This window comes from Oryza glaberrima, chromosome 7 (assembly GCF_000147395.1).
Source record: "Oryza glaberrima chromosome 7, OglaRS2, whole genome shotgun sequence".
In the NCBI taxonomy this organism is placed as follows: Eukaryota; Viridiplantae; Streptophyta; class Magnoliopsida; order Poales; family Poaceae; genus Oryza; species Oryza glaberrima.
Window position 1 is genome coordinate 9,613,881 of NC_068332.1, and position 144,179 is coordinate 9,758,059.

General features: G+C 41.9%; 6 protein-coding genes, 1 long non-coding RNA gene and 4 pseudogenes across 10 annotated transcripts in view; 6 read left to right on the top strand and 5 right to left on the bottom strand.

The window, feature by feature from the left end:
* Nucleotides 1–336, top strand: part of LOC127779546 (uncharacterized) — a 2,577-nt gene extending 2,241 nt beyond the window's left edge. Inside the window, exon 3 of the mRNA XM_052306352.1 lies at nucleotides 141–336. Within this exon, the coding sequence (XP_052162312.1) occupies nucleotides 141–294 (154 nt within the window). The 3' untranslated portion in view covers nucleotides 295–336. The remainder of the gene's footprint in view (nucleotides 1–140) is intronic.
* Nucleotides 337–6,340: 6,004 nt separating this feature from the next.
* On the top strand, nucleotides 6,341–7,193 carry LOC127779545 (uncharacterized). Its single transcript, XM_052306351.1, has 3 exons — nucleotides 6,341–6,501; nucleotides 6,655–6,743; nucleotides 6,870–7,193. Exons 1-3 carry the CDS (start codon nucleotides 6,448–6,450, stop codon nucleotides 7,021–7,023), a joined length of 297 nt encoding a protein of 98 aa, XP_052162311.1. The 5' UTR covers nucleotides 6,341–6,447; the 3' UTR covers nucleotides 7,024–7,193.
* A 4,279-nt stretch (nucleotides 7,194–11,472) lies between these two features.
* On the top strand, nucleotides 11,473–16,155 carry LOC127779544 (serine/threonine protein phosphatase 2A 57 kDa regulatory subunit B' theta isoform-like). Of its 4 annotated transcripts, none has more exons than XM_052306347.1 (4): nucleotides 11,473–11,771; nucleotides 12,100–13,514; nucleotides 15,350–15,723; nucleotides 15,828–16,155. In XM_052306347.1, exons 2-3 carry the CDS (start codon nucleotides 12,321–12,323, stop codon nucleotides 15,707–15,709), a joined length of 1,554 nt encoding a protein of 517 aa, XP_052162307.1. In that variant the 5' UTR covers nucleotides 11,473–11,771; nucleotides 12,100–12,320; the 3' UTR covers nucleotides 15,710–15,723; nucleotides 15,828–16,155. The 4 variants fall into 4 exon arrangements, with proteins under 4 accessions (XP_052162307.1, XP_052162308.1, XP_052162310.1 ...); XM_052306348.1 differs by having other exon boundaries at nucleotides 11,473–11,735; XM_052306350.1 differs by having other exon boundaries at nucleotides 11,473–11,635.
* An 8,629-nt stretch (nucleotides 16,156–24,784) lies between these two features.
* On the top strand, nucleotides 24,785–28,263 carry LOC127778760 (psbP domain-containing protein 1, chloroplastic-like; annotated as a pseudogene).
* Nucleotides 28,264–34,885: 6,622 nt separating this feature from the next.
* LOC127778513 (E3 ubiquitin-protein ligase AIRP2-like) lies at nucleotides 34,886–38,549 on the top strand. The gene is made up of 5 exons (XM_052305133.1): nucleotides 34,886–35,191; nucleotides 37,128–37,290; nucleotides 37,549–37,615; nucleotides 37,697–37,928; nucleotides 38,154–38,549. The coding sequence occupies exons 1-5, from the start codon at nucleotides 35,103–35,105 to the stop codon at nucleotides 38,362–38,364; spliced, it is 762 nt and encodes a 253-aa protein (XP_052161093.1). The 5' UTR covers nucleotides 34,886–35,102; the 3' UTR covers nucleotides 38,365–38,549.
* Nucleotides 38,550–44,398: 5,849 nt separating this feature from the next.
* On the bottom strand, nucleotides 44,399–63,238 carry LOC127780166 (disease resistance protein Pik-2-like; annotated as a pseudogene).
* Nucleotides 63,239–64,667: 1,429 nt separating this feature from the next.
* LOC127780450 (uncharacterized) lies at nucleotides 64,668–68,081 on the bottom strand. Its single transcript, XR_008018790.1, has 7 exons — nucleotides 67,540–68,081; nucleotides 66,780–66,888; nucleotides 66,616–66,702; nucleotides 66,440–66,512; nucleotides 66,100–66,181; nucleotides 65,957–65,993; nucleotides 64,668–65,851 (listed from the first exon to the last, which is right to left on the bottom strand). It is a non-coding gene; the product is annotated as an uncharacterized LOC127780450 (long non-coding RNA).
* Nucleotides 68,082–75,800: 7,719 nt separating this feature from the next.
* Nucleotides 75,801–77,988, bottom strand: LOC127778543 (F-box/FBD/LRR-repeat protein At3g52680-like). The gene is made up of 3 exons (XM_052305163.1): nucleotides 76,942–77,988; nucleotides 76,275–76,409; nucleotides 75,801–76,160 (listed from the first exon to the last, which is right to left on the bottom strand). Exons 1-3 carry the CDS (start codon nucleotides 77,986–77,988, stop codon nucleotides 75,801–75,803), a joined length of 1,542 nt encoding a protein of 513 aa, XP_052161123.1.
* An 18,389-nt stretch (nucleotides 77,989–96,377) lies between these two features.
* LOC127780167 (putative F-box/LRR-repeat protein At5g02700) lies at nucleotides 96,378–98,594 on the bottom strand (annotated as a pseudogene).
* An 18,048-nt stretch (nucleotides 98,595–116,642) lies between these two features.
* On the bottom strand, nucleotides 116,643–136,908 carry LOC127780168 (uncharacterized). Its single transcript, XM_052307119.1, has 4 exons — nucleotides 136,758–136,908; nucleotides 117,813–118,036; nucleotides 117,104–117,238; nucleotides 116,643–117,002 (listed from the first exon to the last, which is right to left on the bottom strand). Exons 1-4 carry the CDS (start codon nucleotides 136,906–136,908, stop codon nucleotides 116,643–116,645), a joined length of 870 nt encoding a protein of 289 aa, XP_052163079.1.
* A 1,859-nt stretch (nucleotides 136,909–138,767) lies between these two features.
* LOC127780569 (putative F-box/FBD/LRR-repeat protein At1g66290) lies at nucleotides 138,768–139,176 on the top strand (annotated as a pseudogene).
* Nucleotides 139,177–144,179: the final 5,003 nt, after the last annotated feature.

Consider the following 144,179-nt stretch of genomic DNA (forward strand, 5'->3'; position numbering starts at 1 on the left):
TGTTATTTAGTGTTCAGTGACAAACAAACTGTTGAACCGCGGTTCAACCGGCGGTTTTCCGGTCGGACCATCGGACCGGTGAACCGAGGGGTTGTCCGGATCCCTCTCCAGTCCAATTTTTTACACTATGTTTGGAACAGGGTGACGAAGGAGAACAGGGCGGCTGGCGTGCTGGAGAACTTCGACGAGGGGAAGAGGTACTCCCAGCATGGCGTGAGGAGGTTCTGGCTCTCCAAGCGCCGCGACTACATGCAGGCCCTGGACAACCCCACCAACCCCTCAACCAAAAAATAGACGCAAAAATCATACTTATTCGATGGGTATATATATATATATATATATATATATATATATATATATATATATATATATATATATATATATCGATTTGATTCTCGGCTTCAAAATGCCTATATATAAATGAATGAATCGACAATAAGTTTTCAACATGGGGAATATCATAGATATTATGATATTCCCCATGTTAGGACTTGCTACTTTACATATTTGTCCATATATCTGTCTGTTTATCTAGGAATGATCATTTCCAGTGTAATTCCTTTTATTTTCAAAAGGTAAAAAAAAAAAAGAAATACACTGCTAGCTAACTAATATTGTTCTGTTCTGCTGTAAATACACAGCTGGCCGGTTTCCTCGCTGTATTTATATGATTGTGCTATCAATATATATAATATTATATAACAAATTTATTTTACCTATGCTCATTCATGTCTCTATGTTGTCTGGAGCGGCCAAAGCATGTTTGGAGCTGGACTGGCCATGGAATGGCCACATGCAAGCACAAAAGGTCAAAAGCATTTTCCAAAAGGAAAAAAGAAAAAGGCATTTTCCTCCTCTAGAAGATATGCATGCATGAAAGCATGATGTACACATGACTTGTTCTAGAGGCCAAGTGGGCAAGTCGGTGGCTTATAAGAAAATAAAACATATTATATTGCCTTCCCCTCAGTTTTAGTCAGCGAACGAACTCCCTTCCAACCAGGCTGGACATTTGCGAGGTTGCCAAGTTTTCCTCGGCCACCACAAAATATCAATAATGTAGTAATCTTTTAATAATCTCCTTGATATATAGTAGGAAACAATAGTACCATATATAATCAAAACCTCATAGAGCCTGAACACCTACATAAAATATTAAGTATAGACTTAAAAAAATAATTAATTGTACAGATTACGACAATTTTACTAGACGAATCTTTTAAGCCTAATTGCTCCATGATTTGACAATGTGGTGCTACACTAAATATGTGCTAATAATGATGGATTAATTAGGCTTAATAAATTCGTCTCACAGTTTACTGATGAATACTATAATTAGTTTTTTTATTAGTGCACGAACACCCTATGCGACACTCTATATAATACCCAATGTGACGCGCCAAAACTTTACATCATGTATCTAAACACGCCCATAATAAACAAATTGCACATGCACGAGGCTACACAAGCTTGGAATTTGACCGGTTACCTCCTGAAAGTTGGGACTACCGGTTAGAGGTTACCAGTCAAAATGCCATGAATTCAAATTCATATATAATTTTTTTCCCACAGACAGTTGCTAGATTTCAGGAGGAGGTTATCCTAAAATGATTACTTTCCGAATCATGTTTATGTAGAGTATCACCAGCAGTATCGGAAAATGGTTCGCAATCCCAGATTTGGAGGACTTTTGTTAAAAATCGGTTCCAAGAGATTTCCTACTGGCTCTCCAGTAAGGATGTGTTTAGATCCAAAGTTTGGATCTAAACTTCAGTCCTTTTCTATCACATCAACCTGTCATACACACACAATTTTTCATTCACATCATCTTCAATTTCAACCAAAATCTAAACTTGAACTACACACAGCCTAAACTAAGTTCCCCAATCCTGATTTTTCATTCTCCACTTGTACGGAATCAGCTTCCCTCCCAATCCGTCTCAAGACAAGCGGACGAGCGTGATCACGAGCCGTGGGCAAACGTGATCTTGCAGAGGGAAAATGAAACCCACTTACTATTAGGAAATCGATTTTAACCAATCTCTTTGAAGGATAACTATTTCGACATACCAAATTCTCTTTAGGATTTTCCAAACCAAAATTTTAGGGATGAAATTCAGCGGATCTCTTAGTGATGTGTTAGATAGCCAATTGCCCTACATTCTCCCATATACAAGATGGACCCATATCTTGAACCACCTAAGGCGTGGGCTCATTTTAGTTGTGTAAACATCTACTCCCTCAGTCCAAAAAAAAAAGTCCAATTCTAAATACGAATCTGGACATGCACTATGTCTAGATTTATCCTAGGATTGGTTTTTCTTTATAGATGAAGTGTTGTGTTAGCAATCTACTACTTCGTACTTGGTGTCTAGATTCATTACAAAAGTAATCTTATTCTGAGGCCGAGGTAGTAGCACACAAGAGGCATTGGTGCAGGCACACAAAACAAGAAAGTCATTAGTTCATGATTGATTGAGTTTTAATTATTTCATACTTTAAAAGAGGATTTATCTGATATTTGAAAGCAACTTTTATATAGAAGCTTTTCACACAAAATGTACTACTTATTTAGTAGATTGAAATGTGTGCTAACGAGAAGTCTTTCCCCACGTCGCTCTCACGCGGGCGGCTCGGGGGGTGAAAACCCTAGCCACCCGCGCCACCGCAACCCCACCCCCTCCTCCTCCTCGCCGTCGCTAGAGCTCGCCGGCGGCAAGCTGGGAATGCGGCAGAGAGGCCTTTCAAGCTCGGAGGCCACCAACTCAGCGTGGGGAGGATGGGGCATAGCTGACGACGGCGACCTCAACGGCCGAAGGCGAAGACAGCGGGCCGACATGGGGAGGCAGCGGATCTGGCGCCTCTGAGGTTGGATCTGGCCGGTACGGCGGCGCGACGACGCGACGGCGAGGGCGCGGCGGCTCGGGGCCTTGTGGGCTCGGCGGCAGAGCGGCTGTGGCGGTGGTTTCACTGGCGTCGCCGCGGCAGCCGGAGGGGCGTCGGCGCTGTCGCGGCGGCCGGGACTGGGTGGCGGTGGGGGCACTGGCGTGGACGCCGCTGCAGGCGGATCTGGCCAGAGCAGCTCGCGGCCACCATGGCTGCCGGACGGTGGAGGAACGCCCCGAGGCTGCCGCAGCCGGTGGCGTCGGCGGCGCCTCACGCCTTGGCTTCCGCTGCCAGCGACGAGGAGGCGCAGTGGGCGAGTGGCTGGGACGCTTGACGGTGGTGGCGTTGGAGACCTCGAGTGGCGGCTGGATTCGGCGTTGCAGGTCCGGTGTCAGTGCTCATGGGAGAAGCGGTTGTGCAAAGAGAGCTGGCGGCGGTGCGTCTTCTTCCTCGTTGCCGGTCAGCACCCTCTCCCTTCTTGAGCTCCTCCCCTTCTTTGTGGGGAGTTTCGGTTGGGTTGAGATGGCTGCTGGTCGGCGGGAGTAGCTCAAGCGGCCGAAGCGACGTTGTCTAGTCCCGGGTTCTCCTTTGGCCGAACATGGCGAGAAGGCCGGCGGGTGGCGGGACGGAGGTGGCCTGGGCCAGCTCTCAGGGGAGGAGCGGTGGGATGCAGCGAGCTGGCAGCAGGGTTCTGCGGCAAGTTCGGAAGTCGGTCGGCGGAGGGGCGCCGGTGCGGTCTTGGTGGAAGCCACGCACTGCCAATGCTTGTGTGGTGGTTCACTGAGTTGATGTGCGACAAACTACTTGAAAGGTTGTAGGGGTTCCAAGCGAAAGCCTCGCTTGATGATCACCAGGCCGGCAGCGGCTACGCCTTCGGGTGTCGTAACCCTTTTGGGAGCGTTATCGTGGGTACCTCTCCCCCTTTCTTGGCGAGTTCTCTTTGGGTGAAAACCACATCTTTCTTAGATGGGCGATGGCGGCGTCCTTGATGTCATGACCTCTTTGGGGGCATCGTTTTTTGGAGTCTCGCCTTTGTGATGTTGTTGTAGGCCGGGCGGCGATCGGCCACGCTTAGCGGGGGTCGTTTTGGTGCTCGGTTCCATTTTTCAGTGGTTTGTGCTTGTGTGGTTAGCGTGTAGTTCTTGGAGGTGCCTCATGCACGTCCGTCCTCGACAGCTTCTATCGTGTTTTTCTTTGTAACTTTACTTCTTCTTAATATACTCGGATGGCCTCCTTCGGCCTTTCCCAGCGAAAAAAAAGTGTGCTAACGAAAACGAAGGTAAAAATCTGTAATCTTAAACGACCTTGACTCATTTCTATATCTAATATCAACTTTATTCCATTGCAGCATTTATTTTTAAGAATTTCTTTTGTCCAATTATTAGTTTTTAAATATCAAATATATAACCTAAGCCTCGAATTGCATTTGGATTTTAAATTAAATGAAAATAAAAATTATCATATTGGCAAATAGTATATGTGAAATCAAAATAATTGTTTTTAGAAAAATAAGTTTATTAAACACAAAAGACAATTTATCCAATTTTTAAAATTATTTTCTATAGGCCAAATATTATTTATTTAGATTTTACCCGATTTATCTATTTGTACGTAACTCGTAAGCTAAACATAATTTATTGAGAAAAATTTTGGAAGTTATTTACTGTTATTTTTAAAAACGAAAAAATATTTTACCTCATGCCACATGCCACTTCACCAAAACAACCCTAAAATTCAGTCCTTCGGCTGTTACACAGTTCAAACAATTTTGAGTTAAGGCAAAATTTGCTACAGCGAAAGATTGTGTCATTTGCTGTGAGACACCCAAAGATCGTGTATTTGCTCGTGGACACTGTAAAAATGTGGTAATTAGCTGCTGGACACTCCTCCCATTATTTTATTATTTTCGGTTGAAATGGAGAGAGAAAGAGTTGTGTCTGTACCAAAATACCCTTTGACACTGTTCTTCCTCTCTCTCTTCTTTTCTTTTCCCCTTCTTCCTCGCGGCGGCCTAGACGTCGCCGTCCAGCGCAGACTCCTCTGGCGAGTGCCTCACACCGCCACGGCACCGCACGAACAACATCCTGACCTTTGTCAGCCTCACCATCGCCATCGCGTCGTGCCTCGTGCCACTCATCAGCACCGGCGTCTCGCCGCCAGCGCGACGCACGCCTGGCAGCGCCGCCGCCGCCGACTACGCCGTTGCCACGTGACACCCCTGGCGGGACTTCCCCTTCGCCGGCCTCTTCTCCCTCGTCGGTGTGCTCCTTGCCCTTCTCGTTGACCTCTCCGCCTTGTCCCACCTCGAACCCATGGCCACCAGCACGCGGAGGCGCTGCCGCCCCCACCAACCCTATGTTCCAATCCCCACCACAGAAGTCCCCCGTATTCAAGCTCTCCGGCGAGATGAGCCCCAGTAAGCGCGCGCACTTGTCGACGGCTTCTTCGTCCTCGCCGAGCGGCGGCGGGGCGGCTTGGTGGACGGCTCGGCCGCGGCAGTGGCGGCAACGCATCGTGGCTCGTAACTGGGACGGCTCGGCCACGGCGGTGCGGCGGCGCAGCATTGCCGAGGTTCACCGTCGACGGCGACGACGCACGACGGCTCGGCCACGGCGGAGCTCGGTTGCGGCGCAATGAGAAAGAGAGAAGATGAAGAAGATGAACAGAGAAAGAGAGGAAGAAGATGATCACAGAAAGGGAGATTGACAAGTGGGCCCATGGGCAAACTTGTCTTTAATCAAAGTTTCTCTCTCCGTTTCTACCGGAAATAATAAAATAATACGGCCGATGTCCGCCAGCTAATTACCACATTTTTACAGTGTCCACGAGCAAATACACGATCTTTGGGTGTCTCACAGCAAATACCGCAATCTTTCGGTGTCCTTTAGCAAATTTTGCCTTGAGTTGAGTTAAACATGGATTGATTTTAAAGTTCACCTGAGTATTTATACTCTCGTAGTTTTTGAAAAAGGTAGTTGTACAGTCATAAATCGCGTTACAAAAATATATTTCATTTTAATAAAAGTAAAACTCGAGAAATAACTATTTATCCGAGATTAAAGAAAAACAGTAATGCCGTGTACGAATTTGCTACCCCATTTCACAAATCAAAAGTGCAAAGCCATCAGAAGCATCACGCCGGCATCTGCAAGAGGTGCCCGTTTGTTATTCCCCCCGCAGAAACGGGGCGCATTTATTCATCCCCACCTTTGTTCATCAGTTCCGGCACGTGAAAGAAACCCAACCCCGGATGATCGTGCCCACATGCACGCTGTTCGTTCCGCTCCGTCCGTCCACACGCGCCGTCACGCGTACGACTCCGCGACTCGTCTCGGCCCCGGGCCCACCCGAGGAACGACCACCAAACGCGAGTTCGACCTACCCCACCCCGTGGGCCCCCACCCGCGCACCGCCTATATAATCCGCCAGCGAGCAAGCCAACGCGTTTCGCCGAAAATTCGGAAGCGCCAGAGATCTCTCCTAGCCTCGCCTCGCCTTCTTGCGCCGCAAGAAGAAGAAGAAAAAGAGGAGAAGAAAAAGCAGCAGCAAAGCAAGCCAGCCATGGCCGCCGCCGCCGCGTCCTCCGCCGCCTGGAAGAGGTGGATCCGCCCCGAGGTATGTAGTACTACGCGCGGCGCGCTCCGCCCTTCCTTGTATCGATCTCCCACGAGCGCGCTCTCCCGATCTGTCTGTTCGGCTTCCGATCGAGAGTCGACGAGATCTAGATTAATTCTCACGCTCTCCGCCATGTTTGGTTGCTGTGTGTAGGTGTACCCGCTCTTCCTCGCCACCGGCGTCGCCGTCTCCATCTGCGTCGGCCAGCTCGTCCGCAACATCACCGGCAACCCCGAAGTCAGGTAAGCACCCATGCGTATGCATCTTGGAGATGACGTAATCTGTGACGGGAACCAATCGTTTGCTTCGAGATGATGTGGTGGTGATTTGGGATGGGAAAAATCTGATGGATCTGTACCGGCCTGTAGGGTGTTGAAGGAGAAGAGGGCGGCCGGTGTGCTGGAGAACTTCGACGAGGGGAAGCGCTACTCGCAGCACGGCTTCAGGAAGTTCATCGACGGGAAGCGCCCCGAGATCATGCCCGGCATCAACAGCTTCTTCTCCGACCCGCCCAAGTACTAAGACCACACGGTTGGCTGGTGGGATTGATTGCCATATGCCACCGTTTTGCCGGAATTTCAATTCATATGCATGTTTCAACATGTTCAAATATTTGATTTGAGCGTATACAAATATTGGTCTCTGATCTGAATAATATTCATCAGACAAATGCGTATGCAGTTTTGACTTTTGATTGACGGAAAATTTAATGTTGCGTTGAATTGCGGTGTACCATTTCAATCCGGGTACGTCGTCTGTGCTTGTGTATGTTCGCCTATACCCCAGTCTCAGGTATATATGGGCACTTTTCACCGATAATCCGATATGAATCTACGGCACGGCACTCGGAGCCCTTGACGCCAATTTCTCTCCACTTCTTTGATTTGCCACACTCGAAGGGGAGAATATGAGAAGTGCACTATGCACTTGCTATTCATACGACTAGCGTACGTCTCATCTCATCATACTAGACTATTCACGTTACTCAGATTACTTCTATGTGGAGCTTTACAAACCGCGATAAAAAGCTAATTAAGGCCCTGTTTGAAAGATGTTATTTTGCTTTTGCCATTCCTTTTTCTCCTAACGTGAAAAGAACAAACAATGTCATTAGCGTATAGTTGACTACTACTATGAATTTGAGAAAAAAATGTTTATTTCTTTTTTTTAAAAAAAGAAATTCTTATATAAAAAGTTTTTTAAAAAAATTGTACATTTAATCGTTAGGAATCCTTTAAACGATTCTGCAGAGTGCAGCTGGACGTTGCAACAACTCTTTCGAACAAGCCCTAAATTCAAACACAATGACTTGCTAAGCATCAGCGAACTATTTTTCATTAAAAACAAACAAAGTTTTGAGCTTTCTATCTTTTTCTCTAGCAAGCTTTGTAATTAGCTCTGATGACTGTAGCAATGAGCAGTAGCTGGTTTAGGAAAGAGGAGTGGTAGAAGACCGGTGATGGGCATAGAGCAATGTGGCAGGAAGCATGTAATGGTTAGGAGATGGCAGGGGCTAGATCTAGTGGCGCTCTTCACTGGAGACAAGGGAGGCTGAAATTGTGATGGCATGTTGCTAGAGTTGGAAGATGATGACAACTCACTTGCGCCGTGTTTAGTTCCAAAGTTTTTCTTTAAACTTCCAACTTTTCCATCACATCAAAACTTTCTTACACACACAAACTTTCAATTTTTTCGTCACATTATTCCAATTTCAATCATACTTCCAATTTTGATGTGAACTAAACACAGCCTTGGAGTAAGTAGTGAATCCACTTAGGGCCCCTTTGAATCGTAGGAATGAAAAAACAGAGGAATAGGAAAAACACAGGATTTTGACAAGAATACAATTGTGAAACAGAGGATTGCAAAACACAGGAAAAACACAGGAATTGCCGTTTGATTGGACCACAGGAAAAACACAGGAATCAGATGAGAGAGATAGACTCAAAGGAAATGTTGAGGTTAGACCTCTTGCTAACTTTCCTCCAAAATGTGCATAGGATTACCCATTCCATAGGAATTTTAAAGGATTGGATAGGATTCAATCCTTTGTTTCCAATGCCTTCATAGGATTTTTTTTTCCATAGGATTGAAATCCTCCAAAATTCCTATATTTTTCCTACAAATCAAAGGGGCCCTTAAAGAAAGGTGAGGAGTGTTAGGGATGAGGGAACAAGTCCCTAGTGGAGATGGGGGAGAAATCGGGAGGTGACATGTGTAGCGAGAGGTTGAAGGGGATAAGACTACTTCCTAACACAAATATTGATCAAATATTAATGAGATCCTGGTCATAATTCAAAAACCAATTGATTCTTCTTTTAACAACATAAGTGAGTGACATAAAGAGTCCCTTAAAAACCATGATGACCGAGCGATTATCGATGAAAGGCAGTGAAATATCACTACTTTCTAGCTCGAATCTTGATGAGATCCTGGCCATAAAAAATCGATTGGTTTTTCTTTAACAAAACAAATGAGTGACTTACAGAGTCCCTTCAAAAAATATTTATACCAAAAATTATTTTTTTGATATTTTTTTCTAATTTTCACAGTCTTTCATCAACAACTGCTCGGTTATCATGGTTTTAATTATCAACGAAATTGCAAGGGATTGGTTTTCGGTGGAAAAATGATTTTCCATCAAAAGTAGATGATTTTTAATCCTTGGATTCTACCGAGATTCTTCTATTGTTGCTCCGTGTTTGCATCCAAGTCTGTGCGCTGGTTGAATGAGTTTTTATGTTGTTCCTCTCATGAGAGTCATGACTTACATCAACTATAGGAATGATGAAAAGAGATTAGTGGTAAAATTACGGTGTAATTACAATGTTTTACAATATATATAATTTTGTATAAATTATGTTGTAATTTTGAATTTAAGTCATTCGTTATTTTTTATCTCACTAGAAAAAAAATTACCCAACGGGTGAAGATAATTTTAAATGAAAATATATATTGTGTACTATCTTGCCTGCGAATAAGAATAAGCAGTAAAATATATGACACCTTGCGGGAACATAATAGTAATCATGGTCAGTGTCATATGTATCGTCTCTCGCATCGACAATAAACATATAAATCGGAAACAAGATATGAGTCACACTCGTATAACTTAGCTACTTATTAATACAACATTAGACATATACTTCTCAATTATTTATACAGTTATGGTTGTGTGTGCAAAATGTAAATGGTAAGTAGTGAGGAGTTTGATGAGGATTGAGCAATTTCATTTTTTTTTTACCTTTTTAGAATTGAAGAATATTCGTACTTTGAATGTCAACAAAATAAAATTCTTATGATCCAATTTTGACTATTAATTTCTTTGTGATACATTTGTAAATCCTAGGAAGATTCACTATGGGCCTGTTTAGATCCATTGGTAATTTTTTTCACCTTGTCACATCAAATATTTGGACACATGTATGAAATATTAAATATAGAAAAAAAAACTTATTACACAGGTTGCGTGTAAATTATAAGACGAATCTTTTAAGCCTAATTGCTCCATGATTTGACAATGTGGTGCTACAGTAAACATTTACCAATTCTTCTCGCAGTTTACAGGCAGAATCTATAATTTATTTTGTTATTAGACTACGTTTAATACTTCAAATATGTGTCTGTATATCTGATGTGACCGGACAAACATTTTCACCCCCGAACTAAATACAGCCTGTGTCAGAACCGCTCACCTCACTCTGATGGCCCACCAGAAATAGCTATGTGGATTGCTTGTGCGACAGGTTATCTAGGCATCAGGCCCAGGCGACTGGGGACGAACGAGGAGGGCGGCACTATGCGCGAGAGATAGTGTACGTACAATCGAGTTCGTTGGAGACTCAAATGTGGCCACCTGAGGTATAAAACAATCGGATACCGTTGCGACGGACAAAAAAAAATGAGTACAAAATGATGTTAAAATCAACTCAAACCAACACAGATCACATATCAAAATCTGAACAGAAATATATTTAATTTTTATAATAGTAAAAATTAATTAGTTTTTACGTAATTGATATGTTATAATGTACAAGCCACTACTAGTTGCTAATCAAGAGGTCTAAGCGGTCTGATCCAAGTCCAACGGTTCAAAATCTGCATGATTGGGGTTCCAAATCGGTCAATGTATGAGTAGGTTATGAAAAATTTAGGGACTAGCTATCCATCATGCGCCAGATTTTTGGGTCCAAATCACACAGATTTTAGATAGTTGGATTAGGCTCATTTGATCACTAGATTAGAAGAGTCTATACATGCATCAGCATATATTAATTATATATATTGCATGTATTTTATTTTTTAGATCTTTACATTGCAAAAAAAATTATAACCAACCCATCTACTAAAAGCTACAGTGTAATTTCACTATAGTTACACTGTAACTATAGTGTAATTACGGTGTAACTATATAAGTACACTTACATGTCATATCAATAGAATTTACAAATGTAATTTTAGTTATATAGTACTGTAAGTTTAGTAATTACACATGTAAGTTTAGTATTTGCACACTATAATTACACATTGTGGGGCATTGTTGCTATTTTTTTGTTGCATTGAGCCAATAAACCTAGTGAAAAAGATACTACATCATGTCAGGCTTAGAGTAAAATAAAACTCCTACCTCAGGGGACGGGTACCGAACACCCTATCTAACCCTACATCACAGCCTTGGTACAGATCTATACGTAATCCAACGGATGAAAATCTGACAAATTTTGACCGAGAAATCTGTCGCCAGATGCGTAGCAAATTCGAAAATTTATACTAAAAAAAAGGGAAATACACAGCACCTACGGAAATAGACCGAGTCAATACGTAACGGGCCATACCGACGAACCCTTCGGGTGGATGGGCCCGATTCACCCACGGCCCACAAAGCTGGGCAACCCAGTCAACCACTCGCGTCTGCCGTCTTTGCCCAGGTAGCAGCAGTAGTAGTACTAGTCAGGTTCCAGCGAAGGAACGCCAAACCAGCGGCAGCAACCACCTTTGGTTCGTCCCCAACGCCACGCCGCCACCAACCGCGCCGCCCACCGCCCACGACCTCCACGCCGCCGCCGCCGCCTCCGCCTCCGCCTCCCCCTGCCGCCGCGCGCCGCGGGTCACCCGCTGCCGCCCCCTGACACCGGTGCGTGCCCCGTGCCCCGTCGCCCGGTCCACCCTCTCCCTGCCGCCTCTCTCGCCATCTTCCGGTGGCTCGCCGCGACCAGCCCCTGCCTTTGGCCTCGGTTGGTTTGCCCCCCTCCCCCCTCTCCGGATTCGACGTACGGTTCGATCCTCTGCATTTCCTTTCTAGTTTGGGATTCTAGCGTCGTCTTGTACTGTAGCTCCGTCGCAAAATCCGGCACCGATTCGAGCAAAAGCTGGTGGTTCTGCGGGGGCGGAAGGGAGAAGGGTTTCGAGGTAGTTTTCTCGGGCGGGATGGGATTATTGGTTGGATTGCTTGTTGATCCTTGGCGCGATTTAGCGGCGAAGATAGCAGATCAGTTTGGTTTTGGGAGATGTATCATGAATGTAGTAGCAGCTTCGTTTCTCTGCAGTGTTGGGTTGTTTGCCAACAATTTCGCTGATCCTTCCCTTTGGGTATTGCAGGTTGGAGTGGCTGATTTGGTGCGATAACATCCCCAATCTTCAGCTTTGCGGTGTGGAACGGGAGCAAGCTGCAGCGCGGGAGCGGAATTAGGGTATGATATGTGGTAGTAGCTACTTTGTGAGGAGAAAGCACAAAGGGTGGTCACTGATTCAGGGTAGGTTTTTGAGATTGTATCTGGTGGTCACTGATTCGGGTGGCGTCAGCTATATTGGGTGATATTATGATGAAGCAAATATTTGGGCGGCGGAAGAATGCCAAGTCAGCTGATAAGGATTTCTTTTCTGGGACGAGCCCTTCCGTGTTGGACCAGGTTTCAGGTCTCGGAGTTGCTGATAGGGCCACGTCTAACTTGGGTAGCCAACCGCCAATTATCTCTAGTACTGGGCTCAGCTATGGGAGTGGAAACCGTGTAGAGAATCCAAACACAAGGACAAATGGCAATTTGTATTCTTCTAGCTTTCAACCGTTGCCGAGCTTTAAAGATGTGCCAAATTCGGAGAAACAGAATCTGCTGATCAGAAAGTTAAAATTGTGCTGCATTGTGTTTGACTTTACTGATCCGACAAAGAACATACAGGAGAAGGAAATGAAAAGCCAAACTCTGTTGGAAATTGTCGATTATGTTGTGTCTGCCACTGTTAAGTTTCCTGAAATAGTTATGCTGGAAATTACAAGAATGATTTCAGCAAACTTATTCAGGACACTAATTTCTCCACCCAGAGAGAAAAAGGTGCTTCAAGCTTTTGATTTAGAAGAGGATGAAGCAGTGATGGATCCTGCATGGTCACACTTGCAGATTGTCTATGAGTTGCTATTGAAATTTATCCAATCTCCAGAAACAGATGCCAAATTAGCTAAGAGATATATCGACCATTCCTTCATTTTAAGACTACTTGACATCTTTGACTCAGAAGACCCTAGGGAGAGGGAGTACTTAAAGATGACACTTCATCGTATCTATGGAAAGTTCATGGTGTATCGGCCATTTATTAGAAAAGCTATCAATAATATATTCTACCAGTTCATCTATGAAACTGAAAAACACAATGGCATAGCTGAGCTCTTGGAAATTTTAGGAAGTATCATCAATGGATTTGCTTTACCACTCAAGGAAGAGCATAAGTTGTTCCTGGTACGGACCTTAATTCCACTTCACAAGCCAAAGTGCATCGCACTGTACCATCAACAGTTGTCTTACAGCATCACACAGTTTGTTGAAAAAGATTGCAAGCTCGCAGATACTGTTATCAGAGGCCTCATAAAATACTGGCCTATCACAAACAGCACAAAGGAGGTGATGTTTTTGGGGGAATTGGAGGAGATACTCGATGCAACCCAACCTGCAGAGTTCCAAAAATGTATGGTTCCCCTTTTCCGCCAGATTGCATGCTGCCTTAATAGTTCTCACTTTCAGGTAATTTTTCTTACCATGCACTTGATGAATGTCACCTCTGTGCAATTCTGTTGCCTACTTTGCTAAAATTTGCATCGTAGTTGAAACAAGTACATCTTTGTCTGAAATATTATTGGTCTGCTAACTGTGGTTGTATTCATTGCTTCATAACATGTTTCTTCTGTTTATCTATATTTAGCAGTATTGTAAAGGTATAGCATTTGATTGCTTACATTCTAATCGGGATGCTGATGTATTTGGTAAAACTATATTCCTACGTCTTAATGAAAACTTGCCTTTTATGTTTTCTGCTGTGCCTTCTACCTTTTTTGTTGTATCTATTTGTTTGGGAAGAGTGATTTTTTTTTTGTTTCCTGAATTCTCTCCCTCTTTGCTCTTCCTTTAATGGACAACAGTAGTTTGGTGCTAGTAATTCTATTCTGTTGTATTGAGAAGACAAGCTTAAATGGTATGATAAACCTATTTTCTACTACTAAGTAGATTTCTGACCATTTTCTTGTGCTATTATTTTTTGCATTGTTTATTCAGGTGAACAGTATATTTACTTTTGGTTCCATGCATTTATAATCAACTTGGTATTTCTCTTTTCTCGATATATCTTTCCTAGAATGTTGTCCCACATAGCTAGCTAGTTTCTGCCATTGCCTGTTTGAGGGTGTTGTCATCTAATCATCATAAGCACTTGTTTTTTTTTTGTGAATTTGATGTTGGTTAAGTTTTAAGAATAAGAAACTATAACTTATTTCTTGTTTTCTGATTTACATATTTTTGTTGTGAATTTAGCTTTGATTGGCACATCATAATTATCATTTGTGTTTCAGGTAATATAGGTCTGTTGAGTTTTCTATGTATGAATTTATTAATCATATGTTCATGGTATTTCATAGTTCGGACAGTGGATATAAGCTGTATCGCATATCTCTATATCCTTTTTGTTTGCGCAAACTAACTCATCCTAAAATGATTAATTTAGCTTTTTTGTGATATGTCATAATAACAATGCAGAATAATGTATTCATTTTGAGGATCTGGAACTCGATGTGATTTGCTGTTAGTTATATATGACCTATTTTCTTAGGGCCCATTTGGTAGAGCTCCAACTCCTAAATTTTTCTTCAGGAGTTGGGCCTGGAGTGGAGTTGTGGAGCAACTTAAACCCAGAGTCGTGCCAAACAGGCACTTAGTTGTCCATCAGCGCCTCATCGGTTATTAGTTCATAGACACACTGAAAGGGAATTTTACATGGCAAATAAAGTACTCTTGGGGGTTAGTAAATTGAACATCCATGGTTTTTCAACTGAAAACTCTTTTGCTAGGGGTGGAAGATGTGCTATGTTTTCTTTGCTGATTAGCATGCAAGCATATTAACCTTTGCCAGCATCACAAAATTAATCTGGCAATTTCCGGATCGGATGTAGGGGCAATTAATGATTTACCACTGCATTACCAGATCTTGTAGAAACAAGAAAATTGACTCTGGTGATCACAACTCATGGTGATGTTGGGTCATGTACATCCAATTAGAATTATAACTTTCTTCAGTTAGAAACTTAGAATTTGTGCACTTTTGTTAACTGTCTCCTGTTGCGGTCATTCTCACCTTGTCCAGTTTTAGTGTTCCCAATGTAGATCTTCCTGCTTTCATGGATGTGCTGTGTTTGTTGCTACCCTAGTGTTGCCTATTTGTGTTTATAATTGATCATGATGCATGATGTGTTAGTTTAATGATTATAGTCCAATATTTGTATGATCTGTATGTCATTTTCTGTTTGTTTTCTTATATCATGATAGTAGCACAAATTCACTAATAGTAAATGTGTATATTCTCCTTGTAGGTTGCCGAGAGGGCATTGTTTTTGTGGAACAACGACCACATTGAGAATTTAATTAGACAAAACAGTAAGGTGATATTGCCTATCATCTTTTCTGCACTGGAGAAAAATGTAATTGAGCACTGGAACCAGGCTGTCAAAAGTCTCTCTCTTAACGTACAAAAGTTATTCTCTGATCGTGACCCTGAACTTTACAAAGAATGTTTGAGGAAGTATGAGGAAAACAAAGCTAAAGAAAAGGAGCATAAATTGAAGCAAGAATCTGTATGGAAACGCCTAGAAGAGGTTGCATCAGCAAAAGCCACGAGTGGCGAGGCCGTCCTCATCTCTCCATCCCTTGCTCGCACATCATCACTTGTGTAGGAACTTTGTTAAAGGTAAGCATTTTTGCTATTTCTATCGTGGTCGGGTCAATCTCAGCAATTTTTATATTTCTAGCTGTTCATGCAAGTTATCATATCTTCATCCTTTTTATTGTCAGGTCTTGGAGAATCATGAGATACTGTACAGGATTGAATGTATATACAAGGTCTATGAAGGTGTGCAAATGAAGGGGGGAAAAATTCTGAGAAGGCCAGTTGGGTCAGTTAGACTAGCTTTCATTTTTGTAAATCAGATGTCTTGGGACTCCTGGCTTATTTTGTTACTTGTAGTTTGCTATGGCGAATGGTTAATCTGCCAAAAAGGGATCCTGTGTCTTTCTTTGCTTGTTTAGTTAAATATATAGGCCCTCAGGATTGTAAATGGAAGCAAATCTAGTACTCTCTGAGGGAGTGTTTGTCATAAAATGGGGGTATAGTTTATCGCTTTGTGATTATCATTCAAGTAATTTCCTCAGTCGGCACGTGAAAAACGGCGTAGGTTGTCTAACCCTAAACCCTATTTTAAATTTCAATAGGTCATGCCTGTGTCATTTGCAAAAGGTAACGGAATAGGGGTCTGGGAAGATTCAGGTCTAATGCTATTTCTGATACACTGTTTCGCAGAATAATTTGATTCATGTGAAAGGATTGATCCGGTCTTACATTGTGCTTGATCGGGTTTATAAATCGTTATGTAATTCCTCCGTTTCACAATGTAAGTCATTCTAGTATTTTCCACGTTCATATTAATGTTAATGAATTTAGATAGATATATATGTCTAGCAGTGGCGGAGTTAGGATGAAATTATAGCGGGGCTAAACCAAAATGACCAAAAGCAACTAAGAGAGATTTAGGGTTGGGTTAGGAATTTTTGGGCCTTTTTAGCCTTTTGGGTCTTCTAACAACCTTAAACAAAGTCTATATTAGCTCCTCATATATAAATATATGGATTATAATTTTAGGGGGTATTATGGGGGCTCTAATAGTCTATTAGGGGGTAGGGGTAGGAGGGACTAAAGACCGCCCCCACGTTGTCTTCGCCCCTGATGTTTAGATTTTTTTTAACATCAATATAAATATAGAAAATAATAGAATAACTTACATTGTAAAAAGGAGGAACTACCTCCGAAAATTTCATGTGAAAGGATTGTGCTATGTTATGGTTCTTCAGAGCAAGAGCTTAATTAACTAGCTAGGGTGTTACGGTTAGGGGTGGTAATTGGCCAGGGCTCACCGGCCCTTTGACAATCCAAATCAGCTCTTAAATATTTTAGCTAAAAAATTTATTGAATTTCTGCCTAACATTGTTTAACCTAACTCTTATATTTTATAGGCCAAAAGTTTAAGATCATTACTACCTCTAGGTACGGTACGGTTCAAGATATTTATTGCAAGTTTGAAAAGCTACAAGTTCGATAACAAAGTTGGTTAACTGTATCAAGACTCATATTTTATTGATATTATCTCTAGTATACTAATCCTATCACTCCATACTAATACTCCCTCCATCTATTTTTCTATATATATATATATATAGAACTACTATATGGCGCTAGAGGCGCCACGTATTAGATGGTGCCTGACACAATCAACCCCCCTGCCCTACCCCCACGCACATTCAATTTAAACAGACCACATAGTTAAATTTTAATTCAGCGACCTACCACCCCGCACCCCCACGTGAACTCGATCTGGTGCAAGCTACACAGTTAACTGTTAACTCAACCACCCACCTCCACGCGCAAGTTAAATTTTAACTCAGCGACCCACAACCCAACCCATCCCCGACATACACTCGATCTGATGCATACCACACAGTTAATTTTTAACTCGACATATTGTGTCTATCTGGTATATATATTACGGATTCCCATTGTACAAATCGTCCACCCACTCTTTCCTCTTCCTCTCCACATTTTACGGATCAGCGACGACTTGTGGTTCCTTGTGCAGAGGAGGAACGGCGACGGCGATTAGGGGATGAGGAGTGGTGGCGAGGTGGTTCCGGTGATGGCTTGGCGATGAGGAGGAGCGGTGGCAGTTCGGGGATGAGGAGGACCGGCGTCGAGGAGGAGCGGCGGTGGTGGTTCGGGGATGAGGAGGAGTGACGAGGAGGAAGGGCGGTGGATCCGGTGGCGCTGAGGTGTGTGGATGGCGCGATGGTGGCATGTGCGGCGTCGACGGGTGACTGTGGGTGGGAGGCGATGCGGCGGCGGATCAGGCTGCCGCTCTGCGCCCTATGCGCGCGGATCCGACTATGGCAGCGCGGATCCGGCACGGTTGCGGGTGGCGCGTCCGCGGATCCGGCGCCCCCTTCCTCCCGCGTGGATCCTGCACGGGTGAAGACTATGGGCAGGAGGCGAGATGGCGGCGACCTTCACGGCGGTGAGCTTGTCCTCCGGATCCATGGAGTAGTGGCGGGCATCCATGGAGACGGTGGCACCGAGCATGCCTCCCTCCGAGTTTTCCATTTTCATCTTCTTCACCGGCGGAAGGAGCGACCACCGCCCGTTGTTTCCGTTCTCAATCTGGAAACCACCGAGAGCCACCTTTTTTCCATTTGACGGATCCAGAAGGAGAAGAAAGCTGCCAGGATCAACAACACCATCAATCAATTATTTTTCCTGATTTTGGTTGGACGTTATCCTGTTATTTGATCTCACCGATATGTTATTGCATTATTTGTGTGTAATTAGTTTCTAATACATGTGATTCCTATATGATTAGATGCATCCGGACATCTTACAAAAGAATTGCAATCTACATATCAGTATATTGACAATTAAAAAATTACTATATGTAATGTTTGGAGTAAAATATTTACTATTTGTAATTTGTCAGTAAAAGTAACTAAATGATGTACGATAGTTGAATCTGACCATACCTAAAAGAAAAATCCCATTCCCTGTGGAGAGAAAACTAGATTTAGGTGTACAAGCATTATTTTCGGATCTAGGACTCTGTTCATTATCCACAACAACAGGAATCGCATGAAAAAAAAATTCCACTTATTCTGGGGCCTCCTCTAACAGCTTATTGAATTAACGCCAAATCAATGCACGCTAGGATTTCACAGTTTTTTGACCGGCGGATCCGGCGACATGGAGTTGATTTCTATCCGGTGAATTAATCATCAGTTAATTTCCATCGACGTAATTTCCGGGGAGATGTGCATCAAAACAATAAATAATAAAGTGTGAATTACATCACACATCGCCACCACCGCCTAATGTCTCAAAATTTTTCATCTACTCATACCAGTTTACGATAAGTTAAAATTTAACTCATATTCCTTGTTATCAGAAACAACACACATCCATAAAAAAAGAATCTGCAAAATAGCTGTGTTATTTTTCATCAGCGATCATCGTCTACCAGTAAATTTTTAACTACATAACCACCAACCTGTAATTTTAAGTTAATGACGGCTCATTCATACAGCCGGAATATAGGTAAAATTTTAACTCAACAACGAAATCGCCCTAGCGCATCACCCAACATAGTATTAGTTAAAATTTAACTTCACATTCGTCTTTGTTTGGTCCAGCGGGCGAGGGTTCGTTGCTTCACGTTGCGCCACATTTTCCGCAAGTTATTTTTTAACTCCATAGTCCGTTAGTTTGGTTTGGTGGGCAGTCTTTTATTTTGTGCCACAATTTCCGCCAATTAAATTTTAACTCCCCAGTACCTTGGATAGATTTGGTGGGCTGACATCTCCTCGTTGTGTGTGGCGCCATTTTGTTCCGTGCCGCTGGGTAGCGCCACTGTATATATATATATATATATATATATATATATATATATATATATATATATATATATATATATATATATATATATATATTAATCCCAATACTCTATACAATTTTATTTTATTCGTTTACTCTTAATATACTATTTGCACCCAAGTTCAAGTTGCCTCTTGTATGAGAAATAACTCATCTCTTTCCCCACTTCTCTTCATCTTATCATCCAAATTTAAGTGGCACCGTCAATCATCCGAGTCTTATCACACTTACTCTTAGGACGTGCTGGGTTGTTTGGATGCCTCATTGATGCTCATTTGCTTGTCCTAGATTTGGTTGCCCTGGTTGGGCGATACAAATGATCTTACTTGATGTACATGTTTGTTGATCAACCTGGATGACAGGGTTGGTGGGATTGTTAGATGCAGTAAATCTAGTTTGGTTAGCAAGATATACCCTAAATTTAATTACCTCTTCTTTTGCATGGGGTGGTTACCACTTTCCACACAGTTTATGGATGAAAAATTTTAAGCCCCTAGTGAATTTACCCATGAAGCTTGGAGATATTTTTTAAGTCCAATCAACTCAATTTGCCAATGAACTTGCTCATCTTTAAAAACTGTTGTAAGAGGTGCGTAGATTTTTACTATTGAACCTAGTGCAATGTATTCTAGGACTATAGTTTATAGTTATACTTCTTTCAGTGAAGATGGAGTACATTGGTAAACCTTATTGCGAGAGAGTTGGAGACAGGCATCATGAGGGAGAGGGCAAACTCTAGCTTTTTGTGTGAGGAGATAAATGAGGGTGGCAGGGAGGTTACCCTAGAGCTCGCCCTTTGAAAGCGTGCACCCCTTGGGCCTAGGTGAGTTGTGAAGTTCTAACCTTTGCTGCATTTCTGCTGGGTGTGGCTTGGCATGAAAATTTTTATTGGTTCAGGGCTGTACCTACAAATTGAAGGCCCTGGTGCTAAACCTATAATAAGGTACTTTATTTAGAAGAGGGTTATATTATTAGGATATTCTATCATTAGCTACATATCTTTATTTCTGTTATATACACAAAGAAACCTAAAAATTTTAGCCCTTAGTTCGCAATCTGATTAATTCTAGTGTTTTTGGTTAGGTTATAGTCCATTCGACTCGTGCTTAATTAGTAGTTGTTAATCTTAGTTGTTCCTTAGTGTGAACTTTGTGCCTACTTTCAACCCATGATTTATAGTGATAGGGCTTTCTGTTGAGGGTCATTTATCAATAGAGATGCTAATTAGGTTTAGCCATGTGGCTTCGCAGTGGATCCAAGGATGAGTTTGAACTAAAATCAAAACTTGAAGGACTATGATGGATAAATTGAAACGCCATGTACCAAAATTGATCCTTTTGTGAAATTTAGAGGACTGATTTGGATATTCATCCTTTTCTTGGAAGTATGTAATATATTTCTCATATAATTAAATGCCTAGTAATATTAAATGTTGGTAGGGATTTCTATGGTGGTGGGATCCATCTGTATTAATTGCAAATCCTTCAATTTCTCCCTATATAAGCAATCCATGTTCTAAATTTCTAAAATGATTTCACAATCGTAGTTTGTTCTGACAATGGACAATCCTAACCGTGGTCATGAACATGCCCATCAGCCTTCAGGCAACAAACCAATGTTTCTTCCTATACTTCCCCAACTGATCTAGTTTTAGGTAACCATGTGAATGGATCTGATTGGGTGAACTCGTCACTTTCGGTCTTTCTTGAACAACATCGTCTTCAACTTGATCGTGCTCTACAAACCCATGTAAGTTTTGTTTGTTCGCTGCTCTAGATCTAATTTTATAATGAAGTTTCCTAACTTATGTGCCTTTTTCATTTCTCGCTGAAAAAAAAGATCCAACATGAACAATTTTGATTATCTTTACATCATCAGATATCTTTGCACAATGCAACTCTATCAGCCATTGTGGACTCTATGATTACCACCGCACTAAAGGAAAAGGATGAAGAGATAGCTCGTTTACACATAATGTTGAACCAATTGCAAGAGTTGATAATAAATATAGAGTAGGTCATAGATGATTCAATTCGTTTTGCCGAGCAAAGCATTTGGATAAAATGGATGATATATGCTCAAGTGGTTCATCTAATGAAATAGAACATACAAGCCAAAAAGATAGCTGCTTTGGAGGGAGCACAGCCCATCCTGGTCTGCAAGCTCTACAATTCTCATGGTGTTTGTATGCTTATCCTACCATGTTTGCACCTTTGTGCAAGCAAGGCATGCGGAAACCATCTTTCTACATGTCCTATCTTCTTGTTCTCCAAAGGAAAACTCTATACATACGAACAATTTGTTACGAAATAGGTACGAAGAGTGACTACGAGCTGCTTCTTCAGCCTGTATGTTATAATCTTCTCATTAGTACTTAAGCCCATAACTAATAAAGGCCCATGTGCATCTACGTGGTGACGTGGTCCTGTCATTTTGTCAGCGATTCCCTTCAAAGCTAACCTCCTCCTTATCTTTTCACGATCTTTAAGTAATATGATTTGATCTCCATGGCTCAACAAAAAAAAAAAACTCAATCTCCAATAATCCCTTGATGAGCGTCCTGACCAGGTATGTCCCTGCATATGTTTTGAGTTCCATCTATATCAAATACTGTATTTCTTATGCCGTAGATCAAATATATTGCACATTCCTTGATGCTTCAACCTTCATAATTGGAAATTGCATTTTAGGACTAAAATAGCATTTTAAGAACCCTTGCATTGTCTGCTTATGAGGTAATACGGCAATTCAATTAACTTATGGTGTTGGTATCATTAATTTCATAGTAAGTCAATGCCACAATAAAAGATATTTACTGTATATGTTCTTCGTAGGGAGTCCCCAGAGAATCTTTCATGGGCTCTTAGTGTTCTGGTGTCCCCGAAGTTTATGTAGGGAGTTTTTCGTGCGCGCTTCATAATAGTTTCTTCGTGTGTATAGCAGAGTTCTTCTCCAAAAGATGGTCTTCTTGAGGTTCACTTTGGTTGAGAAGATAGCCGTAACAAAATAAACAAAACTTGTGTGAAGGGACCATATAAGAGAAGATAACCTTCCATTTTTTGCAGAAGATGATGTTACCTACATGAGCTCATTGTGCTAGCTCCTTATGGTCCTTGGAGTCTGTAGTGTTTCCTATAGATGCCATTTCATTTTGGTTTTATTTCTTACCTTAATATATTTTATTTTGTCATCAATATATTGTACCAGTATTTGTCGATACGATTAAGGCGCATGTTTCGTAGTTAATTCTGAACCGAATTTAACAATAATTCACCCTACTAACATACCAACAAATCCAAATCAATCAAGGACAAAGATACGAAACAACATTAAAAACCCACTACAATATTTCCCCAAAAATTAGACGTTGTTTCACCTGTTTATACGAAAATGTTTCAATACTTGAAAAAAAATGTCTCAGCATTTAAAACGATGAAACATAATCGAATCACACTTGAAACATTCCGCTACAACATATGAACATTGATTTTGAACCATTGAACAAACCCGTGGACATCAAAGATGAAAACATGAAACACTATCAAAATATCCATTACAACATTTTATCCAATCACAAAGAAACATCACAAATCCACTAGCTGAAACATACACACAACAACAACCTGGTTTGGACTGCATCTTCCTCCTCTCCGGCGAAAACAGGGTTGCCAAGGGCCACCGCTCGGTGCTCTCCTCCGGTCTTCGTGGGCCCGTAGCGTAGCGGGAGAAGAGGATACGACCGTCGAGGATGTCGCAGTGGTGCCAGAGATCAGGGACGATGGGAAGAAGGGGCATGTGAAGTCGACGATGTCGCGGGCGGCGACGGTAGCGTAGGGGTGGGGTGGCTCCGCGGGGACGAAGCTGCCATCAACGTCTAGGAAGCTGAGCAATGGTGGTAGGTGGTTGATGGCGCGGATCCGATGGAGGAAGGTGGGCTCGGTGTTGACACAACGGAAGCTGGCGTAGGCTGTGGCGGTGCGTGCGAGGTCGGTTGGGGAGATGAGGCGACACGGGCGAGGTCAGCGGGGGAAAGGAGGTGGCGCGGGTGAGGTCGGCGTTGGAGAGAAGGCGATGCAGAATGAGTGGCTGAGAAGGTGCTTGATATTTCATTAGGCATCGGGCGCCCGAGCCTAATCATTTTCGGATGCATTACCTTGTCCAATGGCTGGTGCAGTACATGCTAATTGTAGATTTATAGTTAGTTACACGATTCATGAATATGGATTCAGTTTTGTGAATACCAGTACGAGTTTTGACATTTTTAGTTTAGCTAAAACATTGGTGCTCAGTGGAGCATAGCTTGCTGATTGAATTTGGTCATACAGCTTTCAACTCCAATCTCTTCACGGCATGTTGCACCTTGTGTTTTATTGGGTTCTGATGACCAAAAACACTGCGTCATCCGTTTTAACATAGTTGGTATTGTTTAACGGTTTTGCTATTTCACTTGCGACATATTTTTAGGCTTCTATCTTTCACTTTTTCATTCTTAGGATTCATATTTTTAAATATCCAACTTGTAGTTTCTTAATATTCAAAGGGGGAGTAATATAAATCTGAAAAGAAGTAAGTTCTCTTTAGTCTTTCCTTTCCTCATTTACTGAGATAATTTTTATTGGTTTTAAGTCGAACATGTTGTCATCTCCAAAATGAGGCCCTAAAGCCGAAAGCCCAAGGCCCAAGGCCCAAACCACCAATGGCGGTGGTGAAGCAGTCCGACGACCCGCTGGGCGACTTCCGGCAGTTTGAGCGAGCCAGGCGCCGACGTGGTCCTACCACTCCTCGGCGGGTTCCCCTTCGTCGCCGCATCGACGCTACTACAAGATCGTGGTTGGGCCCTCGGTGACGACGGCGAAAGCTCCCCTGCTCCCACGCCGCCGTCGCCGCCGCCGCCTTGCTCCCCTGCTCCCGCATCATCGTCGCCGTCGCCGCCGCCGCCGCCGCCGCGACGTCGCCGGCCGCCGGACCTACTTTCCCGCATCGCCCCGTCGGCCGGCGGCCCGGTCTGCCCAGAGCACCAAACGATAAGAGTGAGAGAGAGAGGAGAAAGGGAGAAGAGGAGAGAGGGTGATGACGTGGCAGCTGACATGTGGGGCCTATGTGGGTCCCACGCTGACTCAGCCACCACGTTGGATAAAACCGGGTTGAAAACTACCAGGGGACCTCGGGTGACCGGTTTTGTATAGTTGAGGGATTCTATATATCTGGTTTTGTGGTTGGAGGATGTTTTTTATCTCAATGACAAGTTGAGGGACCTTCGGTGCACTTTTTCCTTCGCTAGCCACCTAGCTCACCGAACGGCCGAACCCACCAATCTCCATCGCTGCCTATCCACTCCATCCCCTCTTGCTACACTGCTCCGGCCATGGCCATCGCCGCCATCACGGGCGGAGGACGGCGCCCTCCCTGCCGCCGAGGGCCGGCCGCCGTGGCCCCACCCGCGAGGTTCTCCTGCCGCTGCGGCACCCACCCTGGTAAGAACAGCGGGGAGAGAGAGAGAGAGCGCTTCCAAGAAATGATATCTTTCCTACTCCTTCCAATGTTCTGTAGTTGTTTGTTATAGTATGTTTTGTTTATTTTTTCTCTCTTGTTTTATGTGACTGAAGTGGCACTAGCATACACATCTTGGCAAGCTTTCAGTCTGAATTTTAGTCTCCTCTTCTCTGATTCTGCGAGTGAAGTGGTGGCACAGCATAGACACATATTTGCGAGATTTGAGTCTCAGTTTAGTCCTAATTTAACCACGAGGTATAATCTTGCTTAGCTCAGTTTTCGCATAAGTGTACTAATCTTGATCTGAGTGGAAAAATTGGCAAGGAAAAAGGCACTCACAAAGTCTGAACACTAACTGTAGCTTGTAGTGGTTCTGTTCAAGTTCAAGTTCAAGTTTCATATTCATGTCAAATTTCCACCGCCAATATTGATTGATGTGATGTGATGCTTTTACATCTTTGCATCACTTCTCTAGACGCTTGACGGCTTGATCAAGTGTTCTTGGTCACAGTTTTGGCCATTCATCATTGTTTCTTGCGCGATGTGCGACCTCCCTAACTCTTTTACTAATTCCTGAAAAACACTGCCTTGTGAATTGCGTTGCTGCTTCCTTGACGTGTATTAGTCTCAATTCTGTCAATACTGAGCTTCTTTTTTCTTGTTCATTTTTGGAAGAACATCTGCGTAGTTCAGTTATGAAATAGGGACACCATTGTCAGTTTGTTGCTGCAATTCTAATTTGATGGGAAATTTTCCTCGTGGTTATGATATTCTTCTCTTCTGAATGTGTTCTCCACATGGTTATAATGTACTTCATTTCTGAATGGAATTTCCACAATGTTATTATTGACCTTTTTTTTTCAGAATAAAATTTCCACATGAATGTATAGCCCACCCTGCTTGTGATTGAAATTTGATGAAAAGACTCTTAACACGCACGCTTTAGTTCCGAATGCAAGTAACAATGACTGAGAATTACTGGAGTACCATTTTTTGTGGTTCACTGACCAGGACAATTTCAGCATTCGCAGTTAAGATGGGCTGTTACAGCTCATCAGTTGGACTAAGTAGACTGATTATCATCATCATCGGGGGATTTGCAATTATGACACTGCAAACATTAACCTTTGCTATAATGACACTGGACCCACATTTCATTGACATAGATGGACCCATTTGTCATCCACTCGGAGTGTCAAAACAGCAAAGCCCCAATGTTTACAGTCCCAATATTGCAATTTTCTTTTTGTGTTCATTAAAGGAAGAGCCTACATGTTTGAAAGTCGATGCTCAAGAGCAAGACTCCATTAACCGTATCGCGACGCCGTCTGTGTTAGGCTGTACATCCTAAGATGCAAGCTGTACTCTGACAGTTTCTGTGTTGCCCTACATCCTAGACTCCTAGTGATGAAAATCATGTATAACCTTCGCTGAAATGTTCAAACGGTCGAACCATAATAATCTTAGAGTTTCCAGCTAGCGTGGTTCTGTCGGAAACTTATTCAATTATGCATACTATTTTCTTCCATACTTCCTACAACGATTTTGCACACTGTTGTGTAGGATAGGATTGGTGGAAACAATTAACATTGGTTATCTTTAAGCAATGGTGGCAATGCTAAGATGCTTATTTTCTTTTTGGTGACTCTGTGTTGTACAGTTTTTTTTCATATTTTTTTCTTTTTCTTAATAGAATGAAGTGCAGTCCTCCTATGTTTTCGAGAAAAAGAAAATCTTCAAGCAGACACATAAGAAGATTGGTGATATGACATAAGTCACTATGCTATGCCTGTCGGAAGCAAGGTGCATTGTGAATTTTTCATACTAGCTGTAACAGCTACATGTTTTAATTACTGCATACTAAAAATGCAGAGAGTAAACAGTTGAACTGTTGTACCATGTAGTAACTTGTCTAGAACCTTGTTCTTGATGTCGTTGCTGTGTCCGAAACTTTGCTTGTGCTAGCTTGTATCTACATTTTTCTCAAATTGGCTTCAGTACAAAATGAAGCTATCCCAAAATTTTAGAATTATGAATGTGATTATCCTTGCCTTGATCACTACTACTATATGTCATCATAAAATCATTTTTTTTTCTTTTGGAAACTGCAACCAAACTAAATATTTTTGCAGTTCCCAGGAGGAATGTACTATCCACAATGCTATCCACTTCAACAGTCATCCTCTTCGGATCAAAACAAATCACACTAGCGGAGATAACCGGTGCCACATTCAGGGAGTACATGACACATTTGATGGCTACTCCTTCCTCTACCCTAAAAGCTGGATCCAGGTCCGAGGAGCCGGTGCCGACATATTCTTCAGAGACCCTTTTGTCCTTGATGAGAACATGTCAGTCGAGATATCGTCTCCTTCGTCGTCAAAGTATGTGACGGTTGAAGATCTTGGCCCCCCTGAGAAGGCTGCAGAGAGAGTGCTGCAACAGTACTTGACAGAGTTCATGTCGACCAGGCTGGGCGTTCGACGAACCTCGAACATCCTATCAGCATCATCGAAGGTTGCTGACGATGGCAAGTTCTACTATGAAGTTGAGGTGAATCAAACAGATTATACAAATTCCATTCATAATGCACAAAATCAACCTGCAAAGTTCATTTGTTTTTCCCACTTTTTGTTCAGAGGTGCTTGAAATCAACACAAAACCTGCATGAACATTCAGACAACTGTTTTTGCAGGTGAACATAAAGTCTTTTGCCAGCAACACGAGCTGGCGGTGATGCCGCAAGACAGGGTGCAGCGGCTGGAGTGGGACCGGCGCTACCTGTCGGTGCTCGGTGTCGAGAACAAGCGGCTGTACGAGCTCCGGCTGCAGTCGCCAGAGCAGGTGTTCAAGGAGGAAGAAGGTGACCTGAGGAGAGTCATGGACTCTTTCAGGGTCAACAAGACGGTATAGCAGTAAAGATGCAGATGGAGCACAGCAGGTAGTGCTTTATCTAGTTGAGAACAGAATTTTTTGTATAGCAGATTATTTATTCCCTTCATTATTGTTTCACTTTTTTTTTGTTATCTTGTATAATATTATCATATACAGTACCTTGTGTGTAAGATTTTATATAGTACCTTTGTAAGGTTCTCTGGTGAGAAGAGCAAAAAGATCCAAAACAAGCAAAATTCATGTCAAAGTCTGGCAAATAAGTAACTTGGGACTTGGGAGCTGGGCTCAAGTGAAATCTACAATATTCTTGTAAGCTTTCATACATAACAAGACACACCAAAAGGTTTGTAAGCGTACGAGCTTGTTAATTGGTTCTAATGTGCTGCCGTATCTGGTTAGATTGCATCCTGTCCTATGGCTATGAATGCCAAGGAGAAGTTTAAACTTTACAAGAACGAGAGCTAATCCTTGTGACACCTCCCTCCAAATGCGCCTGACAACATATCAAAACATTTGCATAGTATCTGCAGAGAAAAAAAAATGCTTTTCTGCACAAAACAGGGTGGTGCAAAACTTGAGAGTTTGGTCATGGTGGTTTTGAACTAGTTTTCTTTTGCAGATTTTTTCCCCCTTCTGTTTCTGCTTCTGCTTCAGTTGAGTGAGGCCAGGTGTGGTGATCTTGGCATTCCCAACAATGGCAGCCACCAATTCAGGGTCCGTGCACGCTTTCATTAGCTCCTTCTCACGGTTTGTGGCGTCAGCATTAGTGTACACAGCTGTTCTAGGGGTGTTGAATTCAAAACCTCATTACACCACATTTTTTTTTGTAAACATGATTACTAATGCAAAAATTGAGAAGTCCTTCCAGATAAGCAATTTCTTCCAGAAAATTTCACTACCGAAGGTACACATCTTCATTTGATTAATCTTGATCAAGTGTTGACTTGATTGCATAGATTTTATCAAAGTAACGATACGATACGAGGTGGGATATTAATTTGTTTTAGAGACAACAGTGTTAGAATCATAGAATACCTCTAAGAACCTGCAAACATCTTTAGCCATTTTCCACTCCTCATCTGATGGTTTATACTTGAAATTGATATCTTGCAACTTCAGCTCAATAAATATACCTTTAAATTCTGAAGCACAATCCAACATCAAGTAAATGTAATTCCATCTAGTTGTGGCCGTCTTTCACATGAAATTCTAACTTGCACAATTATGTCTTCAAAATGCTCTTTTGCTGACATGCTCTCACTTTTTCCTTTTTCTATGGGATGGACGGATGAAGAAATTGTCATGTTTTTATTTTCACACAAGTGTTGTACTTGTAAACTGGCATGCTATAATAGTACCCAATATTTAGATAGATTAAATCTACACTATAATTACAATGTAATAACTAACCGTGTAATTTGGTGTAATTTTTTAGATGTTGACTATAAATACTGAAAAATTGTTTGAAACATTTTTGTACGAATTCCATTCAGATATGTTAATATCGTTGTTGGTATTTATTATGACCACATAATATTATGTAAGCGCACAGATATTGTTGTAGTTTTCACCCAAAAGTATTCTAGGGTATCGTATCCACAAGGAACGTGTGTATAATCTAAGAACAAGATTCTTCCAAGGACAATAATTAAATGGTACCTCGAGGATATAGAGGATTCCTATGGGTTACTTATCTTAATTAAATTAAGGCAAAACTCTATCAATTGCTTCGGACACCGGCTTACCCCTGGTTTGCCAAGGAGACTCTGGCCTACAGTTCTATGGTGTATCCGAATGTGGAGGATTACAAAAGACGGACATAATTATCACCACCTGCCGCCTACCTCTAACCTAAACACCACATCTATGTTATTAATTACTATCCTAATCTTGAATCCTTATAGAAGATTAAGGTACTCTACCTAAGCAGAGCGATGAACCCGCAACAATGAGAATATATCTTATTAAAATAAGAAAAGTAAATACCAAAGGGGATCATGAATACTTATAAAATAAGCATTCGTCGAGGTACAAGATCGGAGAGAGTGTAGACATCTCTGGCACTCCTCCGAACTCCCTTGGAAGAATGCCGACATCTTCGGCACTCCTCCGAAACTCCCGGAGAAAACTCCGACATTTGGGGCACTCCTTTCAGAGCTTCCCTCACTCTTTCCTACTCTACTAGAGGAATGCCTAAATATATAAGTGAGTTGTACTCCACTTGTTGGTGCCAATTGGAAGTGAGGAGTGGAGGGGCTACTTATAGTGTGGAGATGGGTTGAGAAAGTGGAGATGCTAAGGGAATATTCTCCTCCAACTCCTCTCAAGCCTCCACATGTCCTCCAACCATCATTGGATAGAGGTTTAGTGCCTTGGGACATGTGCCACCGTCTTCAGGAGAGCGAGGAGGGACGCCACGTGGAAGCTGAGCGTGAGGGGGCCACCCCTGGTTCGTCCGAACCCTGGCTGAGTCCGTTCGCGTGGCCTTTCGTCTGGGTCACTGCCTGGTGGGTCCTCATAAGAGTGCATGGTGGTTGTCCTCAAATATGTTGATTTTACTATTATTTGTGAACCTTCCAATCTGTGTACTTGCGCCTGTTTGGCTAGAGGTATATTTCATCGCATGACGGGTGATTTTCATTCATATTTCACCTGCATACAAATATTCACCAAGACTTGTAGAAGTGGTTAGTAATAACCACTACCTTTAAGTTTGGTATTCCATTAGTTATTCTTTCGTTTGCTTTTATGCATGATTTGATGGTCGGATTCGGTACTTAAGGACCATCAATAATGGTATATGCCAGAGCTTGTTGTTTATGCAGACCCATAGTTTCTTAAAAACTATTACTCGTCACATTATTCATAGACCTACTAACAAGGGTTACATTTATTAAAGCCCAATATGCATCTACCTTGGTGAATTACTAGCCTGCCACATCTATACTATTATAAAAATTAATAATGTTTCCACTGGGTATTTTGGTACGTCACCGCCATTGTTGTATCTTATTTGATCTCTCGTTTGGTCTGTTGTGTATTGTACATCTCCGGCTCCCAGATACCATATCTTTTGTTCCCATATTATTCTTTCTTTCCAAATTCTAACTGCAGCCCAATGCCGAAGCCCATGTTTTTTTTTCTTTTAACATGTTTGTACCGCTCTAATTATTTCCTATTCAGTCCTGTTCTCATAGTCTGCTTCACACGATGGCAGGATCCCAAGCACCATACATCGTTCCCGGTCTCCGGCGCGCCAAATCTCGATACATCGTTCCCGGTCTCCGGCACGCCAAATCTCGACCTTGTCTCCTACCCGACGCTCCACCTGACTACCTCTGCCGCCAGCCTGCAGCGAGGAGAGAGCTAGAGGCAAGCCTGCTGTGATTGGATTGGTTGCTCGCTTGCTTTTTAGCCCAGGATCGATGCATATGTGTGCAGTAGGCCAGCAACATACTCTCTCTGTGCATCTCGATTCGCTGTTTGCTTTGTTTATCATTTTTCTATTTGTTGGTTTGTTCTTATTTTTTATTACCTCTCTATTTTTCATAGGAAAAAGGGGGAGATAATTTTCTTTTCCACGGGGAGAGGGTAATGAACCAGGTGGATTGGGGAATTGGGAATGTAGAACCGTGTCTCATGTGAAAAATGTTGAAATGAAAAACAAGAATGTTGAGGGTGATGAAAAACAAGAATGAAAAACGTTGAAATGATTTTAGAGCATTTCCTCTTCTTGGACACCCCCGTAAATACTTTTACTCCTACCATATACAATGAAACAGGCATTGTTTTAAGCCAGTTCATAAAAAAATAATTCCGACGAGTAGCATAAATTATGTTAATTTTACAATAATAAAATGACATATTATGTCAATATTGGGTTCTTTAAAACTGCTCAAAATTCTTAGAGAAAAAGAATACTTAATGTTGTAAGTTCTTAAAAAAAATACAATCATGCAAATGAGATAAATCCTTTATGCATCACAGTAAAACCCTCAAATGGTTGTGCCCTTTATGACTGAATCATAGATATAATAGGGCAAACAGTAAAGATAGTAGTATACATACATCACTGCTTTAATTTAATTTTAGAGCATTTCGTAATCTTCTGCAATCTTGCAACAATGTGGGGGGGGGGGGGGGGGGTTGTTGGGGATGGGTTCTAGTAGAGTAAAAATTTGTTTGAAAAAACTAGATGATGCCCCGCGCTTTGCTGCGGGATATATGATATATATTGGATAAATGATAAAATGATTTGGATTGAAATAATATGAAAATTATTTGAGAATGATGATTTAGCATGTGAATGTTTAGTTTTAGAATGAAATAAATTGTAGATATAATTACTATATGCTTGCATGTTGATGTGACATGCTTGCATGTAGGTTCTTAGGAGTGCTAATAAATACTATGCTTGCATATTGAGGTTTAGGTGTCTAGTGAGCATTAGCTTTGTAGAAAAAAAGGAAATGTTGACATGGCCTTACACTGTCCCAAAAATAATAAATATGATATGAAGAGTACATGCAGAACAAAACATAAGATAAATTAAACTTTTAAATAAAAAATAAAATAAATTCTGAAATAGTATTTCAATTCAAAATCTTTAAAAACTCAAACAAGGAATGTTGAAAGAAGAGTCCATCTAGGATACAACACGTGATTAATTGAAACTAGAAATAAAAAACAAAATGAGTTTCAAATTGGATTTTCAGTATGAAAGCCAAATAGATCATTAAAATAAGGATAAAAAATTAAATAACTAAAGATTGATATACAATTAATATATAAATATACAAAAGTCCATACCAATATATAGTTAATCTTCAAATATCCAAATGCAAGATCAATTGAAATATATGACAAAAAATAATTATGAAATTGGATTCAACACTAGTTCCATTTTTTTAAACTAAAGAAAATTCATAATTGACTAAAATTCATAAAATTATGGAATATTGAAAGAAATGACCATCTAGAACAAAACACAAGATTAACTAAAATTCAAAATAAAAAAATAAATTCATAATTGAATTTCAATATGAATTCCAAATAAACTAAAAAATCATAACAACTCGAATGAAAAACATAAAAAAAATAAATAAGTGAAGGCTGCATACCAAGAAGAATCTGTAGCAATACAATTAATCTTTAAATATCTGAAAAGTAAGATCAATCAAAATTCAGAGTAAAATAAAATTTATTCTGATAATGGATTTCAACACTAGACCAAATAAACATTAAAATGTCACTAAAAGTGAGGAAAATATAATTAATAAATGGAAATATGAAAGAAAATGGCATGTAGAACCCAACACGAGATTAATTAAAACTTGAAAAAAAAACAAATTCCAAAATTAGATTTTTGTTACGAATTCCAAAATACTTAAACAATCATAAACATTCAAAGTAAAAATATAATAAATAAATTAAAAAGGGAAGACTCCATATCAAAGAAGAATACATAGCAAAATACAATCTACAAAATTTCACCACAAGGGATGCAGTGGCGGCAACAACTGGTGGGACTTCTAGCGTAATCCCGACAATTGAAAGTTTTGGTTTTGTTAGGCACCAATAAAAATAAAGAAAATAGATGGCGTGGGTTGACGAGTGGAGAGGCGACAAAACAGAGGGTGGTGTGCTATGAGGGAGTGAGACAAAGAGCAACAAATGAGTAAAGTGGCGGGGATGGTGTCTGAGAATTATAAAAAGGAACTCCAACAATAATAAGGTACGATTTTATAATGTACCAACCATAACAAAGATGAGACGTGGCTGGGCAGGCGAACAAGGGAATGGACGACTAAGGGGTAGGGAAGATGATAGTTGCCATGGGAGAGCGAGCTGAGAGCTGGCAAATAACAATAAAGAGAGCGGACTGTAAAGGTTTAGTGTGGCAACAATTGATGGCATATCTTGAAAACTAACATAACCTCAATGACGATTAGATTAGATTTTCAAAATCCCAATGATGGTAACGAGGAGCGGCGACTGGTAGACTGTAAAGCAGTATGGTCAATCGCGGTCACGGCGGTCGACAGGACTTCTAGAAAGTAAAAAAGAAGGAATGCACACGACGATCAAATTTTCGATTTTTAAAATCCCACCAGCAAAGAGGAAGGAGGGGGTCAAGCATAAAGAAGTAGGGTAGTTGTGGTTGACGAAATTTCTAAAAGTTATGAAAATGGAACTTGACAAGACAATAAACTCTAAGACTATACGGAGGTTGAATTGAAGCCGTGGCGGTCCAAGCAAAAATAAATAGGCAAGAGCTCGTGTGACTGCTTAAGGACCATAAAATATGAAATTTGATGATAATAAGGTTTAATTTTTTAATATCAAAGGTTACAAGATAACTAATAATTTCTTTTTAAAATAATGTGTAAAAAATATATATAATTTTGTAGGGTGCTAGCGTATACTCCCTCCGTACTCGTAAAGGAAGTCGTTTAGGACAATGTTTAACTCAAACCTTGGAAATATAAATCATGAATAACTCTCAAGTTGTTGAGTTTGAAAATGTAAAAATTATATAAATAGATCTGTCTTAAAAAATACTTTCATAAAATTATACATATATCACTTTTCAATAAATATTTTTATATAAACAAAAAGTCAAAGTTGTGTTTTAGAGACCGTGTCGTTGTCCAAAACGAGTTTTCTTTACGAGTACGGAGGGAGTACCACTCTACTAGTTTAATAAAAAAAATTAAACGCCTTTTCTAGTATTTTATATTGGTTATTATTACCAAGACTAACCAAACAATTTAACGACCGTAGACCTCCCTTTTTTCCTTTATCTAGCACTGAGACTTTACAACTGAACTTCGAGAAGCGTCAAATCTTTTAATCAAAAAAAAATTCTTGGGTTCACCTCCTTTTTTTAAAAAAGGCTTTAATTTAATCGCCACGATGGACCTAGTATTCGGTTTAGCACATAATCTAGGCTTTAAAGAAAAGATTTGGTCGTGTAATCCAAAAAGGTCTCCCCCCCTACTCCATCGGCCTTTCCGTCTCCACAAGCTTCTTCCCTCCTTCCTTCGTCTTCCCCCTTCTCCACTTCCCCCATTCCATTCCATTCCTTTCCTTTCTCTCTCCTCCCCCTCGCGCCATTAAGGCTCCAGAGCTTTCTCCCTCTTCACTTGGGGGGGGACTGGAAGAAGAGGAGGAGCTCGGCTCGAGGCCCCAAGAATCGAGTTCGTCGGAGGCGGCGGATGCCGGAGAGGTCCGAGCTGGGGCGGCAGCTCCCGCTGAGAGGGCCCCTCAAGGCACTGGAGGCCGACATCCACCATGCCAACACCATGTGAGCGCTCTCTCTCCCCCGTGTGTTGTTTCCGCACGATTTCTGCTGGGTTTGGGTGGGGGATTAGGATGAGCGGGCGCTCGTGGTGAATTCGGAGGAAACGAAACTGTTGTGATGGAGAAGTCCCCCCCGATTTCGGAAACCGCAGTAATTCAAGAACGCAAGATTGGAGAGTACGGCGTTTCAGGGGGGGGGGGGGGGGGCGGTTTCGCGCGATTCCTGCGGGAATCTTCGTTGGGCGGGAGGGTAATTCGGGAAGTTCACCCAGGTAAGTCGTGGGACTGCGCCGTCCGAAATTCGTGTTGAGGGTTACTGTTGATTTTGAACTGGCCCTTGCTAGGTTCTTTGCCTCTACAAGCATATACCCTATTACCCTGTGGTTGAAGTGAGCTCTCAGTGTGGTGCTGTGTTGTGAGAGTAATGGATTAGAGCAATTGTAGTGTGTTCACGAATCAGTTTAGTTGTGAAGAACCCTATTATAGCAAATTGATTTTTTGCTTCCTGGCCAAAAAAAGTGGAAATTTCTTCTGTGTCCTAGGATGATAAGTCAACCTGGAGTCCAGAAATTACTCATCAATAACTTCAATTGTCAATCATTTACTATGATAAGGGCCGCCTCTTGCTACTGTTTAGTGGTAGTAACAAGTTTTGAGGTGGGGACTGAGTGTAATAGGTCAAAAACAAACTATACATCTACAACTTACTATCACGAATTTTTCTTTGCGAATGTGTTCATTTATCCATTTCGTGACATTTTTGTGTTGGATTAATGATAAGAGTTAATTGGATCCGTGCCATTACAAAATTGTCCATTTGAGAAAATACCACTACTATTCGTGAAACCTGCTACATGCCATTGCAATTTTCTAAAATCCGAACCATGCCATTGCCATCGGGTTTTCTATTAATATCATCTTCCATCGTGTCTACTGTCAATGTCATGCCCGTCTTCAATCTCCAGCCACCGTCGGGAGTTGATACCGGCGGGTTATCATCAGGGCGTGACAGGAACTTCCACCATCTCCTCGTTGACTTGCTCTTGCGCTCGCACACGCACACATCGCTCTTGCTCTGTTGCCTCGACTTGCGAGCGTAGAGTGCCGCCACTCGGCAGGCGCATTGTGTGGCTGGATGGATCCGGTTGGTGTGTCGATCTGCTTGTCGGGTGGATGGTTTGCCGGTTTCGATCTGATTGAGGTGCTACATGTGGATTGGATGGTCGTCGCTGCCGCTGCATTACTGCATTAGTAGTAGCGCCATGGCTCTCGCGCGCCGACACCATTGCTGCTGTTCGATTGGTGTCAGTACGGGAGGTGAGGCGGATTCCTCACTGCTCATGCTGTTCATGTGGTGATGTGCATGTGTGGTTCAATGGGTTCGGGTTGTTGGGATGAGCGAGGAGCAGGGATTGATTCATTGTGCTGCGCTGTTGCTACTGCTGCTGCTGGAACACGTTGGAGATGCAGCCGGGAGGTAGAATGGCTGGCAGGAACTCGATGTCTGGCCATGGAGATGACGAGTTAAGGCGTGATAGTTGGTGATGATTCGGGGTCCTATTGAAGGGGGATTTGTGTGGGAATGGCAGAGGAAGTGAGGGAGTAATTCCCCTCTGTCAATTCGGAACGAGAATGGCCGAGAGAGTCGAATTGGAGGAGGTGCCACACTAGGGTTTTAATGGGGAGAGAGGATGCAGTGGCTGGAGGTTGAAGAAGGGCCTGACGAGTGGACCTGACCTTGACGGTAGCGGTGATGGTAGCAGAAAACCCAGCGGCAATGACATGGTTCGAATTTTAGAAAATTGCAATGGCATGTAACAGGTTTCATGAATAGTAATGGTACTTTTCTAAATCGGTAGTTATGTAATGGCATGGATCCAATTAATCCTAATGATAATGGGTTGGTCGTTGTTGATTTACGACTTGTTTCCAAATTTCAGGGCTAATGCTATCCAGAGGAACTATGGTGGAGCATGTGTGCAGATGAGGTTGTCGTGCAGCTCACTGGCGCCATTCTTTCTTTACCTCATCCAGTGGCTGGATTGTGGCTGCTGTTATGCTCTTCCCAGTTATCTAGGCCTTTTTCACATTCTCATTTGCAAGGTACCACTGAAGTATGGATGTATGTATCTTTGTACAAGAAAGTATGGTTGCTTGCATTTATGGGCTTGTTCAGCTGTCATTTTTGTGGCTGCAGCTGTCATTAGTAGCCATGGCTGTGCGCTCAGCCACACACACTAGACACAGAGGATGCTGCAGCCATAAAAATCACAGCCAAATAGCCCCTCTATGTTTTATGACTTGCAGTTGTATAAGAGGTTTGGTTTCATATATCATATGTCTAATTGTTTGTATGTACAGGTTTATGCAGATGGAGATAGCTCAGTATCAACGTATGAAAGGCGTGCAAGCCTTAGAGAATTCTATGGTAATCTGTAACATTCATGTAATATGTAATTCGTAAAAGTCTAATTTGGAATCATAGCCTTAAACAATCTCTGCCTTCCAGCGATCATCTACCCTATCCTTCAACAGCTTGAGGGTAGTTTGATTGAGAGGGACCTGAAAGGGAAAGGGCGATGTAAAGACATAGTGAGTAGGAAGCGGCTCGAAGATTGGAGGAAGCTTTGTAACAAGGATGTGGAAAGGGAGGATGAATGTGGGATTTGCATGGAGACATGCACCAAGATGGTTCTGCCTAATTGCAGTCATGCAATGTGCATAAAATGCTACAGGGACTGGTAAATAGTATTTTCACAACTTAATTGCACTTATTGACAGTAGCAACCTGCTTGCAATTTGGTACATATTCTGAGCCTTTCTTTTCTGAACTATGCAGTCAAAGGATGTATGTATGTATGTATGTATGTATGTGTATGTATTGTATACATAGACATATCTCTGGCTTCTGTTGATATCTTTGTTGTCATACAGGTTGACTTAATTTTGGTTTGTTCTTCTTGTAGGTATAGAAGATCAGAGTCTTGCCCTTTCTGCCGAGGAAGCCTTAAACGAATTCGCTCAAGAGACCTGTGGGTGCTCACAAATTACAATGATGTGGTTGATCCTGTAACTCTAGAAAGAGAAAATGTGAGGCATTTCTACAGTTATATTGATAGTTTGCCTCTTATACTTCCAGATAATATTTTCTTCTTCTACTATGATTACCTACTCTAATCTGGAAACACCACAAGTTGTGTGTGTGAAATTATGAAAGCGGAGAAAGCCATTTGTAGATTTTTCTTTGTTAGAGCTTAGAAGGATGGTCTTTCCACCTCTGACAAAACACCTTTTACTTTAGTGTAGCTGCATAACACTTCTAAAGCAACTGTAAATAAAATCTGCAGGTGAAGTTCATTGTATTGCTCATGGTCTCTTTGTTATGATGGACACTTCGCAGTATCTGTATATACATATCAATGCATCGAGTTACTTGATAAAACCATGCTAGACTGGCCAACCTAAAGGCCTGCTTGGAACACATAATTATTCTCTCTTAACAACTACTCCATCCTAAAAGAAATCCAATCCTAACTACGATGACCCACAGTTATAAATGAAAATAACAATGCGGTGCACTGATTTGTTGAGTTGAGAAGTTCAGTTTAAGGGGGTTTTATATTTCGATAAATATCCAGTACCGAATTAGCTCCGTTTTCATATTGGATAGTATTCGATTTTGTTTTCATATCAGGTTGAAAAACTGGATAGTACTCTGTTTTGTTTCCATTCGATTCTGATTCAGAAAAAAAAAAAAGAAACGGAACTGTAGAGGTGGTTTCCGAGCCGTTTTCATACATGTTGCCAACTGCACCCAACTGCTGCTCGGACCAAAGGAATAACGAGGTCGGACCTAACTTAGTCGGCATGTACTGACCGGGGATCATTTATCTGATCAGGTTAGTTGCTCAAGATAGTTATTCGAATAGAGTTTAGGGCTACTATGATTTTGAAATTTTTACATTTTGGTCCTTTTTGAAAACTTATTTTACAAAAAGACCCCTGGAAAAACTTAAACCGGAAATGGTTCTTTTTGGCAGCCATAGTGGCTGGCGCTGTCCCCCCAACATGGCGGCGCCAGCCACAATGGCGCCGCGCCCGTGCCACCGTGGCACTATGGCTGTCGTGGCGATGCTGAATAGGCAGAAGGGGGGCGCCAGCCACCCTGGCGCTGCCCCGCATATGACGGCGCCAGCATGGCTGCCGCGCCCCTCCTCTGTGGGCCGCGACCTTAAACCCCGTGGGCCCTACCACCCTTCTCCTCCCCACTCCCATTTTCGCCCAAGTCCTAGCCCGAGCAGCGAGCTGCTGTTCTTCTCCCTCTCTCTCCTCCTCATCTCTCTACCTCAAATCCACTCGCTCGAGGCAGAAGGCCGAGGAGGGGGGGGGGGGGGGGGCGAGGGGGGCAGGGGGCGGCGCCAGCCTCTCGCCCGAGGCAGAAGGCCGAGGAGACCGGGGGAGGGCAGCACCAGCCTTCCTGGCGCCGTGCTAGGGGGCGGCGCCAGTGTGATTGGTGCCCTCTTTTGCCACGTCACCCTTACACGTCGGCCCTATTGCCACGGTGGCACGGGCACGGCGCCAGCCACTCTAGCGCCCCAAAAGGGACCATTCCTGGTTTAAGTTTTTCCAGGGGTCTATTTGTAAAATAAGTTTTCAAAAAGGACAAAAATGTAAAAGTTTCAGTACTATGATTGTAGAAAATTTGGAGGCTGCTAGGGATCGGACGTCTGATCTCGTGGAAATCATCGGACGGTGTTGCACCATGTTGTTGAGGGATGTTTCACATGTTTCATCTCCTAGTAAAAATTGTTTCAATAAAAATGTTCCAAATGTTTCACTAGCAGATAAAATTGTTTCAGTGCTTGAGCAAAATTGTTTCAACCAAATCAATAGTCAAACGTACTAATTGAAACACAAAAAATCGATGTATGTAACAATGAATCAAAAAGTTTCACTAGCAGAGAAAAAATGTTTCAGTGCTTAAGCAAAATTGTTTCAATCAAATAAATAGTCAAACATCCTGATTGCAACACCAAGAATTGATGTATGCAACAATGAATCAAAATGGAACGAAACAAATTAATAGAATAAAGTGCAACAAAATTCCGGCCAACGGAATCAAGCGACCGGCACAGGGAGACAAGCGAGGTGAGGTGATGGTGTAGATGACAACGAGGCAAGGAGCGAGACGGCGACGGACACGGCCCACGTCCCTGGCGCGACGGTGCCTGCCGTGTTGGCCATCACCGGCACGGGAGCAGGGGCAAGGCTGCCCTGCTCGACAGCCTCCTCCTCCATCACCCTCACGGCCGCCGTATGGCCACCGACGACGATGGGGAGGCCGCTGTGTGGCTTCCAGCGAGGTCCAGCGCCTCTTCCTATCCCACGTCACCCTGCCTCCCATCGCCGCTGCTGTGTGGCCGCCGACGGCGACGGGGAAGGCTGCCGACGACGATGGAGAAGGCCACCATGGTGAATGAGGAGGTAGCTAGGAGAGAGAGCTAGTATGAGAGGGTGAAGCTTTGAGGAGAGAGATGGAGTAAGATAGAAGAAAGAGATAAAGGAAGTAATGTGCGGTGGAGAAGGTTGCTGTGTGTTTGGATAAGAATGAGTGCGTCCGATATTTTGATGTCTTCGGACGTCCATCAGAAAGCATTTTCGAGAAAATATAAGTAATCCCTACACGTACACCTACCTACTGAGAATACCGCATTTGTAACCGTAAAAAAGATTAGAATGCTCTTAACACGGGACAAGAGGCCAAGCAAATAAGGATCTGGCGTATCTGAACTGGTTATGATTAAAAGATTGTTCGTTCGTTTCCTTATAGTTCTATTTTCTAAATAAGTGGGCACTCAAAGAGACACGGTGACCAGCTTTTTATGCATTGCTACCACCACACGAGAGGTTGAGCTCTGAGCTCTGCTGCCACGCGGGGACCTTGTTTGTGCCACCTTACTGTGGATATAAGAAGCGCCTGGAAGGGGACAAAGAGAGGGTTGGTGTGACGAAGTACCCCTCACATGTGGGTCCTAAATAATGTTTTAATTTTTTCTACCATCACTGAAATGTGAGGCTCACTAGCTTTTTTTCTCTAGCCTCTAGGATCATGTAAGTACCATGTAGAACGAAACCATCGTCCAAACCGCTCAGGAAGAAAAAAAATTGATTTTGATAATTTAAGAAGGCTTCATGTCTAGTTTTATTTGCACAACGAAACAATTTTTTTATTATTAATTTATTACATAGAAGACCGTTATAACTTAACCAATATAACCCAAAAAACCTATTCTTTAGATAGAATACAATGGTAACTTTAAAAACTTACTCTGTCAGAAAAAAACCAACCTATGAATGGATGAGACACTTACTAGTACAAAGAATCTAGACAATTACTAGAAAATATCACATCCGCTTCTAGATTGATTTTTTTAAGACGAGTACAACCTAACATCGCATGGATCATGTCATCCAATTGGTGAGCACACGCGAACACCATGGACAAACGCCTGAGCTCAAGATAAAAAACAGAGGTCGAAACAGAGCAAGAACAGAGGACGACAGAGGTTGTGCTGCCAAAACTGCACAACAATTTCACTATTTACGGTATCAAAACATACTCCATCACGGCCATGGAATCCAGTTCATGCCGCACAACGTGGACACGCTCCAGCGTGGACTTTGCCTCGAGCAGCCGAAACAGAATGGCAATGCGATTTTAATTGGATGGTGTCTATGGCATTAACTATATTGCCATATAGGTCTTTTAGCTTATGTAGCACTATATTAATTAAGAGAGAGAGTGAAAAGAGGAAGAAATTAGGTCTCATGCAAGACATAGCTTCAACACGAGAACCTACGCACTAGACACTATCAAGTTTTGCATTGGGAGAGAATAATATCTTTATAATAATAGATAAAGAATAAATATGATTGGTAGAGAAAAGAGATGATGTATTTATTAATGACCTATTTTAATAAACCATGGGTTGTGGAGTGTAGTTTCTATTATGATGTCTTATTGATATAACACAACAGACACTGCTACTTATAGAAACTGTCGGTTGGTACTGCCCGTAGCAGACGAAGTCATCCAATAAGCTGATATTTCGGACTCCACAAATCTAAATATGGATCAATAATTACGGTCACGCTAATAAACGCGCAACGCTTTGATTAGAAAAGCGAGCGCCTCTGAGAGCACTCAACCCCCACGTTTTCCGTTCTTTTCCACCTCATCCACGTTTTCTGTTTCCTGCCATCCCGTGTTTTCTTTTTTCTTTTTTCCATCCCGCACATTCTACCCTTCTCTGTTCCGGTCCAGTAAAAAATTTACACCACAAGTTTTGACCCACTAAAAAATTACCCCGCAACCGTTCTCTGTTCTGGCCTAGTAAAAATAGGAACAGTAAAAATATTATCCCTCAAGTCTTCTCTGTTCCAGCCTAGTAAAACAATTACCCTGCTTTTTGGCATGTACCCGTTACTCGTTCAAGCCCAGTAAGTAAATTACACTGCGATTATATCAGGTGAAAAGCACGCTTATTGTTAAGTAAAAAGTTTATTCTCCTGGTGTAAAAAAAAAGTTTATTCTCCTGATTATTATATTGTCGTTCCACATCTACTTTCGACTTGTAGTAATTCTTTTACTAAACCCATAATTACTCATGCCTCTACTTACATCTTTTTGTTAAACTGTAATTCCGACAAATGAAATGTTAGTAATTATTTTACTAACAAGTCATTTTTATATTTTAGTAATACATTTAGTTCCATTTGCCATTTTGATTTGGCTCCACAACTGACAACTTTTTACACGGAATACACAAACAGTATAAAGAAAACATTATAGACGCAACCATTCGATAGAAAAGGAAAAAAAAGAAAATTAAAACTGGCCGCTAGGTCTAGAATTCAGGCCGGACAAACACCAGTGAGATGAAACTAGAGGAAGCGTCGACGGATAAGCGGGCTGGGATGGGGGCATGGGGCACCGGCAGAGCAACAGGGGACGCGATGAACAAGGCCGCCTGGACTAGCAGCCGGGACAGCAGATCCGCAACGAGGTACTGCTGGTGGAAGAATCTGCCAAGGATGAAATGCCACTTCGCCTCTCCGAACAGCACTCATGGACTGCAACGGCCTGATAGTCGCTGGTTTCCGCTCAGAATCGCCGCGTGGTGGTTCCAAAAGCTCGCATGCCACCGCATCGGTCCATATCCGGCGACTCCTTCTGCCGGTCGCTGTTGTGATCCGCTCGATACACTCACCATAAGAACTGCACGGCAGCCGTGCGGGGATGGCGACCTCCACCGTGGGTGCACCTCCCCCGTCATCGCTAGTTCCTCACACCCACGACTGCAAGAGCAGCTCGGATCTGCCCGTTTTCGGCCGTGGTAGAGTAAGACCCGACCGCTCTGACCTCGGAAGGTGTCGGATCAGGTGGGTGGCTGCGCCGTTACCCTGAGAGAAGGCGGAGCTCCGACCATGGGGAGGAAGCAGATGTAGGCAACGGTTGCCACATGAGGGAGATGGTATCCTCACCAGTGTTGGAATGACCCTTGGTGCTGTTGCTGCTTCATCGTTGGTTTCCAGGACGGCACAGAGGAGCGGCAAGGCAGTGCATCGCCGTCCTCGAGGAGACGCCGGGGATCTTGCCTAAGGACGCTTTGCTTCTTCCAGCAAGGACACTGCCCCTCACCTCCCGTGGAATGCACCTTGCTACGCAGCATTGCCGACCGAAGCACAACACCTGAACACCACGCCGCCGACGATCGTCCTCGCCTGGTGCTGCTCCTGATCTAGAAAAACCGGGGGAGCGGAGGGGAAAGTGCTTAGCGGTTGCTTACGGCATGGTAAAAAGAAAGTATAAATAGGGGTGTGTTGGATAGTAAAAAAAATTAATGTGTCTTGGATGCGGACTAGATGAAACGCTAGGTGGCAGGATGAATTAGCAGTAAAAGAATTACGTCAGTACGATGGTGGGGGGTTCGGTAAGAGGCGCGCTACTACTTAGTTTGAGCGCTACGCTCGATATTGATAACATTTTCATAAATTATTTTTGTTTCTATTTTAGATGAAATAAAAAATTTTAAACACTAGTATAATTTAACATACAAGCTTCTAATCCAATGTGGATATGAGATCTGGAGTTATGTCAAACAGATCAGGAGTGTAAATTGGAAAATAATAAAAAGCCAAACATACATGATTACAATTTGGACATTAGATCACTGTGTGTCACTATAATTTTGAACTGATCCGACCTGTGACGACTTTTGCTCTTAGCCTTCAGCTGGTCCACTACACTATGTGGGCCATTGTAATTCTTCCAATCATGGAGCCTCACCTCCTTAAGTCTCTTCAAGTGCTCGACGCCATCAAGAATACTTTCTTTGCCATGGAAATTTATAACTAAGGTTTCGAGCTTTGGCATGGCTCCTTTCTCAAACCCGAAAACTCGTGGCATACCCTCACTAGTAATCAAGAACAACTAACTCTATCAGGACGAGGTGAGTGAGTGACTGAAGCCAGCCTGGAATTTTGTTGATAGTGCCACGGATGTAGAGTACCCGGAGAAACATTGGTGGCGAGGGGAGCTCAAGGAGAAAATTCATGTTGTTTGCCTGAAAACGCATGCCATCCATAAACAACTCGTAGAGACCTTCCTATGGATTTGGCGAGCTCGATGAGAACCTGCTCATTGGAGCAATTGGAGCAATTGATGATGACACCGAGAACTTGCAACTGTACAAGGTCACCGATCTCTCTGGCAAGTTGAACGTCGTCCTTACGGAGTTCGAAACTATATATCTGTTGTAAGACCTTCATTTTCCTAATGTGACGGGGTAGCCTCAGAAGTATTGTTGGGTCATGTCTATTTGTGAAACCCACGCGCTCAAGTTGCTCTAGATCAATCAAGGATTCCGGGACCTTGTTAAGCAATGTTTCATATAACCATAGAGTGTACAAATGATGTAGCTTGTTTATCTGGCTAGGCAATTCTGTTATATCTGTTCCATTCAAGCCTAGGAATTTGAGTAGGAATAATCGACAAACGTGCTTCATATGCTAGTTATGCAAATCCTCACAATCTTGTAGGTCGAGCACCCTCATTAGGGTGAACTCGGATAGTTTATCCAATAGCCTTTGATGACCACTGGGGCGAAAAGTGGTCAATGACCGGATGTGACTCAATTTTGTATTGTCAATGCCATACCCTTGGTCATCACTGTGGATGGACAGACGACGAACACTGCCATATGAATTAGTACCTTGGCATTGGTTTCCTACCAACCTGACAAAGTTGGATTCTAAGGCCTTCGACACAGTAATATAAAGCATCATGTCGTGTACTCGACACTTTGGCTCCTTGCCATAGGGTTCGACACGGGGTGGTTGAATCATATGCCTGCTCACCAGGTCATCAAAGTAGGCTTCTGCAACTTCGATGAGTGTCAGCCCTTGTTGCTCGGAAACTAAGCCCTCGGCAATCCATCTGTACAACAGTCTATTCTTGCCAATATCATAATCTTCAGGGAAAATGCTCAGATACATCATGCAAGCCCTAAGATGATGAGGTGGGTGGTTATAGTTGAGTGTTTTGATCTGTCTCATCCCCTCGAGGGTAGGGTTGTTCTCCATCTGAGAGCCAATTGAGTTGGAAACCCTCGTCCACATCTCTATGCCGTCCGGTGACCTGTAGCCTGCCAAAAGTCTGCCAATGCAGACAATAGCCAGCGGTAGTCCAGTGCATCTTGTTAATATCTTGTGCATTGTTTCTACCAAATGCTGTGGGCAATCTTGTTGAGGGCCAAATACTGCATTAATGAACAATTTCTTGGCATCTTCGAATTGGAGGGGCTTAATTCGATGGATGTAGTAGTCTTCCTCAAGGCTAGGTGAGCTGCACGCCCTGGCAACATGCTCTATCCTAGTGGTGACAATGATTCTGCCGCTGCACTTGTTATCCGGCAGTCTTGATAGTATAGCTTCCCAAGCTGATATGGACCATACATTATCAATCACAATAAGGTACCTGATTAAATCAGTTTTTCTATTCATCAGTCATCTTTTTTCTTATATGTCAAATCACTAACCTTTGCAAATCTAAAAAAAAAAATCCGAATTACCCTGAACTACCATCGTCAACCAAATTATCCCCATGAACTTGAATACCTCATATTCTACACCTCAACTATTCATACATGACAAATAATCCCGCTAAGCAATGTTTTTCACGGTTTTGACTCTAGCTTACTCACGTGCCGCCAATACGATAATCCAGTCAGCAAAGGAAAAAAAAATCCCTGAGCCCACTTGTCATCTGCCACCCTCAAGGCTGTCTCAGAAAGGTTGGCATTATAGATAATATGTGATATATCATGGCATGTACAATTAGCTACATAAATTACAAATATGGCTGTGGATTGTATAAGTACTAGTGATAGTTTATTTTGTTATTTGGATGATTGACAAATAATAAACTAGTTGACTAATAAATAGAAAAAGGACGCCACTACACAGCATGTGGTCTCATGATAGTCTAAACTACTGTCCCAATTATTTTCATAACTAGTACCCTATTCAACTGAGTGCGCTTTCCGAAAGTAGACATGTCTAATTAACATTCATTTTTTTCTCATGTGGGGAGTATGCAAGCATGCAACAACAAAGAAAGATAGTCCTAATAGCTAAACTTCAAATAAACTTTTCTTTCAAATTACATATCCAATCTACAGTCAGATTATACCATTGTATTCTTTGTAATTAAATCTTTATAACAAGATCTTGCATGCTTATATTTTGATGAAAAGGTATATATATGTTGTAAATTACTTTTATTATATACGTAATTTACTTTTATCATATATATAAATTACTTTTTGGACATAAAATGAACAATTTACTTTATTGGTTAGTTCTATAATATGTTGATAAAATTTAATTTCTAGATGAACTTAAGTTTTTACCCCACAATAGATTTACTTTTATTGTCGTGACAAATTACTTTGTTTTTGTAAGTTGCTTCTATAATATATGTAAATTACTTTTAGGTTTTATTGAATTTACTTTTTTACGTCTAAGAAGTAATTTAAAGAAAAATAAAAGTAATTTAGATATATTATAAAAGTAATTTGGATTTTTTTCATAAAAATATAATCATGTAAGATCTTGTTATAAAGATTAAATTGCTATAAACATAACGGTGTAATTAGATCGTAGATCGGATAACTAATTTAAGAGAAAATTTTATTTAAAATATAAGTGGTAGGAATGTATTTTCTACTTGCTTGATGGACTAATGCTATAATTAAGTAGATTCTTCCAGTCATGTGATGCCCCATCACTGGTTACGACTATAACGAGATGCTCTTGATTTAGATTTTATGGTAGAAAAGGTGGTCATTTAATTTCTGAAGTGACTACTTTTTTTAACTTATTCATTAACCACCTACTCTAAGAGATGCTACCTTTCCTAATTTTTTTGACTGTTTTTTCTCTTAAGTTTCTGATTATTTACATCCTAGTTCCATATATATACCCCCTCGCTACCAACCGATCTTCACTAGTAGTAAAAAGATTCATCCGGAGCTGCCATTTCTGATTCCCTTGTTAGGTCCATTGGGCCATCAAAAAGGAATAACATGAATGCTACAAAACAATAACACATGACCGGGTAAAGACAAGTCTGGGCCAGACTGAGTTAACAGTGAGTACTTGGCCTAGGCTGCACTAAGTGATTCCTTCTCGTTCTGTCGGAAAGAAAGGATGTCTAATCGAACATTAATCACACGGGTTAATGAAAAGAAAGTAAGGCAAAACATGCACTTAAGCTCCTTCCATTCACCGAGGAATTTCTTGACAGACAGTGTGTACCATTGCTTCGCTTCATCTCTAAGAGAAAAATAAAACAACTTCCACTTTAGAGTTTCATGTGTCATGCCTACAATGGATAGGTATGAACACACTAGCTCAAAGTCCCGAAGTTCGAGGTACAGGTTTTCACCAATACTACCAGAGAAGGTTTGCTCTCGAATCATGGCTACAAAACCAGGACCAATTTCGTAGCCATCCGAAAGGATTGGTTTTGAAGAACACGATGGCTCACAGAGATTAGCCCGAGGAGTAGAAATGTTTTGAATCGTGGGTTGTTCCATCAAGGAAAGAAATAAAAGATGAAGAAATAAAAATAAAGATACGAGGATGACCTAGACTCGGATAAATTAGCAAACGTTCCCCGGCAACGGCGCCATAAATGCTTCATGGTATTTCTTACGCCCGCAGATAAATCCGCAAGCGCATGGAATACCGCTGTAGCACTTCACCTTCGGGTGACTCCAAAAGGATATCGAACTCAGGGAACGTGTGTAATCTACCGAAGGCTAAGACGATCCAAGGACAACAACTATGGGTAGGCTAGCTAGGTTAGAGAGGAATTTCTATGTGCTTTAATTATCTAAGCTAAGTAAATGTAATTTTCTATCTGTTGCTTCGGGCACTAATCCCTGCTAGTCTGCCAGCGTGGTTCCGGCTATAGCTCTATGATGTACCCGAACATGGAGGGTTACTGGGACGGGATTCAGGGCTGTCACTACCTGCCGTCTGCCTCTAACAACTCCGTGGGATACACAACAAACAAAGGTAATCTCTTATCTAGACACAACGCCTAAGTTATTAATTACTACTCTAATACTTGCGCAGGAACTTCCTTCTTTATCCAGAGTCCTAGTATTAGAGCACTTAGTACGAATACTAAACAATGAACCTACAGGGTCGCACGCTTAATGGGCCGGAATAAGAGGATTGGATGGAGATCCAATATGAGCTTAATTCGGATAGGGATCCGAATAGGAGTCCTACGGGCCTTGGAGGCCCGAGTGATGGATCCTATATATTCGTGAGGGGTGTGACCAGCAGAGGAATTGTATCACGTGAGAAACCCTAGCTGTCACTTCCCTCCCCGAGCAAAACCCTAGCCGCGCGCGGGTGCTAGCACATCTGCACGTGGCGTTCCGTCCATGTACATGTGGATACCAGTAGAGGCGCCGCTAGTTTGCGGTGCTGATCGGCGTGGGAGTACGGCGAGGAGAACGCACGAGGAGGAGAAGGTCGAGCCGGTGCGATCGACTACTTCCTCTACATCGACGCGCGCTACTTCGTGATAGTTCCTTCGACTTCTCAGCGTCTTCTTCCGCTTCGCAGCGTGTCGAGTGGTAATGATCTACGATCTAATACTTGCATGGTTCCTGGTTTACGCGATAGAAAATTTTGATTTATGCTATCGTAGCCTACGCGTATCCCAACACTTCATAGTAGAGCTTGCCATCGTCAGCAACCTTCGACGACGCTGACAGGATATTTTTTTAAGTGGAAGCGCGGCAAGAGGCTTGCCGATTATATTAGAAGAGTTGAAAATATAGTTTTAGCTAGGGGAGCGATTACAGCAATATCTTAAGCACAAACACGAGCCGATAAGCCCGGCCCCTGCGACAACTGTGACATAGTAAATTACGGAGGTTTGAACACCAACTGTTGCTCATGAATATCGTCCAGGATGAAATTTGCTGTCATTTGCCAATTTGGCGCCAACTGTTTCTCAATTTGCCAATTTGACCGGGAAGAAGGATTTTAGGTTCGGCCGAACCCATCCACGTGTACGCTCCTGATTTCATCCCAATGATAGTTGGAGGGCATTTAGGACATTTCCCATATATGTAACCGTCATATTTGGAGCCTATAAATAGAGCTCCTCTCCCTCACTTCACTCACACACAACTTTGAGCTCGACATATTTCACTCACACACAACTTATTTCACTTCACTCACACACAACTTAGTATGCTGACAGGATGTTCGACGTTCGTCGAATGCCTAGCTTGGTTGAGGTCGACATGTGTCACGCCTAGAAATTCACTAGTAATTTCCGAACTCATTTGTGCATAAAATCCTCATCCAGGAATCAGCCGAGGTACACAAACTGACAATTTAATATACATATTTATTAATAATACGACGTTACATACTTACAAAAGAATAGAGAAAACAGCAGCGGAATTACGGTCTAGCGAAGCTCCGGCTCCACTCCCACAGGTAGCTCAACTGGGGTATAAGCCAAACGTCTTCTCCTTTGCAACTTGTCTTCAACTGAGGTTTGATGGATTATTGCAAGGTGAGTATATGACATACTCAGCAAGCCACACAGCAAATAAGCAAGTGCACAAGGATACCAAAGGGAGGCATAATATAGAGCTTATTTGCAAAAGTAGCATTTAGCAAACAGTTAAGAATTGTAAAACAGTAGAGTAATTAATCATCAATATTAATCAACGCTGAAGAGCACACCCATGCTGCACAGGCCCAACCATCCTGAACAACCATACCCGGCTGTACAGATCTATCTCCAAACCAGGAATGTACCATTCCAAACCAGGAGCTAATCAAATTATTACCAATTATAGCATCGTTTATTATGGTGAGAAGTGTGAGACTAATCACGAAAGACATTGTTAGACCCGCCCATAACCGCGGGCATGGCTATTCGAATAGTTTTACTCTAGCCAGAGGTGTACCACTGTACTCACAAGACACAGCCCCACAACATGTCACCATGGGCCTCAATACCACCACGGTACCTCGGAAAGGAGCTGTGACAGTGCCCTTCGCACAACACAATCCACCACAGCGCACCATTCTCGGATCATAATCACCCCCTTATATAACAAGGCATGGACTCCCCAGCGACCCCCGTGGGCTTATCTCCACCACTTCTCAGTCTGGTGCCCCGCAATGAACCATGCTATACAAAAGGTAAAGCCGTTGCCCATGCTGGCTTGTGGTTGGCACGGTTAATGTTTCACAACCGAAACTCGTGAACCGGTCCTTAATTGTCATGAGCACGACCATCAAAACCATGTGCTCACAACCCACCATTATCAAGTTTTAGTTGGCAATTAATTAATTAACCAATCACGATTAGCCATCGTGAGCTACCTTTACCATGTACATCATTAAGTAACAGTGAAACATTAGTTATCCCACTGCTATACTAATGTTTCTAAGCATGGCTAAGCAATTATATCTAATACATCTAGTTGAACCAATATATAAATCCAACAAGTCAAATTATAACCCAAGTTAATTAAGAAATAGGGTAATCAATGCAAATTGGCCATAACAAAGGAACAGGTTCACACTACCCGGTGACATTCGAAAATAAATGTACAGTTGAAATAAATAGATAATTTAAATATAGGATCAAGATGCTCAAACGAATAGTGTACGGGCTTCGGCTTGGCGCTGCGATGCCGACGACGGCCTCGGGGTGAACCGGCGACGACCGCAACAGCGAGGAGGCTCGGCCGGAGATCATACCGAGGCGGCAAACTCGGCCTTCACGGCGACGACGGGCTTCCCGGGGTCTTCGGCTTCGGGAAGATGGCTGTCGGGCTTCTTCTCCTTCTTGTGAATCCAACGGTGGCAGCGGCGACCAAATGCAACGATGGACGACGACGAACGGCGCGGCTGGAGCGGCGGCCGGCGCTTGCAGAGAGAAGGAGAGCGCGGGGAGAGCGATTCCGGCGACGGCGGAAGATGGGACTTGTGGGGATAGGTAGAGGATGACGAGGGGGTCCTTTATATAGCCATGGGAGCCTGGAATCGAGCCCACATCGACGGGAAAAACTCGGGAAAGTTTAGATCTTCGCCGGAAAAAGGAAAGATTGAACCGCGAAATTGGAAACGATTTCCATAGAAATATTTGGGGATTTCTTGGGGAAATTGTAGAGGAGATTAAGAGGATTCCATTCCCGCAACTACTTTGGAAAGAGGAGCAACGAGGAGGTCGGATTTTGGAGGGGATCGGCGGCAACAGGACACGGCACGGCTGGCTCGGCTCTGTCCAAAGCTGGAAGATGGACAGTGCTGCTTGGGGAGGAAAACTAGACTTTGGCTGGGATGAGAGGAAGGAAGAGAGAAGAGACTTGGGCTGACTTTCGGCCCAAATCCAAAAGAAGGATTTTAAAACATTTTCTATTTAAATTATTCATGAAATGCAATTCCATTTATTAAAAATACTTCCTTTGCTCAAATAAATTCCAAAAAAATCTAGGAACTATAGAAACAAGAGAAGTATTTAATAAAATTTTATCTAGCCCACTTTTATATTGATATTTGGAGAATTAAAATTGGATATTCTCTTTTAGACTTTTAAGACCATTTCTAATAATTCCTTTTAAACAACAATTTATAATTTAAGGATTTTTAAACAAGAAAAACGTTTAACATAACTATAATTATTAGATCATTAATTGATTAATTTAATGATTAACTAATTACTGAAATATTCTTTGTATTATTAAAATTAGGAATTGAGCTCTGAAAAATTCGAGAAAATTCCAGAGAGTATAATTAATCATGGAGAATTTACTAAAAATTAAATCCAGCCATGCTTTATATTTAGGAAATTTTATTTCTCACATTTAACTTCACTTGTAAATTAATGAACATTTAATATAAATTCTATTAATAATTTATTAAATAATTTATAAATCCTGAAACGAAAATTCAGGCTGTGACAACATGAACTCTGTCAAGTAATGTTGCAGCACTCTCTCTGCAGCCTTCTTAGGGGGGGCCTAGATCTTCAACCGTCACGTACTTCGACGATGAAGGAGACGATATCTCGACTGACATATTCTCGTTGAGGACAAAAGGGTCTCTGAAGAGGTCGGCACCGGCTCCTCGGACCTGGATCCAGCTCTTAGGTAGAGGAAGGAGTAGCCATCAAATGTGTCAATGTACTCCCTGAATGTACCACCGGTTGTCTCCGCTAGTGTGATCTGTTTTGGTCCAAAGAGGATGAATGTTGAAGTGGATAGCATTGTGGATAGTACATTCCTCCTGGGAACTGCAAAACTATTTAGTTTGGTTGCAGTTTCCAAAAGAAAAAAAATGATTTATGATGACATATAGTTGTAGTGATCAAGGCAAGGATAATCACATTCATAATTCTAAAATTTTGGGATAGCTTCATTTTGTACTGAAGCCAATTTGAAAAAAATGTAGATACAAGCAAGCACAAGCAAAGTTTCAGACACAGCAGGACCGCCGTGTGCGTTGCCCCTTAGATTTCACTTGGGGTTTTATATCTATCTTACTTTATTACTATTGTATATTTGATATGACATGGTAGGATAGATCCCCTCAGAAAAATTAAGTGTAATTTATGCTCTTCCAATAATTGCACCTATTACGGTTGTGATCATAAGTGATGGGTTTGCCATAGCAAAGTGTCACTTTTTATCATGATAAAATAGGATAGATGTCGGACATCTATATGCGGAGATTATTGGTTTACTTGACAAGGTTGTCAAAATGGTTTTGGACCTTGGGGCATAGGTTGGGTTGGACATGGAGATGTCACCCCAACAGCACAAGAGTCACATATGATGTGATTAGCAAGGTGTTGCTTACCTATTTTGATAGTTGTTTAGGTGTGATGCCAAAACTCACTAGACACTAATAAAATGAGGATCTTGACTCACTATGTTACTAGAGGGAATTTTGTTTCACAATACATAGTGGGAGTATCTTTTGTTAAATTGTTTAATGAAAGGTTAAATGTAAACATGGTGCTGATTTTGCATACATATATTTCTATTGTAGATCATGGCAGCTCCTGCACCATCCAATTTTAACTTGCGGTCTATTCTTGAGAAAGAGAAGATGACTAGAACAAACTTCATGGATTGATATCGCAACCTGAGAATTGTTCTCAGGCAAGAACACAAAGAGTTTGTGCTTACAGAGCCTTTTCCAGCTAACTTGCCCAACAATGCTCCTGCTGCTCAATGTAGGGAGTATGAAAAGCGATGCAATGATTATCTTGATATAAGTTGTCTCATGCTTGCTACTATGTCCCCTGAGCTTCAAAGACAATATGAGGCATTAGATGCTCATGCGATAATCACGGGACTACGTAACATGTTTGAGGACCAAGCAAGAGCTGAGAGGTTTAATACCTCAAAGTCCTTGTTTGCGTGCAGGCTTGTAGAAGGTAATCCAGTGAGCCCACATGTGATCAAAATGATTGGTTACACCGAGAGTCTAGATAAGCTTGGTTTTCCCCTCAGCCGAGAGTTGGCTACTGATTTGATTCTCCAGTCGCTCCCTCCTAGCTTTGAGTCGTTCATAATGAATTTTCAACATGAACAACCTGAACAGGACCTTGGCAGAATTGCATGGGATGCTAAAGACTGCCGAGGAAAGCATTAAGAAAAACTCCAACCATGTGATGGTTATGCATAAGCGCAAGCCCAACAACAAGAAGAGTGGTCAAAAGAGAAAGCTAAACTCTGATGAGATCATGAGTACTAGCAACTCTAAGACCAAGGTTCAAAAGAAAGGGCCTGCTAAGGATGCAAAGTGCTTCTTTTGCAAGGAGACAGGTCATTGAAAGAGAAACTGTAAGAAATACCTAGAGCAGCTCAAGCAGAAGCAACAGGATGGAAAGAGTTCCACCTCAGGTATTAATGTTGTAGAAATTAATCTTGCTACTTCCTCTACTAATTCTTGGGTATTTGATACCGGGTCAGTTGCTTACATATGCAAATCGTTGCAGGGGCTGAAAAGAAGTAGGAGCTTAGCAAGAGGTGAAGTGGACATTCGTGTGGGCAATGGAGCAAGAGTTGCTGCTGTTGCGGTCGGCACTATGCCATTATCTTTACCGTCATGATTAGTTTTGGAGTTAAATAATTGTTATTGCATTCCAGCTTTGTATAAGAACGTTATCTCTGCTTCTTGTTTGCAAGCAGGGGGTTATGGTTTTAGATCTGTGGACAATGGTTGTTCAGTCTATTATAATGACATTTTTCTATTTCCATGCACCCATGATGAATGGCTTATACATTGTGAATCTTGATGGATGTTCAGTCTATAACATTAATGCAAAAAGGCAACGTCCTAATGATTTGAATCACACTTTTATTTAGCATTGTCGCTTGGGTCATATAAATGAGAAACGCATGGAGAAGCTTCAAAGAGATGGACTTCTACACTCGTTTGATTTTGAATCATTTGAGACATGTGAATCTTGTTTACTTGGCAAAATGACAAAGGCACCTTTCACGGGTCAAAGTGAAAGGGCAAGTGAACAATTGGCACTAGTACATACTGATGTATGTGGACCAATGAGCTCAATTGCCAGAGGTGGTTTTGGGTACTTTATTACTTTTACCGATGACTTTAGTAGATATGGTTATGTCTACTTAATGAGACATAAGTCTGAGTCCTTTGAAAAGTTCAAGGAATTTTAGAATGAGGTACAAAATCATTTGGGCAAGACAATCAAGTATCTACGATCTGATTGTGGTGGAGAGTTCTTGAGCCTTGAATTTGGTAATCATCTAAAGGAGTGTGGAATTGTTCCACAACTCACTCCGCCAGGAACACCTCAGTGGAATGGGGTGTCTGAACGGAGGAATCGTACATTGTTGGACATGGTGCGATCAATGATGAGCCAAACTAATCTGCCGCTAAGCTTTTGGGGTTACGCTCTAAAGACAGCTGCGTTCACACTAAACAGGGTTCCATCAAAATCAGTGGATAAGACACCGTATGAGATATGGATAGGGAAGCATCCCAGTTTGTCTTTCCTAAAGATTTGGGGCTGTGAGGTCTATGTAAAACGTTTGCAATCCGACAAACTCACAACTAAATTAGATAAATGCTTCTTTGTGGGGTATCCTAAGGAAACGAAAGGATATTATTTTTATAATCAGGAAGAGGGCAAAGTGTTTGTCGCCCGACACGGTGTTTTCTTGGAAAAAGAGTTTATTTCAAGAAAGGATAATGGGAGCATGGTGCGACTTGAAGAAATTCAGGAAACACCGGAAAACGCTTCAACGTCCACACAACCACAACAAGCTGAGCAAGATGTTGTTCAACAGGTTGAACAAGTTGTTGTTGAACCAGTTGTGGAAGTACCAGCTTCACGAAGGTCCGAAAGGATACGGCGTACACCTGCGAGGTATGCGTTGTTAACTACAGGACAACGTGATATATTGTTGTTAGACAACGATGAACCTACTACCTATGAGGAAGCAATGGTGGGACCAGACTCTGAGAAATGGCTTGGAGCCATGAAATCCGAAATAGAATCCATGCATGTCAATCAAGTTTGGAACTTGGTTGATCCACCTGATGGTGTAAAAGCCATTGAGTGCAAATGGGTCTTTAAGAAAAAGACAGATGTAGATGGAAATGTTCACATCTACAAGGCATGATTGGTGGCAAAAGGTTTCAGACAAATTCAAGGTGTTGATTATGATGAAACTTTCTCGCCAGTCGCCATGCTAAAATCTATTCGGATTGTTTTAGCAATTTCTGCCTATTTCGATTATGAGATATGGAAAATGGATGTCAAAACAACTTCCCTCAATGGAAATCTCGATGAGGATGTGTACATGACACAACCCAAGGGATTCGTTGATCCACAATCAGCTAAAAAGATATAAAAATTGCAGAAATCCATTTATGGGTTGAAGCAAGCATCTCGGAGTTGGAATATTCGTTTTGACGAAGTAGTCAAGGCGTTGGGCTTTGTCAAAAATGAAGAAGAGCCTTGTGTATACAAGAAGATTAGGGGGAGCGCACTGGTGTTTCTAATCCTATATGTAGATGACATATTATTGATTGGGAATGATATTCCTATGCTTGAATCCGTTAAGACATCGTTGAAAAATAGTTTTTCAATGAAGGACTTAGGGGAAGCAGCATATATTCTGGGCATAAGGATCTATAGAGATAGATCAAAGGGGCTAATTGGATTAAGCCAGAGTACATACATTGACAAGGTGTTGAAGAGGTTCAACATGCAAGATTCTAAGAAAGGTTTCTTACCGATGTCACATGTCATTAATCTTGGCAAGAATTAGTGTCCTCAAACGACTGATGAGCGAAACAAGATGAGTGTGATTCCATATGCCTCGGCAATCGGATCCATTATATATGCTATGCTATGTACACGTCCAGATGTTTCATATGCACTTAGTGCAACAAGCCGATACCAATCAGATCCAGGTAAGAGTCACTGGAGAGCTGTAAAGAATATCCTAAAGTACTTGAGAAGAACTAAGGATATGTTCCTAGTCTATGGAGGACAGGAAGAGCTCGTTGTAAATGGTTACACTGACGCATGCTTCCAAACCGACAAAGATGATTTTATATCGCAGTCTGGATTTGTATTCTGCCTGAATGGAGGCGCTATGAGTTGGAAGAGTTCCAAGCAAGATACAGTGGCTGATTCTACAACAGAAGCCGAATACATTGCCGCTTCTGAAGCAGCAAAGGAGGCTGTTTGGATAAAGAAATTTGTTTCTCAACTAGGTGTGATGACTAGTGCTTCTAGCCCTATGGACCTCTATTGCGATAATAGTGGTGCCATTGCGCAAGCCAAGGAGCCTAGATCGCATCAAAAGTCCAAACGCATTTTACGGCGGTATCACCTCATTCGCGAGATAGTGGGTAGAGGAGATGTGAAGATATGCAAAATACATACGGATTTGAGTGTTCCAGATTCGTTGACAAAGCCACTCCCTCAGCCTAAGCATGAGGCACACACTAGGGCAATGGGTACAAGATACGTTCATGATTGACTCTAGTGCAAGTGGGAGACTATTAGTGATATGCCCTAGAGGCAATCATAGAGATGATTGTATCACACACTATGTTTACATATTTATCCGACTTTGTTCCTTGAAATGGATAAACTCATTATTGGTTAATGAATATGTGATTCTTTCATGAGACTCTTTATGTTGTGTGTTGCTATTTCTAAAGGATCCCTAATCAAATATCATATGTGGAACAAATATGTTTAGATAATCAGCACATGTATTAATTGATGATCATGTCTCATGGATCATGGTATAGAGATACCAAATTAATAATGTGGACACATGTTGGTGAACATGTTGTTGGATAGACCCAACATGAGACACTGCAAGAGCCATATGTGTTGTGTCATCACTGATCTCATTTAGTGTTGGTGTTGAATCCGTAGACCTGTGATTATAATGGTTCCCAACATGTGTAGTAGCTTACTTAGGGACTGCTAAATGCTACTCCGTAATTGGGTAGTTATAAAAGTAGTTTTCGGGTATGCTATGATACATGTAGTGAGATATGAATAATCAAAATGGGATTTGCCCCTCCTATGGAGAGATATCTCTGGGCCCCTCGATGTTGTAGATTATGGAAGTGCATGGCCATGCCAAAGGTGATTGAGGAGTCAATCACAAGTTATATAATCTATCAACAGGTTCGAGTGAATGATTGAGCTATTAGAGGATGGCACATATCTAGCCTTGAGCTTAATCGATATCGTGAGGCAAAGGGGTTCATACAAGTATACATCAGAGGTTCAGCCGATATGATCTTTATGTATGCCCGGTGGGTCAATACGTTCTGCTAGGGGCCGCTGTTGGTGCGTGGACCGAAAAGGAGTTTTCGGGTTACAGCCGAGTATATATGAACCTACAGGGTTGCACGCTTAATGGGCCGAAATAAGGGGATTGGATGGAGATCCAATATGAGCTTAATTCGGACAGGGATCCGAATAGGAGTCCTACGGGCCTTGAGGCCCGAGTAATGGATCCTATATATTCGTGAGGGGTGTGACCGGCAGAGGAACTGTATCACGTGAGAAACCCTAGCCGTCACTTCCCTCCCCGAGCAAAACCCTAGCCGCGCGCGGGTGCTAGCACATCTGCACGTGGCGTTCCGTCCCTGTACATGTGGATACCAGTAGAGGCGCTGCTAGTTTGCGGTGCTGATCGGCGTGGGAGTACGGCGAGAAGAACGCACGAGGAGGAGAAGGTCGAGCCGGTGCGATCGACTACTTCCTCTACATTGACGCAAGCTACTTCGCGAGAGTTCCTTCGACTTCTCAGCGTCTTCTTCCGCTGCGCAGCGCGTCAAGTGGTAACGATCTATGATCTAATACTTGCATGGTTCCTGGTTTACGCGATAGAAAATTTTGATTTATGCTATCGTAGCCTACGCGTATCCCAACACTTCATAGTAGAGCTTGCCATCGTCAGCAACCTTCGACGACGCTGACAGGATTTTTTTTAAGTGGAAGCGCGGCAAGAGGCTTGCCGATTATATTAGAAGAGTAGAAAATATAGTTTTAGCTAGGGGAGCGATTACAGCAGTATCTTAAGCACAAACACGAGCCGATAAGCCCGGCCCCTGTCACAACAGTGACATAGTAAATTACGGAGGTTTGAACGCCAACTATTGCTCATGAATATCATCCAGGATTAAATTTGCTGTCATTTGCCAATTTGGCGCCAACCGTTGCTCAATTTGCCAATTTGGCAGGGAGGAAGGTTTTTGGGTTAGGCCGAACCCATCTTGAGGCCGTTGATCACCATCTTCCACGTGTACGCTCCTGATTTCATCCCAATGACGGTTGGAGGGCATGTAGGACATTTCCCATATATGTAACCGTCATATTTGGAGCCTATAAATAGAGCTCCTCTCCCTCACTTCACTCACACACAACTTTGAGCTCGACATATTTCACTCACACACAACTTATTTCACTTCACTGACACACAACTTAGTATGCTGACAGGATGTTCGACGTTCGTCGAACGCCTAGCTTGGTTGAGGTCGACATGAACTCTGTCAAGTAATGTTGCAGCACTCTCTCTGCAGCCTTCTTAGGGGGGGCCTAGATCTTCAACCGTCACGTACTTCGACGATGAAGGAGACGATATCTCGACTGACATATTCTCGTTGAGGACAAAAGGGTCTCTGAAGAGGTCGGCACCGGCTCCTTGGACCTGGATCCAGCTCTTAGGTAGAGGAAGGAGTAGCCATCAAATGTGTCAATGTACTCCCTGAATGTACCACCGGTTGTCTCCGCTAGTGTGATCTGTTTTGGTCCAAAGAGGATGAATGTTGAAGTGGATAGCATTGTGGATAGTACATTCCTCCTGGGAACTGCAAAACTATTTAGTTTGGTTGCAGTTTCCAAAAGAAAAAAAATGATTTATGATGACATATAGTTGTAGTGATCAAGGCAAGGATAATCACATTCATAATTCTAAAATTTTGGGATAGCTTCATTTTGTACTGAAGCCAATTTGAAAAAAATGTAGATACAAGCAAGCACAAGCAAAGTTTCAGACACAGCACCGACAAGGTTCTAGACAAGCTACTACATGGTACGGTACAACAGTTCAACTGTTTACTCTCGGCATTTTTAATATGCAGTAATTAAAACATGTAGCTGTTGTAGCTAGTACGAAAAATTCAAAATGCACCTTGCTTCTGACAGGCATTGTATTGTGACATGTCATATCACCAATCTTCTTCTGAGTTTGCTTTCTCGTAAACACAGGAGGACTGCGCTTCATTCTATTAAGAAAAAGAAGTATGAAAAAACTGTACAACAGAGAGATCCAAAGGACCCCTCTAGAGCCACCAAAAAGAAAAAAAACATCTTAGCATTGCCACCATTGCTTAAAGATAACCAATGTTAATTGTTTCCACCAATCCTATCCTACACAACAGTGTGCAAAATCATTGGAGGAAGTATGTAAGAAAATAGTATGCATAACTGAATACTCCCTCCGTTTCTAAATATTTGACACCGGTGATTTTTTAAATATGTTTGACCGTTCGTCTTATTCAAAAAACATATTTAAAAAATATTTAAAAAATTCAACGGCGTCAAATATTTAGAAACGGAGAGAGTAAGTTTCCCACCGAACCACGCTAGATGGAAACTCTAAGATTATGGTTCAACCGTTTGAACATTTGAATAAAGGTTATACAAGATATTCAACACTAGGGTGTAGGGTAACACAGAAACTGTCACAGTACAGCGTGCATCTTCCGATGTACAGACTAACACAGAAGGCGTCGCGATACGCCTAATGGAGTCTTGCTCTTGAGCATCGGCTTTTAAACATGTAGGCTCTTCCTTTGACGAACACAAAAATATCTCGATGATAATCAGTCTACTTACATGGGCCTTATGGAAAACAAGAAACAAAGCTTGTTTTGAACATATTCTGCCTGTTGATCCTATAGAAACTGTGTATGTAGCATGTAATTGGATTGAGAACTGGGCTGTTTTGCAGAAGTTGGAAGCAAATCGAAGAAGGTTGCTGCTGGGAGCCATACTCATAAAGCAAGTGGCAAGTGAGGTCTTTAGCTCAAGACATGGATGGAGACTGTGTGCCAGACGACTGGAGATGTGAAGAGTGTGGCGCTTTTGCTATCCCTGTTTTAAGCCTGAAGATGGTGTAGCATGGCCTTTCTGTTCTTGCTGTCTTCCGATCTTTTGTTAGCAGTCTTTTGTTACTAAAAAAGTTGTCCCTGGCTCGGGGTAGATGTTTAGGCTGTTCTGAACAGTCTTAGTTCTATTTCGATCTCTCCTTTTACTGTTTTCTGCTGTAAGACTTTTGTAGAGACCTTTGTCATTTCTGTTAATGGAAATGGAGGCTTCCAGCCCTAGTTCAAAAAAAAAAAAAGTCTAACTGATGAGCTATAACAGCCAGCAATAACATGTTAATCCCAATCGAGTAGGCTATATATGTTGTTTATATCCTTTTGCATCTGCAAATTTAGAACAAGTACTATAAAGTTTCAAATTTCAGAACAAGTGGTAGTACGAATTCAGATCTCAGAGAACTCAGAACAAGTGCTAGTATTCAGATTTCAGTGCTACAGCCATTTCAGAGAAGTGAAAATATCCATTTCAGACAATTTATACTACAGCCATTGTTCTGGGAAATGTCAAAAATTGAAAACCAAATTTATACTATATTGAAAACCCAATTTCAGAACAAGCACTACTACAGTCTCATATTTCAGAACAATCTACAGCAGTTTCTGAACTTATATGCATGTGTAGGCAGTATATTAGATCATCTGTATCAGAGCATACGGTCTAAATCAAGAGTAGAGCAATTTTTTACTATGTAGGTCAGATTGTACAGCTACAGCTCTTCAAAACAACTCATGGATTAATTCAAAAATATACTAGGGCTGATTTCAGAATTTAAGTATTGTACAACCCACAATTCAGTACTGTACTTCCTATAAAAGAAGAATTTATCACAGCAATTTCAGAATCAAGACTTGACAAAATTTTAGAGAATTTATATTACAGCCAAAGTCTACAGCAAAAATGTCAGAGCATTTCAGAGAATTTATATCCAGGCATGTATCTACAAACTCAGATTTCAGAAAAAAAAATGTCAGAGGATTTATATTACTTATGGACCAACTGCACAAAGTCTACAGCAAAAATTCATTCATTATTTCATGTAGTAAATTAGAATGTGAATCCATGTCAATGTATATCAGATTTCATATACAACATATCAGATTTCAGAACAGGAGATATCTCTGTTTTGTTTTCAGCATTTTCATAAAAAAAAATCAACATGTGCAATAACAGCTAGATTGACATAAAATAAAGCAATAACAGAGTTTATGCATCACTGCATTTGCAGAATCCATTTTTCACCTCTTAAACATACAGCAAATCCATCCAGTTTGTCCAATTTCTATCACTCCCAAAACTCAATTTATATCCCCATAATCCAAGATCATCCATGCCATGAATTCATTCTGCCAAATGTCTAAAATATCCCCAAAATTCAGAGGCAACAGCATACTCATCAAGGTCCCAGGCATTTCACCAAAACAGGCTTGCATGCTCATCAAGGTCCCAGGCATTTCATCAAACATTTGGATAAGGCAGCACAAGGCATAAGGCAGCACAACTTATTATCAAATTCTGTACAAAATTTGTACTATAGTCAATTCAAATTTCAGTAACAGGAGATATCTCTGTTTGGTTTTCAGAACTGTTTTGGGTTCATCCCATTTCAATTACCCCCAGTTTGCAGCATCCAGGACAAAAGGATGTATGAGTGGCGGCGGCTTACCTGGACATGAGGAGGTCGGAGGAGGCGTGGCAGCATGCAGCCGTGGTGGAGAGGAGGTCGAGGAGGGTGGCGGACATATAAATGGCCGATATGAAAAACCTTTTTTCTAGTAGTGAAATAATGTGATAACTGTAATAATGAGCAGTGAGCCGAGCATTGAACAGCCCCGAGGGAAAAATGCAACTATTACTAGCTGCAAGTTGTTTAAAAAAAATACTAGCTGCATAGTTCCCTTTCTTTACCTTTAGGGGTTGTATTTTCTCCTACTCTATTCAATGAAAAGGCACACCTGTGCTGTTTTCCGTTCAAAAAAAAAAAAAACTAGCTGCAAGAACACATGTACATCGCTCATTCAATCAAATTCAATTTTGAGATTCTTATATATATAATAAAATACGTTACTAGTTAAAGCTTCAACAAACACATCACATATTCAGAGAAGCTGAAATTCAGAGTTCAAAATGGATGGGCATTACAGGGATGCAAAAATTCAGCAATTTCAGAAGCATCAAAGTGAAGAGAACGGGTATAGGAGCCAATAAACTGTTCTGTAGTTCACATAATGTTCACAGCAACATTTTCAGGAACATAGCAACATAGAATAATCTGGCTGCAATAATACTACCTCTTTCCCTAAATGTTTGACGCCGTTGACTTTTTAAAACATGTTTGACCGTTCGTCTTATTCAAAAACTTTTGTGAAATATGTAAAACTATATGTATACATAAAAGTATATTTAACAATAAATCAAATGATAGGAAAAGAATTAATAATTACTTAAATTTTTTGAATAAAACGAACGGTCAAACATATTTAAAAAAGTCAACGGCGTCAAATATTTTGGGATGGAGGGAGTATTTCGTTAATCTCCCACCTGCCGTAATATATGCAGCCATTCTGCAGCGGAACACATCTTTTGAAAACAAATAAATGAATGACTAATAGAAATCAAAATTTGTATGAGCATACGCTAGCTTATGTTTGCAGATATATATTACGAGGGCAAGGCTGTAGACACATATCAACAAGAGATGCATGCAAGGATACACAAGAAGTACCATATATATAAGTCCCTAAACATCCCAAGTGATGGTCATGCTGCACGAACGAAAAGAAAAAAACAAAGGCATTCCCTTGTTGTAACCAATCCTTACAGCTTACAACCAAACTAATATATGCTTGCCTCACTGCAGACAATCTCAGCATTAGAGGATGGCGTCACACCAACATACTTGCAAGTTAATTATATTTGTCACATGACAAAATTAAAGCTGCAACCACTTGTTTGTAACTTGCCCCTAGCTACGCAACAAGATGATCAGTCTGGAGGATGATCAGGGGATGGATCGCCTCAGTCTTCCAACTACCACACTACGCCAGGACAGACATTTAGTAACACCATTTTGTGTTACTAAATGCCATAATATGTGTTACAAAGTTCTATAGTAACACATTTTTAAACTGTTACAATACCCTATGTTACAATAGTACATTATACTGTAACACGTTTAAATGTTCCTATGAATAAGAAAAAGTGTTACATCTATGCTATAGTAACACATATTTATATGTTACAATAGACCCTTGTAACACTTATTTCCAACTGTAGCAACACTGTTGGTAGCATCTTTTCCATGTTCTAGCAACAAAATTGTAACACCTTTTTTTACATATTGGAACATAACTATATATGGATCTACATTGCATTTCATATTAAATTAATATATCTAGAATAATTTCACGAGGCCATAAAACATAAAAAAAAAGAAGTATAGGCACGACCATATACACACATCAGACAAATAGTCATAAGTGAAGTGAACTGATCACAATATATTCATTTCAATAAAAGAAATTGTAGAAGTATTGTTTACATCATACCATAGCATTCAGAAAAAAAAATACACTCATAGTCTTCCAAAAAGGAAAAAAAACATATTTCTACTCCTATCAAAAGGAGCTAGCAAATATATGTGAAATGTTTCTATTCCCACAAAATATCTTCATCATTTCCTTTACTTTTTGATTTGTTCTTGGACTTGAAGTGAGCATTCAAATGTGAGAATTCAAGTGTTGATTTGTTAACCTGCACAAGAATTTTATTATTAGCCTTCACAAGTGAAATTACATAAAGTATGTATGTACTTTATAGAAAGCTTCTACGAGTGTACACAAAACGAAGACCAAGCAAATTATCTTACAGTGCTTTGGCATTGCTAGCTCTCATTTTCCTTTAAAGGATGATTGATAACTACTTTGGTCATTCGGTTCATCGATTCCTCTAGCAATAAAGTGAGTGCAATGGCCACTTGAAAACAGATTAGGAGTACAAAAGTTCATCTAGGTTGGTGCTGATCCAGTGGACAAGACAATTTATTTGGTGCTTCCCATCCTAGAGATCAAGAACTATGGAATTCTAATTGGTTTTAGTCAGACCTAACAGTATAGTAATGAACTTCATGTTCTTACTCCTCTGTTCAATAAAAGGAAAAATAGAGAGCGACTGACCTTTCATACCATCACAAACCGAAAGTGTCCTACTCATCTAAAATATATATTGTTCTGAATATGATCATCATGATTCATGTTCTCAGAAAATAAGGAAGGTACATTTGACTGAGATATACAAACCAAAAATCAGTTTCATCCACCACCATATAGAAGAATAAATGCCCCTGATCCTGGCATCCTGCAATGGCAAAGATCACATTGATACCACAAAACCATAGAATGGAAAGATAATATGTTTATTAGTGCATATATGCTCGATAGAATGTATTCTCATAGTTCTTACCATTCCTGCCTGTGGCGGTACAATTTCTATCAACAATCTACAATCAGATGAAGGAAAATAAAAAAAATATCATCATTAGTTCCTTTCCTATATGTAGAACTTCTCCAATAGATTGAAATACCAATGGAATAATTATGACTAACCAGTGAAGGCAGGTTGTTTGTATTAACTTGTAGCAAGTGATGTCCTCTATGAATTCTTATCAAATGAGTCCATCTCTGCAGTCTTATAAGTAGGCGTATATTTAGTTGCTTTGCCTCATATTCTACACTTCAAGCTTCTGTTTTGGTTTCTTTTCTCAGGACTTCTTTCGATAAAAATATGGTATAATTTAGCTTAACAAAGTAATATGGTATAATTTAAACTACAGTGATGCTAAATTGAACATAAATATACACTGAATTAAAACGGAGGTGGCTAGCTGGAATGAACACTATCCACCTAGGTTCAAATCTCAACCACTAGTGTTGTTTCAATGCTTACCTATTAAAATAAGATTACTTCTGTCTTTTATATTCACCATTTAGCAGGCCAGGAACTGCATGGATGGATGAAACTGCAAAACATAATATTGTGATGAAATAATTTTTTTGGGGAAGTAATGAAATAAGTGTTTATCAAGCTGAACCATATAATTTTTGAAATAAGCATGTGCTTACACTATAGACAAAAAAAGCATGGCACATGGACAGTGTGGCTCAACTCTCATTCAACAGCATTGCAAGGCATGAACCATTACACATAACCTATCATTCAAAGAAAGGATGAATGTTTCAATTATATAATCAAAATAAAAACATGAAAAAAATTTGAATATGCTAACCTTGTTTTAAAAAGAGTAGATTATTCCATGAGGTAGCTAGGCCGAACCATGATACACCTTCAACAGTACACATTCAACCTTACAAATGCAAATGGACTGATTATAGTACCTGCAGAGATAATGCTAATTACCATTAGAAGAAAACAAAAACATTGCAATTAAGTTGACGCCTTCACTTACAATGATGGAAGCAAAACAAATTAATCACTGAAACCTCAAAAGAATCGCTTACTATTGCAGACAAAACTGAGCATTTGATATGTAATTTCTTTGATCTGTGCATGTCCAACTAGATTATCACTATTGCAGAACAAAATAAGCTGAACATCAGGTCAAAAAAAGTGAAGACATATGTCTGAACTGTATTATTAAAATTTATGTATGCCCAGTAAAGTCCTGAACAGAACCACATTTTGGCATGTAGTGCTATCTTAGTGGTTGCAGCGTACAAACTGTACGCCCATGGAGTCACAGATGATTAATCGATTATAACACCAACAAGAAGCGATAGCCCTCTACAGTAGTCACATAACATCTGGTGTATAGCAGAGAGGGAAGAAAGTAATGCAAAGTTTCATAGAAACTACTTTCATCAACCGCAGCTACAAGCTCTTCCCGCACCGGAGCAACCGTGCACCAAAAACATCTATAGCCTGATCCCTGTCATCAGTCCCCAATGCAAAATCCCCAACAAACAAATATTTTAGGCAGATGCGAGCAGCAGCACGGCAGCGCTGGCCCGGGGGAATCACTCACTCACCAGCTTGCTTAGGCAATGCCCAGCAGTTGGGGACTTGGGGGGCGCCGTGACGGCAGATGTACGCGACGAGCCGTTCGTCCTACCTCCACCGGCGCCGGGCACCCCTCCCCGTTCCAGTACTCTGCCCTGGCGATCCAAAACCACGCCGACGCCTCCCCAATAGATGCAACCAACAGCTACCGCCAGGAGCAATCCGGCCCAAATCACCCTAGGCCCTCAAAATATATATGCCGCCGCGTCCCGCGGCGGCGGCAGCAACGCCTCCCTCCTCGGCACCCGGAGGGGCGCCCACCATCTCTTTCCTCTCGCTCTCGGTGGGGGATTGTGGGTAAGAGCCATGGACTGGGCGGCTGTGTTGAGAACACAAGAGATTGAAAATTAGAGATGGGGATCAGAGCTTTGGGTGATGAGTCGTGGGGGGTAGGGACTAGGAAGTTAGGCATTGTCTACAGATATGGAGCGAGATTAGTAGATCGTTAGATGCGAAATTCTGGCGGTAACCCTTGGAGGGAAATTTTCGGCCAATTTGCCGGGAGTATTTGTTCGCAAAACGAAATGGAAAAATTTGCAGGGTGTGCTATTTTTGACAAAAGTTGGTCGATACACAATAAATTTATATTTCCATTAAAAAATAATTCACTTTTTCGCATGAAAAAATAATTCATAACTTTTACGGTACTACATAGACACGTGTCATGAGGTTAACCGCTAGATTAAAAATACTCCAGTTCGGATAAATAGTCCATGGTGATTGATTTTTTTATGGTATTGGAGGTGCAGTTTGATATGTAATTTTATATTATAATAAGTTATATGATCTTATAGATTTATTGATATTATAAGATTGTTTTCAACATAAATACACAGATATATCATAATTATAGGTTCAAACTAAGTTTATGTAGTTGATATTGTAAGCTCAACGCGACCTTTCCGGGTACATCATATATTTTTATAGGAGGGAATACTTATGGTCCATGACCATTTAGTTCATGTGTTGTTTTACTTTTCCTTTATTTTAATTTTTTTTACTTCTAAACTTCCTGCTTACTATGTTGCTATATACTCCTTCCGTCATAAAATAAATCAACTTTTGTATATAAATAATCACCTCATAAGTTAGAACAATATAAATATTGATAAAATTATACTCATCACACATTGATGTTCCCAAATCAATCGCTATCACCTCTAGAGGTTTATGTGCCATGCTAGAGCAAATTTAATAGTATAGCCAACTACTAGATCCAAATCATTTATAGTCGATTGAATAGCTAATTCATATAATAGTTATCTATAAATATATACTACACTATTAATATTTGGTCCCACCTATCATATACACATTGTGTCTTAGAGCTTGTGCTGCAGCTGGCTATAAATTTGTAGCCCGTTGCTCATCTCTCTTTCTTCTTTTATCTTTTTGATATATGTTTACAGTTGGCTTATAATCTGCTATTGTACCTGCTCTTAAAAATGAGGAAGCATCGGAGCTGCTACCATTACATCATTGCGGCTAACAATTTACTATTGTCTCTAATGTGCGGCATGATCATATCCTACCACGACCAATGAGAACGATAAGATTTTACTGTGCTTGCTACCTCTAAAATCCCACATGCTATATTGCAGTGGTCATAAAATTTTGTACACATACGCTTTATAAATAATGATGAATTAGAAAATGTGATATTTGAAAAAAAATAGAAAAATACTAATATTTAAGAGCGTTATATATTTTGTCTAATTTTACATAGATCAAACTATTTATTCACAACGTGCCTACACAATTTTTACAACCTTAGTGCATTCCACCCTGGCACCCTGCCACGCTCAATCTCATCTATTTCGTTCCTGGAGGAGAAAAGAAAACTGTTTTTTTTTTCTTTTGCCGCTAGTTCTTAAAAAAAAAAGCCTTCGCGCGTTTTCGCTCTCAATTTCCCGGGGTTTTTTTTCTCCTCTTTGTTCGCGAGCAGTTATGATCCAACAAGAATACATATAACCCGTCCCCCTTCCTCCCTTGTATGCCTCAAACCCATCTCCTCCTCTGGGTCCTGTAGGTCTCTTCCAATCTCGATCTCCCGGCCGCTTCAACGTGGATGAGAGCCGCCGCCCCCAGCACGGATCCTTGCAGGCTGCAGCCCCGGCCGCGTGTCTGTTGCGGCGGTACACGAGCTCTGTTCATGCCATGGAGCCCGGCCACGCGTTCCAGGTGCGGCAGAGTTCTGGTCGCCTCCCTTTCTCCCCCAGTACCCCCCTCAGATCCAATCCTGCCATGCGGCGTGCGCGCATCCCCGAGAGCATCTTCTATGTGCGCCGCGCAGCCTCACCCTCGCGTATTCACTTGGGGAATTTGTTCCTGGTGATCGAGCAGGTCAAGCCCTCGAGGCAATTGATCGAGTGTGGAGGACGTACGGCAGGTTAGCAAATTAGTTACCACACTAGGTGTTCGATTGCTTTTCTGTTTACACAAGCACTTAAATCTGATACTTGTCGAGGCTGTGCAAATCAAGTGTTTGATCATTTTTCTTTTACACCGATGGCATCTTATATTGTTTCAGATTCTTGGTGATCGGTATGTTGATTTTGTGGATACCGACATCTGCAGTTAGTTAATTACATGGAGGTTATTTGCATCTACCAGTGAGATGTAGAAATGACACGTTTGCAGCATATGGTGAGGAAACTGTTTAATAAGTAATTGCAGTACCGTGCTACCCTGTGCAAATGATCTATTTTTTTTTTACCCAATGTTTAGCTATCTTGTTCATACCAAGATTGTTTGGAATGTCAGGGCTATATTCTGGTGTGCATGACCACAACATTTTGGTGCCTCGAGTTCAGTCATGTATAATTGCACAATGTGGAGTCCAATCAACAGTATATTAGATTTATCAATGATTATGCTTCTACAAGGTTTAGCTATGTTGTTACTAGTGTAAGCTTATATGAGCAAATTTATTTGTGGATACTTAGTCAGAAAACCTTATTCAAACATACACATATCATTAACCCTTGTTCAGATTTATGATTTATTTTTCTCTATATCATGGGAGGAACCCATCAAAGAATTAAACAATTAACAAACATGATAATTTATACTCTTGCAATTTCAGTTTGTGGTGGAAAAGAGAACTGGATGATCAGTAATGTAGTAGTGCCTATATTGTAGGAATCCTAAAACACAAACTGTATAACCCAAAAATACTTTCTTATCAGACTTTTTTTTTGCCAAATCGTGCTTATGAGATTTGCTACTATTACATTATTATACTAATTGCTATGCTAGATGTGAAAACCAAAGGCAGAGAATGTGATCCTTATATTAAATCCAGAATGTGAGTTTCTGTTTAAAAGTTAAAATAGTTCTTCTGCAAGTGTCATATTAATTCATCTGGATTTTTTTGGTTCTCTTATGTGTTGTACTAAAGCTGGGTTATGCATGTAAAATTGTGATGTTCAACCGTCAGGTGTTACTTTCTGTTATGAAGCTGTACCTAGCATTAGTGAGACTGTTGTTCCATCCTGAACTCAGATTCAGTTGATGTTGCACCTTCATCAGATTATGAAGATGATTGATCTTGCTGTTTCTCTGATGAGGAACTGTGCTCCTGACTCAATCTATGGCGTAGCCTTTCACAAGTAAGTTTTGGTACTTGTACCACACTTTTATATAGTTCGGCAGGTTGAATCTGCATTACTAATTGCATGTGTCATAATTCTGCTATAGGGTTATCAAATGTCAATCTTAATGTGCCTACTTCTCCTGAGGTCAACTGTTTAGGTTACCTTCCTTTCAATGTACATGATGATATCGAATTTAGAAAAGTAGGTGTTTACGTTTGTTGTGAACCTGACATGATTCTATTAGCATATTAAAATTATGAAAATTTTCTCCAGTTCAGTCTACCTGCTTGCTTCTTTGAAGTTGTCACAAGAGATGAGCGAATAAAGGAAAAGCTAGTTAGTGAATTTCCTTTTTGGTTTGATTAACATCCACGACTGTCTAGTTTCATTACACGGGCTAATTTTCTATGGTTGTGCATTTACAAAACTAGCTAGAGGATGCCATAGTTCAAATAGTTTACTGACTATTCTTGAATGGAAGCTTGTTGTTGCTAATTTTGAATGTGTCCTATCACATTTGCAATTGTAAATTTATTTGCCGTGCCCTTATCACCTTACATAACTCTTTCAGTGAGAAGTACTGACACAGATGGTATTCACATATAACTACATGTCTATTATTATCTTAGGTATCCTATTTGGGAAAGCAAAAGTACCAGTATAATAGTTGGTAGTTCAGAGCACTGCCAAGTTAAAGATTTGTGATAAGTTCTCATATGCTAAATTAAGCTCAGCTTGGATATAGCACAATTAGTTCTTACAGTGAGAAGTACCGAAGCATGTGGATGGTATTCGCATATAACTGCAGGTCTATACTATTGTCTTAGGGTGCATCTTATCTAGGCAAGCAAAAGTGCCAGCATAATAGTTGATGGTACAGAGCACTGAGGTTAAAGAATTGTGGTAACTTTTCATGTGTTGAACCTCAGCTTGGTTATAACACAATTGCTTCTTTAAATTACTGTTTCAAACATTTAGGCATTCATGTCATTGATCACATAGCAAAACTATTTGTGACTATCCATTTTCCTTACATATTATCTGGTGATACTGTAAATACTAAGTATCCGTGAGACCGTGAGTCTGTATCATCCAGAATATTGTATATAATAATGCATTATTGTTGATTTTATTCATCTTGAATCTGGGATCTTTTCAATATGATGAATCAGTAATGTGTACATTGAAGGCATTTGGTCGTTTGTTTGCTGAATAGGTGAAATTCACGTGAAGCATTTGGTCCAATCTGATTATACCGGCTTATATGTATATCTCATTCTGTAATGTTTTACTGTTTCGATCTGTGGAAGAAAATAATGATCTTTGGTAGGTCCAATGTTGTGTAGCAATATTCAGACATTTCACTAGTATACATGGTGGAAGAAAAAAAAACATTTTTAAGTACATGATGCAGTAAAATGCAAATAGTAGAGCAGTTCAATGTGTAAAATACTTGTTAGCGGTATGGACATGTGACTAGTATACGTGGTGGAAGAAAAAAAAATCATTTTTAAGTACATGATCCAGCAAAATGCAAATAGTAGAGCGGTTCGATGCGTAAAATACTTCTTAGTGATTATAGAAAAGATGCTCGTGCGTCGCAATGCTCGTGCGTTGCAACGGGCGAATGTTATTTTAATCTTATTACTGTGATACGGTTTGGTTAGAGTGAAATTCATTGTGGAAATTTGCTTGGATATTTTTTTAGTGAAATTCACTGTGGAAATTCGCTTGGATATTTTTTAAAAAAAATCATGAGCTATAATTAGGAGTCTGACATTCATCTGAAGTTAGCATGCAAGTTTTTTTTAAAAAGATTTCTTATACGTCTTATTTTGTATTTCTAAAAGCAAATAAACTTAAAATCCGACTCAAACACGATTCTGTATTTCCAAAAGCGAACGAACTTAAAATTCGACTCAAACAAGGATGACGTACCAAAATATTAGCAAAAACATGTACAATTTTTATAATAGTAGAGATATATTTCATGAAATTTTGCTTTGAGGATAAGTAAAATTATTTACACATAAGGCAATCTTGTGCCGTTATCCTAGTGTGCGCGTGCACAGGGTCAGCAGAGCAATTCTCTTGCAAGTTAATTGTTTTGTTCAAACTTGGTTACTATAGGTCTAGTAACACTGGTGCATATGTTACAGTATGTAATTCTATGGTAACACAACGCATATGTGTTACAACTCTCCGAGCAACACATACTTCTATGTTGCTATAGAACGTTTTTGTAACGCATGTATATATGTGTTACAAAATTGTGTTACAGAATATGTGATCTGACTTAGTGCCAGATGAGTCGGGTTTGGACCGGGGGGATTTGTAGCTAAGGGTGCGACTGAGTTTTTGGACGCACTACAGGGAAGCCTTCGATACCTTGGTTCTCTTTGTGTGCTGGATGATGTGTGGAAGGAGACGAATGCACGTGTGTTCCACAACCGGGAGAAATCTGTTGGCTTTCTCTTTGGTGCCATCAAAGAGGAGGTCATCATCTGGAAGGAAGCTGGGGTTCTTAAGGGTTTGAGAGAGTAAAGCCAAGCCATAACTCCTTTTTTTCTTGTTTTGGGATGTTGTTTCTTTAGCAATCTCCATTTGGTTCCTGACAGCCTCTTGTTGGTTTTTGAAAACTTGTAAATTTGAACACTCCCCAATCATAATGAAATTTAGTCGGCCTTTCTTTCGGCCGACCAGGCAACTAATATATGCAGCGCCAATTAGGATATCATCCATGTGTATTACATGCTCCGTGCATGCATTTATGTGTTTGGGCACGCATGTAGTATGAAATTTTTTCGCAAGGAACAAAATATAATAAGAGGACCAAGAGCTAGTGTTTTGCAATTCTATTAGCAAAGTTCACAATTTGTTTGTTACAAACTCTTCATAGCCTCATGGGTCGCCTCCCGCGAGGCGATTCTAGAGGTCCCCCAAACCCTAGCTAATATTCAGGGCTGAGACAGCGACAGGGCTTCGTCGACTCCACCCAATAGTTTTCTCTCCATCCAGGCGTAGGACTGATGGATGCAAATCGATGTCATTTTTGCCGTCGTTCACCTTCATCGTGGTCTCGATCTCCGAGTGTGGCGGAAAGAGAATCAGATCCGGGCTTGGCTGGTCATAGCTGTCGTTGACTCTTCTCTATGGCAACAAGATGACCGAGATCGGTCGGTGACTAAGGAGCCAGGTGCACATCAACCCATCGCTATCATAGCTTCCACTAGCGGATGCACGATTTCCGACTTTACAGGATAGTGCCTCCATCCATGTGGGAAATGCCATGGATTCAGCCATCCATGGATAGCATTAATAAATGAATGATGGCATTAATAAATGAAATCTCTTATGGAAGTAGAGGCGGCAATTTCATTTATTAGTGAAATGATTCCCATTGTTGAGAAACAGTCTCTTCATAGAATGTTGCTTCACTTAAAAAAATCTATAGTCCACGATACAGTTGAAATAGAATGCTAGGTAGACAAAACATAGACAGATCATTCATCATCCTCCGTGCTACTTTTGTAGAGTTATAAAACAGAACAATAACATATTTATAACGGAATAACTAGAGCAATATTATTTCCTATTAACAGGAGTCGAAAATGCTATTTCTAGAACCATTAGCGTACTAACAGAAGAGTACTGAAACATACAACATGTTCCCCTAGCACAAAGCCACAAATTAGATCATGTCCACCCCCCCTCCCCTAGCAAAAATGATATCCTATCTGATCTATCCCGCCTACCACAAAATCCCTAATGCACAACAAGAGCACAGCCTTAAATCAGACTAGAAAAAAAATGGGATTTGATGCGGCAACCTCGCTGACTGCTGCTGGAGAAAACAAAGTGGCTTCTGCATCGACTGTTGCTAGAAAACAAGGCACCATCTCGCTCACTAACCACTGCTGGAAAATCCATGGCACCCGCCTCGTCGACAGCCGCATAATTCGTCATGGCTGCCATTTCCACCTCACCAACTGTGCCATGGAAGCCATTGCAGCCACCTCGACATTGTCACAGAAAATACCGACGAATCACAGGCACTCACTCTACATACTTCACTGCTAAAAAAATAATAATATGATATGTAACACTATCGGTTCAAGCCCTGAACCAACAAAGATATGGGTGGCCCTACTGCTGGTTTACTTGTGTTCACTGGAAAACGAAGTGAATCAGCAGTGATGAGCTTTGCTGTGGTAGTGGTTCCATATAAAAATAATAAGGATGCGTATTGTATAAAAAAAGATTGAGGACAGAACATAGAATTCAATATGCATGACAGCTAAACTGCCATTGACAACAATTTTTTTAACAAGTATTATTACAACAGAAATTGGTAAAAAAATAAAAAAAGTAGTATCTGAGCGAAACAACTGCTCAATACATCAATCTTTTTCAACAATATTCAAAGGTATCTGAATGAAACAACAGCTCAATACATCAAACCTTGTTTCAACAACATCCAAAGGTATGTACAGCAATTAAGGCAAATCTACAACATGATCAATATAGATTTTCAGCTTAGTGACAATATCCATCAGTCTTAAATTCAAAACGAGCAACTCTCCAAAGTCCTCTTTCCCAGTTGAACCATCTTACAATAATTCTACTCATCAGTCTCAACAGGTACATTCAAAAGGATCAGCAATAGACAAATCATAGACATCCTTGATATGCACCCAATCATAATAACATTTCTTGGTTGTAAAATGAAAGTGAGCAGTTTTTGAAGCCCTTTTCTCAAACTCCAGCAGCTTTTGCTGTCGTGCAATAAAATATGCGTTACCATTGCTACGACCACCTGTAAATATCATATTCTCAAGCTTAGTCGCATTCCTTATGAAGAATGTGGCAAAGTTAATTTGTGATTTCAAGCCACGATAATTATCCAGCACTAATGTCTTCAGACATATGTCAAGGCTTTTGTGTTTTCTCCAGTGTTTGCGGCGCCAGCAATTAGTTGCCCCATAATGGGATGCCTGAAAAAAGAAAAGGGAGGATAATGCAAGAACTTCAGATTAAATATCTTCTCGTTATGTAAGCTAACAAAATAAGTATAATAACACAATACATCAACAGAAAAAATATTTCACCGTGATGTACAATTTCTCCAAGCACTGAAAGCATCTCATTAACTCGATAACCCTGTCCAACCTGAGATTATCCCTGATGAGGGCTAAAATCTTGATGCTCGACACTGGTGTTGTGTAGTTAATAACCGCAAATCCCTATATTAATTATGGAACATGGCATTAGGACATTTGTAAATAATGTATATAGATTGACCATATTTTCTAGATAATGGATATTTCATGAAGTAATGAAATTATATCTGGCCTTTGCATCTAAAAAGGTTGCACACAGACCTAAAAAGAAAAAGAAAGGAACCCCAAAAAATACCATGAACATATTATTGTTATAGCTTGCTAGTGACTCGGAGACAGTATAGTTTCTATGCCATAGACTCCAGAACAGTGACTTCCGGAACGAATTAGGATATGTTCATCAATGTTATCCGAGTAAAATTAATAGCATATTTATGCAGAGAGATGTCTAGGATAATATATTTTTTTAGAGAATGGATTAAGACCTGGTCTTGAAACTTGATGTACATAGCTATGTTCTAACACAACATATAGATCAACAACATGAAGGATATATCATATATGCACATAGAAATTAATGTCCAATGCAGCTTGTAATCAATTCCTATAGATTGCTGGGAGTATGTAGGGATAAGGGGAAGCCACATCTATATACCTTAAAAACCACCTTGCCGAAATCGAGTCGGTAATAGCCGTCATCAAGGTCGTCTAGGACGCAGGCCTCCAGTTTGGGCGCCGCGATCACGGTTACATTAACGCCCAATCCCATTGCACGTTCAATATGGATCAACCTTTCAAGACATGGAGCATCCTCGATGACCACCTCTTCCAAGTGGAAACCCACCTTCCATACACAGTGATCTCCACAGCATGGGGAATGGAAGGCGACGCTTCTAATGGTAGGGGAATTGATGCGGAGGCATCGGAATCCGAAGGAACGTTTGAGCAGCAACCCCTCCAGTGCAGGGCAGCCGGCGATGATGCTATGGAGAGAATGCTCGGAGACGATGACCTCCTGGAGGGAGAGCAGCCTGAGCTGCGGGAACCGAAGCGCGAGGGTGGCTGTGCAGTCTGGGAGGCTGCATTGGCTAATGGCGGCGATACGGAGGGTGGCCGAGAAGCGGAAGGTGGACGGCGGGGGCGGGAGCAGCAAGAATGATCTCCCGTAGAAGGGGTCTTCCGGGACGGTGAACTCGAGCTCCTCCAGGTTTTTGAATCTCCGCGATCCGAGCCAGCCTTCGACCATGGCGGGGCGCTCGTGGATCTGCTGCGCGGGGATGCAGAAGCGGCGTACGGGCCCCGCGTGAACGAGGAGTATCTGGGTGACGAGGACGGCCAGCGCCGCCCCGTTGGCGTCGGGGGCGAGATCACCGGCGTCGAGGTTGAGCGGCGCGGTGCGCCAGACGGGGCGCCACCGTTTGGACAGGGCTCTGGTCTTCCCGCCGTCCTTGGTGGGAAGGCGCGAGATGATGTCGCCGAGGACGGCGTCGGGGAGGCGGCTGATGAGATCGAAGCCGACGTCCTCCTCGCCGTCTTCTCCCCGTCCGTCTCCGGCTCCAGGCGGCGGTGGAACATGGCTGCGACTGCGAGCCCTTCTCGGCTCGCGTGGTGGCGCTGCTTCCTTGCTCTTCCTCGCCTCCCTTCCCCTCTTCCTGGTGAGCGGCGGCGGCGGCGGCGGCGGCGGCGGATCGGTCGCGTCCATATCCAAGGGGAGCGCAGAGTCCGGAACACGCAGGTGAATGTGACTGTGTCGGTGGCGGCGTTGCCCTAGGTCGGCTGTCGCTAAACTCAAGTCCAACGCACAGCGGATTAATTAGCGGATCGGCCGGGCCTGCACTTGTCTGTCTGATAGCTGGGCCATGCCTGATGTTCTGGCCCATATAGCATCAATTAATTCAAATCATTAGCGACAGCCGGCAGCTTGTATTTTTTTGTCCCGAACAAATTCCTCTTGTTTAGTTGTTCAAATTAATTTTTTAGTCTCATGAGCAACTGAGCCACTCCAGCAGATTGGTAGTAACACTCACAGTGGGTTCTAAGATCAAGCATTTTTGCATATCTGCGTATGGATTTGCCTATGTATAAGGGAGGAGACTAGGGATCGGTCGTCCGATCCAATTCTGCAAAAATCGTGCGTATTTGTGCAAAATTACTTTAAACTATTTTTTCTCTTAAATTATTTATCCAAATCATGATCCGATTACACCATTAAATTCATTGCAATTAAATCTTCAAAACAAGTCCACACATGGATATATTCCAATGAAAAAAATTTTTAGCTTATTATTGAATTTTTTTAAAATGTTGCATGATGTTCCACCAAGTATATCGGAATTGTTTCACTAAGTAGATCGAAAATGTTTCAATCGTTTAAATTGGGTGTTGTTTCACCTTATATAAAAACAATGTTTCAGCAAATAGCGAAAGAATGTTTCAGTTCACTGCAGCATTAGATCTATACATAGTGAAACATTGTGAGTACACTAGGTGAAACATTTTTGGTGGAAAAAAAAATAAAACAAATTCCCTTAATAGAGGGTTTCCAAAATATGTGGGTGATTTGTTGCAAAAGAATGTTTCGTTCACTGCAACATTAGATCTATACGTAGTGAAACATTGTGAGTACACTATGTGAAACATTTTTGGTGGAAAAAAAAATAAAACGAATTTCCTTAATAGAGGGTTTTCAAAATATGTGGGTGATTTGTGGCAACGGCGTGTTCCATAATATCAAAATCCACTGCAACATTTACATAGTGAAACATCACGAGTAAACAATATGCAACATTCTAAATGACCTAATGAAACGTTAAAAAATTCAATAAAAACTCATCAGAATATAGTCGAGTAAAATCTTATTGTGAAGATTTAATTGTAACGAATACAACGGTTCGGATCTCAGATTAGATAAATAATTTATGAAAAAAAATCATTTGAAGTTGTGAAATAAAGGAGTATAAACATGTGCTAGGAGCACATGGGAGAGAATAATTAGAAAGATGAATTTGCTGGATGTACTGAGTTGAAGAGAATAAAATCATAATAAAAAAATCATTGGCAGTGAATGTTGCATGCTGTGTAGGTGGTGGGAGTGCGTCTGATTTTTACTGGTTGGATCGGGCGCCCGACCCTAATCATTTTCGATGTATAAGCTGCGTGACTGTGTATACTTGTAGTTAATTTAGTACTTCCAACTTTAAAAAAAAATGACGAGAGGGAGTGCGTAGTGTGTATTTCATGGCATGTCCGAAATGACTGGAACTAGCGAATTCACTCAACATACACTACTACATAATTCATTTTTCTGTGTGGTCAAAATCCAATTTTCCGTGCGGAGGTAGCGCCCGTTCGCGTGCGGGCAGCCCAACCACACGGGATAATCGATTATTCTTGCGGTCGTGTTAAGTCGACCCCACGGGATAATCGATTATCCCATGCCATCAAATTATACCACCCGCACGAAAAAAAACAGAAAAAAATAAAATCGACTCATGGTCGCCGTGGTCGCGCCGCCGTCGCTCGTGGTCGCCATCGTCCTTGTCGTTGCCGTCGCTGCACCACCGCTGCTCCTATCGTCGCGCCGCCTCCACTCATGGTCGCCATCGTCCTTGTCGTCGCCGTCGTCGCGCCGCCGCCACTCCTGGCCTCCGCCGCGACCGTTCGCCGTTGCCGCCGCGACACCTCTGCCAGCAGCCACCACACTGCCTCCCTTGTAGTCAGTGGTGGCGGCGACACCCCCTGTGCTCGGTAGGGAGGGGAGGAGACGAAAGAGGCAGAGAGAGAGAGAGGAGTGAGTGAGGGAGAACAAAAGGGAAAAGGAAGAGAGAGGATGTGAAAAATTTGAAGTGGGTGAGAGGGAAAAGGAAGAGAGATGATGTGAAAAATTTGAAGTGGGTGAGAGGGAAAAGACGGAGATGTATTTTTCCGTGCGGTCCACTTAAGAGGCCTGCACGTGAAAATTGATTTTCCTGTACGGTGCTTTTTAGTCGACCGTACGGGATAATAAGGATTATCCCGTGTAGTCGGATTAAGATGCTCACACGGGATAATGCATTTCCTTGTGCGGGCGACAGCCCGGCGCCAGTCGCCCGGTTTTTCTAGACGGCGCCACTTACCGGGTGGGATGGTGGTCGCCCGGTCCGTCTGGAATCTACCGGGGTCAGCGTCCAGAAAAATCATTTTTTACTAGTGATAACAGTATGTTATCAATGTGCATTAAAAAGAATAAACAACACATGTTGTGGCCAAAAACCATTTCACCATGCCAACTACATGTAAGACGTTTGTACTACCTTGCCAACCCAACCCACTAAGCTCACAGGGAGAGAACGCCATCATCCTAATCAAAGCGTGAGAGTTGAGACGCCATGAGTGCATGCTCATCACCTATTACATGAAAAATCCTCTAGTCAAGGATCCGAGATTACAGAACAGGTTCGAGCGAGAATGGGGCTGCAAAATCTCAATATAGATCAAATGGGCAAGAATCCAACTAAAAGAAAGTGTACCTATTCCAAGCAATTTTCTTTTTCTCCAAATAAAATCTATCACCATCATCTTTGCAGTAAGAGTCTTAAATTATTTTATCCGCAAAACAGAAAACAGGAGCCATTTTCATCTTATGGGAAATTGCTCATGTTGAATAGCATGTTCTAGCTGCTGGCCTCGAATGAAATCGATAATTTGATAATGACCTGTTAAGTTCTAACTGCTCCCTTAGCTAATAATAATGTATATCAACAGTCTAGCAATCCAAAATTTTCAGCTTAATGATGACATACTGCAGATCCATATAAAAATAAAAAAAACCATATATGTTGTATCAAAAAAAATTGAGAGTAAAACATAGACTTCAAAAATTAATATGGCCGGTAAAATGGGATCAACAACGATCCTGTGATCCTGTATTACAATTGATATTTTGTAGAAGACACAGGATACTGTCCCTGTCGAGGCTGTCCTCATGATCCATTTTCTTCATCTCTACTTAATTAAAAAAATCCGTAGTGGTGATGGTGAAGCTAACGTAGACACACGATCCAACGTATACCTGCGATCTATTAACCGTGGATCAGAAAATCGGACATTGTAGAAGCGATCCCATCGCGCTCCTCCTCTACACCACCATCGCGCGACTCCTCCGGGTCACGATCCGCATTCAGCTAGAAAAAAAACGGCGCCGTCTTCGTCCGCATCCAACCTCGCGCCATGCCCCATCGCCGTGCCGCACCACGCCTCCACCGCCGGCGCCCACATTGCCACCGTCTCAGCCCCGGCTCCCGGTCTCCATCGCTGCGCGCCTCACGGTCTCCATCACGCCGGCTCGCCCTTGACCGATCCCAGCCACACGAAGCCCTCCCGTCGCCGACGCCGACCTTGCCTTTCTGCTCCTCGCCGCCAATGCTGATACCCGCATCCACGCCTCCATCATCTTCTGGTTTTCTTCCCTGCCACCGCCCTGCAAGTCGCCGTCGATCCGCCGCCAGCATCCAGTCTTCGTGGCTGAGTCCCCTTCGCCGCGCACAGCCGTCGTTGGAGCGAGCACCACTGTTGCATCGGCTCTGCGTCTAGCCGCTGCCTTCACAATTAAGTCGCCGTCGATCCGCCGCCATTCAATCTTCGTCGCCGAGTCCAACACAGCGTCGCCCGCCGCCGCCGCCATCTTCACCGTCAACGACCTCTCCTCTCAGGTTTGATTGCTCGAACATGTTGATTGGATGTTGTCTGAGCTCCCAGATTCATTTCGTGTTGCAGAGAATATGATGTAAATTACCCTGTGATAGTTGACTGAGGAATTGTATTTTTTTTTCTCACTTCTTTCAATGGAATGCTTGGTTTTTGTGCAGCTGTGGTGCTGGACATGAATCTTGGTTTTTGTTTGAGGCCAACCTGTAAATGAATCTAAATAAGTAAAGGACATCTAATCAACAAAGCAATATTTTATGGTAGAAAATCACTAAAAGCAGCATGACGTAGGAGACCTGAAACCACTTTTTCCCATAGAAAAACTACCCATAATATTCTTTTAAATGAATTGTGGGAAATCGGCAAATAATACAATCAGGTAGCCACTGCTATTTTCTATTTAACACAATTTTGTGGTTATTCAAAGGCAGAATATCTGCCCATACGTCCATATATAACAGTCACTCATGCTAATTGATCAGTTAAACATAGCACCGAGGGTTAACAGATATGGAACATACGATCGTGATCAATGTTTGTAACTTTAACAAACATGTCTCCTTAAAATCATGTCATCAACGGATTTTGGTGTATCACATATATAAAATTACAGTTACTTAACATATGCTCTGACAGTTGTTTTTTTAATCTTTCTGGTGCCTTGACATTATAATACTATCAAGCATCACCAAGTACACCTTTTTTTTCTTGATCTGAAGTTTTCATACAAAAACTAAGGATTATTTACATATCAGTAGTGATAGCAGAACAGAGACCAAATCAAACCAGCGCCGGCATTTCCTTAACATTTATAGTCATTCTCATCTTGGCCTCTTAGGGTTGGTCGTTTTTTTTTTTTTTTTTTTTTTTTGCGCTGTGAAACATATGCATCCCTGCTTGATCTTTTGTATTCACATGGAAATAAGTATACCCATGTTTGAACTACTCACCGGCTAGGTTGCGGAACTCAGGTCTGATTGGTATTAATTTGTTTGATAAAAAAATAGAAATTGTCTTCATAAAAATGATGAATTGAAGTTGAATGGGATCCATGCGTCTGCTTTTCTATCTTATTTGGGTCTAACTCCAAAGTGCTGCAGTTTTAGGAGGGATGTCACCACCTTTTAGCTTTCTAAGTATTATTTCTGTTTTCGGGACTACATCTCGCATTTCAAGTTCAAGAAGTACCGTGTGCTCAATTTCTGCTTGTTCGTTCCTATGCACTCTATGGCTTTTCAAAGATATATCTCCAAACTGTATAATACATTGATGAATTACTGTTTTTGGAATGACCTTAAATGCTGTAACATACATCAATACGATAATTTTCAATCACAACAATTATTTGGGTACATGTTCATATTTCTTCTTAATTTGATGTAAGTTGCAGTTACCACCTGCCCGGTGGTACACCTCCCAAGATAGAGAGGTAGGTGCCATAGCTAGCCATCGGTAGAGTACTCCCTCATCGGAGCAGGTAACAGCGTTTCGGTGCATCCTCTGCCATCGTGGGGGTGCAGCGACATGCGAAGCTTGACGATCTCTAGCTGGAGAAGAAGGCATGCAGTTGAGGGGCCAGATGTGTTTAGTTCCTGAAAAAAGTTGGAAGTTTGAAAAAAGTTAGGAGTTTGGAAAAAAAAGTTAGAAGTTTATGTGTGTAGAAAAGTTTTTGATGTGATATGATGTGATGAAAAGTTAGGAACAGGAGAAACTAAACACGGCCTGAAATGGAGCGTAAGATGCGGTACAGCCCAAGTCCAATCAGCAGTTTGCGTTCTGCCTTTGCCATTTTAAATTGCAAATGTGGCCAAGGCGCTGAGCAGCTGGGGCAATTCAGGAAGATCTCGCACGGCTGCACAGCTGAGCAGTCTGGAGGTGGCTGGCAGTAGCTGCTGGCTCATCAGCCTAGAGCAAGGCATGGGAAGATGAAGAGACAATCCAGTCAACTCATTCGGCAAGAGCAGAGGAAAAAAAAATTGGAGGAAGAGCAGCATACAGCAGTATGCTCAGTTGCTCACAGGGTATTTCTAGAACTGCCTCGTAGAATTTCAATGCCTTTTGTGGTCAGTTGGCATTTTGCAGCACATTTTTTGAAGCACTTCTAACCATTCGAATATATTATCCTCATGTGAGCAAAATTTTCACATGCTTCCATTTGATCCCATGTGCTGCTACCAGACGATTTCAGTGGCACCACTATGTTGGGTGGTTTGATCCAAAGTGAAGAAATTATTCTTGGTGCTTGACATGATGCTTAACAATGGTGCAAAATAAAAGGATGAAAGGGTACAGTTACAATTTTTATTGGTTTATAATGATTAATGTGCTGTACTCATTTTCTCTTGTCATACAAAAAATATTGACTACTCAGCTGCTTCTTAGGCATCTGCGTTTGTAGTGTGAAAAGAAACCCAGTACTTCAGGTTCGTCGATTCATTCCCCAAATGACAATCGATGATTAGTATCTTACAACTACTGCACAAACGCACCCTTGATAACGGTTTAGTTGTTTTTCTTCTGAAGAAATAAGCTACTAATGACATTACTAGCGACATAAAAAGATCTGACTCATCAATAAAATGCTTTGCCTCCTGTCCAAATAGAGGTTAGCACTTGGATTTGCTATATTTCATAGTATTCTGTTGTGAGATCTAGCATTATTTAACTTTGATAACTAAATTGTTGGCATTTTCTTTGCAGTATTCGTCTGGAGTACTACTGTTGATGAATATTCTTCACCGAATATAGTCATATTTTGGTGCCTGTTCTTTGTTTTTGCAGAGCCTACAGTGTGGTTTTCCGCCCATTGATTTCATATCACCATTTCACCAGACCTCTGCCGAATGTCTTTAGTTCCTAAAAGAACCCAACAGTTTTGGAGATATCTATCAGATTTACACAAAATTTGGATTTTTTATGACTGGGTGCACTCCTGAAATCTGGTCTTATTGGACTATAGATCATCAATTTCATAGGATTGATAAAACATGCAAATCAAAAATTTTGGTACTATGTCAGTAAGAAAATCCAACTCATTGTGCCCAAACATGAGACTTTGGCATGATATCTCTGTGCGATTACTGCTGATTGAGCACAAACATAACCGAATTTTCTGTTCCTCCTACTTATTTCATCTTTATATATTTTTTGTTAGTACTATGGTAAGATACCATGTTGCATCTTGTAGGTACTACATTATCTCTTGCCATGTTGTGCATAATGCAAATGAAATAAATAAGGGGCAATTTCGTTCGTGCCCCTACTTTGATGTCCAATATTGATTTTGCCCATGTTTTTTAGGTTTTCGCTTTTGCCCCTGTTTTTTTGAAACGATAATAAATTTTGCCCCTATTTTGGATGGACAAATTAACGGTGTTAAATCCTTGGCGAGAAGACATTTATACCCTTACTCATGTTGCACACTTCCCCTATTTTGTTCATCGAATGAGAATTTGCCCACATTTAGCAGATGAAGCTTGCAATTTTTATAAATCTTTACAAATATCAACAAAATTTTGCTTGAAAATTTGACATCTTCAAAGAAACAAACAAACAAAAGTCATGCAAATCTCCTCCAGCTTGTCGCAAACGTTGTCTACTCATGACTGCATGGTCGGGCCACCGCCGCCGACTTGCCGTTGCCAACCCGCGCCAAGCCATCGCCATCACCTCCTCCTCTGACCGAGAGGTCGCCGCCAACTTCCACGCCGAGACGCCGTCGCCACCACCTCCTCGCGTCGAGCCATCGTCGTCGCCTCCTCCTCTCACAGAGACGCGCCGCCACCTACCTGTGCCGAGGCGCTGCCACCACCTCCTCACGACGAGACGCCGCCACCACCTCTCCGCGCTGAGCCACCACCATCACCTCTCCCCACCTAGACGCACGGTCGTCGCCGCCGCCGCCACCTCCCGCCCGCCCGGCCGAGCAGCCGGCGACATTGCCTCCTCTCCAAACCGAGCAGCCGTCGCTATCGCCTCCTTGACATGCCGAGCAGCCACGCCTCCTCCCTGCGCCAAGCCGCCACCACCACCTACCTGCGTCAAGCCACCGCCATTGTCCTCCTACCTGCCAAGGCTTCCTCGCGATGCCTAAGCCGCCGCCACCACCTACCCACAGTCATTACTGCTGCCGTTGTTTCACAATGGGGATTCGGGTTCGAGAGGGGAAGAGTCGACGCCGAGAGCCTGATCCTGGAGGTCCACAAGTAGTACATGGATATTTCCCAGGGGTAAAAGGGTCAATCAATAATTTAAAAATTTATCGTGTCCTTTTTTGTCCAATTCTTCACCGCACTAAGTCTGGTCCTACTCACTTCCGTAAAAAACGAGAACCCTAAAAGTAGGGGTAAAATCAATATTGGACATCAAAGTAGGGGTAGAAACAAAATTGTCCCAATAAATAATGATGGAATATTCGAATTGCGCTTAACAGTCCCATCTACGTAGAAGCTTGCATGAATTTTTTTTGTCTTCTTCACTTCAAAGCCAAAGGCGAAAATATCCCCTTCTTCGGGTGGTGAAACCAGGAATGCGTAGTTGATTCTTTTCCTACTGATTCTTATTGTTAAAATTGGACTCAGTTTGTATGAAAATCCAACATTTTTTTCTCTAAGTAAAGAAATGTTTTTTAAGGGCTCATATCACAAAAATTGAACTTGATTAATGGTTATTATTATTTTTTCCCATTGCAACGTGTAGGATCGAATCACAAGAACTAAGCCAACCAGAGGGGGGTGAATGGTTGGTATACCAAAAACCGAAAACTTTTAGTGGAAAAAAAAGTTACCCTCGAAATCGACGGAAGTCGGTCTGACCGAGATTAATCTACCGGTCTGACCGAGTGGATGCCGCCGGTCTGACCGACCGTATGCCGCAGGTCTGACTGCCGCGTGCCGCCGGTTTGACCGACGATAGATTGCCGGTTAGACTGCCGAAACCTGGTAAACACAAATTGAAGAACTCTTAAAGTGGATGACGACTTTATTGATTCTCTGTGTGTTTACAAAGTGCACCAACAACACTCCTTACAAAAATTTCAACTAAACTCGAAACCCTAACTCAAAACTCAACTCAATTGCTCTCCAAAGCGATACAGGGAAGCCTCACGCTCCCCCTCTATTTATACATGAGGTAGGCAGCCTAAAGCCACGAACCAAACTCATACTAGGAGTCCTAAACACCTTAGGAACCCACTAGTACAAGAAAGAAACTTTACATAACCAATCATACCAAATTTGGACTCCTTCCAAATTCGACTCCGCATCCCATATGCACACAATAGCTCCATCGTATGCCATATGGAATCTCCATCAACCACGTGCATCAACTCTAGCCTTAGTATCCCGCATGATCTCTGACCACCATGAACGTCGTCTTATCCCCAAGCCGACTCCTGGTCCATCACCGCAAATACTCTCCCGAGACATCGAGTCACCTACACATGAAATAAACAAAGAAACCATATTCCGAGACCAAGCTATCTCCAACTTGACTCATTAGTAGCAAACAACAGTATTACAAACGTATAGTATCCATTTAGAAGCCATAATCATGAAATAAACTCGGATATCCAAACAAACAACCCGAAACCGAAACTGACAGTGTGTCGGCCGGTCAGACCACGGGCTGCGCCGTTCTGACCGCGCATTACACGCCGGTCTAACCGGCTACCAGAGCCCGGTCTGACCGGTCACATGAAATAATGAATCCTGCGATCACCTTTGAATCCAATCATCTCCAAAACCACTTCGGGAATAAATTCCAAATAACAAAACCAATAATCTCCAATGCCCAATTGTTCATCACAAAATAATAATCAAAAGCACCTTTGATTTTACAATCTCCCCCTTGATGAACACATTGGCAAACCCATTAAAAATGTTTTGATGTTTGGAAAAATATAAACAAAAGTGGTAAAAAGCACACTTCGTACAAATATACACATCGTGCTCAAAAAATACAAAAGAAAACTTCTCCCCCTTTTTCAAAGAAAGAAATTCCCTCATGAACCAAAAACATGCTCTTCTCAACAACAAAATTCACCTTGCTTCTCCCAAAAATCCAAAAGTTTTCACATAACTTCTCCCCCTTTTGACAATGATTTCATCAAGCATAGGAATTATGTTCATTAATGTTCAAGAGCTTAGCATACATATAGCATATCAAGTCATGTGTTGCAATAAAAAGAAGATGAACCCATCTATAATATAACAAACATGCATTAAAGTATAACCATGAACCAAAGATTTTACAATTAAGCTTGAATCAACATCTTAACAAGCACATAGGTTAAAAAATAAACACTAAACACATATACCTATTGCATTTATCACTCTTTCTCAAATAAACTTTAGCACAAAATAACCAAGAGAATATTTTTAACTTTTTCTTTTCTTGAGCCTTTTTGCTCATATTTTTCTCTTTTATTCCAGGTACGTCCTTGTTGTCAAGACTGTTTCTAGGGATTCGACACCCATTATTTTGCTCACATCGAATACGTCCTCGTCGTCAAGACTGTTTCCAAGGATTCGGTATTCATTTTTTTCATATTTTTTATTCTCTTTTCACAATGAGCAATTAAAGCTATTTGAGGAATAACAATTCAATAAAGCATATATATATAAAGCAGTTATAAATCAAACCATATGCTAGCATCAACATTGCATATTTGCTTAATTCAAGTATAGAATTTAAGTGTCATGCATCATCTCCCTTAAAAGCAAAATCTAAACCTCATGAAAAGACTAGAATACATACAAGCTATGCTAGAGACAAATAAACCTTCAAAGTATTGCTAGCATGCACAAGAAAATACCATATGCATAAACAAAGCTCTCTTTTCTCAATTCTTTTCATTGTCATATTATTGCTTGATAAAACCATGAGGTACAAACTCCCCCTCAAATCATGCCAAAATGATGAATTATGCCCAATTCACCACGAAGAAAAGCAAAGCGATTAGAATCCAAAGGTTTAGTGAAAATATCAGCAATTTGCAACTTTGTGTCCAAAAACTGCAATTCAACATCTCCCTTCTCAACATGATCCCTCAAAAAGTGAAAACGAATATCAATGTGCTTTGTGCGTGAGTGTTGAACAGGATTCTTAGCAATGTTAATAGCACTAGTATTATCACAAAAGAGAGGTACATTCTCAAAAGTAAGACCATAATCTTTCAAAGTAGATAAAAACCAAAGAATCTGTGAACAACAACTAGCATCAGCAACATATTCAGATTTAGCAGTTGATTGAGCAACACTAGATTGTTTCCTAGAAGACCATGCAATCAATGATGTACCAAGAAAATGACATGTTCCACTAGTACTTTTCCTCTCAATTCTACAACCACCAAAATTAGCATCGGAATATCCACTTAAGCATATAGAAGATGAAGTAGAATACCAAATTCCAAATTCAAGTGTATGATTCAAATACCTCATTAGTCGCTTGACCGCTTGACGATGTGAAGCACGAGGAGAAGCTTGAAAGCGTGCGCACAAACACATAGCAAATTGTATGTCTGGCCTAGAAGCAGTTAGATACAACAAAGATCCAATCATACTTCTATATTCCTTTTGATCAACAGCTTCACCATCTTCATCAGGATCCAACACAGCTGTAGAACCAATTGGTGTTGAAATTGGCTTGCAATTCTCCATCTTAAACTATCTCAAAAGATCCTTCATATACTTCGTTTGATGCACAAAAGTACCTTGAGGAGTTTGCTTAATTTGCAATCCCAAAAAGTACGATAACTCACCCATCATGCTCATCTCAAATTCCCTGCACATAGTCTCAGCAAAATCTACAACCAAAGCGTGAGTCGAACAACCAAAGATGATATCATCCACATAAATCTGAACGAAAAGTTGATTATCACCATGCTTAAGAACAAAAAGCGTTTTGTCAACCTTTCCCATTGTAAAACCTTTTGCAAGCAAAAAGTTCTTAAGCCTATCATACCATGCCCTAGGAGCTTGTTTCAAACCATATAAAGCTTTAGACAATTTAAAAACATGGTTGGGAAAATCAGGATTTTCAAAACCTGGTGGTTGATTGACATAAACTTCCTCCTGTATAAAACCATTTAGAAAAGCACTTTTCACATCCATTAGATATAATTTAAAACCTTTTGAAGCAGCAAAAGCCAACAAAAGTCTAATTGCCTCAATTCTAGCAACAGGAGCAAAAGTTTCATCAAAATCCAAACCTTCACCTGAGTAGAACCTTGAGCAACAAGTCTAGCTTTATTTCTCACAATCAAACCATCCTCATTTTGTTTATTTTTGAAAACCCACTTGGTTCCAATAATATAATGTCCAGAAGGTGGTTCAACTAAAGTCCAAACTTTGTTTCTCTCAAAATTTTCAAGTTCTTCATGCATGGCGTTAATCCACGATTCATCAGTTAATGCATGTGACACATCTTTGGGTTCAAAAGAAGCAACAAATGCGGAATTTGCACAAACATCATGAGTCGTTACCTTAGACCTTGTAGTCCGCTCACCTTTATTACCAATAATTTGTTCCAGCAGATGTCGTCGTTGAATGTGCAAAGGAGCTGTGACTTCTGAAGTTGATCCACGTTCTGTATCATTACTGGTCGAAGTAGTAATTTTCGGAGGACCATCTCAAACAGCATCAACAGAACCCTCAGCCGACGACCCTGGCCGGTCTGACGGCACCTCCTGTGCCGGTCTGACCGGAGGTGTGCCGGCAGTCTGACCGGCCTAGCGCCTGGTCTGACCGGCCGAGCCGACCTCGTCGCCGTCGTTGTCGTCGCTCTCATCTTCGAAAATACGACCATCCTCCCCCTGAACCTGTGACAGTGTACCTGAAATATCGGGTCTAGTACATGGACTAGCCTCATCAAAAGAAACTTCGAAAGTCTCAACGATTTTGTTAGTCTCGAAAATAAGTACACGATAGCCACGAGTGTGTGCGGGGTAACCAAGAAACAATCCATCTGTAGAACGTGCCTCAAACTTATTCAAATTTCCAGATTTCAAGACAAAGCATTTGCAACAAAAAATGCGCAAATGTGATACTTTGGGTTGATGTCCAAATCGAAGTTTATAAGAAGTTTTTCCAAGTTTAGATCTCAAGAAAACTCGATTTGAAATATAACAAGCAATGTTGATAGCCTCAGCCCAAAATTTTCTTGGAGTTTTATATTCATCCAACATCGTTCTAGCCATCTCAACCAAAACACGGTTTTTCCTTTCAACAACACCGTTTTGTTGAGGAACACGAGGAGAAGAAAATTCATGTTCAAGACCTCTTTCGTTGCAAAATTGTTCAAATGAAGCATTTTTAAACTCACCACCATTATCACTTGGAATTCTTTTCAAAGAACTAGGAAATTCAAGATCCAATCGATGAAACAAACCACGAAAGTGTTGAAAAGCTTCGTCCTTAGTTGCCATAAAGAAAACCCAAGAATATCGAGAAAAATCATCAACAATAACCAACACATACCACTTTCCTCCAACAGATTACACTCTAGCTGGACTAACAGTGTCCATGTGTAATAGTTGTCCCGGTGCATCCGTCATCACAGAAATAATAGGAACATGTGAAGAAGCAACCATCTTAGCATGACGACACGGTGTACAAACCAAATGAAGACCTTTCTTAAGTTTAGGCAAACCACAAACAAGATCCAAACCACTTAATCTAGTGAGATGATCAAAACCAACATGTCCAAGTCTACGATGCCAAAACATCACATCTTTATAAAACTTAGCAACTAAACATGTTATCACAGGTGAAACATGAATTTCAAAATCAGCTTTAAACACTCTTCCATAGAAAGAAATATTCAACACAGAATCACCAAAAGAATCAAAAACTTTACTTCCAGTTTTCTTAAAGTGAACCTCAAAATTTTCATCAACAATTTGTGAAACTAAAAGCAAATTATACTTTAAGTCCTCAACCAAAGCTACATTCTTCAATTCAAAATTTTCATTTACCTTAACCAAACCTGTAGCGAGAACGGCACTTGTAGCAGCATCACCAAAGATAATCGATTCATTCTTAGATGTCTTCTTTAGGGAGGAGAACCAATTTTTATCACCGGTCATGTGTCGCGAACAACCGGAATCCATGATCCACACGTTTTCCTTCCTTGCTATCAAAGCCTACACACAAGCAGAAGTCGAAGCCTCAGTACTGGGGTTAGATGATAATAAAAATTTAGGAATCCAGTACTGAGACACACGACCAGAAGATCCAATAGGCATATATCCACGTGCAAAATCAATTTTAGAATTTTCAGAAAAATTCCTCCGAGGCCGGTCTGACCGAGGTACAGTGGCTAGTCTGTCCGCCTCTGTACCGCCGGTCTGACCGGTGCCCGGTCTGACCGACGCTCAGTAGCCGGTCTGACTAGTCATCGGTCTGACCGTGGGACCCACTGCGGTCTGACCGGTTTCCTCGAGGGAAAACCCTGACTTTTGCCACTTTGATTTTGCAAAAGCAATCTCTCTCTCCTTTTTTTGTTTATGAGCTAACCTGAAACAACAACCAACAATATGTCCATCTTTGCCATAAAAAGACCAAGTATATTTTTCACGATGATTAAACACATTGGTAGCATTAGAAGATTTAGCAACACAAGCAACAATAGGAGATTTTGCATGCACAACATTGGATTTTGAAGAAGATGAATTCAAGGTAGACATGAAACCAGCAGATTTAAACACAGTTTTGTTAGTATCAGGTTTAACCAAAATCTCACCACTTCTAGCACCAACACCTAACACAACAGGATGATGTCTAGAATTATGTGCATAAGGATTAAAACCTAAACCACGGTTATGTGTGCTAACCTGTGATTGATCCAAGATCATGTTGAGATTCTTTTTACCATCAGAAAATCTTAGCAAAGAATTTTCAAATAAGAAACCTCTTTTTCCAAATTAGCACAATTTTCACAATCTACCATGACACCTTTGCTTTTACGACATTTAGGGCAAGAAAGCACTGCATTGTTTTTCACAACATCTTCCATGAACTCAACACGACCTATAGCATCTTTCAATTTCAACTTATTCAAATTACATGTTGAGTAATCCAAAACATCATGAGGTAGTTTTAACTTTTTAGCAGAAATCATATTAAACATCAAGCTAGCATGAAAAGCAATTTGATATTTTTGCAACAACTTTTTAGTTAAAAACAACTCATCTAAAGTGCGTGTGTGCAAAGCAAAACTACAAGCAAGAGAAGATCTATTTTTCAAATCATGTGCAGCATTAACATTTTTAAATTTTGAAATCTCACTCATTAAAACCTCACAATTTGAGCAATCATCATCATTAGGAATAAGAGGTTTTAACCTATCAGATTCAGATTTAAGAGATTCAATGATAAATTCCTGTTTTCTATACATCTACTCACACTTCTTATTTTTTGCACTCAAAATATTAATAGCTTCCTCAAAAGCACTCACCTCATTATCTTCATACTCTGTGTCAGATTCACCAAGCGCCATGATCGGAGACGTTCTTTCCCTTATCATCATCTCAACTTTCACCATCTACATCACTTAGTGGCTCGAAGGCGGCGCAAACTTGTTGAAAAGCCTTCCTGAGATTGTCCAGCTTCCTCCCTTGGGATGAACCCTTCGACTTGTTGTTGTTGGGCTTGTTGTTGTTGGTCTTCTCACCATCTTTGTCTTCTCTTTTGCCTCTCCCAAGCTTAGGACAATGCGAACGAAGATGATCAATTGAACCACATTCAAAGCAACTTTTTGGACCACCTCTTTTCCTGTTCCTGGAATTATTCATAGCTCGAGCAATTCTGTTAGCAACCAAAGCCAAATCCTCCTCCTCGATCTGTTCGAGTTGATCATCGGATGTGGCATTAAAAATAGCAAGAAAAGAAGACTTAGATGAAGAAGCATCAACATGCAAAGAAGAAGAAGAAGAAACCAAAGCACTTGACTTAGAATCAACTTTACGAGAAAGAACGTTCATCTCATGCGTTTTCAATTTTGTATAAAGTGAATCCAAGGTCAAAGTAGACATGTTAACGGACTCCTGAATAAATGTAACTTTCATCTCCCAAATAGACATGTCAAGACCATTCAAAAAGTGACGAGAAATCTCAGATTGTGGATAATTAGCATCATAAGAAGAATCAACAGATCTAAGATCACTCAAAATTTTATTAAACCGAGGAAGATAGTCATCCAAAGCTTCTCCAGGTTTCATCTCAAATTTAATATACTCCTTTTTGAAAAGATCACGATGAAGTTCTTTAATATTATTTGTTCCTTGATGAAAATTACTCAAAGCAGTCCAAATCTCATGAGCAGTTTGAAGATGAGCAACACGATCATAATCCGAACGAGAAATACCACTCAAAAGAATATTGCGAGCTTTGCAATTTTGTTCAAAAGCAGTTTTTTCAGCAGCAGTATTAATAGCTTCAGGAATCACATAAGGATGAGAAACTTTTCTCCAAATATCATAATCTTCAGCCATAATATAAGATTGCATCCTACTACACCAATGAGAAAAATCCGTTCCATCGAAAACATGAGGCTTAGTTGAAAACCTAGCGGGAGTAGCCATGGCAAAAACTCTAGATCGATAAAAATCCAAACAAGAAAACAAGGCTCTGATACCACTTGTAGGATCGAATCACAACAATTAAGCCAACCAGAGGTGGGGGGTGAATGGTTGGTATACCAAAAACCGAAAACTTTTAGCGGAAATAAAAGTTACCCTCGAAATCGACGGAAGTCGGTCTGACCGAGATTAATCTACCGGTCTGACCGAGTGGATGCCGCCGGTCTAACCGATGTTGAATCTCCGGTCTGACCACCGAAGTTGCCTGCCGCGCCTGTCGCCGCCGCCGGTTTGACCGCCCGTATGCCGCCGGTCTGACCGCCGCGTGCCGCCGGTCTGACCGCCGATAGATTGCCGGTTAGACCACCAAAACCCGGTAAACACAAATCGAAGAACTCTTAAAGTGGATGACGACTTTATTGATTCTCTCTGTGTTTACAAAGTGCACCAACAGCACTTTTTACAAAAATTTCGACTAAACTCGGAACCCTAACTCAAAACTCAACTCAATTGCTCTCCAAAGCGATATAGGGAAGCCTCACGCTCCCCCTCTATTTATACATGAGGTAGGCAGCCTAAAGCCACGAACCAAACTCATACTAGGAGTCCTAAACACCTTAGGAAACCCACTAGTACAAGAAAGAAACTTTACATAACCAATCATACCAAATTTGGACTCCTTCCAAATTCGACTCCGCATCCCATATGCACACAATACCTCCATCGTATGACATATGAAATCTACATCAACCACGTGCATCAACTCTAGCCTTAGTATCCCGCATGATCTCTGACCACCATGGACGTCGTCTTATCCCCAAGCCGACTCCCGGTCCATCACTGCAAATACTCTGCCGAGACATTGAGTCACCTACACATGAAATAAACAAAGAAACCATATTCCGAGACCAAACTATCTCCAACTTGACTCATTAGTAGCAAACAACAATATTACATACGTATAGTATCCATCTAGAAGCCATAATCATGAAATAAACTCAGATATCCAAACAAATAACCCGAAACCAAAACCGACACAGTGTCGGCCGGTCAGATCGCGGGCTGCGCCGGTCTGACCGTGCATTACACGCCGGTCTAACCGGCTACCAGAGTCTGGTCTGACCGGTCACATGAAATAATGAATCCTGTGATCACCTGTGAATCCAATCATCTCCAAAACCACTTCGGGAATAAATTCCAAATAACAAAACCAATAATCTCCAATGCCCAATTATTCATCACAGAATAATAATCAAAAGCACCTTTGATTTTACACAACGCACGGGCACTGTACTAGTATGGTAATAAACCCCAAAGCACTCCACTTTTGAATGGCATTTTTTAGCTGCTCCTTGAAGAAAGTCTATTATTTGATAGTGACCTGTTTTAGCTTCTCCCTTAATTACAGCAACAATAACAACCCTAATTTCGCTAGGTTATAGTCACACTTCAGACTTCCATATAAAAAAAAGGATGCCCAATATAATGTATAAAAAAAGATTGAGGATAGAACAAAAAATAATCAAAAAATATGACAGCTAAATGGCATCAACAACAATTTTATTAACCAGTATTATTACAGCAGAAATTGGAAAAAAAAACACATACAATGGTATCTGAGAAACAACAGCCCAATACACCAGACCAATCCTTTTCTTCAACAACATCCAAAGGTACATATATTAAGATAAATCTTCAACATGATCAATATAGCTCTTCAGCTCAGTGACAACATCCATCAGTACTCTTAAATTCGAAACGAGCACCTCCACAAAGTACTCTTGCCTAGCTCGAACCTTCAAAAGGTACAATAATTCCACCCATCAGTCTCAACAGGTACATTCAAAAGGATCGGCAAGAGACAAATCATGGACATCTTGATATGCACCCAATCATTATAACATCGCTTTGGTCTAAAATGAAAGTGAGCAGTTTTTGAAGCCCTTTTCTCAAACTCTAGCAGCTTAGGCTGTTGTGCAATAAAATATGCGTTGTATTTGTTAGGTCCACCCGTAAATATCATATTCTCAAGATTTCTCGCGTTCCGTATGAAGAATGTGGCGAACTGAACTTTGCCGGTTCGTGCCACGATAATCATCCAGCACAACAGTCTTTAGAGATATGTTATGGCTTTTGATAATTTTCAGATACTTGCGGCGTCAATAATTAGTTTCCCCACACTTGAACCCCTGAAATAAGAAATGGGGAATAATTTAAGTTCTTCAAATTAAATACCTTCTAATTATTTAAACTGACAAAAGAAGTATTGTAACACAATACTTGAAAATAAAAGAATTTTTCCTTTGATGTACAATTTCTCCAAGCATGGAAAGCAAATCATTAACATGATAACCCTGTCCAAGCTGAGATTTTTCGTGACGAGAGATAAAACCTTGACACTCGACACCGGCGTTGTGAAGTTAACGACCTCGAATCCCTATATTAAGCACGGAACATAACATTAGGCCATTTGTGAATAATATATATTGGTCGACCATATTTTCTATCCCGCAGTCTAAAACTATAGGTACCTAATTCTGCGATTAGACACCACTTATACTTCAAATCTAGATAGGTTCTGTGCAGATTTATAGTACTAGGTGACGTCTACATGTATTTTAGGATGGAAGTAGTAGATAATGGATATATAATCAAGTAATGAAATTACATCTGGCTGCTACATCTACTGAGGATGCACACAACCAAACAAATCATAGTGTTGCGAGAGCTTGCTATCCAGTAACTCAGACAATAATGAAGTGTGTACGCCATAGTCTCTAGAACAGTAACTTCAAGAAAGAATGAGGATATGTTCAAATAATGTTATCTGAATCAAACTAATATCATCTAAAGAGAACTCCAGGACGACATATTTTTTTAGAGAATAGATTAAAACCCGGACTCCGAACTGGACGTACATGGGTAAACTCTTAACACCACATCTCATTAACAATATATGCACATAGAAATTAATGCAAATGCAACTTGTAATTAATCCCTATAGATTGCGAGGGGGTATAGGGATAATAGGAAGTCACATACCTTGAAAACTACCGTGCCGAAATCGAGTACGGAATAGCCGTCTTTAACATCGTCAAGGACGCCCAATGTCTCCAATTTGGGTGCCACAACCAGACTCCCAATCCCACCGATTGTTCTATATGGAGCAACTTTTCAAGACATGGAGCAAATTCGACGATAACATCTTCCAAGTGGTAACACACCTCTCCATCGCCATGACTCCAACAGTAGGGAGAATGGAAGGCGACGCTTCTAATGGTAGGGGAGTTGATCCGGAGGCATCGGAATCCGTAGCTATTTCTGAGCAGCAAACCTTCCAGGGCAGGGCAGCCGGCGATGATGCTATGGAGGGAAGTTTCGGAGATTTTCACCTGCCGTAATGAGAGCAGCTTGAGATGGGGGAACTGGAGCATCAGGTCGGTGCAATCAGGGACGCGGCATTGGCTGAAGGCAGCGACGCGGAGGGTGTTGGAGAAGCGGAAAATGGATGGCGGCAGCGGAAGGAGTTGCCTCATATAGCAGAGGTCTTCCGTGAACTCGAGCTCCTCGAGGTTGTTGAACCTTGGCGATGTCAGCCAGCCTTCGACCATGGCGGGGCGCTCGTGGATCTGCTGCGCGGGGATGCAGAAGCGGCGTACGGGCCCCGCGTGAGCGAGGAGTATCTGGGTGAGGAGGACGGCCAGCGCCGCCCCGTTGGCGCCGGGGGCGAGATCGCCAGCGTCGAGGTTGAGCGGCGTGGTGCGCCAGACAGGGCGCCACCGTTTGGAGAGGGTTCTGGTCATACCGCCGTCCTTGCTCGGGAGGAGCGAGATGATGATGCGAAGAACGGCGTCAGGGAGGTGGCTGACGAAGTCGACGCCCTCCTCGCGGCCGTCTCCACCAACTCCGAGCGATGGAGGAACATGGTTGCGAGCCCTTCTGCTCCCCGAGCCCAGAGGCGGCGACGGCTTGCGTGGAGGTGCTGCTTCATCCGGGGCCGGGTCGTCGCCCTTCGTGGGCCCCCTTCCCCTCTTCCTGGAGGGCATCGGCGGCAGCGGCCGCGGCGGCGGAATCGGCGGATCTGCGGGCTGCATCTCCTCTCCAAGGGCGGCGTCCGGAACACGCGGTGTCTGTGTCGGTGGCGGCGTTGCACGCACCCCCCGATGAGATAGATAGCTACAGGCTACAGCTAGCCGCGTAGCCCTAGGTCCTACTGGAGTCCAACACACAGCGGATCAGCTGGGCCTGCGCTTGTCTGACTGACAGCTGGGCCTGCCCCTCTCCGTCTGACTTTCTGGCCCATATATACTATTCCGAACAAGCGACGGGGGAGCGGGCGCAGGCCGGTGTGCCTGTCAACGGCGGCGAGGAAAACAGTGGAGGAAATGGCGTCATCGTTGGTTGGGCGGAGCGCCTGTACATATTCAATATTCTGAATGTATGCAACACAGCTTTTGTGATACGTATGTTTGTATGCAATATTCTGGGAGCAAACGGCAGATGCTATCGCGACGGGTTAATTTGTATGAAATTGTTGGGAGCAAACTACGGATCAATATAACAAGTTGGGTGGTGAGCTCGAGGACACAGGAGCCGACTACCTAGAGGAGCTCCTCCGGCTAGCTGTTGGATTTCTCTGTCAATTTCTCTTTCGTCTTACTGGCTTCACTGCTGATTAGAGGATTTTTGCCTCTCTCTCTCTCGCTTTTTTTAAAAAATTTGGCCTTGGTGACATATGCAGCTGATATGTTGAAGTTTGAGAATACACGTGCAGTTTTTATGCTTGATTTCTGATTTCTAATTTCTAATATCTGAAAATGGATAGATATACGAAGGCGAAGGCATTGACATTTCTCATTTGAGTTTTTTTTTGTTAGTACCTTAGTTTGTTAAGTGTGTTTACACACATAAATTTCACTTGGTGAGTCCATTTAGTGAGCAAAGGGAATACATCAGTGCACCACCCATTTTTGGGGCGAAAATTTGATGCGTTTGGCGGTGTGGGCATGGTTGTCAAACCGCCCTAGGGTATAATATGATATGTGGGATTTGTTTAGGTTGATATCATTTAAAATGATATGTTTAGGTCTTCTTAATCATTTTGATATTTTACGAATTACATAAATATATCCGACCAGATACTTTTCTTTTCAGATAAAAGTAGTTTTAGTTTTAAATAGAAGTAACTTTTAGATAAAAGTAACTTTGGTTTAGATAGATGTAACTCTATAATCACATGTGTCTATACCTAAAACCTGATACGTTTTATTTTCAAAGAAAAAGAACATTTATTTTAGATAAAAGTAACTTTGGTTTTAGATAGAAGTAACTTCAGTTCTAAATAGAAGTAATTTTGGTTTCAAAAATAGATGTAACTTTGTTTCTAAATAGAATTAACTTTGTTTTATATAAAAGTAACTTAATTTGGTTTTACATAGAAGTAACTTGAGTTTTAAATAGATGAAACTTTGTTTTAGCATAAAAGCAACTTTGGTGTTTAGATAGAAATAACTATGTTTTCAGATATAAATAATTTTGATTTTATATAGAAGTAACTTTGTTTCCAGATATAAGTAACTTCGGTACAGATAGAAGAAACTTAATTTGGTTTTAGATACAAGCAACTTTGTTTTTACATGCATGGTCTAAGATAGAAGCAACTTAGGTATGCCTAATAAAAGTAACTTCAGTACTATTTATTTTCTGATTTAACGATGTTTAAAGTTGTTTATACAAATTTTGGAACTAATTAATGGCAAGCCGGACACAAATTTTGGCAATATGATTATGGATGTAATATAGCCTATTTAGTAGTAACATATACATAATACAGATATAACTATATGTATATTGGTCCTTTCTACCATTCTCCTTTTATGTAGGATTAAAAAATAAATACATGGAAGTATCGGCGGAAGATAGATATATATATAGTTTATGAACTGAAATGATCGAAGTGTCAAGATGTTTTTCGGCTTAAAAGCATGTTTGTGTTTTTTTTACATATATTCATGTGGAAATGTGGGATGGTTACCTGCAAAGTTGCTCGATGAACCTTCAATTTTATATTACTTTTTATTGATGGTGAATGGTCACGCAAACCTCCAATATTTTCTTCTCGGTGGCCTTAATTATGTGTGTAATTGTATGGCTGCACATGGGTGGGAAGAGAAGCTAATTAAGACACTCTTCGGCTCTTGCATGGGCAGCGTGGGTTGGCCGAGCAGGAAATGGGCGCACACGAAAGTTTCGTGCGGTGCTGTTTTTGAATGGCACGTGCTGGAGAGATACGGTGTACCTTTTTGGTAGTTGTCACGGTTACGACTATAGAGCGCCCACGATATTGTAGTAGCATCCATAAACATGTCAAGTAATAGAATGTGGAACATCTTTTATACTAGATTTATTATTTGGGGCAAAGGGAGTAAATTTAAGGCAAAATTGGTTATATAGCATCGAAAGTTCACGTTTTTGGTTTTATAGCACCGAAAAATACCGGTTTACTTTAATAGCACCTAAAGTTTACCCTGTTCTCATTTTTAGCACTTCCGTCAATTTTTCCGACCGTCTTGATCGTTATTGACCCAGCTACGCACACGATATGACGTTTCTACCCCTCATTGACATGCATTCTACTTGTACTGGTGAGGGGTAGAAACGTCATATCGTGTGTGTGGCTGGAGATGGACGAAAAATGATCGAGAATTGACGGAAGTGCTAAAAATAGGAACAGAGTGAACTTTGGGTGCTATTAAAGTGAACCGGTATCTTTCGGTGCTATAAAACCAAAAACGTGAACTTTCGATACTATATAACCAATTTTTCCTAAATTTAAGTAGAGAAAGTACGTCGTAAATATTATTGCATGGTACTTTATCAGTGCGCATTAAAGACAAGAATGATGGTCTAGCCTGTTGTTATTATCTGCTTAATTATTTGATACGAACAACTCATAAGATATAGTGAACTTTCTTTAGCTATCATTAAATGGTTTGAATAATTAATAATTTGACTATCATAAGATACGCTGAGCTATACCATCAATAAGTCATGAACACCGATAATGATGATCTATCATTGCCGCTTCATGAAGGAATCATGCATGAATTCTCGGACATGAGCCGCGATATCAAGAAAGAGTCACTACTACAGAAACTCTCATAGGAACCTTATAGGTGCCAATTCACTTAAAACCAGCACCTTTGGGTTTTTTCCCACCTCCGCACGAAGAAAAAAAAATAACCCGCACCTTTAAGGTTTATAGGTGTCAGTTCATTAGAAAAAACCGGTATCAATACTATAGGTACCGGTTTTTTAAAAGAACCAACAAGTCGCCTCACTCATACTTATATGCACATCGCATCTCTCTTGCATATGCGACGTTTCCCTTCTCCTCGTGTCGTCCTCCTCCATCCTCCCCTTCTCTCTCTCTACCTCTCTCTCTCTTTCTCTCTCTCCGAGTAGCGGCGCGGAAGCTGGCCGGTGCAAAGATCCTGCGGTGGTGGACCATCTGGGCGTGGAGGCCAGGCAAGGTAGCGGCGGCGACGACGGTGGTGTGGAGGAGGCTCGTCGGCCCCCTCTCTCTCCCAGCGACCTTGGACGGCAAGGAGGAGCACGGCGCGGTGTGGCGCTGCCGTCTTCCTCACTCGCCGACCCCTTTCTTTCCTGGCCCCTCTAGATCTAGTGATGGCGGCGGCGGTAGAGAAGGCCGGTGCAAAGGTGGGTGGCTGCGGCAAAGGAGGATTCATTGTTCTATGGTGTTGTGGATTGAGATTTTGGGGCAACATGAGGTGGATGCGCTCGATGCATCAGCTCGATTCGAGCTGGTGCATCGAGAAACCGGCATCTAATACACATATAGATGCCGGTTTGGCACCTATGACATAAGTCACTACAAGAGAATTATGCTATTGCCATGAAAATATTGCAACGAACTTTTATTCGTGGCAAATGCATTATTCTATTGCCATGTCCGATCATCTCGTGGCAATTAGTAAATTATATCACAACAATTTATTATTGTTGTTATACTTTTGATTTTTGTTGCAATAAATAGTGGGCTATGGCCACACGGAAAATTACTGTAGCAATAAGGGTATTTTTTTGCAACAGTTTTTTATTCATGGCAATTAACGTATTCTCTCTAGCTACAATATATTACTGTTGCATTAATTTTGGACTTGTTGCAATATACCAGCACTATTGCCATGATTTATAGGTTAAATTGTGGCGATAGTATTTTTTAGTAAAAAAATATTATTTTTGAGTGATGAAAAATTTAGACATAACTGATGTGGTCTCAATTTTTTATCCTTTGGCGGGTCCTAATTTCTTTTTTGGCGCCTAAGTGCAGGACGGCGGGAGTTTTTTTTTTTTGGAATAATGACGGCGGGAGTTGTTACAGATAAATCAAAGATCATTAATCTAATCTAACTAGTGTACAGCCGCCATCTTCGAGGACGACGGAGGAACGTCTGGCGACTGGCGATTCCACAGGGTTAACGACGTTCCACGCGCTGTTGCCGTCGTGATTCCTGTGTATCGGGTATCATCTTCCTCCTCCTCACGTTCCCAATCTCTCATTCCCCTTCCCTTCTTTCTGTTTTCCTCCTCCTCAAGATCCCAATCTCTCATTCCCCTCTCCTTCTTCTTTCTGTTTTCCTGTTGGATGTCTTGCCTCTATTGCAGCGCTGTGGGATTAGATGCCATGATGGACTGCTGGCTCTGCTTGCCTTAGATTGCAGATAGGGGTGGGGATTGAAGTATGTGGTGCCCAGCTTTTGGCGAGCAGCGTTGTGAGAAATCCCAAACCCTCCATGCCTGCAGCCGGCGTCAATCCCCACCCCTAACTCCCCGCTCCCCGCTGAATCAACCTCCCCCTAATCATCCCTGCCTACTGCCACCAGAACCTCGCGACCCTGCCCCTCACACAGCCCCCACATCCCGCCGCTTCGTCGCACACCAAATTGCTGAGCGGATACATGGCGTAGGCGGCGCAGATCGCATGCCGATTGCTTCCGTCGCTGCTGCCTCGTGTGTCCAATCAGTTGCGCACAATCCTAATCTTAGCATGAAGGCATGATTCGGATGCTGCAGGCGGTGCCCCCCCACCCAACATCTGTCGGTGCTGGCTCTGTACTCTGTAGTTCAATGTTTTGCCGGGCTGCTCGATGGTGGTGGCTGTGTGCTGATTCGGTGGGTCACTCATGCGGAGGAGTGGGCTGGCAGTGCGCCGATTGGCCCGAACAGCGGCGTGTTCTTATGAGCAGCTCAAACCAGTTTGTCCTCTCTACTATAGTGTGCTGCTTCACTTCATTACACTGAAAATTGGCCCAAGGAAAAAATTATATTGTATAATTTTCTGACTTAGTTATGTTCATCCCATATTACTAGCAAGTATCAACTCATATGTATTTTCATTCTTCAGTTTCATATCTCTCAATTTATGATTTGATTGGTACTGATTATATTAGGAATCATGAATTAACAATTAACACAACATGAATGCCTTTTTCACTTGTCTTGTAATGCTGTCATTTCCGGAATTATAATTTTGAGTTGTTTCTACAATACAGAACTTTATCTTAATTTCTCTTTGACTTCTTCATGCTAATCCTTGTGAGCAGTGCACATAGGATGGTTAATCATGTTAGAAGGTTTTGTCTGACAATGGAGAAAGCTGACCATTGAATTGAAGGATGTAGATATAATTTGCTTTGACATGTATATTACTGTTGAAAATTTTGGAGGAGTGATCTTAGTAGGTCACTTCTATCTGTAGACCAATATATAGATTGATTTTGCAAAATCAAATGTTATGCTTTAGTCCTCATGATTTTACCATTGATTTACTTATTCATATCTTAATTTGTGTAGGAAAGCATCTGTACGTGTATGCAAGAAGCTAGTTAACACACTTCTGCTAATCAGAGAGACAAGTTCTGGCAAGGTTTGTTCATTACATGAACTCATAAACTTCTTTTTTTGGTTAAAATCCTTAACTGCCAGCCATATATCCTTTTTTAATAAGTATTTTGCTTGACTTTGTAGTGAACATTATAGTTTTTTTTTATTTTTTTAGTCTTAAGCAGGAAGCATGTCAGTAGATAGGAGTTGGATGCGCATGAATAAAACTACTGTAGAGTGGCAAAAAGGGCTTCAGGATTTTTTGAACTTTGCATTTGAAGAGGGTGATGAAGGGGGTACTGCTCCCTGCCCATGTAAAAGATGCCTTAACATGGCATACAAAACACGCTCTGAAGTGCAAAGTGACTTACTAAGGAATGGGATTGATGAAAGTTACACACGATGGGTATACCATGGTGAGGATTTAGATGACGAAGATGTCACTGAAGGAGTTGGTGCTGATGGCGTGACAAATGATGGTGTTGCAGTCCGTAATATGATATCTAGCCTTATAAGGGGCACTAACCCTAGAACTAACTTTGGTGATGCAAACAACATTGGAGAATTCAATGATGACGGGGATGCTCCTCTACATGACGCCGAAGTCGGATTGAGCGAAGAACCAAATGATTGTGCTAAGGCGTTCTTTAATTTACTAAAAGAAGCTGAGAAGGAATTGTATCCAGGGTGCAAGGAGGTCACTAAATTGTCTTTCATTGTTAGGCTTTTTCAAATTAAATGCATGTTTGGGATGAGTAATAAGGCATTGGAGGCCATTCTTCAATTGTTCTCAGTTACTCTCCCAAAAGGCCACTGCATCCCAAACACTCTAGATAAAGTGCAAAAAGTTGTTCGAGACCTTGGACTTGACTACCAAAAGATACATGCATGCTACAATGATTGTGTGTTATATCGAAAGGAATATGCAAACTTAGATCAATGTCCAATCTGCAATGAAAGTAGATGGAAAGCAGATTCTTCTACTAGCACAAATGAGGCTAGTTCGTGTGGTTCAACCAAGAAGCGGGTTCCACGAAAAATATTACGGTACTTCCCCCTTACTCCGCGACTGCAACGGTTATATATGAGAGAAACAACCTCTTTGGACATGCGATGGCATAAGGAGGGTCGTGTGAGTGATGATACAATGCGACACCCTGCAGACTCATTAGCTTGGAAACATTTTGATGATATGCGTACAGAATTCTCATCTGATGTTCGAAATGTTAGGCTTGGGCTTGCATCTGATGGGTTCAATCCATTTGGGATAATGAGTGTTTCGTACACTACATGGCCTGTCATCTTAATCCCGTACAACTTGCCGCCTTGGTTGTGTTTGAAACAACCATATTGGATTATGTCAATGCTGATACCTGGCCCTAAGTCTCCAGGAAATAACATTGATGTATATTTGCAACCTTTGGTAGATGAGCTCAGAGATCTATGGTTTGATGGTGTTTTGACATGGGATGCCGGAAAGAAGGAGAATTTTCGGTTGCATGCAGCTCTTTTGTGGACAATAAACGACTACACAGCTTATGGAATGCTATCTGGATGGAGCACAAAAGGCAAGTTAGCATGTACTTACTGTCACAAAGATACAGAGTATTTTTGGTTGAAATTTGGTTGTAAGCATTGCTACATGGGCCATCGTCGCTTTTTGCCTTTGAACCACAAGTGGCGCCGAAACAAGAAGTCATTTAATAACAAGGTTGAACATAGAATTGCACCGGAGCCACTAACAGGTGATGAAGTGTTAAGGCAATATGAAAGCTTTGATCAAGTAATATTTGGGAAACAAACAAAAAAGAGAAAGCGCGTCGAGGAAACCAGATGGCACAATTGGAGGAAAAAAAGTGTATTCTTTCAACTACCTTACTGGAAGACATTGCTAGTAAGGCATAATTTGGATGTGATGCATATTGAGAAGAATATTTGTGACAGTGTGCTAGGCACTTTGCTTGATATGGAGGGAAAATCCAAGAATAGTGTGAAGGCTCGTCTTGACATGCAATTTATGGGGATACGGGATGATCAACATCCTTCGGTGCATAAGGACAAGTACATTTTGCCCCCAGCATGTTATACATTGAGTAAGGATGAGAAGACCTATTTATGCAAATTTTTAGAAGGAGTAAAGATGCCCGATGGTTATGCCTCAAACTTTAAGAGATGTGTGGATGTTAAGGGTTGTAAGGTGACTGGACTTAAATCTCATGATTGCCATGTTATTTTCCAAAAATTTCTTCCCATAGCAATACGCAAGATATTGCCTGAAAAGGTTACAGTTCTTGATTGAACTAAGTAGATTTTTTAGTGCAATTTGTTCCAAGGAGTTAAATGCTGAAGATTTGAAGAAGTGGAGCTCTTCAATCACAGAAACTATTTGTCAGCTAGAGATGATCTTCCCTCCAGCCTTTTTTGATATCATGATGCATTTGCCTATTCATCTTGCAGAAGAAGCTAGACTTGGTGGGCCTGTCTGCTATAGATGGATGTATCCCATAGAAAGGTATTTGCGTACACTTAAAGGCTATGTGCGTAACAAAGCTCACCCTGAAGGTTCAATTGCTGAGGGATATATATCAGAGGAGTGCATGACATTCTGTTCTCGTTTTCTGGACGATATTGATACAAAACTCAACCGGCCAGAGCGCCATGAAAGTGCAACTATAAATGAACCACCATCAGGGCTAAGCATATTCGCCACGATAGACCGCTCTAAGAAGGGATTCACCTTTGAGTCACTTCCTAAGAATGAGCTGAAACAAATTAGACACTATTTGTTAACAAACTGTGAGGAAGCCACTCCATGGGTCAAGTATGATATATCCATGCTTTATTTCCTTATTGCCATTCTTTTTTTCTTGTTTACTAAAGTAGTTTATGCCTGTAGTGAACATATTGATGAACTCACACAACGAAATCCACGTAATGTCCAGCAGCGACACAGAGATGAATTTGTTGACTGGTTTGAAAGTAAAGTGAGGAACTATCTATATAATTTATTTTTTTAGTTTGCACAAAAATTTATCCTTATAACCTAAAACTAATATTATTTATGTAATTTCATCTTTTTGAGCCCAGATTTGCAAACTCCATGAAGAAGGAAAAACAAATGATCTTATGTATGCACTTTCTAGAGGGCCTGACCAGCGAGCACGTGTTTACAACCGTTGCATGGTTAATGGGTTTTTCTTTCGAACAACTCGCGTAGAAGAAAATCTCAATACCCAAAATAGCGGTGTAGTTGTGAGAGGTGATGATAGCAGTGGAAATATTGATTGGTATGGTGTGATCAGGAAAATTGTTGCTCTAGAGTTTGGAATGGATAAGGAGGTAGTTTTATTTCAGTGTGGATGGTATGATACTCCTCCTGCTAATAGAAACCAAGCCAGGGGCTTCAAAAAAGATAAGCATGGAATTATCGACATTGATACAACTCGATTTAGATACAAAGACGATCCTTACATTCTTAGCATTCAGGCTGAGCAGGTGTTTTATGTGAAAGATGTAAACAAGCCAAACTGGTCCACTTTTGTGAGAGTAAAGCCCAGAAATCTTTTTGCTATGCCTCAAGCTGAGATGGAAACTGACATTGACTCAATTAACGTGGGATTGGAAGAAATGAATATACCCCATCAAAATGAAGATATTATAGACTGGAGTAGGACTGGTGTAGAAGGTGTAAGTGGTGATGCTTCTATAATTGATGAGGCACATGCTACACAGTCCATGCATGAGCATGATGAATCAGAGGATGATTCAGAGGATGATACCTACATTGACGATGGTCATGTTGCACCTACACATTTAGTAGAACAGGAATCCGATGATGAATTCTTCGTTTAGTTTTTTTTTCTTGTTATTGGTTTGTAACTTGAGAACTTCAGTGGTACTGGTTGCTCCACCTATTCATGCTTAGCGTGTGATTTTTTTGTTCTTTGCTACCTTAGATGGAAGCTATTTATTCTTCAGTGTTATTGGTTGATCCAATTATTTTTTTTAACAGAATCATGGAAGGTTTTGATTTGCAATGTTGAAATATATATATCATAATAAGAAGAGCAACACTTACACTTTTTCTTATTTTTGTTGCAGATTCATTGCCACTGGGATTTAACCTGTATATTTTGTATTTTAGCATTTATTATGTAAATGATGACGTGATGCATATGCAAGTTGTAGTGTGTTTCAGTTTAGTGTACAATATGCACAGTATGCTTTTCACATAGGTATCTTAATTCTTTTATATTTAATATATTTTTCTATATGGTGAACAGTATGGCAGAGGACACCTGGACATTAATTCTTCAACTCGGTGGGCCAACTCCTGAACATGAATCTGTGCAAAAGGAAATGGACAAAGACTTCATATGCTTTTTCAACATAGTTAGTTTGGTTGAAAACTATGATTACTCAGCAATGGACTACATGTACTACAAGAGGAGAGAGGGCAGTGGAACAGCCACTCTAGTGGGAATAGAAAGTGATGATGATGTGAGAAGAATGCTTATAGAGCATGAGAGTGAGAACAAGGTTAGGTTGTGTGTAATGAAGGAGAAAGCATGCACGGATAATAGGGTTAGCATAACACCTGTAAAGTCCTCTGGAGAAATTACAAGATCTGAATCAACTGGACCTAAAGAAGGTAAATATTCATATAGCTCTTGATTGTAGTTGTTTTGACTATGTACTAAATTCTACAGCAATGCTGTAGAGCAACAACTTTTCCATTGAACTATTTGCTTCATTCAATCTTTAGAACTGTATTTCAGAAGTGCTGAACAAAACTTAGATATTCTATTCATGCAGCATGCCCAGTAATATTCAGACATGAGACACTCAAAGCATACAAGAATTCACAAGCTAGAGCAGAAATATTAAATTCACTCCGAAACCGTAGGGAGCAAGAGATGGGTAACCACTTGGCTGAACTGTATACACCATATATTCATGCTCTTTTACTTTAATGATACACTTGAAAAATTACATCAGTTGCAGGTCAGTGCTCATTATCCAATGTTGGTTCTGAGCAGCATAGTGATAATTCTGAAAATTTGGATACAAATAACACAAACCCACAAACGGATTGGCCAACACATGCTCGGCGCTGTCGTACACAATTAGAAGGTACAATTGCTATGATGCCAACAATTCATATATGCCTTTTATTTGTCCTACCATGTTACATATTCACATGAATTACAGATATGGACCAAGCACACAAGAAAGGACGGGGTACACTTAAAGGTTATAAAGTGGCTAAGAAGCGGTTCGATAATGCTTCTCAGAAATTGCCAATTGAGTTCTCCACAAGATTGGGAGGTCCGATAGGAATCAACTATCGCTCCTTTGTAGAAGAAGTTGTTTTGTTTATGAAAAGGAAGGCACCGATAATTGGAGTGAGAAAGTGGAAAGATATACATGATGATGTGAAAAATTCCATAGCTATAGATGTGCTGGTTAGTACTGTCATTTCAGTTGTTTCCTCAATTTCATTTCTAACTAATAAGAACTATTTTTTTTGTTTAACTCCTATATTAGGCTAAATGGGACCTTGCTGATACAAAGAGTACAAGGAAAAAGATTTGGGACATTGCGAGAGAGCGTTATAGAGGATGGCGCTCAAATTTGCATGCTACATACCATGCATATAATAGTGATGGATCGCGATTCAAGAACAAACCTGAAGATCTGGACATCTTGGAATGGGAATACCTAATACACTATTTTGGGACTGACAAAAAATTTCAGGTTCTCTGATTATATATCTTGTTTTTCAATTTTACCTTATGTTCAAGTGCTCTTAGTTTAATTTACATTACAATCATGCGTATAGGAGATCAGTCAAAAGAATTCTGAAAACCGCAAGAAGCGAAAGACTCAGCATGTCAATGGCGCCAAATCTTTTTCACAGACTAGCTATGAGAAGGTACAAATATAATTGAATGGTCTTTAGGCGTAACAATTGGTATATTATTTATCTGTTGTTTCTTTACATTTCTAGAGAGATAAGGAAACAGGGAAGGAGCCAAATATGCTTGACCTATGGAAAGCGACACATATGAAGGATGATAAATGGTCCAACACTGCAGCTAAGGATATCTATGTGAGAATTTTTTGATTGTCAAGTACTGTTGCAAATTTCAGAGTTAATGGAGTAACATGTTCATGTTTCTTGTTCCTAGGAAAATGCACACAAAAAAATTAGTGACAGAGAAGAAAAGACAGGAAATCCTGTTTCAGTTGAAGAGCAAAATAATGTTTTCCAGGAAAGCTACAGAGTATCTACAAATTGTAAAACATCACAAGCACGTGGACAAGGCTACATGGCTAAAGCCGTAACCGGTCCTGGAAGTTTGCATGCTCAAATGGATGAACAAGCTCGTGTAACAGCTGAAACTCAAAAAAAAAAAAATAATGAGCTCTCTTGTGAGGTTAATGAGCTGAAAGCAAAACTTGCAGCTCAACAGGAAGAAAGTGACAGGAAACTTGAAGCTGAGCGCAATGAAAGGCTGCGATTGGAGATTAAAATACAAGAAGAGCAGCGTAAGGAAAGACAAGTATTGAGGGAGTAAATGATTGCAATGCTTATGGGCCAAACAGCACCATCGACGGAGCAGGTAAGGGTTCAAAAAATGTGAACATTTACTTTTCCTTCCTAATTTATATGCTAACCATATTGTCTGATTCTCTTTTCTTTACTTTGTGGTGTGAAGTCTGATCCATCAGTCCAAGTTCCTAGTGAGAATGCAGAATTGCATGACAAAACAAAGAAAGCTCGAAGCATTGAAAGTGGTTCTGTTATACGTGCACTGTTCCACCAGAATACCATTAACCAAGGGACAACAAGCAACAATACTCAACGAACTATTTCCTCATATGATCTTAGAAAAGCTGCTAAAAATTATGGACGGTCCCGAATTAATCAGGTAATTGCAATACTTGTGAGAGTGTTGTATTCAGTTTATATTTGTGCTAGGTCAACTGAAAAATCTATAAAGCATAGAAAAAAAAGCAATCTCGGTTCATATTTTGTTCCTATAGTGCATATCACGCCTTACTCAAGATTATATACCATCTATGTGACTGTGATTATTTACGCCAAATATGATATGCAATGAAACATGGATATTCATTTATACAGGATGGAATTATTTGAAAGGGAGGCATGCAATATATCACTGTCAAATGGTTGGAGCGAAGAAGATATTTATCAAGTGATGTTAGTAACGGCAGTGTCAGGAACCCTTTAGTTTTAGGACTTTTACTGTTATCCCATATTTTAATTTAAAGAACTTGTTATTTTAGCATTTTGGAAGGCATATTTATATATTATGTGGATCACTGTATGGATGTTTGAAATATATTCAATCTCATGGATTGTCAAACATTTGATTTCTAGTGTGACAGAGTTGACATAATTATCGGTGCAATGACATTTTTCTGCTATAACAGATTGTTCTGGACCTGTTTGTTGCAATAGTAAATCTGTCACAAGTTTATTTTGTTGCGATAGTAGTTTTTGCCACGAAAATGTTTTATGCATATAACAAGTATTACCATGCTTTATTTTGTTGCAATAAAAAACAAATGCCACAATTAATATTGTCGTGGCAAAAAAAAAAGTATTGCCACGATTTTTCTATTGTGGCATGAAAAACTAGTGCCACACACATAGATGTGGCAATAATTATTTGTTGCCATGCTATAAATTGTTGCAATATATTCTTTTGCCACATTGCTTATGTGGCAATATATAAATTTAAAACCACAAAATAAAAATTGTGGCTATAAGCTAATACCACGGACTTTATTACCACGGCTAGCAACAATTTCAAAATTGTTGCAATATATACTTTTTGCCACGATTTTAGTAATATTGCCACGATTTTTTGCGTGGCAATAAATGATTTCCATAGTAGTGTAGTCATCTATGCTGGTTGGGAAAACTGGCATCTAAGGGGGTTTCCCAACCGGCACCAATTAGGATTTCCGTAGTAGTGCAAATGGGGTGAATTAATTGAGACTTATGTCATAACTGTAAGTTATGTATTATATTAAAAAAAGGAAAAAAAATACAAATTATCCCCCTTGAACTATTGTGGTCAATCAAATTGCCCCCTGAACCCGAAAACCAGACATCGCTCACCATAAACTTTCAATACCGGACAAATTACCCCCTTAATCTAATACAGAGCGGTTTTGTCCTACGTGGCGTACACGTGGTACTCCAGTCAAAATTTTATTTTTTTAAAAAATGGTGGGACCGACATGTCATACCCCCTCTTCCTCTCTTCCTATCTTTCACTTGACCCACATGTCATACGTGGTCAGTGGGCGGCGGCGCGCATGGCGCGGCGCGGAGATGGGCGGTGGGTAGCGGCACGTGGGGGCGGGCTGCACCCGGCAGTGTGTGGGAGGTGGAGGGGATGTGGGAGGGGGAGCGGAGGTGGATGGGGAAGAGGAGGAAATGGTGGTGGGAGGGGAATTCGATGGGTAGCGAGCCCTGTGCACGGCGCCTGCCGGAAGCGTCGGTGAAGAAGGCGGCCTCCTTCTCTGTCGCCGACCGCTCAGTCCGCCTCTGCCTGCTCCACCGTCACGAGCTCGCTCCCTAGCCGCTGCTACGGCGGCCGCTTTCCTCCCGCTGCAGCCTCCTTGTCGCCTCGCCGATAGCGCCGTCCACCCGAGTTCTCTCCGCCTCCGCCTCCACTGCTAGCTGACCGAGGTCTGCCGAGTGAGCGAGAGGGAGAGAAACAGAGTAGAGGGATTGGGGAGGGCAAGGGATGCTAGATGGGTCCATGAGTTTTTTTAATTTTCTTTGCTGACTGGATTGCCACGTGTGCAAGCTCAAGTCGAAAATAGCTCAAAACGGTGCTTAGGAGGGTAATTTGTCTGGTTTGTATTGTTAGTGGTTGAGGATGTCTATTTTTCGGGTTTCGGAGGGTAATTTGGTTGACCACGATACTTCGGAGGGGGGGGGGAGGTGGGGCAATTCGTACTTCTTCCAAAAAAAGATTGTGAGTTTTGTAATCCCACACCCCTTTAGATCGGAAAACTATGCCATGTCTCTAACGCGGTTTGGGATTATATAACAGGTCTGATCTAGAATGGGTCCTCAAAATCTCAAGATAGATCAGATGGGCAAGATTCTAACTGAAAAGAAAATAGTGTACCGATGCGGCGATGCCTAGCAATTTCCATTTTTCTAAATAAAATCTATCACCCTCTTTGCAATAAGTGTCCTATTTATTTTCCAAAACAGAAAACATGATATTGCCCATGTTTGCGGCCTATGCAATCATTTTCAACATATGGGAATAAGCCCAAGGCCCTTTTGAATGGCATTGCTTTCAGCTGCTGCTCTAAGGAAACTCTATAATTTGATAGTCATCTGTTAATTACTCCCCCCGTTTCACAATATAAGTCATTCTAGCATTTCCCACATTCATTATAATGTGAAATGCTAGAATGACTTATATTGTGAAACGGAGGAAGTAGATTTAGCTGTTCCCTTAGCAAGTTCTGTAATTGTGTAACAATCCTAATTTTGGTAGGTTACTGACACTGCAGACTTCCATATAAATATATATATATATATATATATTAAAAATATGGGTAAAACATCGACTTCAAAAATTAATATCATTGCTAATTAAATTTGGATCAACAACGATCCTATGACCCTTATATTTTGTAAAAGACACAGGACACAGCCGCCAGTGGAGGCTGTGCGCGTGATCGATTTTCTTCATCTATACTAATATAAAAAGTAGGAGTTGCCATTTCCAATTCTATAAGCCAAATCATCCGGATCAATCTGTACCGTCCATCCGGTAGGTTAAATAATCTAATCCGTTAATCCGTTTGGTGAAATCTTCCACTGATTCTATCCTCGGCGACCCTATCCTCTCGACCGCGCCATGATTACGCCCGCACTCCTACCCGCAAATCATTTTCTTTCGACGAAACCACCGCCCGCCCTCCACCCCGCCAGTGACCGCGCCTCCCCTCCCCTAGTGGCCGTGCCTCCCTACCGCCGGCACGTCGCCTGCCCCTCAAATCCTCCGCCGTGCCTCGCTACCGCCGGCGTCGTCGCTTACCCTCCAACCGTGCTATCTATGCCCCCAAGCCCGCCGCTGTGCTTTCCCAACGCGATGACTTCACCGCCGCGCCTCCTCGCGCTGCTCCAGATGCGCGCTGCGCCTCCCGAAGCCTCCTAACTCCATGCCGTCATCGTCATCGCGCGGTCCCAGCTCCTCCCGCATCCCCCCATCCCCGCCGCCTCCTCCACCATGTCGCCGATGGCTCCATGTCGTCGTCGTCGCACGGTCCCGGTTGGCTCCTCCACTGTGCCGTTGCTGCCTCATCCACCGTGCTGTCCAAGATCCAGCCATCCCTCATACCGAACTCCCCCATCCCGGCGGCGGTGGCGATTCTAGCAGGTAGGCTCTCTAATTTTTGAAAAAAAAAACTAGGTATCCTCAAGTATCAGCCGGTGTCCTGGAGTTCATGGCGACATGTGCTCGGCGTCCTGGAGTTTGTTACAATTCTGAATAGAAAACTTTGCCAATGCCGGTCATGTGTTTGACAAAATGCTCCACACACTTGATCAAATGAATTTATCTGTATAAAACATATTATAAAATATATGCCAAGTTAGATTTAATAATATTAATTTTGTATTTTAGATATTGTCAATTTTTTCTATAAACTTGGAGTTTGACTAGGATAGAAAACATCAAACATCTTACAATATAAAACGAAGGGAGTAGCAACATTGCAATGTACAAATCAGGTCTGGCTACCTTGTACGTTATGGATATATTCACCAAAAATGATTTTATAGAAATAATCCTAATAGGGATTTTACTATGATGTACGCAACTTTATTTTTACCTCAACAATTTTTATAGTCTGCACTGCCTTAAAAAAGTCACCATTCTACCTACGTACTACCTCCATTCCAAAATGTAACAACTTTTGCCTGCATGTCCAGATTTATAGCTAAAAATATTTATATTTTGAGACGGAGGGAGTACATACCATGCCAAAACATGCCTTGCAACGGTAACAACGCACTCCCATTTTAAAAATACGTGATCGATTTTCTTCATATGGTAATAAGCCCCAACACACTCCAATTTTGAATGGCATATTTATATGTTCCTTGAAGAAAGTCTATTATTTGACAGAGACCTGGTTTAGCTTTTTTTTTTAAGAAAATGGGGTAAACCCGGTCTTTACATCCAATCATATGTACACAGCCAAAGTGACATGTTTTAGCTGCTCCCTTATAGCAAGGGTAACAACCCTAATATGGCTAGGTTATAGTCACACTGCAGACTTCCATATAAAAATAAAAAGGATGCCCAATCTCTACCATTATAAAAATAGAAGATGTTTTTGCTGATTGTTTGGTATGTCGTTCGATTCCAGTACAAATACATCGACTGTATCAGATTCAACCGTCATCCAAAAATTGTTCCTTCATCGTACGACCGCGTATATATACACTTGCCATCCTTATATACGCTCGCATCAGCCCATGTCCATCTCAGATTTGGTTGCTCGCATGCATAGGAAAGAACAGATCACCAGATCGATCTGTCCTAGAATATCCGGCGCGTGCATACATCTCTCTTTATTAGTTCTAGAAAAGAGAAGCGCCACTGCATGCTTGCATATTGTAGGCAATTTATTTATCCTATCCAATACTTTAGTTTCAATTAAATAGTAACCCCCAACTGTAATATCTTTCAATAACTATATGTGTCAATTTCACAACTCATAACGCTCGAATACTGCACATAAAATGTGCCATGATTTAGTTTACCCGTTGAAAAGCACAGGCACTTTTCTAGTGTGTAAAAAAATATTGAGGATAGAAAAAAAATCAAAAAATATGACGGCTACAACAATTTTATTAACCAGTACTGTTACAGCAGAAAATGGAACAACAACACACATGCAATGGTATCTGAGAAACAACAGCCCAATACATCAATCCTTTTCTTCATAAACATCCAAAGGTACAGTAATTAAGATAAATCTTCAACATGATCAATATAGTTCTTCAGCTCAGTGACAACATCCATCAGTCTTAAATTCGAACAGAGCACCTCCGCAAAGTCCTCTTGCCTAGCTCGAATATTGAAAAGGTACAAGAATTTCACCCATCAGTCTCAACAGGTACATTCAAAAGGATCTGAAAGAGACAAATCATGGACATCCTTGATATGCACCCAATCATAATAACATTTCTTGGATCTAAAATGAAAGTGAGCAGTTTCTGAAGCCCTTTTCTCAAACTCCAGCAGCTTAGGCTGTTCTGCAATAACATATGTGTTGCCGTTGTTAGGTCCACTCATAAATATCATATTCTCAAGCTTAGCCGCATTCCATATGAAGAATCTGGCGAACTGAACTTGCGGCTTCGAGCCACGATAATCATCCAGCACAATAGTCTTGAGACATATGTTAAGGCTTTTGATAGTTTTCCCATATTTGCGGCGCCAGTAATTAGTTTCCCCATATTTAATCCCCTGAAAAAAAAATTGGGGAATAATAGATTAAATACCTTCTGATTATGTAAACTAACAAAAGAAGTATGGCAACACAGTACTTGAAAAGAAAAGTATTTTACCCTGATGTACAGTTTCTCCAAGCATGGAAAGCATATCATTAACTTGATAACCCTGTCCAAGCTGAGATTATCCATGATGAGAGCTAAAACCTTTACACTCGACACTGGCCTTGTGAAGTTAACAACCTCGAATCCCTTTATTAAGTATGGAACATAACATTAGGACATGTCGATCATATTTTCTACTCCCCCAGTCTAAAAATATAGCTACCTACTACTACGATTAGACACCAACTTAAAACTTCAAATCTAGGTAGGGTTTGTGCAGATTTGTAGTACTATAGGTGATGTCTAAACGTATTTTGGGATGGCGGGAGTAGATAATGGATATCTAATCAAGTAAAAAAATTATATCCAGCCGCTACATCTACTGAGGATGCACACAACCAAACAAAATCATAGTGTGCAAGAGCTTGCTATCCTGTAAACTTAAGCGATAATCTAGTTAGTATGCCATAGTCTTTAGAACAGTGACATGAAGAACGAATGATTATATGCTCAATGATGTTGTCTAAATCAGCCTAATATCATCTAGAGAGAACTCTAAGACAATGGACTGGACGTACATAGCTATACTCTAACACCACATATTATTAACAATATACGCACATAGAAATTAATGTCAAATGCAGCTTGTAATTAATCCCAATAAATTGCTAGGGGGTTATAGGGATAATGGAAGCCACAACTACATATACATATATTATACCTTGAAAACCACTGTGCCGAAATTGAGTCGGGAATAGCCATCGTTAACGTTGTCTAGGATGCCCAATGTCTCCAGTTTGGGTGCCATAATCACGGATACACGAACTCCAAGTCCCATCGAGCGTTCAATATGGAGCAACTTTTCAAGACATGGAGCAAATTCGACGATAACATTTTCCAAGTGATAACCCACCTCTCCATCGCCGTGACTCCCACAGTAGGGACATTTTTTTTCCGAACAAATTTATCTTGTTTACAACTTTATTAGATGTCCGAACCAATATTTTGAAGTGATGCAGCCAAGCTGATTGGTTGTCACTGCATAATGCATACTGCATGAATTTGCTGATGTATATATAAGCCGAGCTCCTGCGCGTACTTAATTTGGAGCACATGGTGATTATTGCATGGCATGTCTCGGAAAGAGTGGAATTAGCGGGTTTTCCTATGCCCCAAACTCTTAGACAATAATGGTGTCAATGCCCATTAAACGCAAGAACGACGGTCTAGCCTGTGGTTATTTGCATATCCACGGTAGTGATACAGTTAACTCTCATACGATATACTCCCTCCGTACTCGTAAAGAAAGTTGTTTTGGACATTGTTTAAGTTAAACCTTAGAAATATAAATCATAAATAACTCTCAAGTTGTTGAGTTTGAAAATGTAAAAATTATATGAATAGATTTGTCTTGAAAAATACTATCATAAAAATATACATATATCATTTTTCAATAAATTTTTTTATAGAAACAAGAAGTTAAAGTTGTGTTTTGGAGACCGTGTCGCTGTCCAAAACGACTTCCTTTATGAGTATAGAGGGAGTATTGTACTCTATTCAGCTATCTTTAGTTCGTTTGCATAATTAATAATTTGGCTCTATATATAGATAGATCGAGCTACTCTCACTGCATAACAATTGTGAATCGGCGGTGATGGAGCTTCGTCACTATCGGTTCATAAAGGAACCATGAACCGGCAAAGATGAACCGATACCCAAGATCATGTTCGGAGTGAGGAAGAAAGAGGAATCCGATATTTCATGGCCGGAGCAAACACATCAACAGAAAGTATCACTTCGTTCATGAATGTGTTGAAGGTGGTCAGATTAAGATCGAGTATAGAGGCGACACATCGCATGTTAATTTTTCCATGTACTATGTGTTGAACACATCAAGTCAATGGTGTTTGAGGTCCTACGTAACATTCCCTATGATAACATTCCCTATGATGATGAGTGGACTATGAATCGCAATAAGCAACTCCAGCTGAACAATAGAGCTTCCAGGGGTGCGCAGTTTGCGTTTAGAAAATCTAAAGATTTTGATGATTTCAGGAATATCAACCATGCTTCTGACCTGTTAATGACACATATCCCTTTGCATTTAGATATGGCAGATGTAACTGCTAGAGTCTGTTGAAAAGCTATCTAAGTCCAACATACATTAGTTTTAAAGCTTGTGTTTCTTCTACTCAGGTGTCCGTGCATTGCAACAGATCTTAAATAGATACTTCCTCCGTCTCAAAATATAGTTATTTTTTAGGTTACACGGGTATTAAGAAAGTATGTGAGAATGATTAGAGAAAGTATGTGATTAGTTGAAAAGAGAAAATAGACAAAGAATAATGGTTGTGATTGGTTGAGAGGAGGAGGTAGGTGGAGAAATAGCTTCATTTTGGGACAAGACACTGTGCTAGAAATAGCTATATTTTAGGACGGAGGTAGTAATACGATATGGTCTAACGTGAATGAAAACATACAAACGTATATCTGAATTATTGCCTTCGAGAAAATGTAAATCAACTGTAATACTACAAATTATAAAATATAGATTCCAAAGGAATGCATATGCGCCATGGATGTACGGACTCATAGACCAACTGTGGGACCAATTATAGACTTGTGATTAGAAAGCAATCAGATTGTCTGCTAAACACCAAATTATTAACAAATATCAAGTCATCAGTCATCACATTTTGGGGGTTGGACAATGATCGGTTATATGTAAGTACCATGCTATCTTATCCTCGAGAAATCAGGAAGGCCCTCGATGGTCGATGGAATAAAATAAAGGCTGCCGATTCTGAAGAAAGAAACTCTTCAAGGGCTTGAACCTAGCAAGATGAACAGGTATAATAGTGAGTTAAAACAAGATATAGGCTCTTTTTAATTTAAAACATTCAATTATGTATACTCGCTGTCAATAAAAAAACAACTAGAGGGGCGCGTAGGTTTGATCTGTTTTCAGTCGGTGGTGACGTTTGCATGAAATAGCTAGGTCAAGACTCGAGAGAGACGCCACCTGGTCGGCACTGTCCCGCATCAATGTGGGCCCGCTAGCTGCACCTCCGTATTTGATGTTATGGGCCCCATTCGAGAGGACCAATTTGTCTATGTCATTTTGGTCCATATCTCTAATAAGTCATGAGCCACGCAATGCAGTACCCATATTCTGTGAAACAGTTATTTCCATAAAAAGAAATGTTCGAGAGAATATTTCAGACTTTTTCCATCCTCTCTTAGCCACTTCCAGTTGAATTGTTGAAGTGCACGTACATATTCACTCAGCTAGTTTGCATCGACTGCCCATGCCGTGTAACTGTATCGCATGTGCTTATATTTGTAAATTTAATACTAGCTACCAACGTCAAATAAATATGACTAATGGGTACGTAATGCGTATTGCATTACATGTCCGAAAAAGAACGGAAAACTAGTGGGTTTTCCCACAGCCAAATTCAACAATGGTGTCAATGCCCATTAAAGGCGAGAATAACGGTCTATTAGTTGTTATCCATATAAGAAAGATGGGGACAATTTATGCAATAGATCATCAAAGCCTATTATGCTATCTTTAATTGGTTATCGTATACTTAATTGTCACCCACTATTTGTAGTTCTCTGGTAAACAAGCACAAGTGTATAAATGACGACATCATGCGTGAGAGCATATTATCAAGAAAAAGCCAAGCCGGTAGATTTCATATGTATGGTTCCCACAATCCCGCTCTTTTTTCCTACAATATTTTGCCTTACATAGCTTATAAGTGTCTGCAAATTTTGAATTTTCAAATTAAATTTTGAAGTTGGTTTTAATTTTTTTTATAGAGCTTGCTTTTAGTATTAGCTTTTAAATCAATAAAGACATATAAATAAAAGTTTCACCTACAGATTATAATAACATGTACGGCTTATAATCAGTATGTGTGGCAAACCGATTATAGCCTACGGCTTAATTATAGGCATTTGCTCAATTTTTTTTGTTTTCTTTCATATAGGTTACTAAGCAACATGGGGTGTATCTTCTGGATTTAATTAACTCTACAGATTAATTAAGCTTGTCAATTCCACTATGGCTGGAAGGCCATTCCAATTTGGATATTGGGACAATATTTCGATATACTCGACGATATCAGTCTACCTTGATGGGGTTTAACGAAAGTGCACACAAATTATTATGCAAAATTTCACAATATTTTGCATGTAAATGCTACCTTGCTAGTATAGTTTTGTAAGCTCATTAAGAAAACTAAATACACCGATAATATCATGTTTTTGTTTGTGATAAATTAAATAGAAAAAGGAGAAAATTAATTGTATAACATCAAAAAAATTGATGAACTTATATATAATGTGACACAAGGATTTTTTTTTCAAAAAGTAATTGTTTCTGTTGTATAATTGTGTAGAGTGTATGTAGGGATATCGTTTAGTGTGATCTGTTGAATATTTCACTTTGTGCGGAAATTTAATCCTTGATATTTATAAGTACGTTTTGGTTTCTGAGCAAATTTCCAGAATTATATCCTTATAGAGTTATATACAATCTAATTTTTCTTATTTAAATAATTTTGTAAGAGCTGAAAGGTTCTCTGAATTCTCGATTTCTTATGCTTGAACATGTATGATCAGCTGGTAAGTTTTCATGCTACCAGATTAAAAAATCAGTAAAAAGAGTGTATTTTATGAGCAGAAGTGTAAGCAATGCACAAACACATATCAGTGTTTCCAATTTAGGTGGGCGGAAGCTGTGAGAGCTCTTTAGTTCACGTTTATTGGGCTGAAAATAGAACTAGCGACTACAGAAACATAGATTACTTCCAGTTTGTAAGTCTGCATAGGTGCCGGTTTCTGTAATCGGCATCACACAAGCGGCACTAATTAATGAGCCATGCGATAGATGCCAGTTTTAAAACCAGTACCTATCGTCAGACAAAAAAAAAAGGGAGCCAGCTTGATGAATTGAGCAGATGCTTCGACTGCCATACCCAAGATCCACATTAAGGCATAGATCACACTGGTGGAGAAACCATCTTTCGTCGGTCGGCCGAATTCCATAATAGTCCCGGTTGCAATAAAAACCGGAGCTAAAGATGATCTTTAGTCCCGGTTAAAAAGGGTAACGGGCATATTTGATCTTTAGTCCCGGTTGGTAGTTCCGGTTGGTAACACCAACCGGGACTAAAGATCGTAACTTTAGTCCCGGTCGGCGATCTTTAGCCCCGATTCATAACACCAACCGGGATAAAGTCCCACCCCTATATATATGTCTTCTTCCTCCTCCAGCTGCCGAGCAAGCATCAAAATTTCTTCAAAAAAGAGGGGAGGTCATGCCAAAATTTCTAGTGAATTTATTTTGGTGATTATATACAAATCAGAGGTGCCTAAAAGGTTAGCAACTTCATCCTCCAATGTTTTTTTTGTCATATTACATTTGGAGCTATGTTTTACACACTTTTATGTCTCCAAAATTTAGTTGTAAGTTGATGATTGAGAAAATTTGTGTGGGGGAAGAAAGAATATATAGAAATTTAGATTATTTGCTAAAGAAGGTTTTATAAAATAGTTGAGAAGGAAAATATAGTGAAAGTTAATCTTAAATAATAGAAAACAAACTAAAATGAAAATTAAAAGAAGTACAACACATTAATATTAGTTTGAAACTTTAGAAATAGTAAAATAAGAATTATTTGGTGTAATATTTTATAATTTTTGTATGAATAATGATATGTCATCTATTGTATGACTGTTGAAAGAGTTTGTAATTATTTTATAATTATTGTATGACCGTCATTATTGTAAGAATAATTATTTGTGTACGATTTTTTTTCATGTCATGTAGATGGATCGGCAATGGATGTATGCTGACTGGCGGTCCAAAGAGTTTATTGACGGCATGCATTATTTTTTGAGAGTGGCCGAAGCTAACAGGTATAAGGGTTTTATTTGTTGTCCATGCAATAAGTGTAAGAATCAGAAGGAGTATTCTGCATCCAGGACTATTCATTTCCACTTGTTTGAGTCGGGGTTCATGCCAAGCTATAATTGTTAGACATCCCACGGAGAGCAAGGTGTTGAAATGGAAGAAGATGAAGTGGAAGACGACAATATTCCGGACTTTGCTCAGTACATTAGATTTGAAGGAAATCAAACCGGTGAGGAGGAAAGGAATGCTGATGGTAACAACGTTGCGGATGATCTTGTTCAGATGTTGCAAGACGCCAAGGAGGACTGCGAAAGTGAAAAGGGAGCCCATAAATTGGACAAGATGTTAGAGGACCACAGAACGTCGTTGTACCTAGGTTGTGAGCAGGGGCACAAAAAGTTGGATACCACTCTGGAGTTCTTGCAATGGAAGGAAAAAAATGGTGTTAGTGACAAGGCATTTGGCGATTTATTGAAACTCGTCAAGAACATTCTTCCGGAGGGAAACAAATTGCCCGAGACAACGTACGAGGCTAACAAAATAGTCTGCCCTCTTGGACTGGAAGTTCAGAAGATTCACGCATGTCCGAATGATTGTATCCTATATCGCGGTGAGGAGTACGAGAACCTAGAAGCATGCCCTGTTTGCAAAGCACTACGATACAAGATTAGACGAGACGATCCAGGAGAAGTTGATGGGCAGCTAACAAAGAAGAGAATTCCTGCTAAGGTGATGTGGTATTTCCCTATAATACCACGGCTAAGGCGTTTGTTCAGGAACAAGGGGAATGCTAGAATGATGCGATGGCACGCCGAAGAGCGTCAACAGGACGGGATGCTGAGACACCACCCGGCAATGGTTCGTAGTGGCGAAACATCGACAGAAAATTTAAAGACTTTGGAAAGGACGCACGAAACATACGGTTTGGTTTAAGTACGGATGGCATGAATCGTTTTGGAGAGATGAGCAGCGGCCATAGCACTTGGCCCGTTACGATGTGTATCTACAACCTCCCCCCTAGCTATGCATGAAGAGGAAGTACATAATGATGCTGATTATTATTCAAGGCTTCAAGCAACCTGGTAACGACATCGATGTGTACCTAAGACCACTGGTCGAAGATCTTAAACTATTGTGGAAAAAGGAAGGTGTCCCCGTGTGGGACGAGGACAAACAAGAGGAGTTTAACCTACTAGCGCTGTTGTTCGTAACCATCAACGATTGGCCTGCACTTAGCAACCTTTCCGGTCAGTCCAACAAGGGGTACAAGGCTTGCACTCACTGTATGGATGAAACAGAAAGTACGTATCTTAAGCACTGTAGGAAGGTTGTGTACATGGGTCATCGTCGATTCCTTGCTGCAAACCACCCGGTACAAAAGAAAGGCAAGCACTTTGAACATAAGGCGGACCACCATACGAAGCCTAAACATCGCAGCGGGAAAACAGTGTTTGATATGGTTAAAGATCTTAAAATAATGTTCGGAAAGGGGCCTGGAAGCCAGCCTATAGAGAGCGAAGATGGTCACGCGGCGATGTGGAAAAAGAACTCTATATTTTGGGAGTTATCCTATTGGGAATTCTTGGATGTCCGCCACGCAATCGACGTGATGCACCTCACTAAGACCTTTGCGTAAACCTTCTTGGTTTCCTAGGTGTATATGGAAAGTCGAAAGATACACTGGAAGCACGTAATGATCTGAAGCATATGGAACAACGCGGCGACCTTCACCCGGAACCAAAGGAGAAAGGAAGCCATTACTTGAGTCCAGCCAGCTACACTCTTAGCAAGGCAGAGAAGGAAAGTATGTTTGAATGCTTGGAGAGCATAAAGGTACCGTCTGGATACTCCACGAATATCAAGCGAATAATAAGCACGAAGGAGAAGAAGTTCACAAACCTAAAGTCTCATGACTGTCACGTGTTGATGACACAACTGCTACCAGTTGTAATAAGGGGTATCCTTCCAGACAATGTCCGGGCAACAATAACAAAGCTATGTGCATTCATGAACGCAATTTCGCAGAAGGTCATCGATCCGGATTGATTAGAAGCCCTTCAGAATGATGTGGTGCAATGTCTTGTCAGTTTTGAGTTGATATTTCCACCTTCATTTTTCAATACTTGTCAAAGAGATCAGTATTCTCGGGCCTGTATACCTACACAACATGTTTCCTTTCGAGAGGTACATGGGCGTTATGAAGAAGTATGTTCGTAACCGTTCTTGTCCAGAGGCAAGCATCGCCAAGGGGTATGGAACAGAGGAGGTCATCGAATTTTGCGTAGAATTTATTGAAGACCTTCGCCCAATCGGGGTACCTGAATCACGCCATGAAGGGAGACTACGGGGAAAGGGAACTCTCGGAAGGAAAGCAATAATGACGGTACAACAATTTATTCCGTAAAGCCCATTTCACGGTTCTGCAACAATCTTCATTGGTAGCTCCTTACATCGAGGAGAATTTGGCTCTAGTTCGCGCCAGAAACATCGGTAAGTCTGATGCATGGATTACACGGCATCACATTGATACTTTCCCCGTGTGGCTATGACAACATCTCGACCGCGACATTCCAGGGATATGAGATCAATGGGTACACATTCTACACGAGAGCCCAAGACATGAAGAGTACGAACCAAAACAGCGATGTTCGTATCGATGCCATGGGATACGATGGAACAACTGGCACGTATTACGGTGCCATCGAGGACATATGGGAACTTGACTATGGTCCTCTCAAGGTCCCTCTGTTCCGGTGCCAATGGGTTAGGTTGACTGGTGGAGGCGTAATGATTGATGACAGTGGGATGACAACGGTTGACCTTAACAAGGTTGGATACTCGGACGAACCTTTTGTCCTTGCCAATGATGTAACGCAAGTCTTTTACGTGAAGGACATGTCTAGCAAAGGAAAGAAGGGTAGAGGGCCTGACGAGCCGAAGCGTCACGTGGTTCTCCCAGGCAAAAGAAAAATCGTTAGAGTTGAGGACAAGACTGACGAGGATTACGATCAGTTGGATGGGCAACCCCTTTTCACGGTGACGATTGACCCTAGCATCCTCCTATCAAATGAAGACACCCCTTACTCACGTAGCGATCACAAGGAGGGAACAATAGTGAGGAGAAAGTACGTGCGGTCAACCGTCACCGCCGATGTATTGCCGTAATTATTGTGTACACGATGTAAACTATTTTGGATGTATTGATTATCCATATAAATCAATTGTTGTATGGCATATGTTAATTACGTACGGTTATTAGAGGTTTTAACAATTTTAAATCATGTAATTGCTAGTTATATGCGATAATTAGAATTTTTAAAAGTTTAAATCATGCATGTGGCATTTACATATGTCAATTAGAGTTTTTAACAATTAATTTAATATCATTCATATGCTAATTATATATGACTATTAGAATTTTTATTAATTTTAAATCATGCATGTCGTATGTATATACATATGTTAATTACAATTTTTAACAATTTAATATCATTCATATGCTAAGTATATATGATTATTAGAATTTTTATTAATTTTAAATCATATATTTTCTTATTACGTTTTATCCACTTAATTTACTACAGACAACAATAATTTTTCGAAGTAATTGTCATTAATTTTTTGACTTTAAATAATTTTAATGCATTATTTTCTATTTTAGAAACACATATGTAATGGAAATTAATATTCAGTGCGCTTATCAGTAGTCCCGGTTCTTAACCCTAACCGGGTTTAAAAAGAATTTGGAAATAGCGGGAAAATATCTTTAGTCTCGGTTGATGAGAACAACCGGGAGTAAATATCTTTACTCCCGGTTGTTCTCATCAACCAGGACTAAAGATCTAGGGGTATATATATTCCCGATGCGCGCCCTCGTCTTATCCACCAACACTTAGAAGTTTTTTCCCCGATCGATCTCTCTCTCGCTTCTCCTTCACCGCCACTGCCTAGGGCATCCCCACACCGACGCTGCCGTCGTATCTCGCCGTCGTCTCGCGCACGTCGTCGTTGCCGCCTCTGCCGCCGCCGCATCTTCCCTCTCTCTCTCTCTCCGACCTCGATCTCTCTCTCTCTCTCCCCAAACCGCCGTCGGCTGCCTCGTTGCCGGCGCCGCCGCCGACGTCGTCGCGGCCGAACACGACTCCGCCGCGCCGACGATGCCGACCCCGGCCTCGATGCGGCCGCCACCGGCGACGACGTCGCGCCGGTAGTGCCGACGAAGCCGCGCCACGACGCCGGGCCGCGCCGCGCCGCCGCGGCGGCACGACGCCGGGACGCCACGACGCCACCGCGGCACGCCCCCGCCGCGCCGCCACACCGCCGCCGTGCAACGCCGCCGCCACGCCGCACGCCACGCCGATTCCGCGCCGCCACGCCGCCGCTCCGCTGCCGCCACGTGAACGAACGAACGATCGTGAACGAGAACGAACGAACGAACATGAACGAGAACGTGAAAGAACGAACGAACGTGAACGAGAACGTGAACAAACGTGAACGAATGAAACGTACGTGAACGAGAACGTGAACGAACGAACGTACATGAACGTGAACGAACTTGAACGAACGTGAACCTAACGTGAACGTGAATGAACGTGAACTTAACATTGTATGTGAACATACATAAACGCACGAACGTGCGTGAACGAAAAGTGAACTTAACAAGAACGCGAACATTACTTAACGTACGTTAACGTGAACTCACGTGAACGAACGAACGTAGGTGAATGAAACGTGAACTTAATGACAACGCGAACGTGAACGATCATGAACGAAATGTGAACTTAACGAGAACGCGAACGTGAAAAACAATATATGTTACTTTGCGTTTATCCTAATACATCTTTTTGTATGTTGCAGAAAAGACGTTGTCGTCGTCGTCCCTCAAGCCGGAGTGGTCGCTAGCCCTCGAAGGAATTCGCGCAGGCAAGTGATGTAAATATATGATTGTTAGATTTTTAATGCAATTAAGACTATTAGATTTAATATACGACACTTAGACTTAGCAACATAATTAGAGTTTTAATACAATATTATTTGAGTTTTAATATAAGATTATTATAGTTTTAATATAAGATTATTAGATTTGTAATTAGACTTAGCACATAAGATTGTGTAGGGTTCTAATATACGACAGTTAGACTTAGCATATATGACTATTTGAGTTTTAATATAAGATTATTAGAGTTCTAATACAAGATTATTTGAGTTTTAATATAAGATTATTAGATTTGTAATTAGACAGTATATAATTATTGTCTAGGGTCCTAATATACGACACTTAGACTTAGCATAGTTGACTATTACGGTTTTAATACAATACTATTTGAGTTTTAGTATAAGATTATTATAGTTTTAATATAAGATTATTAGATTTGTAATTAGACTTAGCATATAAGATTGTGTAGGGTTCTAATATACGACAGTTAGACTTAGCATATATGACTTAGCATATATGATTGTTAGCATATAAGATTGTTAAAGCAAAAATGACCTATAGACTTAGCAACTATTTCTTGTATGAACAGATGGCTGATCGCGATGAGGAACAGATATTGTACGATACAATCATGGAGGGAAGCAGCCAGTACTGGAACGAAGAAGAGGGGAACGAGGATCCAAACCAGTACTTGAACGAGGAAGGGAATGTGAAGAGGGATGCGGAGGGGAACCAGGAGGGGAACGTGGAGAGGGATGTGGAGGGGAACCAGGAGGAGGAGGCTAGTGGAAGTCAACCCTCCGCTGGACAGAAGAGGGCACGCGGGCAACGAGGTGCCGCGAAGAAGCTAGAGGGTCGGCACATCATAACGGAAGTGGACGAAGATAGCCAACCTAGTGCCCCGGCGGAAGCAGCCAAGAACTACGTACGACACAGCGGTTGGGTTGTGCGGGATAACGTGCCTATTAGTACGGTGTACTAGCGCAGAACAAGGGCACGCGGAGATCATGAGAGCTTTGTCCCAGATTCGGAGAAAGAGATGCTGTGGACCACAATGCTCGAGACATTCACCCTTCCCACGGGTACAGAGGACAAAGTGAAAAGGTGGACTCTAAAGAAAATGGCAGAACAGTTTCAGAGCTTCAAGAGAGATCTGTACTAGAAATATATCCTGAAGGGGCAGACACCGAACTTTGACATATTCCCAAAGCTAAGGGATCACTAGGACGAGTTCGTTGCATATAAGACAGGTCAACAAGGGCAGGCGATGATGGAAAGAAACAAAGAAAATGCCGCCAAGAAGAAGTACCATCACCACTTGGGGTCAGGCGGCTATAGCGTCGCGATGCCGAAGTGGGAGGAGATGGAGGCAAGCTTGCTTGAGAGGGGTATCGAACCGGCCACCGCTAAATGGCCGGATCGATCGAAGTTCTGGTACTACGCTCACGGTGAAACGCTCATCCCAGTTGATGGCTCCCTGGTCTTCAGCGATCAGATACGCGAGGCTGCGCGTTGACTAACGGATGCAGTGGAAGCCTCTTCTCAAGGCACGTTCCGACCCGACAAAGAGAAGGACGAGCTGTCACTCGCCCTACAGACTCCAGAGCATCCAGGACGAACACGAGGGAAAGGGGTGATTCCTTGGAAGATTGGATTCAAGGAGGACATCCACACGTACAGGAGTCGGATGAGGAGCAAGAGAGATACCGAGACGAAGATTGCAGATCTTGAGTACAGGGTATCGAGCTACGAGCTCAGCATGCAAGAGGAGGTGGCAAGGAAGGTTGATGAACGCATGGCCACACATCGGTCCCATGATCCCCAGCCGACCATTCCTCCTGCAATGGTGAGCCCTTCAGGAAATCGTAGCAGCTGCGCCTCAACGGGGCAGGTAGGATCACAAAGCATGGACGCCATGCAAACCCAGGACGAAACCACTTGCCCCGTTGATGACATCACTCAGCGGACACCATGTGAGCTGCATATTCCCTTCAAGAACTTATCAATAAAGGTAAGCTCGTAGTTTACAGAATTTAGATTTGTCTATTCCGCAAGTTGCTGCTTATATATGTTGATTACTAATAAATAACCTCTCACCACGTGAAGGTGGCGTCGGGCATGGCCATCCCAATGGACCCTTCAGGTACTTACCACTGCAGGCCGATTCCAGCAGGATACTCCAAGGTCGAAGTTGAGTTGGTCGAAGGAGCATACGAGGACCTCGAGTTGGATTACCCTGGAGGAGACGGTGAGACGCATCTACGAGACACAAGCCACGCCATTATACTATGGCGCAAGCGGTATATCATCCTCCCTGGGCGACAAGCGGCATCTCGTGCACCATCTCCTCCAGCTCCGCCATCTCCTCCTCAGGCTCCTGCACCGTCTCCTCCTCAGGCTCCTGTACTGACTCCTCCTCAGGCTCCTGCACCGACTCCTCCTCAAGCTCCTCATCTGGCACCTTCCAAGTCAAGGGCCCCCCAAGCTCCATCGCCTGCCCCCACAAGGGCAACGAAGAAGGCGAAAGTTGACGCCGCCAAGAACAAGGACCCGGGGTACGATTGCACGCAAGAGGAGTTTGACGCTTATGTGGCATCAGAAGTCAGGAGACAATTGAAGCCTCGAAGTCTAGAAAAGAAGATTCCTATAGACCCGAGTGTCAGGAACTTCTTCAGGGGTATGTCTGCACATGCCAAGGAGGCCATAAAGCTATCGGACTATGAGCGAACACTCAAGAAAGCATCTTCTGGAAAGTCCAAACCAGTCCCTCAGCTTGGAGAGCAACTAAACCAGGAGATCGAGCTGTTGGTGACTGGTGAAGATTTTGGAATAGAAAAGTTTATTACTGACACCGGGCTAACTACGGATCAATTGCTACGAGGTGCACCAATCGAAAAGGCGGAAGTGAAATACATGTACGAACTCGGTAAACCGCTTGTCAAGCTTGAGCAGCTGCAGGCCCTACCCACACAAATGTACAAGTTCCATCAACTGTACATGGAGATGAGCGCCACCGGTAGAGAGATGATCGGAGCGAGGATCAGGGACACGGACTTCTTGCAAGGAGATGACATTCTCTGGATCAATTTCAAGGGTATCTACGAACTATACCAGCTGGACGCCCTCGACGCCTCTATTATGAGTTGCTGGATTTTGTAAGTATTGTTCAGTTAGATTTCTTATTACGTTTCCTTTAGTTAATTTGGTCCTTGTATATAAGTAGACTATATATAATATATACTTCCTTTTATCATTGTAGAATGGAGATTCAAAGGGCCCGACGGCGGGGGGTTTTCGATATTGGATTCATCGACCCTCGGAAAGTAAACGTCGCAATGCTCGACCAGTATCTGCAAGCCACAGAGGACAATCTCGTCCATCTCCTGAAGGCGCAGCATTACAAGACGTTCATACTATTGCCGTATAACACAGAGTTAGTTTAATTTTACTATCTTCCTATACCAAATTTCATTCCCGTACGAACATGCTAAGTGTTTCATATGTAATGTATCCCACGCACATTGCAGATTCCACTGGGCCCTTTTACTCTTCGACTTGGAGGCCTGCACCGTCAACGTATATGACTCAATGGATAAAAAAGAGTCTACGTTTGACAAGGTTTTCGAACTTATAGACAGGTACTGTCATAAGTTCCTATGTTAATTAAGAATTTTGTTATAATTAATTGCTACTACGAATGATAGCTTTAAACTCCATGTAGGGCTTGGTATTGGTTCCGTCATTTAGTCCGCGGCAAATGGAGAGAAAGACTTAGGCGGAAGTTCAATTTTCCTGTGAGTACACATGCTCTACATTTATTTTGAATCTCCAATTCAAATACATACAAGTGTATATTAATTAGATCTCTCGCCGTTTGTCATTTATTTATAGTGCGCAAAGCAAAAGCAGGGAACTAACTTGTGCGGCTACTATGTGTGTGAGTATTGCCACTTCCTTGCAGACCAAATCATCACCACAAGAGAGCTCGATGTACGTACAAATAAATTCAAAATTTCATTGCGTACGTATTGATTTGTTGTTTAGTTACTAATTAATTTCATACATTCGTTATAGTTTATTCGCATGAGGGATAACCTGATCACACACAAGGAATTTATCGCGGCGGTTCAAGAACAACTCATGGGATTCATCAACGAACAAATCCTTGATCCCAAGGGTGAATTCTACTACAACGGAAATACAATTCATAGGTCCTTAGCTTCTGAGATAACGACTACTACTACGTCGAAATCGTAGCTAGCTAGGACATCATAATGGATTGTGATTAATACATGTCTATTTTTCTATATGCATGTACACATTTTCTTTATTGTAAATATATATTTTGGTCATATATATATATATATATGCACATAAAATGTTAAGTGCTTTCATATATATATATATATACATATGCATTTGCATAACATATATATGTATAAATACATATATATTATGCATGTATATGTATTGAAACATATATAAATATAATATATATATATATATATTATATGCATATATATGTATTGAAACAAGTAGAGCATGTATTTCACCCGGGACTAAAGATAGCGATCTTTAGTCCCGGATTGGTAGTGCCGGTTTGAAAACCGGGACTAAAGGGGGGTTACGAACCGGGACTACAAACGCTTTCTCTACCAGTGTCAAGAAGCCATGAAAGAAAGATCAAGAATATTCATTACATCTCATGGAAGAACAAATAAAATACATTTATCACATCTGAATCCACAATAATAAGGTAGCTACATTGCACACAACAATTCATGTTTGGATCCAACACAAACTCAAAGGCCCTACAACATGAACTCCCGCACATTTTCCCTTCCCAAAAAATTGAGAAATCCCAATGCAAAAAAGCAAAAGGGGTACCAGTTGGAAAAGAGTGAGCAGTCCGGGTCCTCGGCTTCGTCACCAGCACGGCGAATCCCTGCAGCACCGGCCAAGCCACCGGGGTGAAGGGGTTGCGGTGGCTCCCTTCAGTGCGGTGGAGGAGACTATACGGGAGCCAAAAGCGGAGGCCGAGGCATCTCTAGCACCAGAGATCTATCCCGGTTGAGCCAAGTTGTCACCACCGCCATAGCCACAGCCGCTGCCTGGGAAAGGATAGAAGCGGAGGTCGAGGCGTCGCCGGTCCTGGAGATCCGTCCTAGTGGAGTCATTGTCGTCGTCGTCGTGGAGCCGTCGTGTTTCCGGGTACAGGCGTGCCGCCACCACCGCTGTCGTCTCATGGAGCCACCGCCACCGGTCGCTGTTGTTAGATAGATAGATAAATAGAGGGGGGGGGGGGAGGGAGAGCTAGAGAGGATAAGAATGTGAGCTGGTGTGTAGTTGAGTGTTAGGGGTAAGGAAGGGGGCATAAGGCTGCTAGAGAGTGAATGAGGAGTGGAGACTCAAGTCGCCCAGAAAAAATCGGTGAGGTTCATCAACTCGGCTCCCCAAAGGTGTCGGTTTCTTTAAAAAAAATGACACCAATAACCATGTTATAAGTGTTGTTTTATTAAAGATGTTAATAAACCGACACTTATAAGGGGTCAAAGGTGCCGGTTTTTTACTTTTATATACTTTCGAGGGGTGGGAAAGGGTCATAAGTGCTGGCTTTAGATTAACTAGTACATATAAGTGTCGGTTTTAGAGTTATTTTAGTAGTGTAGAAAAAAATGGTGCCGAGAGAAAAAGAAACACAAAAGGGCATGTTGGAATGGACCCATTAGCAGCCCAGACAAGACTAGAATATGGAAAAAGAGTGTTAGTACTCGGCACATTGATGGATGGCACGCTCGTATTTTCTCCACGGAAAAATAACTTAAACTATCTCAATTATCACTCTAGTTTTAAGATTCCACACCATAACATATTTTGTTGCATAGGCCCACCCACCCAACATTGCTGGGCCAAAATTATCACCTCCGAGTAGTCATTTGACCCATTTCTTCCAATATGGCTGTCGATTACTGCCATCGATAACCTCAGTGCTCAGCCCCCATGTGGTTCACAACCATCTTCCCGCTTTGAACTAGCCTGAGAACAAGCTCTACTCGAACTCACCTCATAACCATGCTAGACAAGGCCATGAGATGGCACAATCCTTAAACTTCCATGAGTTCTATAAATAGCAGTAACTAAAGGTTGTAAGTGTGAGTCATAGCAAGTTTAGCTTTTGATTCCAAGAAAAGAAAAAAAACGCAAAAAATTTCCCCACGTTCTTGTTAATTTGCGCACTTTGTGTGCTTTTCTCTGTTTTGATGTGTTCTCCTTGTTGGAATACGTAATACTGAGTGAGGAATTGGGTGTGCTTTCTTGTGCATAGCCAAAAATTGGTATCAAAGCCATGTCAATCGTGATGATATGATGGACACAAGATGAAGAGTGAGTAACTCTACCCGCAACTAATGGCAGAAATTACACCAGGTGGGTGATTCAAGTACAGGCTATAATGGAGGACCAAAGAATCAGGGAGGTGATCGAGCAGAGGTCTTCTTCTTCGCATCGAATAGCCATCCCGACTGTTGTATCGAACGCCTCCAAATTCCTTGGTCATCCATCATCGCCAGCACCGAAATCAACCAGGAGGTGTAGTTGCCAGTTGTCAGTTGTGTGTAGAGGAACTCATTCCCCGTGCCCCCCCTCAACGAGCGTCCCCTATTATGATCGACATTGCTCTTATACCAATTGTTGGTTAGGCATTGATCACACACTCAATTTCTCACTCACTGTGATGTATTCCAACAAGGAGGATAGAGCAAAACAGAGAAAGAGAAACAAAGTGTGCAAGTTCACAAGAACTTGGGTCGATTTTTTGGAGTTCTCTTTCTTGGAACCGAAAGCTACAATTTGTTAACCTAGTCTTTCAAGCTTTACTTAGCTACTAGGATGCATGGAAGTTTAAGGATCTTAATTGCCATCCCCATGACCTGTTACATTCTTGCGTAGAAAATCATGCATTCATGATGGCGACCAAGTACATCACCCTCGCCGAGGTCGCCCTACATGCCATCATCATCGCCTGCCCTCTCCTAGAGACCTTGCTGCTGGAACACATATATGGCTTCCATTGTTTCCGAATCAGCTCCCCAAGGCTTAGAGCATCGGTGTGCTGGTTGGCTACGGAAGGCGGTCAACGTTGGAGGAAGTCATTGTCGAGGATACCTCCATGGTTTGAAATTTTGGACCAACTGGCAAGCACAAACCTCCATCGAATTTTTCGAATTATTTCAAATATTTGTGAATCTGGTCAAATTCAGTCAAAATATATTAAATTTCAAATAATTTCGGTCAGCGAAATAGTGGATATTCGGTGGCTAACGAAAGTGCAAACCCTGGATGCCCCTTGTCGCAAATGATTGCTATATCTTGTCCGTGCCTAAGCCATTTCAGTGGTGTTGCATCAAAGCTGGAGATCATGGGCTGGCTTGGCATCTCCATGCTAAAACTTGGCATCATAGAGATTCAGGTAGCCACAATTTTCTTTCATGTACAATTATTTCAGTGAAATTTGTGTAATTAATTAGCATCATGTTCTTGGCCATTTTTTCATCCCTTGTGTTCCATGTTTAGTAAATTCAGGGAACTGAATCACACAGTACGTGTTGGCTCTATCTATTGCACTTGCATATTTGCTTATGCTCTTTATAGCTATATTCTGAAGTATATGCAATAATGAAGATACGTATCGAGGACCGGAGAAGCGTATAAGAACCGAGTGATCGACGAGATAGGATTGTAGGAGCTTAATTTCACTTTGTTTATCTCCACCCTCTCACCGGACAAGCACGCCTTGCCCGAGGTGCTCATCGGTTCGCAGTCGCCGTCGTCGGCGAACGAGACGGTGATACGGTGTGGTGTGGTCTTGGCCCGTCGCGCCATTACTGGCCTCATCACCGCGAGGAGACGCAGAAAGGAAGAGAGAGAGCGCAACAGTAGTAGATAGAACCTCCCCAAGACGGCGTGCAGCGTGCACTAGCTCGCCACAGCTGAAAGGAAGAGAGAGAGAGAGCGCAACTGCTGGCGGCCTGCCGCTCGCTCGTGCGAGCTGACCTATATATATCATTATTTCTTGGGTATCCTGTCTTTACTCCTCTCTACTACTGTACTGCTAACGTTTTCACTGCGGTGAAAGAAGAGATAAGATTGGCAGGATAGGAAGAAAAACAAAAGGTAGAAAACTAAATAAACAATAATATACAGAAGAGAATAAAATTTCTAATTTTGGTTTGCATACCATTTTATCTAGAATGCTTATAAATCTTTCCATAAAATACGGTTACTGCAGGTTAAAATATGAGGCAAGTACAGTTTACTAATATCTATATTTGTAAGAAATGGAAAATAATAAATGCTGAAATCAAATGCATACCACTACTAAAAAATGCCAGGAAAAATCAATCTTTGTTGACGGTTAGGCTAGCCACCTGAAATCAAAGGCCAGAGAAAAAAAAGTTTTCACAAGTAGAACTTAACCGCTAGCAAAAATATATTTTCACTGGTGGCTCTATTACACATGCCGCTATTTTCACTGGTGGCTCTATTACACATGCCGCCAGTGAAAACGGATTTTTGCTGGCGGTTGTGTTATGCGGGCCGCTCGCAATGGTGCATTTTTGCTGGCGTATTTGTTAAGTCGACTGCCAGTGAAGCTCATCTTTTATTAAAAAAAAAATAAAAACATGTGAATGCATCTGTTCTCTGAAAATTGAAAATTGCCAGATGCAACAACCCTGCATTCCCATTCCACATTGCAAATCAAATCAAGAACATGTCACAAATACAAATTCACATATCAAATTCACATTGCAAATCAAGGGTGTCGCCGGCACCAGATCTGCGCTCCCGATGCATGCCGCACATGGTCTTGGGCCCCACCGACGACCGGCACGCGGCGGCCTCCTCCTCCTCGCGGTCACCGCCACCATCCTCCTTGCCCTTTGTCGTACTCGCCATGGACAAACCGCCGAGGATGAGAACAAAGACGAGGCCGGATCCGCGCCGATAGCGGTGGCGGCGGATCGATCTCGCCGGTGGAGAGGGGAGAGAGGTGGACGAACGCCGCCACCCGCCGGTCGTCTCCCCTCCGCCCAGATCTAGGCCTCCCATCGCGGTGCGGCAGGGGAGGCAGAATGGGAGGGGGGAGGGAGGGTGGAGCGAGCTGGAGTGGCGATGGTGAGGTAGAGGAGGTCAGGGGACAAGTTGGAGTCGGAGAGGAGGTTGGCAGCGTGACACTGGAGGGCAAGGGGAGGCCCGGACGTGCCCATCCCACGGACTAATCCACCCCGCGCGCACCTCGTGCGCGTCGCTTTCGCCGTCGCCGTCGCTGCCTTGTCCGCCGTTGCCGCCTTGTCCGCCGTCACCGTCGTCTTCTTGCTGTGGCAGCCGAGAGCAGGGAGGCGCGAGCGCATGTGAGGAGAAGAGGATAAGATGGAGTGAGTGGATAATAAGGAGTCTGCGCACACTTGGTGTTTTAATATAGCGAAAAACTTTTTGCAGTCGGTGCTCCTTAGCATCGCCAGCGAAAACCTTTCCCGGTCACTTAAAAGGCCCGCTTGTAAAAAGACATGTATTTTTGCAAGCGGTCCTCTTAATCCGGCCACCAGCGTTAAATTTTCGCTGGCGGTTTTCGCTTATAGCCGTCAGAGAAAAAAATAGGTAAACACCATGAAAAATCGATTTTCTAGTAGTGTATAGAAACGGAAAATATGTTTTATTAACCACGATTTTCCTGTTTTAATATCATATATAGTTTTCCGCTCCAGAATTGAAAATGAAATTGACGTCAAGGCAAGTATTGTACGATGTCCCACTTTGACATCGTATTTTGATTTGAGGAACCTTTAACAAGCATAAAAATTGAAACCTGTATATTAAAGGTCATGCCCAGTCCAAGGTAGGAAGAAATGTGCTTTGATTTGAGGAACCTTTAACAAGCATAAAATTTTAAACCTATTAAAGGTCATGTCCATTCCAGGGTAGGAAGAAAAATGTATACTTTGATTTGAGGAACCTTTACCAAGCATAAAATTTTAAACCTATTATAAAAAGGTCATGTCCAGTCCAGGGTAGGAAGAAAAATAAGACATAATTATATATTTTTAGAGGTGTAAATGCAAAATTTTCTGCCTTTATGAAAGTCACAGTATTTAGAAAGAAAAAGTGTACTTAATATCATCTTCACCAATTTTTCAAAGTAAGAAAAAAATATACACGAATAGTCCACTACTGACAAAGTAAGATTAAAATTATAAATTAAAATGCTACTTCTAGATGTAAAATTTTATTGTACAAGTTATGAAATAATTAAAGTAAATACTTGAAAATTACTATGCTCGAAAGATCCAAATAATGTACACGGGCTATAAGTTAGGCATGCCCACAAGCACGCCGATTTTAGTTATTTAACCTAATTTCTCTTGTAAAGCAAAAACACTTGAATTTTTATCCATTATTTTAGTGCCACTTAAACACTTGATTGTGAATGAGTCATGAAGTTTTCTGTGAATTTTCTCTTCCAGTTCCAGTACACACTTGCCAGCAACGGGTGAAAAGTCAAAACAAAAAAAAGAGAAGAGAAGAAAAAGAAGAATCATGCTGGTTGCTGGGTCGATTCGCTGGCCCAATAATGGGCTTACTTGGGTTACACACAGAAAAAAGAAAGAAGACATTGGCCACCGATTCCCCTCCCCGAAACCCCTAATCCCCCGTGCCGCATTTCGCCTCTCCCGCGCACTAACTCCGCATCGGACGCCGCCGCACGCCGGCCGCCGCCGTCCTCTCGCATCGCTCATACAGTCCCGCCTGCGCTAGCCATGGACCACGCCGGGAATGCGGGTCGCAGTCTGAAGAAGCGGAGGTCAGAGGCACCCGAGATTGGGGACGCGGAGGAAGAAGAAGGCGTCGACGTCATCAGCGACCTCCCAGACGCCATCCTCGGCGAGATCATCGCCCGCCTCCCCACCAAGGAAGCCGGCAGCACGCAGGTCCTCACCTCCCGGTGACGCCACCTCTGGCGCTCCACGCCGCTCAACCTCGACTACCGTCCTCTCCGCGCGAGGAAGGACGCCCTCGCCGGCGCCGTCTCCAGCATCCTCTCCGCCCACTGTCACGACCGGAAATAACCCAACAGGCGTTCCTTACGTGCGTGTATTATTCCTTGTCCCAGGAGACAAGGTACACCAAAAGTTGATACATTTCAGAGTTTATCAAGCGGAAGCGTAAATAGTTAATTTATTACATGGGCGGCGGAGGCCCAACACACACAAAGACAAACGGGAAACAGCGGAAGACTAGGGCGACGACCACAGGCGCTTGACGGCAGGCACGAGCTAAACACCAAAGCCTTCATCATCCAGGGGCTCCTCTTCTGGGTTTGGGAAAAATTGAGCAAGACTGAGTACAACCACCGTACTCAACAAGACACACCCATAAGTGCAGAATAAATGCAAAGGAGTACAATGGAGTTATAATATAGGGGGTTAGGGTTTTGCGGTAAACAGCATTTAAAGACACTTAGTTGCTCAAAGCTAAATTTAAAACACGATCCTAGAACTATTTAATATTATTAAACAAGGCCGTGAACCCACACGAACCTGCCTTAACCCAAGGCCTACGATGATTTAGACCGAACTGCCGACTCGACCCTGGGCCCCAGCTCGTCCCAAGCCAACCCAGGCCAACCATTCCATATTTTAGTTGTTAAGCAGGTTTTAAGAATTAAAACACTAACTTGGGTACATTGCTCGGCTTGCCCACAACCGAGGGCGCGGCTATTCGAATAGATTATACTCTGATCAGAGGTGTACATCTTTACCTACAAGACGCATCTTCCTCACGTGGGACCACGTGCCACATACCACCACGGCATACGGACGGAAGACGTGACATAGTTTCCAACCCATCCTAGCCATAGACAAGAGTACCGACCCAACCCCACCTACGGCCGGAACCCCCGGGACAGGTAGGCAGGACTGAGCCCCTAGCAGCAGGACACCGGCCCTGTGCCATGACATCTCAACTACCGGGCCGCAGCTCGTGTAGCCTTCATTTGCCCTAGAGATGTCCATCGACCCCCGACTTCGTCCATCTCCATCCGTGTACTTTTGTTTATAACCAGACTGAGCCACAAACTAAGCCTTACCCATTAGACATGTGGAAGTACGGTAGTGCTTTGCAACAGAGGCCCGAAGACCGGTCCTTATATGGCCGAGGTGCTACCATCAAGACCATGCACCCCGAGCCCAGCCTAAAACCATTTTGAGGGTTTTGAATAGAGGGGGAGGTGTGAATCCAATTCCACAATAATCCAACCATTCCATGGTGTCCAAGTGATATGAATATTCCCAAAGTCTAGAGATATAAAACCACCTAATGTTGTCCTATTAATCAGCGAAGCATCTACCTAAATTCATACTAGTGGAACCATGAATTAAATGTCCACTAGTTGGGGTTTTGTTTATCCTTGGGTGAACAAGGTAATAATAACAATAACAATAATAAGGTCATAACAAAGGTAAATAGGCATGGCTAGATAAAACAGTGATAACGCGGGAATTTAAATAAAGCGATAATGCAATAATTTAAATCAAAATAACTTTATAAACTGGGATTCAATATGTTCAAGGATGATGTGACTTGCCTTGCTCGCTTTCCCAAACGTCGGCTTCAACCTCCACGTAGAGCGGATCTTCCGAAGCTGCAGCGTCTACACGACCAACGGAAAATAAAAGGGCTTTTACTCTAATAAACTCCATATAACAAGTAGGAACAAAGCACAAAAATGAGTTCTTGACTTCTTAAGGAAAAATTAGAGACTTGAACGGTCCAATTCCGAGTTCAAATGGCCAAGTTATGACCATTTGAAGTTTATATGCTCTTTAAATGAATATTTGCGAATTTCTTCATTTAAATTTTAATTTTAAAAGGGATTTATTGCATCAGCCGAGGGGAGGGGCGCGCGGACTGGGTCCACGGGAGTGGGGCCCACGCGGCAGCCTCACGGTCCACGGTGGACCGGGTGCACCCGGGCTCACACCGGCCGGCGCCGTGGGCCCCACGCGTCAGCCGCACCCAAGGGGGCGGGCGGCTGACGGCCGGGCGCCACGCGGCAGCCACTCGGCGCGCCCGAGGGCGGCCAAGCCGGCGCGGCCGGCGGGAGACGGCGCGCCCGCGCCCCTATGGTCGCCGGCGGCGGCCATAGGCACGGCGGAGCGGCGGCCGAGAGAGGGGAGGGAAAGGGGGAAACGAGGCGGCGGTCCACGGCTCACCCTAGGTCGACGGCGACGACGGAAAAGGCGACCAGAGCGGAGGAAGGTGGCGGCGCTTCTCGGGTGAACGGGGACGGCGGCGCTCCGATGGTCGGCGAGCTCGACGAGGGGGTGGACTGGGACGGCGGCGATGCGGCGAAGCCGGAGGAGGCGATGCTGGGGCAGGAGACGGTCCGGGGCGACAGCGGCGGCGGACCGGAGCTCGGCGGCGACGGCGGAGAGAGAGAGCGACGGCGCGAGCTCGATTCCGGCGAGGAGAAAGCGCGGCAAAGGGTGGAAACGGGCGAAGAAGGTGCGGGGAGGGTGTAAGTAGGGTTGGAAGGGGGAGAGGGCGGCCGGTGGGGAAGGAATAGGCGTGGGAGATCCGGCCGCCATCAATGGCGCCGGCGAGATTTGCGGGGGGCAAATCCGCCCGTTTGAACGCGAGAGAGAGAGGGAAAAATGGGGGGAAAGGAAGAGGGGATCACGGGGAGTGATTCCCCCCACTTTATTGCACGCGGGGACGGCGGGAGGCGGCGTGATTCGCGGCGGCGGCGGCGCTAAGGCGCGGGGGAGGCGGTGGGAGCGGCGGGAGGAAGGAGATGACGGGTGGGCCCCACCCGTCAGCGAGGGTGGCGGGCGGGCCCGCCCGTCAGCGGCGCGTGCGGGGAGGGAGGCCGAATGGGCCGCGGGGGAGAGGAGAGAGAGAGGGGGGGGAGGAAGAGGGAGATGGGCCGGGCCGGCCCAAGGGAGGGAAGGGGGACTTTTAGGGTTTTTTTTTTCTTTTTATAAAACTTTCTTCAACTTTGTTTATTTCTTCTTAATTATTATTTGTGCTCTGAAAATTCCACTAAAATTTATTTACACATTTTAGGCTTTTAGGAAATATGTAAAAATCCTCTAAGCCTTGTTTGACTTTTACTTTACACATTTTAATTTTTGGAGGCTTTCACACGGATTTTAATTATTCTAGGCATACTTTAAAGGATATATTTTAGGGTCGTTTTGGGATGTGACAAACCTACCCACCTTAAACGGAATCTCGACCCCGAGATTCGGAAGAACTAGCGAAGAGATCGGGATGGGCTGCCTTCAGCTCGTCTTCACGCTCCCAAGTAGCTTCTTCCTCGGCGTGGTTGTTCCATTGGACCTTGCAAAAACGGATTACCCGGTTCCTGGTCCTACGCTCCATGACGTCCAGGATTTTCACCGGTCTCTCTACGTAGGACAAGTCTTCGCGAACTTCAATCTGCTCTGAGTCGGCCTGCTCGGACGGCACTCGAAGGCATTTCTTGAGTTGCGACACATGGAACACATCATGCACGTTGCCCAAGGATGCGGGCAGCTCCAACTGGGAAGCAACTTCTCCGCATCGAGCAATGATGCGGAAAGGACCCACGAACCGAGGTGCGAGCTTCCCTTTCGTCTGAAACCTGTGTACGCCCCGCAATGGCGTGACCCGAAGGTACACAAAATCGCCCACTGTGAACTCCAGGTTACGGCGTCGGTTGTCTGCATAACTTTTCTGTCGAGACTGTGCCACCTTGAGATTATCCCGAATGGTTCGGACTTTAGCTTCAGCTTCTCTCAGGATATCAGTCCCGAACACTTGGCTTTCCCCAACTTGGTCCCACAATAGCGGTGTCCGGCATTTACGTCCATACAACGCTTCATAGGGTGCCATTTGTATGCTGGCTTGGTAGCTATTATTGTAGGAGAACTCGGCATAGGGGAGACTCTTATCCCAGGTCTTCCCAAAATCTAGAACACAGGCACGGAGCATATCTTCTAGGATCTGATTCAGACGCTCGGTCTGTCCATCTGTATGCGGGTGATATGCGGTGCTGAAATTTAATCGGGTACCCAACTCTTCTTGGAGCTTCTTCCAAAAGTGAGAGGTGAATTGGTTTCCCCTATCAGATACAATTTTCTTAGGAACGCCATGGAGACTCACGATCCTAGCGAAGTAGAGTTCGGCTAGTTTGTTCCCTCCATAGGTGGTCTTCACAGGAATAAACCGAGCTACCTTGGTTAGTCGGTCCACGACCACCCATATAGAATCATATCCGCCTTGGGTTTTTGGAAGTCCGGTGATGAAATCCATCCCAATTTCGTCCCATTTCCACTCTGGTACTTGGAGAGGTTGGAGAAGTCCGGCCGGTCATTGGTGCTCTGCTTTGACACGCTGGCACACATCACAAAGAGCCACGAACTCTGCAATTTCCCGCTTCATACTAACCCACCAGTATTTCTCTTTCAAGTCTAAGTACATCTTCGTACTGCCAGGGTGGATGGAATAAGGACTTTCGTGAGCTTCCTGAAGTATCAGCTGTTTAAGTTCCCTGTCGTCTGGAACGCATACCCGATTTCCGTTCCATAGGGTTCCGTGCTCATCTTCTGTGAAACCAGTGGCTTTACCCTGTTTCATATTCTTGAGTATCCCATGCATATCTGGATCATTCTTCTGAGCATCGCGGATTTGATCGAGCAAGGTAGGCTTGGCTTCCAGCGTAGCCAAGAATTCATGGCTAACGATGCTTAGGTTCAGGGCTTCCATCTGTTGATTAAGTTCCGGTGGAATGCCACGGACGCCAAGAGTGTTGCAATGGCTTTTTCGACTCAGCGCGTCTGCGACCACGTTGGCCTTACCAGGGTGATAGTGGATTCCCACATGATAATCCTTGATGAGCTCTAACCATCTTCTCTGCCGAAGATTCAGATCCAACTGAGTGAAGATGTATTTCAAACTCTTATGATCAGTATATATTTCACAGCGATTCCCAATGAGATAATGCCGCCAGATCTTTAGAGCATGAACCACAGCGGCTAACTCCAAATCATGGGTAGGGTAGTTGCCTTCATGAGGCCGTAGCTGGCGTGAGGCATAGGCTACCACATGACCTTCCTGCATGAGCACGCACCCCAATCCTTGGCGTGAAGCATCACAGTACACCATGAAGTTGTCGCGTCCCAAATCGA

Excerpts from the sequence above, each read along its gene's own strand:
- LOC127779545 (XM_052306351.1), top strand. The coding sequence starts at position 6,448 with ATGGCCGCCGCCGCCGCGTCCTCCGCCGCCTGGAAGAGGTGGATCCGC. Across the intron at positions 6,502-6,654 it reads AGAGGTGGATCCGCCCCGAG|GTGTACCCGCTCTTCCTCGC; the intron begins GTATGTAGTACT and ends TGCTGTGTGTAG. Across the intron at positions 6,744-6,869 it reads ACCGGCAACCCCGAAGTCAG|GGTGTTGAAGGAGAAGAGGG; the intron begins GTAAGCACCCAT and ends ACCGGCCTGTAG.
- LOC127779544 (XM_052306347.1), top strand. The coding sequence starts at position 12,321 with ATGATGAAGCAAATATTTGGGCGGCGGAAGAATGCCAAGTCAGCTGAT. Across the intron at positions 13,515-15,349 it reads TTAATAGTTCTCACTTTCAG|GTTGCCGAGAGGGCATTGTT; the intron begins GTAATTTTTCTT and ends TTCTCCTTGTAG.
- LOC127778513 (XM_052305133.1), top strand. The coding sequence starts at position 35,103 with ATGCCGGAGAGGTCCGAGCTGGGGCGGCAGCTCCCGCTGAGAGGGCCC. Across the intron at positions 35,192-37,127 it reads ATCCACCATGCCAACACCAT|GGCTAATGCTATCCAGAGGA; the intron begins GTGAGCGCTCTC and ends TCCAAATTTCAG. Across the intron at positions 37,291-37,548 it reads TTCACATTCTCATTTGCAAG|GTTTATGCAGATGGAGATAG; the intron begins GTACCACTGAAG and ends TTGTATGTACAG.
- LOC127778543 (XM_052305163.1), bottom strand. The coding sequence starts at position 77,988 with ATGGACGCGACCGATCCGCCGCCGCCGCCGCCGCCGCCGCCGCTCACC. Across the intron at positions 76,410-76,941 it reads TCGGCAAGGTGGTTTTTAAG|GGATTTGCGGTTATTAACTA; the intron begins GTATATAGATGT and ends TAATTAATATAG. Across the intron at positions 76,161-76,274 it reads TGGAGAAATTGTACATCACG|GCATCCCATTATGGGGCAAC; the intron begins GTGAAATATTTT and ends TTCTTTTTTCAG.
- LOC127780168 (XM_052307119.1), bottom strand. The coding sequence starts at position 136,908 with ATGGCGAGTACGACAAAGGGCAAGGAGGATGGTGGCGGTGACCGCGAG. Across the intron at positions 118,037-136,757 it reads CGACACCCTTGATTTGCAAT|GTCCCTACTGTGGGAGTCAC; the intron begins GTGAATTTGATA and ends CGGAAAAAAAAT. Across the intron at positions 117,239-117,812 it reads TCGGCACAGTGGTTTTCAAG|GGATTCGAGGTTGTTAACTT; the intron begins GTATAATATATG and ends TACTTAATAAAG.